Source organism: Petromyzon marinus, chromosome 9 (assembly GCF_048934315.1).
Source record: "Petromyzon marinus isolate PM22_M1 ecotype Great Lakes invasive population chromosome 9, UKy_Petmar_22M1.pri1.0, whole genome shotgun sequence".
NCBI lineage: Eukaryota > Metazoa > Chordata > Hyperoartia > Petromyzontiformes > Petromyzontidae > Petromyzon > Petromyzon marinus.
The window spans coordinates 9067733-9189628 of NC_133675.1; the positions used below are offsets into that span (position 1 = coordinate 9067733).

General features: G+C 43.4%; 1 protein-coding gene, 1 long non-coding RNA gene and 1 other non-coding gene across 7 annotated transcripts; all 3 read left to right on the forward strand.

Moving 5' to 3' along the window:
* Positions 1–17905: 17905 nt before the first annotated feature.
* Positions 17906–25709, forward strand: LOC116940577 (uncharacterized). 2 transcript variants are annotated; one of them, XR_012941315.1, is made up of 4 exons: positions 17906–19745; positions 20217–20311; positions 20626–20711; positions 24268–25709. It is a non-coding gene; the product is annotated as an uncharacterized LOC116940577 (long non-coding RNA). The 2 variants fall into 2 exon arrangements; XR_012941314.1 differs by lacking the exon at positions 24268–25709 and adding an exon at positions 20829–24237.
* Positions 25710–47941: 22232 nt separating this feature from the next.
* Positions 47942–118256, forward strand: LOC116940576 (RING finger protein 122-like). 4 transcript variants are annotated; one of them, XM_032950559.2, is made up of 7 exons: positions 47943–48047; positions 48289–48566; positions 95410–95566; positions 97877–97919; positions 98823–98864; positions 104837–104919; positions 109729–118256. In XM_032950559.2, the coding sequence occupies exons 2-7, from the start codon at positions 48533–48535 to the stop codon at positions 109841–109843; spliced, it is 474 nt and encodes a 157-aa protein (XP_032806450.1). In that variant the 5' UTR covers positions 47943–48047; positions 48289–48532; the 3' UTR covers positions 109844–118256. The 4 variants fall into 4 exon arrangements, with proteins under 4 accessions (XP_032806451.1, XP_032806450.1, XP_032806449.1 ...); XM_032950560.2 differs by having other exon boundaries at positions 47942–48566; positions 104840–104919; XM_032950558.2 differs by having other exon boundaries at positions 47944–48566.
* Positions 118257–120942: 2686 nt separating this feature from the next.
* LOC116940770 (small nucleolar RNA U13) lies at positions 120943–121046 on the forward strand. The gene has a single exon (XR_004402593.1). It is a non-coding gene; the product is annotated as a small nucleolar RNA U13 (small nucleolar RNA).
* Positions 121047–121896: the final 850 nt, after the last annotated feature.

Genomic DNA, 121896 nt, shown 5'->3' on the forward strand with positions numbered 1-121896 from the left:
CTGCAGAAATGCATATGCTTTGCTGCTGTGGGGTTAAGTTCATTTCCACAGTCTCAGGGCGGTGTCTGGTTGCCACCACAGGCTTCCCAGTGAGAGGGGAGTTTAATGAGATCGGCGTGCCGATTGAAAGTGCGTTCCCCTTGGTGGCATTTCATATTGTGCCGTACTGGATGAGAAGCCTCAAAATGTATGAAGAATGTCAAGTTGGAATTGCGGTAAAACGGAAATGCACACAGAGGAGAATGAGCCAGAGGTGACGCAAAGCAAAATCCAATGTGATCATGTAAGAAAATATGTACTGTGTTTTTTTTTCGCCGTCAACACCGCTATGGTTTATATGACATGTCTATAATTTTTTTTATATATATATTTACGTCATAGAAATAATCATAACAACAATAATCCACATTTCCTTTTGCATTTCACGTCTGGAAAAAGGCCTTCCCATGCCGTGTCAGTCACGGAGGCTATTTGACCATACTTCACCATTCTGGTCAGTGTGGATTGGTGAAGAGGAGAGGGACCCAGCAACAGTTCAGCTATGTTAGTTAGGTTCATAGCATAGCGTGCTAACCACTGCGCCACCGCTCCATCCGTAATTTTACCATAATGCTACTTAATTGTTTAAATACATGTGGGGAATGTATCTAGGGTGAGCTGAAGCCAAGAGGAAGTTGGCAGTGCTGGCGATACATTCTTAGCGATAGCGTGACCTCATACATTTTCAAGGAGACTTAAATTGCCTTTGGTATGCCCCACGTAAACGGTAACATGCCGTGCCATAGTGCACCTTCAAACTACATGAAACATTGTACAAATATGAAAAACATAGTTAAAATTAAAATTGTTTACGTGTTCTCTTATGCATACTTGGGGCTTATCGATGACCGCGGTGGTTAGTGCACTGCACAAGGAGCCACCTAAGCTCGATCACAGGCAAAAAAGTTAACATCAGTAATGATACCTAAGTTCAGTCTTGGGCCTCCACTAACCTACCAGCATGGTGAAGTATGGTTAAATTACCCCCATTACAAAACGTCTCTTCTTCCTTGCCCATCCAACTGTGACTGCTGCCCCCGACCGCCCAGCTACGACCAGGCATAATCCAACCCCTACCACTACCCCCACCCCTACCACTACCCCCACCTCTATCACTACCCCCACCTCTATCACTACCCAAACCCCAATCACTATCCCAACCCCTATCACTACCCCACCCCTATCACTACCCAACCCCTATCACTACCCCAACCCCTATCACTACCCCAACCCCTATCACTACCCCCATCTCTATCACTACCCCAACCCCTATCACTACCCCAACCCCTATCACTACCCCCACCTCTATCACTACCCAAACCCCAATCACTATCCCAACCCCTATCACTACCCCAACCTCTATCACTACCCCAACCCCTATCACTATCCCAACCCCTATCACTACCCCCACCTCTATCACTACCCCAACCCCTATCACTACCCCCACCTCTATCACTACCCAAACCCCTATCACTACCACTATCACTACCCCACCCCTATCACTACCCCCACCCCTATCACTACCCCTATCACTATCCCAAACCCTATCACTACCCCAACCCCTATCACTACCCCCACCCCTATCACTACCCCAACCCCTATCACTACCCCCACCTCTATCACTACCCAAACCCCAATCACTATCCCAACCCCTATCACTACCCCAACCTCTATCACTACCCCAACCCCTATCACTATCCCAACCCCTATCACTACCCCCACCTCTATCACTACCCCAACCCCTATCACTACCCCCACCTCTATCACTACCCAAACCCCAATCACTATCCCAACCCCTATCACTACCCCAACCCCTATCACTACCCCCACCCCTATCAGTACCACAACCCCTATCAGTACCCCAACCCCTATCACTACCCCTATCACTACCCCAACCCCTATAACTACCCCAACCCCTATCACTACCACAACCCCTATCACTACCCCAACCCCAATCACTACCCCAACCTCTATCACTACCCCAACCCCATATCACTACCCCAACCCCTATCACTACCCCAACCCCTATCACTACCCCCACCCCTATCACTACCCCCACCTCTATCACTACCCAAACCCCAATCACTATCCCAACCCCTATCACCACCCCAACCTCTATCACTACCCCAACCCCTATCACTACCACAACCCCTATCACTACCCCAAACCCTATCACTATCCCAACCCCTATCACTACCCCCACCTCTATCACTACCCAAACCCCAATCACTATCCCAACCCCTATCACTATCCCCACCCCTATCACTACCACAACCCCTATCACTACCCCCACCCCTATCACTACCCTACCCCTATCACTACCCCCACCCCTATCACTACCCCACCCCTATCACTACCCCAACCCCTATCACTACCCCCACCTCTATCACTACCCCTATCACTACCCCAACCTCTATCACTACCCCAACCCCTATCACTACCACAACCCCTATCACTACCCAAACCCCAATCACTATCCCAACCCCTATCACTATCCCAACCCCTATCACTACCCCCACCCCTATCACTACCACAACCCCTATCACTACCACAACCCCTATCACTACCCAAACCCCAATCACTATCCCAACCCCTACCACTACCCCCACCCCTCTCACTACCCCCACCTCTATCACTACCCCCACCCCTATCACTACCCCAACCCTTATCACTACCCCCAACCCCTATCACTACCCCCACCCCTATCACTACCCCAATCCCTATCACTACCCCGACCCCTATCACTACCCCGACCCCTATCACTACCCCAACCCCTATCACTACCCCCACCTCTATCACTACCCCCACCCCTATCACTACCCCTATCACTACCACAACCCCTATCACTACCCCAACCTATATCACTACCCCCACCTCTATCACTACCCCCACCCCTATCACTACCCCAACCCCTATCACTACCCCCACCCCTATCACTACCCCCACCCCTATCACTACCCCAACCCCTATCACTACCCCAACCCCTATCACTACCCCCACCCCTATCACCACCCCAACCCCTATCACTACCCCCACCCCTACCACTACCCCCACCCCTATCACTACCCCAACCCCTATCACTACCCCCACCCCTATCACTACCCCAACCCCTATCACTACCCCCACCCCTACCACTACCCCCACCCCTATCACTACCCATATCACTACCCCCACCCCTACCACTACCCCACCCCTATCACTACCCCAACCCCTATCACTACCCCCACCCCTATCACTACCCCAACCCCTATCACTACCCCCACCCCTACCACTACCCCCACCCCTATCACTACCCCTATCACTACCCCCACCCCTACCACTACCCCCACCCCTATCACTACCCCAACCCCTATCACTACCCCCACCCCTATCACTACCACAACCCCTATCACTACCCCACCCCTATCACTACCCCCACCCCTATCACTACCCCCACCCCTATCACTACCACAACCTCTATCACTACCCCACCCCTATCACTACTCCCACCCCTATCACTACCACAACCCCGATCACTACCCCCACCCCTATCACTACCCCCACCCCTATCACTACCCCCACCTCTATCACTACCCCCACCCCTACCACTACTCCCACCCCTATCACTACCCCCACCCCTATCACTACCCCCACCCCTATCACTACCACAACCTCTATCACTACCCCACCCCTATCACTACTCCCACCCCTATCACTACCACAACCCCGATCACTACCCCCACCCCTATCACTACCCCCACCCCTATCACTACCCCCACCTCTATCACTACCCCCACCCCTACCACTACTCCCACCCCTATCACTACCCCCACCTCTATCACTACCCCCACCCCTATCACTACTCCCACCCCTATCACTACCCCAACCCCTATCACTACCCCACCCCTATCACTACCCCAACCCCTATCACTACCCCCACCCCTACCACTACCCCCACCTCTATCACTACCCCCACCCCTATCACTACCACTATCACTACCCCAACCCCTATCACTACCCCACCCCTATCACTACCCCCACCCCTATCACTACCCCTATCACTACCCCAACCCCTATCACTACCCCCACCCCTATCACTACCCCTACCTCTATTACTACCCCCACCTCTATCACTACCTCCGCCCCTATCACTACCCCCACCCACTCTTTATTCAACCACTATCCTGTCACCATAACTACACCACTACTTTTAATAATAACCCCACTCTTTATTTCAACCACTATCATCTTACGTATAATTGTATAATTGTTGTTAAGCGCCTTGAAATAAGGCACTATATAATTCTATATAAGATAAGACATCTTTAAGCAGCAGTGGGTGGACAAAGCGCTGTCTTTTATTATTATTTAATGAATTACATAACTGGTACATGCTCATGTTTTAAAATGTGTTTAAGTGTTCCAGTTTTTATGTCAGTCACTTATCTCTTCACCCGTTTAATCTAAGAGGAATTCATGGTGGCATCATTCATGGTCATGTTTGAATTGTAAGAAGGTTATGAAAGGGAGCTGGCACAGTTTGCAAAGCTGGAAAGTACAACAATTGTTTTCAGGTTTCATGCTAATCCCTTTCTAGCCGTTACATTGTGATTTAGCAATAAAATGTTGAGCCCCCGGTAAACATTGGCAAAGTAAATATAATGAATTGTCTTGGAAATATATTGGGTTGCCACAATGTCATTATTGACAATGCCATACGATATCAAGTGTAACTATGCCGATGACAATTACTGCGATATCAGTTTTTTTTAACTTTATGGTTTTTATTTTAGTGAATTGACTTAAAGTAGTTTTTTGTTTATTCATTTGAACCTATCTAGGTGACTTTGCCAAAAGACCCAAAGAATATGAATTCCTGCAGTCACGAAAGCTTTAAGTCAATATTTTAATACATTTTAATTTAGAACTTAGACTTTTATCTGTTATTCGTAAATATTTTCTCGTAACTTAAAATATATCAGAACAATAAAATGAACAACCCTGAATCGCAATATAATGACATATTGCAAAACAAACGATACGATTATAGTCGATCTTATATCGTCTGAGATACCGTAGGATCACAACATCACGGAAAAACGTTCACGCAATAGCAAGTCATCGTGCCAGTGGTTAGCGCGCTGTGTATTGCAGTGAGCAGCCTAAGTTAAAGTCACAGATAAAATCAGTGGCGAGCGATATCTTAACCAGTCTTGCACAATGCCCCCCCCCCCCATCACCAACCCGCACTGAATAGCTTAGTAAAATATGGTCAAACAAGCCCGCTGATCGACACGGCATTAGGAGCCTTTTATTCAGCAGTGGATTGACAAAGGCCTGCACAGTATAGACTGGTGCAAATGTCGCTTTGCATGCATATGTACGTGCAGACTACAAGTAGGTGGATGTGGACAGCATCACATCCAGTTGCTTTTATTTCCCCAGTAATGATGTTTAAACAGCACACTGGATACCCATTTAATGTTATTTATTAAATAATTTCATCTGGATAATATCTTGAATGGAACAACTCATTTGCAAGGGTGTCCAGGGTTAGGCTGAGTTGACAATAGGACCGGTTCAGATATCACTCACCAGTGATGTTCGAAATTGAATTTCGATTGTGGTGGGGTACGTAACATAGTGCTAACCACCGTGCTACCACTCCCCACAGCCGCACGCACGCACACACAATCACATCAAAAAATTATTTACGTGCCACTAAACTGTATTTTAAATTCATAAATTGCTCTACCCTTGCATATACCATTCAATGCTTGCGTGTGAAAGACATGGCTGACAAATGCTCTGTCTGAACACTGTGCTTCATTATTTGTTGCGAAGGGCATCGTGCCAAGGGTTAACTTTAGGTTAATAACCAGTAAGCTCAAACTCATAAACACAACCCTTTCATTCAGCCCAGGCACCTCTTTCAACAACCCTTCAGAGTGTGCAGACAATTAATGAAGCCCAACAATATTGATTGTTCTTTGTAGTGAAAATTGTTCCAAAGAGGGGCCCGAATGTCGTGCATACAGAGGCAACTGAATAGAATACTGTGAGAGTAATACACTTCAAAAGTGTTGTTTGCATGCGACTCTACAACAACGACAACTGAATAACTTCAGCCATCAGCACAATAATATTGCCTAGTTTTCATGCTCTATCCAGACAGCAAACTGAAAACAAGTTGTACCAATATATAAAGTTTAACTTTCAAAATAACTAGTTGCAATGATGCTGGCAAAGGACCACAAAGATTGATCATATCGGTTACTTGTTCTTCTAAAACATTTGCTCTTTGGTAATCCACTGCTGAATGAAGGCCTCCCAACGGTAGAGGTCCCAGAATCAGATCAGAAACCACTTGCCCTTGAAGTTAGCCATGATCAGGCATTAAACTCAGGTTGTTACGTTCATAGCGCAGTACATTAACCCCAGCACCACTGCTCCAATCCACAAAAAATATGTATTAATTTATCCAAATGAATACGTTTCCATGTCCTTATCGGTGTTACCTCTTTTCATCACAGAAGCAATTTCATCAGGATGCGGTATCGCAGACTGTACATGCATGTATGTTGGGATGTTGAGATGTATGAATGTATGTAGGGATTCTGCCGTGGTGAAGTGAACTTGCAATCCAGAGATCGCGAGTTCTATCGCCTGGTGGGGCACTTGAAAACGTTTCTTAAATCCCTCTGCCTCTGTTCACCCAGCGGCATAAATTGCTACACCGCCGTTATTTGATCAGCGGGTCGGATGTGTTGGGTTAAAGTGTGGCCAGCGTGGAAGACAAGGCCAAAATACCCCCTTTCTTGAGCCCTATCTCATGAAGGCCATTCTGTCATCGGTGGCATGAGCAAACAACTGCAGGGTTGCACTTTTCCCTCCTAGAGAAACATTTATCTTGTGGCACAGCTGCTGTTCATACAGCAATGTAAATTATTACACCACATTTTGTCGATTGGCAGGTCACGTGTGGTGGGGTAAAGTGTGCGTACTTGCACCTATTGCAAGACATCTGTGGTGGAAAAGTCGGCGAAAATACCCTCAAAGCCTCGAGAGGGGCTTTCTCGAGCTTCATCTCATGGAGGCCTGCCAACAATGACGTCAAAAGCAAACAATTGCATGGCTGTACCTTAATTGCTGCATAATGCAACATGCGACATATTCACGTATTCTATTAAAGACATTTATTTGAGGAGTGCTAAACACTCAATAATGACTAATGGTCTTAATCAGCAATAAGCTGCTTTCTCTCTAAAATGATGGCCATAAACACAACCAACCCTACGACTGAGCAGGACATTTCAAGACATCCCAGATCACGTGCATGCATTATGCATCCATGCCTCTCATGAGCATGCATGAGAAATTCACACAAGTGGAATGATATGCAAGTTAAGGCTCATTTGCACAAGGCGTTTGGCAGATATACGTGGCAGTGTGTTGATCAGCGATGTCTTCTTGATCATCTGCGAACCTGAGTTGTCGGTGTCAATGTTTAAATGACAGTATGGGCATATTTGTGCATTGTCTTGCCAAATAAACCTCTGTTTTTGGGAAAACAAAAATTAATTGACATGGTCTTGCAATTTAATACCCAAAAATAATCAATGCACCTTGAGGCCAGTGTGGTGCTTTGTTCATGCTGTGCAAATTTCAAGCAGTTAATTTGAGAAGGAACCCATGGTATTTTAGAAATATAATCAAAATATATGTTCTGTATAAAAAGGCACCCTGCAAATTATTTTATAAAACAAATGCCACTCGCCATGATTATTTCAATATGTAGCGAACATACTATCTGCGCTGTGGAAGATTTCGCTTTCTGTCCTCCACCACCACATTTTCTCTTACAATTTTTTTTTATCCTCGTGTAAAATTGAAAACATTTATTTTTCTAAATGCATAATTAAAGGCCAATTTTTCCATTTCCCAAACATGCCTAGGGCCAAATTGAAGTATGCGAATCAATTAACAGCAATGGTAAATGATATATGAGAGGCACTGGTAAAATAATAAAATTGGACACCCTTCAAATTTACTGCAGTGTTTTCAAATTATTGTACACAACCTGCGGCATGTTTCAAAAGAAGTTGGGATTTCACACACGTCACGTTTAAATGTAATCTATCCCGCGATGAAATGTTCCTCTTGCCCCTCGTCCAGGTCTGAACTTGATTGGATTTATATAATTACAATAATAATGCGTGGGATTACATTGAGCGGCAGATTTAGAGTACGCAGACTAATGCTATGGTTCTTCACTCATTTTCAGAGGGGTGGGGTGGGCACTCTCACCGATAAGACATCAGTGTTATGCCGCCACACCGCCTACAAGGGGCGTTGTCACGCGTCGTGTCTTGTCGGGGTGCCTTACGTCAGGGGCCGCACCAGGGGCTGCCAGTGGCACGCGGGCCTTGCGATGAAGACCACTCATATAGTTCAAATTGTTCATTAAGGTAAGTAGGCTTGGGTATGACACGTCACTCGAAGGGGTGATGGCCAACTGTCAATAATAATAATGATGATGATGGAGTGGCAGCTAAGGAAAGGAATGTCCCGAGGAAATGGAGCGTACTTCAAATACTGCGATGTAGACTACAGCATTGCCTCGTTATTCGCGAGGGATACGTTCTGGAGATGCTCCTGAAAAGCAAAATTTGCAGATAATGATATTTAAATTATCTTACGTGAATATATAAATGCGCTGTATAATAGAATACATGTTTTTTTTTTTATTTGGTTAAAATAAACACAAAGTTAATACAAATACATATGAAATGATTCAATAATCGTTTATAAATGAACTTACCTTAAACTATGACGCTGCTGCGTTCTCGTCACTGTATCTCATCACTTTCTTTCTCTCCGTCTCTCGATGCGGTAGTCGTGTCGAGTTCCCGATGCGATTAGCGGATAGCCACAATCGCGGATAGCGAGTTCGTGAATGACGAGGGAAACGACCGTGTTACATCACAGCATCCCGCGAGATGAGAGAGAGCCCTCCAGCCGGCAGTGAATCGACCGCAGCTCCGTGTGACGACAGTGAATGGAAACGATAGCTGCTGCCGGTTTTATATTTGGAAGGCACTCCAGTGCTGTGGTGAAATTATGCATCAGGTAAAAAATGTGGTGCCCTCGACAGAGCCAGGGTAGTTTTTTTTACGCACTCTCCCCCGACAAATTACCCAGATTGCACTGTGATGCATGTCACTTTAATAGGGCTTTACATTTACCCGATAAACCTCACACGCTAATGCTTTCATATTGGTTTCCAAATGTAATCAACATGGTAGATTTCAACTGCAAAAAGCCATTTCGGAAATGTTTACAGATATGTTTTTTCTTTCTTTCAAGAATAGTACGTTCTGGTTGTGCAAGGCTGTAGTTGGTTTATTTATATATATTATGTGCTCCATTGGGTCCACCAGATGCATCATAACCTTAATGTGTTAAATGAGCCAATTTGGGTGGCTGTAGTTCACAAGACAGGACAATGATGTCAATCTATAAACATGAGATAGCAGTTAGCTTTTTAATCATGGGATTCATCCTGACCCTGCTCCTACAAGAGCAAGGTTCGTATATTTCACCCCAAAAAAAAACAGTTCTTGTGGTATCATTGTAACACAAAAACATCATTAAGTCTTTCAGATTAAATATTTCTCTCCACATAAATATGTAAAATAGCTTAAATGTTTTTTTTTGCTACACGGGATTTGCACGGCATCGTGTGTACCTTGATCGCATCGGATATATCAACATTTCGCCTTGACATACAAATGTACATTGCTTACGTGCGGCACGTGTGTGCATTTTAAACTATTTACTGGCAGCTAAAGTGTTGCCGGTGTACGCCTTTGAGTGCTGCAATCCAATTAAAAAGTAAATTATCTCTCAAATACTAATGAGAGATTACAGCATGTAACCAAAGCTCCCACAGTAACGGATTTTTTTATGGGGTCCAAATGCACGACGAACACCTTCCCAATGAATCCCACAGAAACGGAATTCCATCAGGGTGCCATCATCATTATCATTATCACCAACCACGATCTATATCCACTGCTAGATGAAGGCCTCCCCAATCCGCCACCACCATCTCTTGTGATCTCGTGCTGCGGCAAGTATTTGTCTCCTGCACATGACCAGAATTGATGTGGATTAATAGCACTTTCCTCAGCCAACCTTTGATTTGTCTTTGAGGAAAATACATTCTCGGGATCATCACCTGCATAAGTAAATGCAAGTTAAACCTTCTTATTGAATGGCCACGTTCGCATTAAAGATAAGTAGGGCGTTTCAGCTCCACCAGCTGCTCCAGCAAGCTCATGTAAGTCCCAGCCTCCACCCTAATTACACTGCAGTAAACCATAACGATGGGAGGAGTAGTGGCTCAATAGTTAGCGCACTGTGCTAGGAGACTGATATCTGATCCAGCCCTGTTGCCACCCTCACAGCCATCCCCGCGTCCCCCACCCCTACCACTTCATCAATGAAGTATGGTCAAACAACCCCCACAGTCGACATAGCGTGGGAAGGCCTTCATCCAGCTATGAATTGACAAAGGGCAGAGGAACATTTATGTTATTACGTACACCATAACGATTCCATCGCTTCAAGCCGCTCATCTGAGCATCGACGTGATCTCGGATTTCCGGAAGTGGCTGCTTTTATGGAACGGAATCCAATTAAATCGCAGTCACATGATGCTCATCCGTAATACCCATTTCTCTCTGGGACTACAGCATGTGTTCAATGTTCATTTGCTTTTACACAGCACACACCACTCTCCTTGTCCCCTCCAGCTCCGTAGCAAGGGCATCCATAAGCAGATACACTCAGTGTTCAAGTATCAAGCTGACTTTGTTTAACCGTGTGAGGTCTCAGGAGACCAGGCTCATCTCACGTCCAAGAGTGACCTGGGGCATGTATCTACCAGTCAGAGCAACGATTGCCGTAAATAATCCAGACTGAGTAATTGTGCAGTGTCATTTTGGAAATTGCCAAATTTGGACCCCGAGCCGGGATCACAGTGGCCTACCCGTGCCATTGGCGTTAGGTGGGAAATTTAACGTCGACTGTGAGGCAGACGGCGCATAGTGTTACCGTGGTTATTACACCCGCAGTAATAACCAGGGCGGCCACTGGAGTCGAGCTGTGAGCCTCTGCAACAAGCGGCGATCGCGCTTCCGCAGAGCCGCGTCACCGGCCCTGTGGTGCCCATTTACACAACTCCATAACAATAATGATTATTGATATCTCTTATTGTCAATGCACTGCTGGATTGAAGGCTTCACCCACACCGTGTCGGTCAAAAGGAGTGCTTGGCCATACTTCACCACACCGGTTAATGCGGGATGGGGTCAATAACTGTTTCAGATGCCACTCACCGGTCCGATTAGTGACGGGCCGAGAATCAAACTCTGGTTGCCGGGTGCATAACGTCGTGCACTGTCCACTGCGACACCACCACCACCGCTAGCTTTCTCTAGACATAATGCTTATTAAACAGACAACTAGACTGACTCTCCGTGTTGAATAAAGTAATTGTATTTGTTTAACAGACTGCTGGCGTGCCACACGAATGTTTTACAGCAACATTGGTTTAAGCAGGGAAACTCCGGGTCACTTTCATTGTCTATGCTTACAATTTTGTCAGATGTTAAGAGGTGAGAGAAATGTACCTTCATCATTGAATGTTATTTTTTAAATAAATTAATATTCTTTGGTTCTTTCGGTAAATAACGTAGATAGAAAAATAATAAGTGATTAAAAATGATCAAATAAAATAAAACATTAACGTAGACTGTAGCCTGGTTCTTAATCGGAGTGAGTGTACTGGCAGTCTATAATGCAGATTGTAGCCTGTTTATTAAGTTTGGTGAGTGTACTGGCAGTATATAATGTAGACTGTAGCATGGTTCTTAACCTGAGTGAGAATATTGGCAGTCTATAATGTAGACTTATTCTTGGTTCTTTCAGTAATAAAAAATAAAATAAAAAATAAAGATGAAAATAATAAAAAAACCACGACGTTTCGATCACAACACAAGCGATCGTCTTCAGGAGGATAGAGGGATATGGTCACCTAAGGCAACCGTTTATAATGATTTAAAAAATGGGCGTGGCACAAGAGCAAAAGCTCCTGCGGCGCAACGAAGTGGGCGGGGCATATGTGCCCTGGGGTCAGAGAGCACCAATGTGAAGCACAGAACATGCAGTGCCACAAAACGTCTCGGTGTCAGAACGAAGTGGGCGGGTCACATGTGCCCTGGGGCAAGACAACAAGAAAATTACACAAATCAAGTCATGACTTGACCTGTGCTTCCCCGACAAGAAAACACAAATCAAGACACGACCCAAAGTGGTTGATGACATTTTTCCAATGATTGCTGAGTGTATAACCATCCTCTCAGTTGAAATTGTGTCTGTGTCTGTATATATGGATGGCTTCATGAACGAATCTTTATTGATAGCCAGTGGGCTTGCAAAGTACCATCGTCTTAGAGAAATCAATTTCGTGTGAGCCAGCTGCATTAACATAATGATCAGCCATGTATTGGTCCTACCGTGTTTCAAATCTGCCTTATGCTCACGAACACGGTCTGAGACATGTCAATTAGTTTCCCCAATGCAACTGCTGCCGCAGATACAGCTTAGTTTGTAGACGCCGGGATATTGCATGTCAGGAATCTTGTCCTTCACATTAGGGATCAGATCACAAATTTTATGTACCCCTGCTATGTGTGGCAAGGTGATGGTTTTGATTGGATCGTCAGATGGCTCCTTCCTCACAGTTGGGTGATGGCTTTGTGGATGTGTAGTCAGAATATCCATTTGCCTTGAGAGCTTGGTGTACGTATTTGAGTTCACTGGTTAGGTGTTCATGGTCGGAGTTACATTGAACTCTATGGTGTAGCGTTTTGATGAGGGGATTATTCTGGGATGGATGGTGGTGGGAATCAGGTTTTAGGTAGGCGTCAGTATGGGTTACTTTCCTGTAGACAGAATGGCTCATTGAGCCATCTGATCTCTTTCTGATTAGGACATCCTAGAGAGGTAGCATGCCATCCTCTTCTACCTCCATGGTAAAATTGATGGCTGGGTGTATGGAATTTATGTGGTTGAGGAATTGGTTCAGAGCCGGTCGACCATGTGGCCAGATGACAAACGTGTCATCCACGTACCTCTTCCACAAGGACGGGCGTAGAGTGGATGCCTGGATGGCATCCATCTAAAATTTTTCCATGAAAATATTCTCTACAACCGAAGAGAAGGGAGAACCCATTGGGGTGCCTTCAGTTTGTTTGTCGAATGTTCCATTCCAGGTGAAGTATGTATTGGTGAGGTAGTGTCTCACCAGGGCCGGTACATCAGCATTCAATCCTTGTTGGACTAAATCTTCAATTATTGTAATGGTATCGGGCACAGGAACTTTGGTGAACAAAGAAACTCCATCGAAACTTACTAGCAAATCACCTGGGGACAGTGAAATGTCCTTAATTGACGATACCAGGTGAGCTGAATTAAGTACAGAAGAGGTGGTCTTGCCAGTGAATGGCTGTAAGGTCTCAGACAGATATCGGGCGAAGGGGTGTACCTTCTTTATGGATATTTGGTAAGCCATATAATCTGGGTGGTCTAGCAGCAGAAGGTTGAAAGGAAAACCGTTTGGTCTGTTCAATTAATGAAGCTGAATCAGTGATGATACTGTTCGTTTTGTAACGAGGCTGTTGGTGGTATCTATTTCGATTTTTGTGTAGCTACCATCATTAAGTAGGTCCTGAATTTTGGTATTGTACACGGTTTTGTCCATGATGACCGTGGCATTGCCCTTGTCGGCTGAGAGGATGACGATATCATCCCTCTTTTTCTGCTGTGCCTGATCATTATTTTAATGCGGCTGTCTCACACGAAATCTATTTCTCTAAGACGATGGAACTTTGCAAGCCCACTGGCTATCAACAAAGATTTGTACATGAAGCCATCCATATATACAGACACAGACACAATTTCAACCGAGAGGATGGTTATAAACTCAGCAATCATTGGAAAGATGTCATCAACCACTTTGGGTCGTGACTTGATTTGTGTTTTGTTGTCGGGGGAGCACAGGTCAAGTCATGACTTGATTTGTGTTGTTTTCTTGTTGTCTTGCCCCAGGGGATATGTGACCCGCCCACTTCATTCTGACACCGAGACGTTTTGTGGCACTGCATGTTCTGTGCTTCTCATTGATGCTCTCTGATCACAAGGCACATATGCCCCGCCCACTTCGTTGCGCCGCAGCAGCACTTGTTCTTGTGCCACGCCGATTTTTTAAACCATTATAAACGATTGCCCTAGGTGACCATCTCCCTCTTTCATCCTGAAGACGATCGCTTGTGTTGTGATCGAAACGTCGTGGTTTTTATTTTTATCTTTATTTTTAACTATTTTAATTAATTCTAGATTTGAAGCTTTCGTGACTGCCAGGATTCATACTCTTTGGTTTTTTCGGTAAAGTCACGTAGGTAAAATAAAAATAAAATAATATAATAAAACAACTAAATTAAATCACGACGTTTCGGAGTCAACACAAGCTTCCGTCTTCAGGTGTAAGAGTCACAGCAAGATAGCTGCATCAAGTGAGGAGCTCTGAGACACCCGAGCTTATATACAGGTTAAGGGGGGGGGGGGGGAAGAGCCAGGCCGGGGATGATGATGAGGTGCGGGGCTAAATTAATCCGTCTTTTGTTATGCTGAGGGTTCGGGGGATGCGGTGGTTCACTACACGAGGGCAATGGAAAAAAGGCTGTGCACTTATAAGGCAGCTAAAGTTTTGACTTGGTTTATTACATCTTTACAGTGGTTGCTTAATTTAAAACCATCTTCTCAGTTGAAGTTGTGTCTATGTTTGTATATCTGGATGGCTTCATGGACAAATCTTTGGTAATAACTGGGAGGTTTGCATAGTACTTTGGTATCGGAGAAAACAATGTCATGAGAACCCGCTGTGTTGAGACAATGATCAGCTACGACCAAATAATTCGTTCTGCCGTGTTTCAAATCTGATTTGTGTTCGCGAATTCGGTCAGAAATATGTCGTTTCGTCTCCCCAATATAGCAGTTACCGCAGATATAACTCAATTTGTAAACACCGGGGTACTGTAAGTCAGGAATAACATCCTTTACGCATGGGATCAGATCACGGATTTTGTACACTGTATTGAACCGAACCTGGATCTTGTGTTTGTTTAGAATTTTGTAAATCTTTTTGGTAACGCCTGCTATGTATGGTAGTGTGATGATTTTGATCGGAGTATCAAATGGTTGTTTCTGTATGGTGGGAGAAACAGCATGGCGGATGATACGGTCAGAGTAACCGTTCATCTTGAGGGCTAGATGTATATGTTTAATTCACTGGTCAGGTGGTGTTGGTCAGAAATGCAATGAGCTCTATGGTATACTGTTTTGATGAGATAATTCTTTTGAGCCGGGTGGTGGTGGGAATCAGGCTTTAAGTAGGAATCTGTGTGGGTGGACTTCCTGTAAACAGAATGTCCCAAGGATCCATCAGTCCTCCTCTCAAACAGAACATCCAAGAATGGCAGCTTGCCATCTTTATCCACTTCCATGGTGAATTTGATGGATGGGTGTCTGGAATTGATGTGGTCTAAGAAATGGTTCAAAGCTGGGAGGCCATGTGGCCAAATGACAAAAGTGTCATCCACATATCTCTTCCACAGGGAAGGACGAAAGGTGGATGTCTGGATGGCGTCTGATTCAAATTTCTTCATGAAAACATGTCCACGATCAACTCCCCTACCTACAAGCTAGCCCGTTTTCTTTGGATACTCTGCTTACCTTCACTGGCAAGACCACCTCAGCAGTACTTAACTCAACCCAATTGGTTTCTATGGTCAAGGACTTTGTACTATCTCCTGACGATATCCTCGTCAGCTTTGATGTGGTCTCTCTGTTCACTAAGGTCCCAGTACCTGATACCATAACAATAATTGAAGATTTGGTCCAACATGGACTGAACCCTGAGGTACCTGCGCTGGTTAGGCACTGCCTCACCAACACTTACTTCACCTGGAATGGTACCTTCTACAAACAAAATGAGGGTACCCCTATGGGTTCCCCTTTGTCACCAGTGATAGCCAATGTTTTCATGGAGAAATGTGAATCAGACGCCATTCAGACATCCACCTTTCGTCCTTCCCTGTGGAAGAGATATGTGGATGACACTTTCGTCATTTGGCCACATGGCCTCCCAGCTTTGAACCATTTCCTAGAACACATCAATTACAGACACCCATCCATCAAATTCACCATGGAAGTGGAGAAAGATGGCAAGCTGCCATTCTTGGATGTTCTGTTTGAGAGGAGGACTGATGGCTCCTTGGGACATTCTGTTTACAGGAAGTCCACCCACACAGATTCCTACTTGAAGCCTGATTCCCACCACCACCCGGCTCAAAATAATTCTCTCATCAAAACAGTATCCATAGAGCTCATTGCATTTCTGACCAACACCACCTGACCAGTGAATTAAAACATGTACATCTAGCCCTCAAGATGAACGGTTACTCTGACCGTATCATCCGCCAAGCTGTTTCTCCTACCATACAGAAACAACCACTTGATACTCCGATCAAAAAGCCATCACACTGCCATACATAGCAGGCGTTACCAAAAAGATTTGGTAACGCCTGCTATGTGTAGGCCTTTACTTTAACATCTATTTCTGTGACCAGTCACAAGCTAATCCCTTCGCTATTTCAATGCTAAATTACTAATTGCCTCTGTGGATGTGTAGGTTTTGACTTTAACATAGCCATTTCTGTGACCAGTCACAAGCTAATCCCTCAGCTATTTGCACAAGCTAATCCCTTAGCTATTTCAATGCTAAATTACTAGTTGCCTCTGTGGATGTGTAGGTTTTGGCTTTAACATAGCCATTTCTGTGACCAGTCACAAGCTAATCCCTCAGCTATTTGATATGTAAACCCCTTTGTCAAGGTGCCTCACTTCTCCCAACCAGCTTAAAAGTCGCTACGAATCTTAACATGGTTCATTGAAGCTCTGTCGTCCTGACAGGTTTGTTCCTTTCACCTGAAGATGGCCGCTTGCGTTGTGGCCGAAACGTCGTGAGAATTTTATTGTGTTATTTTATTATTTTATTCTCATTCTACGTGACTTTACCGAAAGAACCAAAGAAGACAAGATCCAGGTTCGGTTCAATACAGTACACAAAATCCGTGATCTGATCCCATCCGTAAAGGATGTCATTCCTGACTTACAGTACCCCGGTGTTTACAAATTGAGTTGTATCTGCGGTGACTGCTATATCGGGGAGACGAAACGACATATTTCTGACCGAAATCGCGAACACAAATCAGATTTGAAACACGGCAAAACGAATTATTCGGCCGTGGCTAATCATTGTCTCAACACAGCGGGTTCTCGTGACATTGTTTTCTCCGATACCAAAGTACTATGCAAACCTCCCGGTTATTACCAAAGATTTGTCCATGAAGCCATCCAGATATACAAACATAGACACAACTTCAACCGAGAAGATGCTTTTAAATTAAGCAACCACTGCAAAGATACTCACTGGAAAGATGTCATAAACCAAGTCAAAACTTTAGCTGCCTTATAAGTGCACAGCCTTTTTTCCATTGCCCTCGTGCAGTGAACCACCGCATCCCCCGAACCCTCAGCATAACAAAAGACGGATTAATTTAGCCCCGCATCTCATAATCATCCCCGGCCTGGCTCCTCCCCCCCCCCTTAACCTGTATATAAGCTCGGGTGTCTCAGAGCTGCTCACTTGATGCAGCTATCTTGCTGACTGTTCCACCTGAAGACGGAAGCTTGTGTTGCCTCCGAAACATCGTGATTTAATTTAGTTGTTTTATTATATTATTTTATTTTTGTCTTACCTATGTGACTTTACCGAAAAACCAAAGAGTATTTTAAGTAATTTTTATGACTGAAAGAACCAAGAATAAGTCTACATGATAGACTGCCAGTACGCTCACTCAGGTTAGTAACCAGGCTACAGTCTACATTATAGACTGCCAATACGCTCTCTCAGTTTAATAACCATAGCTACAGTCTACATTATAGAATTTCAATACGCTCACCAAGCTTAAAAAAACAGGCTACAGTCTACATTATAGACTGCCAATACGCTCACCCAGCTTAATAACCATTCCTACAGTCTACACCATAGACTGTCAGTACACTCACCAAACTTAATAACCAGGCTACAATCTATATTATAGACTGACAGTGTACTCGCTCCGATTAAGAACCAGAATACAGTCTACATGAATGGATTTTAGTTTTTTATTATTATTTATATTTGTATCATTTTTATTCACTTTATTTTTTCTTATTTTTCTATCTACGTGACTTTACCGAAAGAACCAAAGAATATGAATTCCTGCAGTCACTAAAGTTTTAAGTCAATTTTTTTTATAAATATTAACGTCATTCTGACTGACTCGTCTGAATTTTTTCAATAATCGATATATGTATCACAGTTTGACCACTCGTTTTATCATTTCAGTTCGTACATTTCTATCAATAATTTGTTTACGACAAAAAACTATCCATGACACGAAGAGAGAGAGAGAGAAGATGCTAGTCTATATGAACCATTGTCTTAAATAACTCCTGGTAAACAAAAAAAAGTGACAAATTGTCGTTTTGCGAATATTTTGACCGTGTCTATTTGTGTTCAACCGCCCCAAATATTCACTTATTGTGGAACTTATCTACTTCGTGTGTCCATGCAATTTGTATACGTAAATGTACCTATGGAATTCATATACAGTACTTACAGTAACGTAACGAAATGCGGTGGAGCAATGTTGCAATTCTTTGCGCTGTAAACCCGCTGACCTGGCTGAGATTGAGAGCTACAGCGCACATCAGTGGCAAGTGACATCTGAGCCGGTTCCTGGCCAGCTCCCTTTCAACAACCTGCACTAACCAGCGTGGTGAAGCATGGTCAAACAACCCAGCTCCATGGCTAACGCATCTTCGGTGAGGCCTTTGCATTGCAACATGGGATGTTAATTATTTACTTAATGCACATATGCAATTATTAACATGTTGCCCGCATGTCGAATCGGTCGATTTGTGCTTTTTTTGTTTCAAGAAGAAGAACAATTTTGTCTTTGTGGTTACAATGACAGGGCAGTGGGATAATTGTTTTACATTCACGCGGACTGTGAGCCCCGGGGCCAGTGAGATCATCCGTGGCGCTCACAGTGCACAGCTTTTGTAAGGAATGTACCGTTACAGCAAATAAAGCAGATATTCGTGATCCCCCCAACGTGGAAAAGTAAACCATTGTCGTTGCACAGTGTTGACGGTGTTACCTGCAGTGGCGGTGTTAAGTGTTTAAACGAAGCAGGCACGGGGTGCATTGTTTCCATTTATTATGTATGTACATTTACTGACCTGCTTATCGTTTTCTCTATTTTTCACTCCTGCCGGGGCTTTTCCCCCCCAGTATTCTTCGGTGTCGTAACTTGCTGACCCGCCCATAGTGGACATTTGTGAAAAGAAAAACTTCATAGCTCATCGGATTCCTCCAGTCCAAATACACATTCTGATTCTGACCATAAGGTGGATACATCATGTGGAGTCGCTTTCTTAGGTGGAAATGGACCTCGTTTTCGTGTCAGAGTGACATGGATCGGCATGGCAACGTGAGAACAAGAATAATATTTTAATTTTGATTTAAAGCTTTCGTGACTGCAGTGGTTCATGTTCTTGGTTCTTTCGGTAAAGTCACGTTGATGATGACTGCTTGTGTTGCAGTCGAAACGTCGTGAGAATTTTATTGTTTTATATATATTTTATTATTTTATTGTTTCCCTTCAACGTGACTTTACCGAAAGAACCAAGAATAAGATTCTCAGAATACTTTATTAATACTTTAAGACTCTCAGTGTTATACACGATTCACCCAACTGGCAATTTGATCGTGATTTTGTTTTATGAATCTTTCTAGCCTAACGTTGCAGCTAGTCGTAGCGACGACAGTGGCTTCAGGGATGGTGTGAACTCATTGTTTTCTATGCATACACGAAGTTCAAAACTTTGACTTGTTGCTACGTCAGTTGCCGCGGTTCTGCCGTGAAGCTCTCTGTTTTCTGGTTGTATCGCGTGTCATTTAGCGCGATGTACAATGTTACACTCCGCAAACTGGGAGCTTCTTAAGGAAATGACTGGTCGGGAGCAAAACGTCAGACATCATGCCGAACAACGTGCAGTACAACCCAACACACACATCGGAGAGTTAAACGTCATTTGTGAGTGTCAGTGCATGTATCCTGAGTTTAAGAATTGATATAAATCAATCAAATGATGCGTCGTTTTCCCCCTAATCCATATCTGTTGCTCCCAGGTAAAAAAAAAGAAATATCTTCGTTGGGAATCAATGTGCCCCTATGAGATGTGCCGATTGCAAACAATACAGGAAATTCATTTTTACATGACAGTTTCATATTGATTTTGGTGAGCGTTGATGGGTTTTGATAGGTATGTCACATATCTGACGTATGTGTATCGCACATCTTCACGCAGTGGCAGTGAAGACGGAGGGTGTACTTCGACCTCCGAGCCACCCATTCCACTTTTACCCGGAGAGCCAAATGGACAAGGATGAGTCGGTGTGTATATGGTCACCTCCCTGTGAAAATGTAATCAGTCAAAATGTATTATGTTGTTAAAAGAGAGTTGACGATATTAAATTCAATATATACATATAATCATATTTGGTTTCACAGAGCGTTGTTCATGCACGTTGCATGAACAAGCGCCGAAGAACCACAAACAAGCTGGAAGGCAGCCAAACGCCAACAATTGGACAAGATCGGCAATATATACACACAAATTATTGCCGGCCAATTAATGGGTGTTTATACATGTGGCAGGAGGCTGTCACACCAGAAGAAAATCCACGCATGCAAGGCGGCAAATAAACGCATTAGCGAGCATTCAGTCTCACATAACAAGTTACATTTGCTCATCTGTGCTGTACGTATGCATGTTTACTTTCTTTCTCACCATACGTAGCCAACCGTGCTAATCGGAGGTACGGGGGAAGGACAACAAACTAAACACAAAAAGCAGTTCTCAAGAAATGAGTATCGCTGTGATGCATAGCATCTGATAGTCTTTCATGCTGACTCTTAATTTTTCCGAGGCAGCCATCATAAGCACCAATGAATCATCATAGGCCCATAAAGGCACTGCCTATTGGTATGATGTAAATGAAAATGATTCATGTACATATATTCGTCCTCCCTTTCTTATTCCTTAACAAAATAGCTTTGGACAAGGTTTTTACCGTTCAAGGGCATACACGAAATGAGTGACATTTATATCCCAAAGCTATACATTTCTGGAGTGCAAAGCTGTTTGACATTTTCAGCTTAACGTGAGACTTTAGTTCAGTCTCAAAAAGGGGATGGTCGCTGTTGTCTTGAAGAGGGGCCCTCTTTTAATAAACGCAGGTGTGAGAGATGGGTGAGGTCATGTGACTCTGCTGGGCTAAAGTGAAGTCACGCGACGTGCACATGCGCAGCAGGGTTAGCTTTATTTTATTTGAATGTGTTTTTGTTTTGTAAGTTATTAGATAATTTATCATCATTGATAATATACAATTAGTTATTGTGACATGCTCTAGAACGCAAAAAACACAAACAATTAACAACTTGCAGCTCTTCTAATGTGCAGATGTGCAATGGTACTACCATCCTTCATCACGTGACGCATCTGCCCTCTGTTGGTAGACTCTGGAGAGAGAGAGAAATACGTTTTTTTGTTTGTATTGTGATACAACGCCAATTCTTTTTTAAGGGATGTTTGCATGTTGGGGAAATGCCGCAATAGTACCCCAATAGAACCCATGCATTTGAAGGGGACAAATATCCCCCGTATAGCCTTAGCAGGCTGATGGGGCAAGTGCTGTTAGCGAGCACCTATGAAGGCCGGCAAGGCACACGAGGGGATGGGCGGCCAAGACCACGCCCGGCCGCCTTTGTCTCCCCAGTGAAGATGTTTACACACCACACCAGGTACGCATATAAGGCTGAGTCGACCTAGGGGAGATCCAGAACTGCTATAGATAATCGTTACTGGTGTTGGCCGTGAGCGGGAATCCAACTCGGGCCCTCAAGGACCTGCAATGATGGGTCCCTGAACCTATTTTCTGTCCTTCTATCTGATTGCCATCTCATAGCCCAGCATATTCAGGAGTTTAGACAAATTAACGTAATCCACAAACACTTGTCACCAAAGTGCTGAACCAGAGAGGTATGCCACAACACCTAACATGGTCCCTCGCATTCGTGGGTTTTCTTTACATACTCCGGTGTCCTCCCACTCACTAATTGGCTGAAAACATCTTAATATATATGGAGCTGCAGAGCAATTGTTGGTGTCGGCTTATCACACGGGCAGGCCTTCCAGCTTTGCCTGCAGTTCCTCAGCGATTGTGATATGCAATTTGCATGAACGTCGCTATATGAAACTAATAATTAGATTTTTATTATTAACAATCTTAAAACATTGCAACTGAATCTCACATGTGTTTTATATGCATAATCATTAATAAATGGTACAGAGGCTCATACATTTTAACATCGCAATCTTAATCATAGCACATTATTCCTTAAGGCATGTTAATGGCTCATTAAAAAACACTTATTTTTCACAATTTTATTGCGCTTTCAAGTTCCTGGAACAATATCCGGGCGGAACTCTGAAGCAGGTATCACATAGCTACTTCTGAGGTACCTTCAAGAACCAATGTTTATCTGAACACTAGCTAAGTTTTGAGTGGCTGCACTTCCCCACTCCAGAGAAATGCTTTGCGCAAAGAAGTCAAACCAATCTGTTTAATTCTCAGCGGTGGGATTTAGCCAATGTGGTCAAAAAAATAAATGTAATATGTTTTGTTTATGCCGTCCTTGGTGACCATGCTGAGGTCAACAACTCGCTACTTTTGTGAACACAATTCAGTCGCGGGTGGCTGAACGCAGACTCAAATCCACAATCTCAACGGTGCTCTCCCCAATCCTTGGCCTCTGCGTCACCAGGTCATCTCATCAATGCCTCATGCAGCAATCGAGGTGGTTGTTATGAACATTCTGTGAAATTCTGTATGCCAATGTTCAAATGATGTGTGGCAATGAATTTGATGTTAATAGAACATGAATCTTGGCCACGCTTTGTGATTAAACGTGTACTAGCTGCCACTTTGGCGCTATTGCAAAACACTGTCGCAAAAGCATTCCAGACACGTATTCCATATTAGGCTTTGTTGAGTGTTTGTTGTATTCTCGGGTAATACTGTAATGTTATTCATCACCATTCCTTTACTATTTTATTTCTAATTACGTTTTCACGGAGTTATTTCTCGGATTAATATTATGTATGATGTCCGTGAGCTTTTACAATTCATCAAAGGGCTCGTATTGAAAATAAATATTCGTATTTTTTTATACGGAAGGAATATTTATATACACTATGTATACGTAAAGTGTGAACAATTACAATATGTCCACAAATATATAATCCGTTATTAAAGACAACGGTCTGAACTGCACGGTGGAATATTGGGCTTGTTGGCTACGTACGGTGCAAAAGAAGTTCAACATACGTCATGTGCAAGTTAAAGTTGATGTCAAAATAACAAAAAGCTTGAGTGATCGTCAACGGCGCGGGGGCAGAAGCATGCAAAAAATCAGAGCCAAGACGTCGGTGAACACCTGGAGGCTCTCTGAAATCTTGATTCGACGTGTGTTGCTAATACCATGGTAGACACGTTGAGCTCTAGATATTGAACAAAGCGAAAACGAATCGCCCCTATTCCCCGCATTACAAGATGCTCCAAGATAGTAAGGGACAGCGTGAACACGTGTGTGCCTGTCGATACGTGTGTACAATTCGTGTGAGACACACACACACACGGCACGCACTGCGCGCGCGCCCACCTGCTGGATTTGGTGACGCACCCCAGCACCTTTCCCTTTAAAAATGCAGGGGAGGAAGGCGCGCCTCGTGCTCCGATGAATACGGTAACACTTTGCCGAACGACGATTTGCCCAGTGGAGTGCACCGGTACACACATCCCCGTCAGATAGCGCGGAGCGGATCGGTGTCGACACTCGTACACCAATGTGCACAGCTTGCAATCAATACTTTGTTTTTAATTGGCAGCCATTGCAGGCCATCACGAGTGACCGGTGCGATGCCGTCTGGGGTGGAAGCAGATGGATGGCGCTGGTGCGGCTGAAGGAGCGATTGGGATACTCCACACGGCTGGCGACGAACGCACGGACTGGTGTCCTCGCTGCGGCAAGAGTCAATGAACGACGGCGTTTTTATTTTATGCGGCGTTTAAAATACTTGCCTGCAGATACATTGCCACGTGATATGCCACTTAGTTGAGCAAGCATTTGTGGCGAAGAGGTCGCTTCTGAAAAATATATTTATAGCTCAGTGGGCCTGAACTGGTCAAGTAAAATAAAAAATAAAAATCGTTCAGTTTATAGTTTTAGAAACAGTTCCACGTGAAAAGCCACTTCTTTGAGCTATCATTTGTGGCCAGTTCGCTTCTGAAAAAGAGCTAAATAACTCAGCGGGCCTTTCCTGGTAAAATAAAAAATAAGTTTAAATAGTTTAGTTCATAGCTGTATTGCTGCTGTAGCTTGTAATAGCACCTGCCCGCCAAACGCCGCATGTGTGTAGAGAATATCAGTTCAGGGTCAATGTCAACGACCAGGAACTAAACATCAGCAGACGGTGGGATGTGTGTGTGCTCCACGGAGTGATGATCCGACACTGAACCTCGGCGAAGTTCAGTGAACTGGGTCTTCTCAGCTTTTAACTTCAGCTGGTTTGATCACGTCCACTGGTCAATGTCATCAAATGCAGGAGCTGAGGCGCGAAATCGATGCGACACGTGAAGCAGCTTTATCATGAGAATAAAGCCGCGTGCGATCAGCGCACGCGTGCCTGTGTGTGTACGCGTGCCTGTGTGTGTACGCGTGCCTGTGTGTGTACGCGTGCCTGTGTGTGTACGCGTGCCTGTGTGTACGCGTGCCTGTGTGTGCACGCGTGCCTGTGTGTGTGTACGCGTGCCTGTGTGTGCCTTAAATATTGGAAGAAGTCACCCCTGTGAGTGGCTGGCTGAGGTGCCATCTGTTGAGGAAGTACTGAAGGCGATCCGGAGTCTTGAGACCAGGAAAGGCAACGGGCAGAGATGATCTCCCAAGCGAAATGCTGAGGGAGGGTGGCGTTTGTGCACAGTCTGCCCTATATGACACCATAACAACAGTCTGGACCACTGGACGGGTTCCGCAGGATTGGAAGGATGCCCTGGTGGTCCCCCTCTTTAAGAAGGGGGACCGCACAGACTGTAACAACTACAGGGGCATCTCACTCCTCAGTGTGCGGGAAAGGTCCTGGCAAGGATTATTCAACATCGCCTTGCCAGGCACGCTGAGGAGAGGCTTGCGGAGCCCAAATGCAGTTTTAGGAAAGGGTGGTCCTGCACAGATGCCATATTTTCTGTCCGTCTGCTACAGCAGAGGTGTAGGGAATTCCAACAAGACCTACATCTCTGTTTTATTGACCTGGTCAGGCCTATGATACCATTAGTAGACCTGGGCTCTGGGTTGTTCTTCGTGCTTTTGGAGTCCCTGACCCTCTGCTCACAATCATTAAGGACCTTCATGATGGTGAGTGGGCCCGGGTAAAACTACGTGGCCGGGAGTCAGAGCCATTCCCTGTACACCTTGGGGTGCGACAGGGATGTCCTCTGGCTCCCACATTATTTAACATCTATTTTGACCACGTAGTTTGTGAAGCCTTCAATAGCTGTACCGGGGAAATCTCCATTTCGTACAGATTTAATGGGAGGCTGATCGATGCCCGGGTGCGGTCAAGGGATGGCTCCCTATTGCTCAACCACGTTATGTATGCCGATGATTTGGTAATAGCTGCTCATTCAGAGGAGGAGTTGGAGACGCTGCTGCTGAGACTGGAGCGTGCCACTAAGAGATGGGGCCTTACCATCAGCCCCACCAAAACTAAGCACCTGCCTGGGTATGTTGTACCATTGGACACTCCACCCCCACAACTCCCAATCGGTGATGGGGCAGTTGTGGAGAGAGTGGAGAGTTTCCCATACCTGGGCAGTGTGCTTATGACCGGCTCCAGTTTAACAGCAGAGGTCTCACGCTGAATCTGTCGAGCGGCAATATCTTTTCATCGGTTGCGTAACGCTGTGTGGGAGCTACCTGGTCTGTCGCTCCGCACTAAGCTTCGGGTCTTCTCGGCCACGGTCATTCCCTCCCTTCTCTACGCTTGCGAAACGTGGACCCCCCTAATGGAACATCTTCGCCGGTTATAAACATTTAGGCTAGCCTGCCTACGATCCATCCTGAGTTTAACCAGGCTGGATTGTGTGAGGAGCTCACAAATCCTTGAACGATCTGGGCAAGGTCCCATGGGTGAGCTCCTCCGGCAGGTAAGGCTGCGTTGGCTAGGTCATGTAGCCCGCATGCCCAGCCACCGCATGCCGAAACAGCTTTGGTGTGAACTCATTGAGGGGGCTAAGCGGGCGCGGCCCGGGCTAGAGAAGAGATGGAGTGATGTGGTACAGGAGGCACGGAGCTAGAGAAGAGATGGAGTGATGTGGTACAGGAGGACGTGGAGTTGAGTGGACTTGCCGATGACTGGTACCAGCAGTGTCAAGATCGGCCTCTGTGGAGGAGGCTCATGAAGGACGCTACTGGGCAGTTGGAGGCAGTCGTCCTCCAACAACAACGGAGGGCGGAGGAGCAACGCTCACAACAACGAGCGGAGCGCCGGGTGGCTAAAGCACAGCAGGTTGGCAAAGTAGGGGGCACAGGTGGTGCATCAGCCACTCATCTCAGTCAGTCGATCCGTGGCACCTGGGTCTGCCCCGTGACCTCCTGCCAGCGGGCGTTCGACACTTCACGTGGCCTCAAGGTGCACATGGCCTGGCACAAACGTCATGGTGACGTCACCGCCACTTAGTGGCGAATGGCGGTTGTTGTTGTGTGTATACGCGTGCCTGTGCGACACGAGTTCGATTCCCGATCGCGGCCAAGACCAGTGACGATTATCTGAACCGGTCTTGGGCCTCCCCTAGGTCGACTCAGCCTCAAATGAGTACCCGGTGCGGTGTGTAAACTTCGCCACTAGGGAGACAAAGGCGGCCGGGCGTGGTGCTGGCCACCCACCTCCTCGCGCGCCGTGTCGGCCTTCGTAGGTGCTGCTCGCCGACAGCACTTGCCCCGACAGTCCGTCAAGACTATACGGGGATCTTTGTCTTTGCACGCCAAGGCCGTGATGGTTGTGATGTCAGCCGTGTAGAAGAGAGCACTGGACCCAGAGAACCCCTCGCTTGTGGCACTCCACAGTGGACTGCTGACTCGGCTTCATTGCCAAACCAGCGACGGCTACCTCCTAGAGTCCGCTGTCGATTGATCGGCGACACGACGGTAAGCGATACCGCCGACTGCGAACGCTTTTGTGAAAGTCGGCCGACGGGGATGTCACTCACGGTCGACCCGTGTCGAAACTCAGCAGCAGACGTCGAGCAGACCAAGGCGGTGTTACGTCTCCACGATAAGACACTTAACGACGCATCGCAACCGAACGAGAGTACGTCATGCAGCCCGCTGTTGAATGATGTTCACGGGAGGCTATCCGTGAAGGTCGGAAGCGGATCGTGTTGTTCAAGGAACGCTACGATCCGAGGATCAGATGAACTCAACAACTCTGGACATGAATGCGAGGTCGGAGATCGGTCTGTAGTTCTTTGTGTCAGCTGGCTCAGCAATTCCCCTTCTTTTTTTGGGGGGTCGCGGTATAACAGTGGCGTGACCGCTGATGCAACGGTAGGGGATTGCGATTGAGCGATGCGTTGCACAGATCCATTGCAAGTGGTGGAATCTCCGGGAGAAACTCCACACGTGCGTTCGTTGGTTGTTAAATTATCAAGTGCACGTGGCTTCAAAGGGGCAATTGGTCAAACGTGGCGTGTTTAAACGTCGGTATGCGTAGAATTGAAGAGCGCTCGTTAAAAAAAAAATATAAATGTATTCATTAACAATGACATGGGTGATAAGTAATGAATCGGCTGAGGAAGGTAAACTAGATGCCTTTCCTTTTCCATTGGAAGTAATCTACGCAGTGCGAGGCGAGGCTTATATGACCTGATATTTATATTAAGTGCTCCTTCAGTGGCTTCTGTTGAGGCTCTAGATGTGTATTAGCTTTGGTGGTTTGTCATTTGTGACGTCAATGTCTCGTAGAAGATCAAAAAGAATGTCAGAGCGATGTTTTTTGCACATATGTTTGGCATATCGAATGATTCATTCTGTATCATTACGATCATATATTTTAGTATACTATTTAAAGATAGTTCGGAAATTCCAAGCACACAAGTTGGCTGGTGAGAACATTAGATAAATTATATTATCCAGTGTTTATTAATGTTTTTTGGAGGTAAAAAATGCGTTTGACCAATCAACAAGCAGACCTGTGTATACATGTTTGCCAAAAGAGACGAAAATGCTCGTATTAGATTGATGGCTTAAGGCAGTGCCACACATACCACTCTTAAAATGTTAGTTTGTATAGATAGACTTGTTTACATCAATCTTTTATTTGTAAAGTTTGTTGAACATTGTCAGCCACTATTTTGGAATACCACCTCAATTGCTCTATCTTGCATCTACGCTTGATAAAAGGGTGCTACATTGTTTTAATATTAGCCTCGTTAATACAAATTTTCATTGTACTTTACTGCAGATAACAACGGCATTATTGATTATACAAAAATCTCCATAGCCATATTTTGTTGTAATTAAACAAATGCATTGCTTTAAACGTTGCATTCATTATAACAAGGGTAGGAGCTAAACGTGGCAACGATGTTTCTTTTTTACCAGTGTTTACAAATATTTTCTCCCCACAATTTATTTGAATTGTGCAAAAAAGCGGAACGTCACGACGGGAGGAGTCCATTCGGAAATCTCTAGAGAGCAGAGTGCACCTCATGTCAAAATAATGACTAAAGGACATCTTCATTTCCCCACACTCTTCTATGAGATCGATATTCAGAAGACAGGCAAATCTTATACATATTTAATTTTCAGACTCTCAGAAACAGTTTTTTTGGGGAAAATCTAATTGAGTTTTAAGGGGTTTTTGTGTTTACTGTCATTGGAAACAGGATTGAGACCGTACAATCATTACATTTAAGAACGCAGTGTAATCACAGGTGACTGAAACCTGGAGTCTGACCCTGGCATCTTTCGAACGCTGGCTCAGTGTTTTGACCTCTGAGCCACCCAGACACCTATGCAACTGAGTTTCTACAACAAAGTCTCCTCAATATTGAGTCACTGGGTATTACACTTTTCCAACTTTATCTTCAGTGTGTTCTCTACATTCAAGAGATCTTCAACCATTGGTACACAAGTGGCTATGTTGCATAAGCATATTAAAATGTTAAATTTAGCACATGCGAAGATGGACTTTCTCTGCATGGAAATAAAGTTTATTGGATGTGTACCTGAATATGCCCAGTTCGCCTTTCTAAAATACATGGCAGGTGTGAGTAAATAATAGCCTTTTATGGTGTTAAAAGTACCCTCATTAGCAGCAATTTTCTATCAACTGCTAGATTAAGGCCTTCCCATGCCATCGCCATCCCTCAGGGCCCCGTCATGACACAATCCATCTCGCTTCCAGACATGGGATCATCTCTCTGCAGTGGTCATCCTCTTGGACATATTCTCTCCTTTGGCTGCCATTCCATCAATACATTCTTATCAGCCATTAGGCCTTCTCGCAGTGGGTCCCGCGTCATACTCCTAATCAATGTAATTCCCATAATTAATTTCCCAATACATTTCTGCACACTTTTCAACGTTTGTTCCATTTTCTTTGTCGGTGTCCGTGTTTCTGTTCCTGCTTATGACGAGCTCCGATTTGGCAGCCGAAGTCTCACTCCGAATCAATCGCGCAGCGCTATCTCTTCGTCAGCTGCATAACGCCGTGTGGAAGCTATCTGGTCTATCACTCCATACGAAGCTCCAAGTCTTCTCGGCCACAATTATAATCTCCCTTCTCTTTGCTTCGTGTTTAGTTTGTTGTCCTTCCCCCCCGCACCTCCGATTAGCACGGTTGGCTATGTATGGTGGCATGGAAGCTTAACCTACTTATATACTGTTACAGCAGACAATATTCACTGATTTAAAGCTTTTTTCAGGAACATTGATATAATTTTCTTTATTCTTATTTTGAAATACTATCACATTTTGTTAAAGCACTCCAATCTGTTGTCACTCACCTATGTATGTTATTTCTTGTTGTGACCCTCCAATAATGATATTTTTTTGCTGAGTGACCTAGTGTACATGACACAATTATGTCTGAGCCCAACTTTGCAGCAGTAATTATTGATGTGTCACTGTGGTTACCTGGAACAGACCGTGGTACATACGACTCAATGCCCGATTCATAAATACAAAGGAGGCGTCACAGCAATGGAACGTAAATACTCTAGTTCAGCCACCTAAACGTAAAAAGAGAGTTGTTGCTTTCACCGACATTAGTCATGAGACGAATAAGTGTATGTGTGAATATTTGTTGTCGTGTTTTAAGCTAGTTTTTATCTTGTCGGACACAGTATTTGAAAACATGTCCACGCAAGAATTGTTCCTCCTCGTGTAGTTGCAACAAAAAAATGTTGAATGGTTCAAAATACGTAAATAGATGCTGGCAGAGGGAGGCTCGCAAAGGAAATGACACCGCGTATATTTCCAATGTCCACTTGCATACACTGGTAAATGTTTCTACATTTTCACGTGTTTTTTTACGTTCAATGATATGCAGACCTATTGAATGGAGTATTCATGGGTTTTTTGTTTCTTTTTAATAATTTAGATCTGCAGATTTAGACGTCTGGAAATAATTTAGAACAGAAACTGTACTATACTTGGATTTTTTTTTTTTACCAAATATGTACCGAACTTTTGCCATGACAGTTCCCAATTACATGGTTGTTATTTTCGTGGGTTTGGCATGGATGAGCACTTTACTCGAACTAAGAACCAAACAAGCAAAAGGAATATACTATTTTGAATTAAATACACACGAGGTATGATAACGACGTACCACGTGCCTGAATATATTTTCTCAATACAAGACAAATTGTTTCTGACGGTGAATTTTCATTAAAAAGTTGTTTTTTTTTTCCATAGTATTCTTTTCCACCTTTTAAGTCCTCATGGTGACGTGCGATCGTGCTGGAAGGCCAGGTTTAATGAATTATTTTGCAATCCCACGGCAACAATTCAGACGAAGGTTATTTGGTTCAACGGTTGTATTGCGCAGTGTTCAGGGCACTGACAAGCTCGCAGGTTATGGGTCAAGAGGGGCAGGGGGGGCGTCCCTGAACAGCCGTCGCGATGATGACCTAAACCCCGCACCTGACGTGCGAACGTGACCGAGAATTCATATCGCTCTACGTCGACTTTATCCCGCGAGGACGCGGCTAAGCCCCCCCCCATCCCCCCCGGTGTCTGGCAAAACAAATTCGGAATCCATCTGTAACCCTATAATTACAAATATCAAATGCTCATATGTTGGTATTGTGAACCATCTGCGCCCATTTATGTGGCTGTAATGGGCAAAATGCTTGCTTGCACAATGCATGTGTTGATATATATCAGGCATGTTAAGACGCGTAGGTTAATGTTGATTTTTAAGCTGGCGATACATGCGTTGAATAGCGTGGAAAGGTTCACGTTTGTACTTACGTTGAGAGACAGGAAGGTAACATACACGAGTTAAATACATCATATTGATTGTCCATAAAGGTTAGTTGGCTGGGGCAGGACACGTCGCTAGAAGGGATCATGGGTGGTGGTCGAGACGAATGAGTGAGTGGCTACCAAGGGAGAGAACACGTCTGAGGGGATGTCCACCATGTAGATGGAGGGATAAAGCCAGCTCACGTGATCATTGCTCACAATGATGATATGGCGTATGTATTACAACACATACACTGATGGCCACCCACATTCACCACTGTAAAAAAAGGATTGATTCGTGAATAATATTGTGACGCTAAATCATGACAATTCATCAAATCACCTACTGTGGTGAATCCTTTCTTATTTATTATTCTTGGCCCCATTGTCATTATTGGCACCATGTCATGTGAAGAAGTATCCATTCTCGGTGCTGGAATTTCACTAAATAAAGCGCGGGACTAAATGTAATGTGACATTTTGTTTTGCAGGCATTGGCAACCCGGCTGAGACCATCAACTCACTACACTAAACAAACTCTCTTTAATTCAAATCCAGAATCTCAGCGGTGCCAGCTCAGTGCTCTGTCACCAGAGCCACCCTGCCATCTAGCACAATTGTGAGTATTAGAAATCGTGAAGTCTTGCTTTTCACAATGGGAAAAAATATCACGACAATTAATTTAATCGCTGGAAAGGGGAAGGTTGATTGGGAGTGTTGTGAACCTTTACACCTAAAATAAAGAACAAAATATATCTCCTCAATACCATGCAATGCTACACACAAATACAATGATTAACGTAAGCGATGGGTCAATTATCTTTGCCTACAGTGCAAATGCGATCGCGCATACGCTGGAATGCACACACGCGCCATTGCAACAGCATGCATTGCATAAGGAAAAAAAGCACAAAGCTACCCTTCATCCAGACACGGTACAGACATTATGGGTAAGTGGAAATACTATATAGTAGATATAGAACTCCAAGAGCACAATTGAACAAGATGGCGAACAACCGTAATTATCTTTCGTGATTATTTTTGGCTAATGTTAAATGATACCAGGCTCCTTCTCTGATATCATTGAGAGGGACATTACGTGGGTAATTAGTGTACATGTCAGGCTGGATTAGCAGACATATTAGCACCCATTAGGACCTAATGGTTTTAGCTGTATGGTCTTGAACCAGGTCAACGGGTGTAATGTTTTTTGCGCATATGCCAGAACACGAACATTCCATATACAATATCTCTGAAATATTCTTGTAAGATTGAAGAAGATCGTGCTGTGGAAATTGGCTGAGCAACGTCGCACTTTGCGGCTGTTGATTTTTCTTTTGATATACCTTCAAATGACAATGCATTTCAATGCGTTACAACGATTCATGCATCTGACACAGGAGTATGGTCACTGTCTGTCCACAGTAAGCAGGAAACTGGTCGGGCATTTGCGCTTATTATTCAAATATTGTGGGGTACACGAGTGTAATTTCATGTAAATGCACGTGCATGAGGATCGGTGGCTCAGTGATTGGCGCACTTGTAGCTACAAATCTGGCGACTTGAGTTCAATTCCCTGCAACATTTATCATTCGTGGCGAGTGATATCAGAACTGGTCCTAGGCCTGGTGCAGTGGGTAAACATCAGCGCTGGGGAGATTGAAGTGGCCAGACCTGGTGCTGGCCACACTATGCCATTTTCTGCTCTATAAGCCTTAAAAGGTCACGAACTACACGAGCCCCAAACTATATGTAGGCGATAGAGGGGATCTTTTGTGCATGGATGCTCTCTCATAAGCATGGCCGTCTGTACATGTATTCGTTCATCATGTTTCCAGTCAAAAATAACAGACTATTTATTATTCATGCAAATACAGTCGACAAATATGACACCGTTGTCGAAGGCAGACACACAGAATGTCTGGTTCACAAATTTTTTTTTTATATATATACTAACTATAAAACGTATTTATTCCGTGGGTGACCAATGCAAAGTAGATGCTATAGCGTAAAGAAAAAAGGATGCATTAGATATTTTATAACGGCTCATGTGAAGATAGCGGGGCTGTTGATCATATGCGCATGTTCCAACGCGCACAGAGCAGAGTTCCATTTGCACGCTGGTTTTTGTTGACACATCGACAGCTTGAGTGGTCATGTAAAGACATTTTATTGCTTCCAAATTTTACACAACATTAATTTTGAAGTCTGCCAACTTTTGCACGTTAATTCCTTTCATCAGTTTGCAGCAGAGTGACGTTCATTACAACGAAGCAGTTATCAAATCTTAATTACTCCACGCAGAAGTTACAAACACATTAATCGTATATCGTTTGGAAAAATCCCAGTTTTTTTGTACGTTGGTATTCAGACGTCTCCTCTTTCTGTACCCACGATAGGACATGCAACATATATAGCCCCTTGCAAGAACATAACGTTGCCATCCTTTGTCAATCATGCGATTTAGTGTGTTCTCCTTCTGTTAACAGCCAAATTACTTGTGAATATACATTTCAAAGCATTCAGCATCCTTTGTCAATGAATAATGAAACAAGTAATCTCGTTTGTTCCGCTTTTGTTAAGAGCCGAGCCACTTGTGAAAATGCATTTCAAACTATTCAGCATTCTTTGTCAATGAAGAATGAAACATGTAATCTCGTTTGTTCTTTTTTTGTTAAAACCCAAGCCCCTCGTGGAAATGCATTTCAAAGTATGCAGCAGTACACAGAATAACATTTGGGTTATTATTATTATGAGAACAGTAACATTGATTAAAAAAATAAATCCAAGATGTTACCATTTGAATTGTATTAATTTAAATATAACATTTACATTTTGTATGTCCTGCAAATACGTAGCTTGCATAAGTGTAACAATATCATCATGGGGCCTCCTTTGCCAGTACCAAAATATACTAATAGTGTTTTTCCCCTTTTTTCTGGAAACAAAACTGACTCCTTTTGCAAGGAATCATGTTAACATTAACCACAATACTTGAACTGTGCGCCTTTTGGCGTCATCTGGTCGATCACCATATGAGACTAGACTCTAAGAAAAGCTGTCTCTGGTGTGGACCAATGAGTTTCAAAGACAATGCATAAATTATCAGAGTATTGTTTTTTGTTTGCATTTTGACTGCAAGTATTGTGGTTAATGGAAACATGATTCCTTGCAAAAGGAGTCAGTTTTGTTGCCAGAAAAAAGGGGGAAAACCCTATTAGTATAAGTGTAACAATGTTTTCGTAAGTGCCCACGCCATCTTTACCAATCATTGCCCACCCAATGCTGAATGAACGTTGCCACCATCCCTCCTGGTTTTACAAAACCACAACGCACCTCCGATTAGCACAGCAATTACATCTCGCACCTCCGATTAGCACAATTGGCTACATACGGTGCGAAAGAAATTCAACATACATACGGTGGTTTCCTCTTTCGGAATATTCCCTCATCTGGCTGCCATTCATTCAGTCACCAGTTTTGATCATTGGCCATCATCAATTGAATCTGCGTGTCCTGCACAAGCCCATTCCCCTCTTTTTTGTGATGTCTTTGATTTGCGTTTGTTCTCTGGTCCACACGTTCTTCTTTCTGTCCCTCGGTGTTATACCAAGCATGCAGCTCTCCACGCTTTTTTTGTGCACTTTTCAGCATTTGCGATACAGTATTTTCTTTGTCAGTGTCCCATCCTCTGATTCGTATGTCACTGTGGGTGATATGTGCTCATGAATAATATTCAGTAACCATTGATATTCCAATGGGGGTAGTGCCTTGACATGGCAAAGAAGCTTGGGGGCCTCGTTGATTTGAGTAACTATGTTGGATAGGGGCAGCGCACGCACACCAGTCTTATAATCACTGAGACACGGGACAAAATGTGCTGCCCTCACCAACCAGCAATGACCATGCCACTGTCATTTGTAAATTATCTATTGACACATATCATCATCAGCCATGGTAAATGCACTTCTGGATAATCATGCTCAAGTCTGTTTACTTTTATGGAAGTAAATTTTGATGGAACGAATTTGTACGTATTCTCTGAGTCACGTGTTCCTCTTCTTATCTCTCGGTGTAATTTTCAGCATGCATCTCTCCATGCTAGTTTCAGCACGTTTCAGATTTTGTCCCATTTTCAAAGTCCATATGTCCAATGCATCTGTCAGGACCCCAAACGACAGGCTGTGTTCATGTAGATAAATTATCGATGGCGAACCGAGAACAAAATGATTAACTTAAGAGGGGACCGACAGCAGCATGAAGTACGAATTGAAGATTACATTTGATCACGAAAAGGAACAATACACAGTTGTTTAAAGAAGTATGTATTCAATAATTACCATTCGGGAGAGTTCATAGATATAAATACATATTTATCACCAGCTTAAGCGGCTCATTTTCGTTCTGTCTTGCCCCATGTACACAGGAGAGTGACCATGTAAACAGCGACTCATTGTTGTCAACGTTTCACGTGGAATGGGTGGCTCCAAGGTCAGATTGCTGAGCTGGTTCCGATGAGGTCCTGGATTCCAATACGGGCAGCTGCTGCCTGTGATAAAATTGGGTTCTCAAGTGTTGGCGACTTCATTGGTCTCAACCCGTTCATCAACGACTGCACACAACAACAACAACCCCCACGGAATAAAATTCGGCTCTGCACTTAAATTGGCTAAATTCCACCTCTGCGAGTTCGAATATCGGGTTGACTTTCGCGACTATAAAGGAGGTACAGCTCTGTGGTAGCCGCCTCCGCGTGACGCTGCGAAACACGGAGGGCCGCGCTCTTCTTGGTGGAATCCCAATGGATTCTTCATCCCATGCCATGACGCCACCAGCACATATAAGATAAAATTCGGAGAAAAAATATAGCGAATATAAAGGTACTCATCCTCCCCGCCCGACTCCTTGCAATTTGGAGCTGAGACTCTGCAATTTGCACCCTTCGTGACCCGTTCTTCTTCTTCGTCTCTCGTACGGCTGATGTAGATGCAGAGCAACGACTGCAATTTCGCATTCACGTGGTCAAGGCAGATCACGGGGTCAGGAGCAGCAGAGTGTATCGCTGTGATGTCTCCGTCGTATTTGTGGATCGGGTATTGCGTCGTAATATATTTTAATGGTCTGTTCTGGATGACCACGATCGCACATTGGGGAGTTGTTAATTTTCCATTTGTGCACCAGGTATCCGCATCTGCCATGGTTCGTATGGATGTGGTTTAGGGTGAACCATGAGGTTCGTGGAAGATCAACACCAGGGATCTTCTGCGCTGGATCTTTCACAAGTTGTTCGTCTGTGACTTATTTTGAACTCCATTCAGCTCTCCAAGCTTCATTGAGGTTGAACTCGCATTGTTGAAGGTTAAGGGCATGGGTCCAAAAGGGCTTGCGTGACTTCAAGTGACAACGAGAGACATTATTAAGGTACTGGTGAATGGGAAGGCTACTGGTTTTTTTTTCGATTTTCCATCGTTGATGTCCGTAGCACTGGTGCTGATGCTCCCCAGCTTGTGCTTGACAGTTGTTGGGCCAGGTTGACCCTTTTTTTGGTTTTGGCGGCTACCTTTGGTAGGTGATCGTGGAAGGTTAGCGTATGATCCAGCTTCACTCCGATGTAGGTTGGAGTGGGGTCATGTAGCACAGAAGGTCACTTTCAGAGTGTGCTAGGCACTCCAATTATCAAGATAAAATGGGGATTTGGCTTGAGCCTCCATTTCCGGAAATATTCCCCCATGGTGTTTAGGTCTTGATTCAGAGTGGATTCGATGTCATTGAAAGTGACTGCTTGCGTTGCCAGGGCAAGGTCATCTGCATATATAAATGTGCGTGACCCCATTGGTGGCATGTTGCTCGTATCGACATTGAAGAGCGTTTGCACGAGTACTGAACCTTGTGGCAATCCATTGTTGAGGAACCGGGGTGAGCTGGATTTGTTGCCTACATAGACACACCGCACCCTATTGCTCAGCATCATCCATATCAGACGTATTGTTTTTAGGCAGAGAATGGTTCTTGCGAGCGTCAACATCAGGCGCTGAATCCAGACTGTGCCGTAGGCCGATGACAAGTGACCCCTAGTGGCGACAAAAAATAAATTTCACTCCAAAGCATTCATTCTGATCAGAAAATAAAGTGTCCACTCTCCGGGTCAGGTTATAGCCTCTCCAAAACAGACTTGAATTTTATAAAATGGAAAAATAAATTGCCAATTTTTGGTGTATTGATAATCCTTTTACCACTTTAAGTTTTCGAGTGACAATTTAAACATTGCATGAAAAATATTCAAAATTATAAAAATGTGCAAAGAAGCATGCAGAAATGCATTGTATCAGTCACACTAAGAGAAAGAGGAACACATGGATCAGAGAAGAAATACACATTAGAGACATCATAATGATTTAAGAAAAGAAAGTGAACTTTTGCAGGACAAACAGCTGAAAGGTATGATGATGGCCAAAGGTTATGGCTGGTGATGGAATAGCAGCTAAGGGAGGGATCATGCCCGAGAATATCAAGCGATGAGATCGGCTCCTGTGCAGAAGCAACGTGGATTGTGGCACCATGGGGCCACGATGGATGTCGATGATGTGGGCAGACCTTCAGCAGTGGATAGGTCATGGTTGATGATGATAATGATTAGTATACCGGTGAGCATGGATATTATGATCATAATTTTCTCAAACTTTTATAACGATTTTCCAATCAGCTGAAAGAGCACAAGAATAGGTAAATATGATAATGACACAAGATGATCGATCGACGTTATTACCTTCTAATTGTTCAATATCTCAATATTATGTTATGTATCCCCTGAAATAGATTATTTTTTATCCATGGTCAATTTGACGTTTGGGGAAATGCGGGCTGGTGGGGATGCTGGCCCCCGTGGCAGGAAGGGAGTAGTTGGGAAGATTTATCAAGGCAGGTAGATCATATCAAAATCCCAACCTGCAGGGTGCAAACAGCCAAAGGCATTAATCATTATCACAGTTGCAGCCATAGCAGGAATCCAAATATTCCTTACAGCGACACAGTGTTTTGAAATGTGGATTTATTCCGAGTTAGAAAAAAAAACAGTGATAGGTAATGATAAAATAAATGTGTTTTTGCGAATTGTAAATCGTAAATTCAGGTAGCCGCCTACGATTCTTAGGTGCTTTATAGTGAGTCCGTGTTCTCACTATGGTCACAAAATACTGCAAAAACACATCATATTAAAGCTGTTTTTTCGCTTAATGTCGCTAAAATTCCACCAGAAATTTTCAAATGTTTGTTTGACTGCCTTAGAACAAACATGGGTGTGTGGGGAAGTGTAGCGTCCCAAGCATGGCTAAGAGGTTAATTTTTGCATTTCCATAGTTCTGTGATATATCCTTCCATGGACCGTTATCTACCATTGAGAGTTCCAAACATACATTTCTCTATCTCAAATCTTGATGCCAATTGCACATTTCAAATAAAATGTTTTTAAAATATAACAAAAAAACGATTTCTTATAAATGAGCATCTGGTCATCACACACGTCTTACCGAAGGTTGCCTGCAATATGACTCCACTTTTGTAAATGTAATATTTGTGCTTCAATCGGTGTCCATTGCAAGCTGTGACCTTATTACGGAACACTTTGCAGTGACATGGTGCAGCCAACAACATCTCGGCACGCAAAAGTCACTACACAGATGTGACCTTTGATATGAGTCCATTCCAGGTTAGCAAATTGCATGTATTGCCTTTGACCAGCAATTTCACATTCATCAAAGAAACCGTCAGTGCAGGCATTCGTTATTGAGCTAGATTTGCTTGTAGAAATTGGCTGCAAGAAGCCTTAGCTTTTTATGATAATGCGTGACATCTGCCCTTTGTAGCGAGTAAGTTATTTTCGTATTGTGTATGAGTGCTGAATATTTGTCGTTTTTACATGAAGTCCCCCAGGAGATGTCACGGGGATGGCATAATAGGGAGCTGTCTTGCAAAATTAATCTACGGTTTGCTTATATTTTAAAGGAATCGTTGCTTAGCTCAGTTTCCAGCAAAATAATATATGTATTATATCATATGGGATGGAACGGTGGAGTAGTTTTGCACGCTGAACGATAAATTCAGTGACCTACATTAAATTCTCAGCCGTCGATAATATCAATGGTAAGTGATATAATATCAGCATGGGTCTTGGTCTCCCTGCCCCCGCCCCCTTCTCCTTTCAACAACCGATTATGATCACTGTGGTGAAGTATGGTCAAACAACCCTCATGACCATAGTATAGAGAGGCCTCCATCCAACAGTGGATTGACAAAGGGGCTGTAAATTAATTGTGTATAATCATTTTAAAATAAATGCATAATCCACTCCTTTGTTTTGAATCAAACTCTTAAATTATAAATGCAAGTAAGGAAGGTCATAGCTTTCTTTGGAGAGTCTCAACAATGTTTCATGCAGTATGGCTTTTATGTGACTTGACAGAATAACATTTGAGAACTTCAAACGCATAGATTGTTTTCGAAAAGTAAAACAAAAATCTGTTTGAAGTTTAGTTTATTTTGCGAAAAATGAAGTTTATAATACAGACTTTATTTTAAGAATTCCGAAACATGCATTGTCTTGTGTATTCCACCGCAGCCACTTGGAATGCATCACACATTCCAAACTCAGTGAGCACACACGTGAATGTATTTGACAATATGGTCATCCCAGTTAACGGTCTGTGGAAATGAGATACACTCCCAAGCATTCGTGGCTGTGCGGCCAGAAAAAAAGGCCTCAAAACTTTAAGCGATAATTAAGATTGTTGATCGCACTGCATCCTACATAAAAATGTTGTGAACTGACCATAACTGCTTCACCAATTTACAAACATTTATAACAGGCCATGGGGATGTAGAGGTATGAAGAAAATTAACCAACTTCTAAATGAAGGCAACTGTGGAGGAGTGCCGAAGAGGTGAGTGCACTTTGCTAAGCACCCAACGTGAAGGACAAGATTGCTGACATGCAATATCCCGGCGTCTACAAACTAAGCTGTATCTGCGGCAGCAGTTACATTGGGGAAACTAAACATGTCTCGGACCGTGTTCGTGAGCATAAGGCAGATTTGAAACACAGCAGGACCAATACTTCTGCCGTGGCTGAGCCTTACTATTTTAATGCGGCTGGCTCACACGAAATTCATTTATCTAAGACGATGGTACTTTGCAAGCCTACTGGCTGGCTATCAACAAAGATTCGTTCATGAAGCCATCCATATATACAGACACAGACACAATTTCAACCGAGAGGATGGTTATAAACTCGGCAATCATTGAAAATATGTCATCAACCACTTTGGGTCATGACTTGATTTGTGTTTTCTTGTCAACCTCCACCGTCAGCAGTGTGGGTGTGTGGAGCGAGGTGCAATGATTGCCTGGCGGCCCTTTGATTGCAGTTGCTTGTTATCTACCGACATTACCTGCCACGCCCATGCTGCTGACACACTTGGGCCACATTAACATTAGCTGCCACGCCCATGCTGCTGACACACTTGGGCTACATTAACATTACCTGCCACGCCCATGCTGCCGACACACTTGGGCTACGCCCATTTCTAAACCTTTATAAACAGTTTGCCTTTAGATGCTAACCCCCTTTTCCTGATGACGACCGCTTGTGTTGCGATCGAAACGTCGTGGTTTTTATTTTTTATTACTGAAAGAACCAATAACAAGTGTACATTATAGATTTCCAGTACGCTCACTCAGGTTAGGAACCAGGCTACAGTCTACATTATAGACTGCCAGTACGCTCACTCAGTTTAATAACCATTGCTACAGTCTACATTACAGACTGACAATATGCTCACCAGCTTAAAAACCAGGCTACAGTCTACATTATAGACTGCCAGTACGTTCACCGAGGTTAATAACCAGGCCACAAATTTTTATTTAAAGCTTTCGTGACTGCAGTAATTTATATTCTTAGCTCTTTCGGTAAAGTCACGTTGAAGGGAAACAATAAAATAATTGTTTTATATATTTTATTATGTTATTGTTTCCCTTCAACGTGACTTTACCGAAAGAGCTAAGAATATGAACCAGGCCACAGTCTACATTAGTGGTTTATTTGATTATTTTTATTCTATTTGTATTTTTATTCACTTCATTTTTTTATTATTTTTCTATCTATGTGACTTTACCGAAAGAAACAAAGAAAATGATTATACATTTACATGTTTGGTTACCAGCAGTATACCACAGTTAGTCAATTGACATTAATTGTGGCAACGTGTAGGAACACCCACCTCTTCCAAAATGTCTGGCAACTGTGGAAGAGTAGGCTAAATACCCTTGTAAAGGCCTTTCAGCCAGTAGTGGCGTGAACAAGAAAATGCAGTGCTGTACTTTTACTTGACAATATACACTGAACATCGAAGCAAGTAATGCCATTTTAAATGATAGAGGACAACATTTTTATATTTTATGGTGCTAGCAAGATAAAATCATTAAATTGGTTTAATGTGTTTACAACCAAATGCTTGCCTTCCCTCTGCATAGTGCTGTACACCAATTAAAAATGCTGCATTATGGTAATGGAATACACTAACCTAGCTACTACATTAAATTACTTTAATGCACCATTATTTATTTGTTAGGCCTGCATAGTGCTTTACCCACTGAGAGAAAGCCCCATTGGCGATAAACACAGTAATTTTGTGATTATATCTCACACATCACTGTGCCAATACAGTAGTGCATTCATATCGCCGCCTGTCATGACGCCAACAGAGCCAATGTTTGTAGCTGTTTTGTTATCTGTAGTTTCAAAATCCTACTAAAAAAAGATAGTTGTTTGTGGCTCAAATGAGCACTGAATTAGTGCTCATTTCCTATTTACAAGCCTGAACCAGTGGTGAAATTGCTTTAGTCCTATGACAGGAGCAAATCTATCTATAGGAAAACCACAGTTGTTTTTCTTCACACAAAGTGGTACCAATTTTAATGACCCCTGAAGGATGATGGGCTGAGTCAACCAGCATTTGAGCTCTCAACCATTTGATTGTGATCCGCTCGCTCTGCCAATGAGCCACCAGGCTGGATGCATTAACATCATATACTGTATATTAAATTAGGACTGCATATATTACTTGCTATGACACATGGATCAGTAACATGGACATTGACCAATACAATGGGACAAAAACCCAAGATGCACGAAGACATGATGATTTGGAATGACACTGAAAGACAGAAAGAATAGCACGTACACGAGAGAAATCATGTTGGCTCTAAAGAACAGTCAATGGGGCTTGGGCAGGACACGTCACTAGAACAGTCGGTGTGGGCTTGTGGCCACGTGCAAGGCAGCAAAGAGAAGCAAATGATAATTTTTATGTCACGATGCAATTTTTCAAAGATAGAACCTTAAATGTAAAGTTCAGTCTTGGGGAGGTGTCTCGACATCTAATGGAAAATAATTGCCAACATTATTAAGGTCATAGGGCATGAGACAAAAAAACCACGTAGATCTGAATAAAATGTTAACGTCTCATGGTGTGAAATGTATACTTTGTCACATATTGCCCTCTGTTGGAAAAATATAAGGTTGCATCCTGCATTCACACGAACATCGCATAACGCTGCAATAATGTTACAGACCTTTATCAATCCACTACTGGTTTAAGGCCTCCCCACATTGTGTTGATTCCCGACCACGGTTAACATCAGTTGCAAGTGATATCTGAACCGGTCCTGAGTGGCGCTTTCTCGGACCCGCAACTGACCAGCGTGTTGAAGTATGGTCAAACAACCCCAAGTTTGGCACGGCACGGGACGACCTTTATCTATTAGTGGATTGGTCAAGGGCTGTAAATGTTTATTGTTTATATGTTATAACATTTCAAATGCCGTACAGTACTTAAATAGAATATGCATGTATACAATGACAGTGATAAGTACATTTCTTATGATAATTAAACGCACAGTGGCGGGATGTTAACTCCCTCGCCTGGTGTGCAGGAGGTCGTGCGATCGACCCTGACGCCAGCTGTATATTTGGATTTTGCATGTTTCCCCCATAGTCGCGTGGAGTTTACTCTGCCTCCCGACACATTTAGAAACATGCGCTTCGCGTATTTGGCTGATATACATTTCCACACGATACGCCACTTTATTGAGCTTTAATTTGTGGCCAGGTCGCTTCTGAAAAAAAAGAGCATTTTTGCTCAGTGGGCATAACCTCGTAAAATACATTTAATACTTTAGTTTCAACCTACCAGCAGGGGGCATAAGAGTTGATACCACACCTTATGAACGTCCACATAATTCTGCACTGCATTTGGGGCATAATAACTAAGCGCATGCTTGAATGCAGTGTGAACAGTTGTCATCACTTGAGAACATGATATATACGTGACCCTCATTATCATCGCAATCAGCTATTATCTACACACTGCTGGCTGAAGGTCTCCTTGAGCCATTTCCAACTCTCACATATGTCAAGATGCAACCATTCATCCATCTAGCTCCTGCACGCCTCAGAGTGCATATGCATCGGGGAGTTGTTGAAGGCGAATTGGATTCTAACGGTGAAACGAAGGGGTGGATGAGAGCAGGCTTGAGTTCGGAACACTGAAGTAGATCGTGAAAAAACAGCATGATCCTGCACATGTCCACAACACCCTGCCCCTCCCTGTGCCTATCCTGAGTAAACATGTGGTTGTGCAGAGCTGCCAGATGTTCACCCAGATGCACACGATGGATATATGTCTTAACCCTCCGCAGGTGGCTAAGGCAATACAGTACTTGTGTACAATGGCGAGGAAGAGAGGAGTGTTTATGCTTTTAAGGCACAACATGGGGTGTGCAACAGTGAGCCTAGCCAAGGACTTCGTTTCTCACCGAAAGTTTTGCAGGTCATTAGTAGACCGGGCATCTAACTGGATGTGGTGTGCCAAGGTGCAGAATTATATTCAGGGGTCGCCAATCCGGAGAGACCTGGCAGAAATTAAGCCCTCGGTGAGAGCTGTATGTTGAACTTCTTTCGCACCGTACATCGCCCACTGTGCTAATCGGATGTGCAGGGGAAGGACAGCACCCTTTCAAGTGTGCAGGCTGTACAACTGCACTGGGCGGGACACAGGCCAGAGGGGCACAGGTGCCGGGCTACGAAGAAAGGGGAGATCAGGCAAGGACCTTCATTTAAGTCCTTGTGCCAGGGCCCATGTCAATCAGGCGTATGCCACTGGTGTGTGACACAGATGGCTAGGTTCAAAGCATGCCCCCCCCCCCCCCTCCATGCAATGCATGTTTAACTACATTATTAAACAGCTGCGGAAAGTTTAACATCACTGTTGAAGGAAAACATCTGGGACAGGTCAAGCAGTTTAAACATTTAGGGAGCATAATAACAGATGGCAAAAGCTCCATTGAAATTGGACCTATGGGTAAAGCAGTGTTCAACCAGAACAAAATGCTGCTACGGGAATCCGAATATAAATGAAGAAAACTCTCAAGCCTCTGGTATAGATTGTAAATTCTATTCTGTGTTAACCTGTACATTGAGGGTTTGACGTGGAATGAAAAAAAGTCAAGTCATATAGACAGCAAAAATAATAAGGAAGTGCTTCAACAGTGCCTTGTGGAACTCCCGAACGTGGTAGCCTGAAAAGTGGCCAGGAGATGGCAGTACACTATTACATTTCTTGTATCCATCTGTGTGGACTAATGAGCATTAGCGACCAGGTTATGTTTATTTATGAAGTTATATGTGCATCATGACGTAAGAAACAAAAATGATGTATATAAATTGGGAGCATAGTACAGGGCTTCTGAATGGCCAAGAATGGCAGTGCAGAAATATCTTCAATATATTTGTGCGTGGCTCTGATTGGTACCTGCTTGCATCTGTGCGCTTTCTCCAGATACGTACTCTGGTGTCTTAATCACCGCAATCCACAGCTCTCCTGAAAAGAGTCTCGAAGACTCTACAGCGAGGCTTTCCTGGAAATATAGATAATATTATCATGATACATGTCTAGATTACAAGTTTGCATGGCTTCCACACCCAGCTTAACAAAAACATCAGCAAATTGGCGTGCAGGTCATAACTACACGGGAATGTATCTCCTGTCTAGGCGTGTCAGTCAACATTAAAAATGTGTTCGAGCCAATATCTTTCACGTTATTAACGTTGAATTGGAAAACGCTTAACGATCAGTGCGTGTCGAACAGTTTTGACACTTCTATGAAATCTTCATGCCCATCAAAAGGGGAATTTGGTGTGGAAACTAAAATTAAGTTGTCAGAAATTTCGTACGAAGAATTGCCCGACATGCTTTAAGTTACGCACGTGAGATGGTTTTGTTCTTGTATATTAAGATATGAAAATATAATTTAAATAATATTTGCAGCCCTTTGTCAGTGCACGGTTGGGCAGGTCATGACTGTTTTTTTTACCGTATTTCACCATGGTGGTCAGTATGGGTTAGATGCAAGGGTACCAAGAACCAGTTCAGAGATCAGTCATCACTGACTTCATCCGTGGCCAGCAATGTCTAGGTAATTAAAAATAACTCAACAGCCCTTAGTCTAATCACCTCTGGATTGGGGCCTGCCCATGCTGTCCAGGTCATGGACAAAACTACTCGGCGCTCATCAGTTCAGGTTGGCGAGGGGTGTGGGAGAGAGCAGAAACTGCCCCATATGTGTGTATATATGCTGAACTTCTTTCGCACCCGTACGTAGTCAACTGTGCTCATCGGAGGACCGGTTCGGATATCACAAGCTTCTGACGTTGAACCCACGTGGAGCTAGAGTATGGTACTGCACCATTGTTTACTTTTTGGCTAACCATCGAGCAAAGACGGTCGCTGAATTGCGCTCTTTCAGATGTGCTTCTGCGTCCGTCTGGAATGCTCTTCCTTCCGATGTTACGACACCACTGGAGCTCTGCACTTTTAAATCTAGATTGAAAACGAACTGCTTTAGAACTGCTTGTGTGTTTAGTTTGTAGTCCTTCCCCTTTAGCACCTCCGATTAGCACGGTTGGCCACGTACGGTGCGAAAGACGTTCAGCATACCATACATTAAATTCACATAGCAGTCACAGTTTTGCCCACCCACGACTGGCCTGTGACACCCACTCACGGTGCAGCTGTCACCAGCCTGGGTCTGGCAGCAACTGGCTGATGCATGGGTCGGAGTTGAGAGTCTGGACACCTTCGGTCACTGCCAAGTATCTGTCGTCATAACTCTGTATTTTGTGCTACAGTTGATAGCTCGGCGTGTAATTTGACTGCCTGTTTTTTACACCCTGTGCTGTGTATTTCTCTCCCAGACCGAATGTCCGAGGTTGTCTCGGTGGACTTGTTTTGTTCTTAGTTGCCTACCCTGGCTATCCGTGTCTCTGCCCCTATTTGGCAGGCTTTGCTGTCCGTTTGTCCGCGCCTCCAAAAGGTTTTATTAATTTCCTGTTTTAGTTAGTTTTCCTGTTTGGCAACTTTTATTTTTGGCTTTTCGCCTGTTGGCCAAGCCCCTGGTTGGGCATTGGTCAAAGATGTTGAAAAAACAAACAGATCGTTTCTCTTGGGTTAAGCTTTTATGCTTGGAAATGTTAACCCTGGAGTAAAAATGCCTTAAACAACAAAACAAGACACGACACACAATGCAGTACTTTACGTACCATTCTTGCAAATGTCATGTCACACATGCCGCAAGCCTTCACTCATTTCGTTTTGTGTTCATGGTTGTCGAATTGGCCTTCGTCGAGCAGTCGATTGGCCATGGCAGATGGTGCCTGATTTTAAGTTTTAAGATTGGATTTGCCCCACGGTTTTCGCTTTCAATTTCTCATGGAATATTTTTCGTGGGACTCAAACCATCCCTGGAGCCCCGAGTAGGGATGACGCTGGGGTGGGGGTGGAGGCAGGAAAATCGAGAAATACTTTCCGGATCTCAGCCCCCCAAAGGCAGCCGCGGCTGAATTTCAGCCCTTGCTTGGAGGGGGTTTCTCCGTTCACCACTTTACCACATTGGCACACACAAAAAAAAAGAAAAGACGTTGACGCATTCAAATCGCCAGGTGTCGCGCCCTCTGAGAATCGGCCATGGGGCGCACGGAGAGCATGATCCGTCTCGCGATTTTGCGGCAACACAGCCATCATCATCATCCATGTAAGCAGCGAGATTAAACCCTCCTTGACACACACACACAGCCAGATATTGCAGACACACAAATCAATTCAGCCCTTTTTCTTCCGCGAGAGATGACACAACATTGTCCGAAGAGCGGCGTTTCTAGCCAGTCGCACGTAACAAAAAAGAACGTGACACCACCCGCACAGCAGCAGCAGCAGCAATACACCACCCCGGAGTGTGCTCTTGTCCCCTCTGTGTCTCTGGCGCGTGTTTATAGACCGTATTGTGTCAACATACACAATCTAACAAAGGGGTGGCGGGCGGGGGGAAGCCTAGCGCGGCTCGAACACGTCGGTGACAAGAGCCATCACAGACGTGGCAACCTCCCCACAGCGCTGCCTTGAGAGAGGAAGAGAGGCAAAGGAGGAGGAGGAATTCCCCCCCCCCCACTCCACCGTCCCCAGCAACCATCCCGAGACATCAAGAAGACGGCGGGAGACATTGGCTGGGCATCGTCATTCATGAACGCCTCGCTGCTGACGTGCGTCGTGAACCGTGAGTAGCGACGATGTTCGATGCAAACGGCTCAATGTTTGTTGTGATTCGTCGTCGTCGTCGTTGTTGTTGTTTTGCACCCCCCCCCCCGTCCCTGACATTGACGTGACTGGAAATATCATTGAGCGAGTGTCTTGGCAAACTAAATACGATTTTTGCTAAATGCGAATTCTGCTGCTGGCTGATGATGTTGGCTTTGGTGGTGGTGGTGCTGTGGTGGTGGTGGTGCTGTTGTGGTTCATAGCTGATGCCGACAATGCCACTGTTGTTTTGTTATCGTCGTTTGGCGTGTCATGTGTTGTGTGTGTGTGTTTCGTTCTCGCTAATAGCACTTGGCCCAAGAGCTCCGTGTGTAGGCGATAAGCGGGTGGGGGGGGTTGTCTTTGTCGTAGCGTTGTTGTGCTGTTGTGTGTGTGTGTCACTGCAAAGTCCTGCAGGGCTTTGCGCTTCCACACACATCAGCAGGGAAGGCCACTGGTGCATGATGCAATTCCAGTTTGTTTACATGTCACTGTACGGTTACTACAGCACTGTGCCTCACAGCATTGCCATTGTTTTTTGTACAGCGATTAATTTCGTCCCTCTTATTGTATCGTGCGCTGCGTTTTGAGAGTTCAGTGCCGTGGTGTTGTTAGTCTGCTCACTGGTAATGCCGACTACATTACAGCGCAGCACTGTACACCTTCATGTCAAATTCAGTACGTGTCGTTGCTGGGTTCGCTGCCAATGCCAGTCGTGTGTGCCGTCTGTTAAGCTATGGCAATACAGGTCTGAATAGCCACTAAATCGATGAGCCCATTGATAATGGGATTATTCGTTTTTTTTTAGCAATTTCACTCCACTGATTGCAGTCGATGCAGATAGTGCCGTTATTTAATTCAACAAAAAGTATCAGCGTGTCTAAAGCTATGGTCTAAGTGTGTGGCTTCAACAGTGGATTCAGGAGTGTCTCAAAATAACACTATGACACGCAATCACATTACCCTCCTAAGTTATATGCACTGAATATCAGACGTGTCCATATTTTTTTAAATATATAAAATACTTTATTCGTCACAATCACCATCAGCCATGCTAAATCCACCGCTGGATGACAGGCCCGATCTTTAAAGAACGAAATATGAGAGCACATTATTTGAGGATTATTGTATTGATGATGATGAATAATACACCATCATCAGCATTAATCAATCCACTGCTGGACGAAGGGCTCACATAATCACATAACAGCAGCACTGCTGTTATGTTAAATGACATTGTTTGGTTGGTATCGCATTCACATGCGTCTCGTCTGACAACAGAATATGCCACGCATTCTCAACTCGTGATTGGCTGCCACATTCTCCAACCATTGGCTGTCTAGTCGGGATCACAGGCTCAATCTACAATTATTGGTGGGCTGTGTTTACAGCACCTAATAGCTGCTAAATGGTCGACTGAGCTCTCAGTTTCTGTCTGCCAGTTTTTTGTTTCCTTTCCTCCCTTAGACCACCGTATATGCCAAACGAACATCGTCAAAATAATTCTAAGTTGAATCCTTTCAACTGATAACGAATGCTTGTTGTGATTGCCTTTATTGCTCAGCTGTTTTTATTGGCTTATTTTTCTGAATGCCTGAGGCTGACAGCAGTGACAGCTTCTTTTGGTAAATAAAACGCAGTGTGAGTATACCTATTGCTGGATACGAGAGTACTTTATGTAATACAAGTAACACAAATACAGATCGTTGTTAATCCACTGCTGGATATTTTTTTTTCCCCCACCGTACTTGACCATTAAGAGTTTAGTGACATCGGTGGGGGTGAGGTGGGCATGGTGATGGGGGAGGCAGGACATAGTTCGGATATCAGTGGCAGCTGATGTTATCCATGGGCAGGAATTAAACTCGGGCCATATAATACAGTGTGCTAACCACTGCACCACTGACCCCCCCCCCCTTTCCCATCAGCCCTGAAGTGGAGCTGTGAAGCCCGGAGGGTGCCCAGGACTAGTTCATATTTCACTGTGACCGAGAACTGAACTCAGTTCACTGGGTTCAAAGGCACTGCAACACCATCGCACCACCCAATTTTAACTTACGATAGCACTACAGTATTTGAATTTGGGTGTGGATGTAATGGAAGAAAGCACTCAAATCCACCATCTAGTTCATATCAGGGTCATCAATAAAGCAACAGGGTGACATATGGGCAAAGATATATTTTTAACCAATCATTTTTTATATTTTTCTGTTTTTCCCTGCTTGTCGGCTTGAGTGTTGGCAGCCCCATTACCATTGTTATGAAGCATGGGCCACAGAAGTAGGTAACAGGCAGCACAAGTGTTTGAATACCAGTCCACCTCCAAACTGCCAGGAAGATACCACAGGTCAGTGCAACCTGTGTGCTCTTTTTTTTTGCACAAGTAATGAAAAAGAAAAACGCAGACCCCCGGTTGGTGCTGGCTTTACACCAATTGCCATGCCCATTGCCAGAGAACAAATGATTGCTGGCAAATGGAAAGATGAGGTCTTTTATCCCTTCCTGTTTGTAATACAGTGTCCAGCAGTCAGTCTCAAATGTGCTTGCTCATTAATTATGTTTATGGGTCGTGGGTGGCCTTTTTCCAGACGCTTGAATTTTAAGTGACACAAGACGATGTTTAATATTCTAGTCTGTCAAGTTATTGCGGCGCGGTGTCACCGGTGTTTTGTTTAAATTAATATTTTACTACCACGATTGTCATATTTGCTACTAGACCAGACACATTAAAGTAAAATTACATTTTTTTAAACGAGCAATACATTTTAAATGTGCCTAGCATACACACACTTAACTGGAGCCATTTACAGTAATTACTTATATGGTACTCTGCAGGTAAATAGAATTGTGTGACCAGATGGTGCAGTGGTTAGAGCAGGTTGTGAGTTCAAATCCAGGTCCCTCTCTGGTCAATGAAATTAGTACAGTACCACTTTGTGGAAAGGCAACAGTGGCTGTCCTTTGGAATAACTGGTGCCTACCATAGGAGTATCGAATTTTCATGACTGAAAATAAGTAATAAGTCGATGTTCACTTTCACATTGAGGAAATACAATGATGTAAACCATGAAATATTTTAAATGTTGGATGGTGTTGTTTGTGTACATGATCAGAAGCGCAGTGGTTAGTGCGTTGCACTATGGCAACCTGGTGACCTGGGTTTGATACTGACCACGGCTAGCTTCGGTGGCGAGTGACATCTGAACGAAGCCTGGGCAACCCCATCACCAACCCTCATGATCAGCATGGTGACGTTAGGTCAAACAACTTCCATTACTGTCAGGTGTAGGGAGGCTTACATCCAGCAGTGGACTGATAAAAGGGTGCTGACAGCTGTCCTTATTTTTTTAGCTGCCAATTACATTATGCCAGTTTCTATTTGCATGTGAAATAAAAATGCAACACATGTAGCTCGGGCTAGAGTTTGGTTAACAAAAATATGTACAACTGTGTGTGGATTTTGTCTGTGTGTGAAGTCGCCCCAAGCTTCAAAATAACTACACTTGAGTGAGAATTCTATGTAAATTGGTGCTAAAAGCTACAAATGACCACAACCCGCGGAAATATATCACAGAAAACCTGTTGAATAGGCATTTAATTGGCAGTGGGTGGATCCTGAAGACAATTTCGACATAATTGAAAGATAATTGAGAGATAATTTAGGGCAAATAATTGCTGCTTTACAGCACCATAATAACAGCGAGATAAGAGACAATAAGTCGTGCATTTCAACAAATTGCACGTACCATAGTTGAGACAGTGGGAGTTAATCTGTTTGAAAAAATATACAGTTCACTATAAGCATTTGCGCGTTCGAGTTTAAAGAAATAGCCATGTGGTTGCAATACACATATTACAGTCCAGTATAAACAAAAGATGTCCAAAAACAACACATGTGGTCCTTTCAAACAATATTATGAAGGTACAGGCACGATGGAAGCAGCTGTGCTGTTAGTGTGGTAATGTACTGTCTGCTGCCGATTATGTGATTAGATAGGGCCGTGTAGTGGTACCGCATCGAGAGAGACGCATGCACCTTCCATTTTGGAGACTTGCGCCTGCATTTTATGTCAAGCAAACCAGTGAAGTATCTAACGACGCATAGATCCAAATCTTACACTTGCGATGCACGCGTCGAATAATATGTATTATTTACTGTATGCATCTACTATCATTGCACATATTATTAGTCGTATCTGTACAGCACTGTACCTGGGCGCAGTCCCCAACTCTTATCTGCTCTTTCTAGTCTCTATGTGCTATGAAGAAGGTCCATTACCCAAAACGTCGTCTGTTAGATATTTTTCATTTGAAGGCAGTGTTAATTGATGCGTTCATTTTTGTTAACTGTGCTTGTTACCCACTGTCGTTAGCACAATGTACTGTGTTTGATTCCTGGCCACAGTGGATATTCGTGGCAAGTGCTATCTGAACAGGTCCTAGGCCACCCCCTTTCACCACCCGGCACGGTTCAGCGTCGTGGAGTATCAGCTGTACAACTGCCAAAGTCAAAGCTACGTGTGGAGTCGGGTTGCCATCTGTATTTCTCAGCCTAGTGCTATCAAAACTGTGCATTATACATTACCGTAAAAAAAGTTCAACACAATGCCACCAGATCTCGGTACAAATCAATTGTTGCCACCGGAACACGATGCCAATTTCCCAGACTGTCCGGTCGTCGCCTGCCTGGATCAAACCTTGACAGTTGGCGACCATAGTGTGGAGGCCTTCATCCATCAAAGATTGACGAAATAATGAAAGCTATTATTTAATTCTGCTAATTATGTGCTAATAACGTGCCATTTTTGTCAAATGGAGCAACCAAAACTATAAGACATCGAAAAGGAGAATCAATGTAAATAATGTAGTAAAAACAAGATAAAAAATTATTGGTTCTTTAACCTAACCAACACCACAAATTGTAGCAATTCATGGAATCACTGGGAAGGCGGTGAATATTTCCATGTTTACACATCAGTAGCAAACCAATAAAGTCGGCGACATCTCAATCTGTCTGTCCTCATCCTCCACTTCCAACGCATCGGCATTGCTATGCCACTCAGAGCTGAATGGAAATGTTAGATTACGCCCACGTGATTGGCAAGTGTGCTTCTGTGGGCGATGATGTGATGAAATTTTTCGTGCTCACTCAACTTTTTTTTCCTTGTTAAAGTGTACCAATGAAGAAAATAATGGGATTTTCCCAGACGGGCCTCATTCGGATCTATTAAAAAGAGTTTATAGAAGTGGTGGGGGAACAGACGGATTTAATTACACACTTTACATACATCCCATGCCAAATGAGGGCTACCACTTAAAAATGGCCAGCAAACGATGTTTATCCATCACTACCACCATCTTAGCTACACTAGTCGGGTACTAGAGGGAAATACTTTTCACCAGGCAACACTGTTTCTAATTTTAGCGTAGCTCAGTAAATTCTGTCACTGCAATGGCTTTTTTTAATACTTGGTCGACATGAGTATCTTTTTGGTGTTATTATTGGATAAGTGAGTTGTGTAATTGTGTGGCCGGCCAAAGGTATTTGGCAAGTCTTACTTGGCCCTCTGTAAGTAAAGTTTCCCCACTCCTGGTTTAAAGTGAACAATACTAAGTCACTCCTCAAAACGGAATGTTATTTTAGTAGGATGCAACAGGCGTGATGCTTCAGTGGCTGATGCTACATGGCACAGGAGTCGGACAGCCACTTCAAGAATTATACAGTACTTTTTTTATATATAGTAGGGGGAGGGAGGTGGGTTGAACGTTTACAATGTTCCATGGGGCAGTGCCTGCATTTGTTCATTGATTGTTATTGTGCGCCTCTCGTAGAAGCGATTGATATGTGTTGTCCACATTCGACATTTGTTGTGGAAGATTGGAAGACTTGAACTGTTACGCGTTTATTTTCATTTTAGTCGCAATCATGGAGCCCGTCCGTGCCTTTGTGAGCATGAACGATGGCGGTGCGATGCGCTGAGAAGCATTGTCCTGCGTTAATGGTCCCCCGGCCTGCCATGAGAAAAACACAAACGTTTCAGAATGGCCATGGGCACAGCGCCAAAGATGTTGGCGGTGGTGGTGACCCGAGGCACCTTTTAACATCGCGTGCTGTAGCGAAGAGGGGGAAAGCCTGTAGAGTCGAGCAGAGTCACGTAAGCGTGTTCTTTTACTCATTCTATACGTCGATCTTGAATTGGAGTGGCTATTCGTTGAAAATAAGGCCAGCACAACGTGCGGTGATGTAGCATCTTATCTGCTGCGTGTCTGTGAGAAATCGGATGCCTTCTTTTGCTGCATGGCGCGCATTAAAATAGACCTGTTTGGTTGCTTTGTCGACTGTCGTGTTTTATTTATTTTTATTTCCATCTGCCAGTCTGGCGGGAGCCTTTGCGTGTAAAAGAAAACCGATGGCATTTTTTTTACCCTTTAACAATACGTACCCATGAACAATACATATTGAGTCCACATGCCGTGTGTTTCCAGCCTTCCCGCGGGACCCTCCTGTTTAGAATGATTCACCGAAGACGTGTAGGAGGCGCTAATAAACTAAAAAAAAACAATTTCCCACCCAATATTATTGCGCCACGTGCCGGTTTTTTTTCCTCTCTCAGGTTAGCCTACGTAAACCTTAGCTCGGCCACAAAATTGTAGGTGAGGTGATGTGGACGGGAGGGGAGAGAGAGAGAATCTAGGGAGAACGAACGGATGGGCAGACTGTCAATCTGCTTCTTGGTGGGTCCGTCCCACGCTGCTTAATCGCCTCCCACCCCCCCCTACCACCACCACCACCACAACGCACGGCTTCTCCGGCGTCACAGCCCATCCCATTTCAAAGCGACGCTCCACTCCGTGGCGTTTTTCCCCAGCTCAGGCGTTGTCGGCTCCGTCGGACGATGTCCCCTACTCGCCTTGCCCTCGTCGTCGGCCCACGGCACGCGGTTTCTGTGGAGCGTTAATGTGCGACGCAGCTGCCTTTTGATTTTGAAGAGTTGGTCGGAGAAGAGAGTGGTAGAAGCCCCCGTCCCCCGAGCTGTGTAGCAGCGTGTGTCAACTTGCCTGGCTCCTCTCTTCGCCTCGAGCATCACAGTGCTGCTGCTGCCGCCGCTGCTGGAGCGTATCTTTACATCACCGTATTCAGTGAAGCAGGTACAGTGCCCCCCCCCCTTCCCCCCATGTGTTTAGCGCACAAGCTTGCCACCGTTTTACTTTGAGACGGCGCTCAAGTTAATATCTGAATTATTATTTTTTGTTACATCCATACACAGTGGTGGCTCCTTTGTGTGCGCTTGTGTGACCGGAGCAAGCAAGGTAAGGGAGGTAACTGTGGATTGTGTTTGAATTTCTTTACATTTAGCTTTCGGGTGTGATCATTTACTTCTTCACAAGCACTGAAATTCCCTTGCAAACGTTCCTTTAATATTGTTGTCCATTCTGTAACTTTACTGTGCAATTTGTAAGGTAGCAGCAGAGCATGTCAATGATTTATGAGCACGGTAAACTTATTCGGCATTCCTTTCGCGAGAGCTCACAGTGTAAATACTTTGGGTTGAGGGGGGTAGCGTTGTGTTTCATGTTCTGTGTTCTGATCCCAGCTACCTGAATTTGATTCCTCTGGCCATGGCTGACATCAGCGGTGCGAGTGATACCTGAACCGGTTCTGTGATCTGTCCCCCTCCCCCACCCACAAGTTCACACAATCCATACTGACAAGAGTAGTAAATTATTCTAAATTACCTCTACGACAGATATGTGATGTGATGTGAAGAGGCCTTCATCCAGCAAAGGATTGGACAAAGTACCGCAAATTATTATAAATACTTGCCTTCTGTATGTATGTTTTTCAAGTGGGTCATTGTAACCTGGTTCAACATTAATTGATCCGGTGATCGTATTACTCTTTAAGTCACGATGGCTCAATTTTTTTGAGTGGAGTTTACGTTTCAGCAAAAAACCTGACCCAGTTGAACAAATCCGATAAAGTGTGCGAAAACGCGCCGTGAAGTCGTGCAGTTCTATTTTTAGAAGAGAGGTGACTTCGACACTGGTCTCCACCCAAGGGAAAAGCAATTATTTCCTTGCCAAACCGAGGAGAGAAATGAAGTCACGAGAACCCGCAGGTGTAACCTGGAATTACCACCCAACGCCGTCATCTGTGGTCACTTTTGTTTGGGCTGTTTCCTTTGGTGAAGTCAAACTCGGATCTGCTAAGAACCTATGATTTGCCAGCACATGTGTGTGACAGATTATGACGTATCAAATGTTGTGGTAATAGGTCCCTGCAGGGTGGGCTGGTAGGAACATTGGAATTTTGCGCAATTTTATTTTTACACCCCAACAGCACGAGATTTCACTTCGTTAAAGTATTGAAAGGGGACGGACGGACACATTATCTATTGCAGGCAGGTACACTCAGTTTACAACTTCGTTCCTACCAGTATAAATCCTTGGCTTCGAGTAAGTAGCTTACAGTTATATTCTTGGTTCTTTCGGTAAAGTCACGTTGAAGGGAAACAATAAATAATATGAATTGCTGCAGTCACGAAAGCTTTAAATCATAGCTTACAGTTGTTGATGCAGTGGCTGTGTTTGTTTTTCTATGCCACCTCAGTCCCCATGTGCAGTGATCTTAGGTGCTTCTCAAACCTCAGTCTTCACAAACTCCCCTCCGCCCCCACAATACAGTTTTCCATGAGAAACATTTTTCAATTATGTGAAAACGTATTCAATGCACGCTGCACTCACCTGATGGTTGGTAATATTGGAAACGCTGCACAATAGGGGGGTCATGAGAGCTGGAGTTTTGAGAAGCCGCTGCTTTTTAGACTGTCCAACACAAAACATGCAAACTGAGCCTCTGTATCTTAAACTTAACAAAAAATTACGTTCAGGTAATACATTCCCTGGGGCTACGTTGTCAGTAGAGGGCAGCGCAGCTGAATCTGTTGTACCGTATTTCAGTGCCCCCCATGTCTCTGCTCTCCACCTTCAATTTGCACTGATCAGTGTGGTGAAGTGTGGCCAAGCATCCCCCATGGCCGACTCGGCGTGGGGAGGCCCTTATCCAGCAGTGGATTGCAAAGGTATAAAAGTGCAGTAATGCAAGTGCGCTTTATTGGCATGACATGAGTTGTGAAGCACTAACCAGCTGGATGCAGGGAGCATAGATTACATGAACATGTGTGATTTATCTCCATGCGCTCAATGTTGTCATAAAACACACCCATTAGATTGTGTGTCATCAACATAAGCAGTAAAGTTATCTTCCACGTGACATCTCCATATACATTATATTTTACGATGGTATTTCAATATGTAATGAGACAAAAGTAGTTTTTTTTCAGAAAACATTTGCTAACTTCAGCATGACAAACGAGATATTTATCTGCATATACTGTAGTCCTTATCAGCCATGATCTGCCCACTTCTGGATTAAGGCCTTCCCAAGCCATCGCTTTTTTTTACGGTTTCGCGATGCAAAAATCCATCTCGCGCCTACACATGAGCTGATTTCTTCGTTCCATCACCACGCTGGAAGTCCACGTGGTCAACCGTTGCTAGAATACACTTGTTTCAGCTGCCCACAAACTTCCGAATGTCATGGGGGTATATATTTATTTCTATGATGCTGGCTTCTTTCAGGGGTCTGAATAGATGGAATTTTGACAGCGCTGGACTTTGACTTTGTGCCGCATGTTCCGGAAGATCCGATCCATGCTTTCCCAACAATATCTGCATTACTCATGCAGAGTGTGGTCATACATTGTCTTGCTGAAACACCCACTTTTTTCTCTCAACGTCTAGTTTTTCATCACGTTACAGCTTCATTGGTTGATGAATTTCACTTCTCTTTACACATTGAGAGGACAATAACCAAATAATATCTCTCTGCTTTTCAAATGTGCAGTTGTGCAAGGGCACCGGGATCTTTGATCACACGGTACATCTGCCATCAAGTATCAAAATCTGGAAACAGTGTTTTGAGTGTGTCCCATCACTGCACCATTTGAACTTGATTTATTCCGCTAGTTCAAGACGGTAAACATAAACGTGCTCCACAACACGTGAATTTGAGTGGGAAATCACATTGACTTTTTTGAGCTTCATAAATATAGACCTTGAGAGATGGCAATGGATTAGGGAGACCTTCATCCACCAGTGGATAGCTCATGGCTGCAGCTGCTGCTGATGAAATGTAGTCTGGTCCTGTATCTCATCCATATACGTACTCCATATTTTTATTCTACCGCATAACCACTTTCTTTGCATGACTGTGTGGAATAATAACGAATCCAGGTAATAATTTTGTAGGTGGCAGTCAAAATAAATACAATGAAAAGATATACATAATGTCGGCTTATTTTTCACAATTGCATATAATTAAAAAAATACATTATCTGCACGTTAACCACTGATGCTAATGTTGCTGTGCTGAGACAAATCATTGACCCCACACGTCCTTGTTTATGCAGTCCAGCATCTGTCCTGGAATGTTCTGGCTCATCACTGGATTTCCAGTTCACTTTCTTTACGTTCTAATGAGAACCATTTATTCAAATAAAAGTTGTTTATAAAATATATGAATCCATCTGCAGCCCTTTGTTAATCTGCTACATGAATGAGGCTTCCCCAATGCCACATCGGTCAATGGGGGAGGTTTTACCATAATTCACACTGATGGCCTGATCATTGTGGGTTGGTGAAGGTTGGGGGGGGGGGGAGTTTCCAGGACAGATTAATATATCGCTGATATTAGCTATGGCCGTGAATTGAATTTGGGTTGCCAAGTTCACCATGCCGTTCGTGAACCACTGCACTCTGCTCCCCCCGTAATAGAAATAGAATGGATAATATTGTACGTGTCCATGTGGCAGACAGGTATGTGGAAAGGATGAATGCAGGTGGTTATTTACAGGCTAGTGCTCGCTGCGGGTAGCAGCAGGAACTGCTTGACCAATGTAAAATTATTTAGAAATGCCATCGAATTCCAATGCAAGTAAAGTGTAGCGATGCTTTTAGCATGATTTAGCGTTTTTTTTGTTGTGGCTATTTACAGGTAATGCTGTAGTAACGGCTGTGATCTTGGTTGGTGGTTATCTGTTTTATTTCCTGGGCTGCCACTACGAAACCTAAGATAGTCCTGTACATCTTTTCCACTGTGCAAGCGAGTCACATTGGGGCCGAGCCTGCACAGGAGGCGTCGGGTTTTTTTTTTCCCCGACTGCAGAAGCCGAGTCGTGTCACTGACATCGTTATGCAATGCAGGAAGCGAGACAAATGTAGATTACACCAACGCTGTGCACTCATAGTATATGGAACTGACGTCGCACGCAATTAATGCGTCGATAGCCCCGCCCTTGGGCCTATTTGGCCCTGAGCCTGATTCAATTGTCTGGTGAGGCTGGTGTAGCATGGTTTGGTTCTGGGTCAACATGGAAAATAGGCAGTGAAAAACCACGGGCACTGTGAGGGTCCTGCAGTGGACTCGGCTGTGCCAGTGGGAAAGGGTTTGTGACTTAACCATTGCAAGTCTGACACTTCTCGGTATTGTATTTCTTAGGTTATGAACGAAGGGGCTCGAAGTGCGCAAGATATTTAATCATTTCCAACTCTCATTCCCCAATTTAGATAACATGCTATGCTGTTTAATGTCCTCATTACTTGTTAAGTATGAAATACGCAAAAATATTGAAAGCAGCTTTTTTTTTGGGTTCGATGCCTGGCCATGGCTAGCATTAGTCACGAGTTAAATCTGAACTGGTCCTGTGACCCCCCCCCCACCCCACTTCACTAACCCCCAATGAGCAACATGGTTAAGTATGGTCGTCAAGCAAACCTTCATGATCAACATTGCATGAGGAGGCCTTCATCGAGCAGTAAAATAATGTAAATTAAATAAAATAATGTAAATTAAGCACGAACTTTGACACGTACAAAATAATGTAAATTATTTGATAATTTACAAATTTTTATAATTTACAGTGTTTTGAATATATAAATATAGTTAACAAATTAAAGCACAACATGTGTGCAAACTTATGCTCTTGTGAGTGATGCCTCAACTTCTGGGAGGTTTACCCTGCAGTAAACATGAACTTGGACGCGTACATTTCTACAATAATCAATTTTTTCCCCAATACAGTCTAACCAGTCGGCATTGCTGGCTTTAATATAGGCTACCTCTGCATGTATGGCATAAAAACCCAGATTTTAAAGTCACATGCCAGCTGTGGAACCAGATCACACTTTACAGCTATGCTTTGTATTGTCCAATACTGCAAAAAAAGCCTGAATCATTAATTCAAAGTAGTTATACCAATATTTGAATAGGCCCCTTATTTTGGTTTAATTTAACTTGACACTGGCCTGAATTGATGATATCAGTTGAGACATTTCCCCGAGCCTCTGTCAGGAGGCTGTGATCAAAAGAGATTCCCATGAAAACTGGCACCGCATTTGTCACGCACGTGTGTGCGCCAACACAGCCATGCCCTGAGCCCCTGACTGCTTCGGATATCCAGCAGTTCTGGCCTAAGAGCAAGTACAGCACTGACGCAGTATGTAAAGTATATTCTTCCACGAAAAGGTTACGTTTCTTTCATGAGATAGCAAGCAGTCATTTGTCATGTAAATAACATTGGTTATCATTTCAATGCAATAGGGTCTGATGATAGTTTTTTCTTCTTTGGTTCTTTCGGTAAAGTCACGTAGAATGAGAATAAAATAATAAATTGATAAAATAAAATAACACAATAATATTCTCACGACGTTTCGGCCACAACACAAGCGGCCTTCATCAGGTGAAGGGAGCGAGACTGTCTGGTAGGACAGCGCTGGAGTGAGAGAGCCACGTTCAGATCACGGCTTTTAAGCTTAGAGTCGCGGCATCTCTTCAGAAAGGTGAGAGACTCGATTAGTTGTGTTGTGGCCGAAACGTCGTGAGAATATTATTGTGTTATTTTATTTTATCAATTTATTATTTTATTCTCATTCTACGTGACTTTACCGAAAGAACCAAAGAAGATGAATCATTGCAGTCACGAAAGCTTTAAATCGAAATCTGATGATAGTTTCTTAAAGGAATTCAAGAATATCATTCCTGGAAATATAGGATGAAATTACTTCCATATGTTCTGCTCTTACCCACTAGCATATTATATGTACCCTGAAATGAATCGATTATCCACACTTATTCGCAGGTAAGATAAATTATTTACAAGTGATGGAAAATGCATCCTATTATACAGGGCTTATCACGGATAAGAGGAAGTGATTCAGAAGTGGTGGCAAATTTAATCTATTACCGATTAATATTTATAGACAGGAGTCTCGTGGATGTGGTCTCTGGAAATACTAAATTCTTCCTGGTGTGCGCGAGCCTTCACGCTTGTAAGAAGAGTGACTGAAGTGTTGACAAATTGTTCTGTACAGGTCTGTCAAAGGAAGTAATTTGTGCTTTAAATAGGATCCACCACTATCACCCCACCACATCAGAGCAGATAAATGGATTTTAAATGTTGTTCAATGTGAAACTATAAATTAAAAATATTCCTGTACTCAGTCTCTAATTTTATATTTGTACCAGTTGTCCATTGAGTACTGTAAGTTCACTTTCTTAGTGAAAGGACAGCGAAGGGCTTCAAATTCTTCCACATGCAGTTGTCTTCGTCATCGTCATCATCCATAATGAAAGACTCCCCAAGCCGTCGCCATCTCTCACAGTCTTGCTATGCAACAACCAGTGCACTATACATCCTGGAAAAAGCAATAGAAAAAATGAAAGAGCTATCCCTTTGGATGTTAATCGAGAAACGTGTTGATAGACGCGCCATCACGAAGGGCTGAATTTTGGCGTGCGTCAAATTAAAGGGCAAACATAAAGCAGCGATCAGTGTGCTGACAGATGTGCTGATATTCAGCCACGGGATTAGTAATTTTCAAAAGCCCAACAGAAGACTACATATATATGCCCACACTGCAGTGCTGTACAACAAACGATTTGATTGTGTGAATTGAACCCTGAACGCTGAGGCATGTTGAAATTTGAAAAAAAGAATGCACAGGTTATTGTAATGTTTGCTTTTGGTTGGGAAACATGTTTAGTGGGTTGCTACTGTGGTGTAATGGTTAGTACACTGGACTTGCTTGCATTTCAGAGGTCACCGGTTCTATCTTCTGGCGTGACCGTGGACACATTATGTGACGTCTGTGAAAAAGAGCTTCATAGCTCATCGGATTCTTCCAGTCTAAAGATTATGCTTCTGAACAACGGTGCGAGTTTCCTAAATCTCCGCCGCTGTCCACCCGCAAAATAAATGGCTACACCCACCGTGGCACATTTGGTCGATCAGCAGGTCGTCTATGGTCGGGTAAAGTGACACCGTAGAACTCCATCTGGTGAAGGCCCTTCTGCCCTTGGCTTGAGCAAAAAAATTTGCAGGGCCCGCACCTTTACTTGTTCGGGGGAAACACTTATGTCGTGGCATAGCTGATTTTCAGGCATGTCCCTTTTTTACACACTTTTAATTAACTTGCCCTGTTGTCTGTTTATATTCTTTCAAATATTCGACGCTTAATGTCCTTGGATCTACGAAGCGTGACGAGCTGAAATGTTGAACAAAGACTCGTCTCGCGTGACAATTCAAGATTGCATTACAACAACCGGTCCAGGTCCCGGGGATCCTGGGCCTCTTCGTGTTTTTTATCAAAAAATTATTGCACTATTTCAAATATATTCGAATTGTCCAGACACAATTTAGGTATAAAAAAACAATTTTTTCAATGTACACTCTTTTATTTGCACTCAAAAGTAGGAAATAAATTATTTTGACCCCAGAATTAATCACATTTAATGTGCTGAATAAAAGTGGGTGGTTTCCTTTCAATATGTTTAATTTGCATTATGCAAGCCACCCGCTTTTATTCAGCACGTAAAATTTTATGAATTCTGGGCTCGTATGTAATTTTCTGCTTTTGAGTGCAAATCAAAGTGTGTACATTGAACATAGTAGTTTTTTTACCAATTATTTTTGTCTTGAGTTTTGAGCGGAATTGATTTGTTGTACAGATGGTCCGGTTTAGCCAGTTTCCCCCACTTTTACGAGGGAGTTTCGTGCTGCGCGTGCACAGCAGCAACAAATGCAAAAGATTAAAAAAAAACACGTCAATATTGCTGAGAATGAGTACAGCGTCCTGAGGAATATCGCCAATTTCTGTTAAATTACTTCTCTGTAGTATCAGCTTGCTGAATTTTTTTTCAAATCCGCCTAATTTTAGGTGTACATTTGCTACTGTGCTATTTTTTTCCCCCTCCTGTTTAAAAAAAAAAAACCCCGAAAGATTAATTGTGCAGCCACAGTCAGACAATCCCCACAAACACTACACACACAAAAGGCATTGTGTCAAGCCACCTCTGTGAGATTAGCACATTTGAAAATGTCACGTGGATCACGTGCCTCGTGGCTGTCATCTCTCCAAAGACATTTTGTTCGAGATGTGCTCTGATTTTTACCGCGTGGCAAACGCAGCACAAGTGCGGCAGCAAGGCTGCAGAGGAGGTTTGTTCACCTCCCCTTTTTAGAATCCGGCTCGCGTCCTCCCCCGCGACTGTCTTCCTGTGAGTGTTGCTTTAGCCCCCCCCCCTCCCCCCGCCTAAAAAAAATACTTTCAACTGAAGATCTCTGCATGGCAGCGCTTGTGAGTATGCTCTCTATTGGATTGAAGGAGCACACGGTTATCCGGTTTTGTTTCGAGCATTTAGTTCACTGGTGGATAAAGCTAACGTTCCCAAAAAAGAGCCCTTTCTTTGTGTTGGACTGTGTAAGATTTTTTTTTTTATGTTACAGGGATTCAAGAGCATATATGAAATGAAGCTTTTTTAAGGAGGTGGTGGGGGGGGGGGAAGTAACTTATTCTATTCTTAAGACATACAATTCAGTAAAAGTTATTTTGTGTTTGATAAAAATGTAGTCTTTTGTGAACCACATCCAATTAATTTAAATTACTTCTGCACAGTCGTTAGCGAACTGCACAATGAACCTGCTGACCTGACTTGAATATCTCGGCCGTGGTTACGGCTAACATAATTGCCATCTGATACTGAACCAGTCCCTGGGTCCCCAACTTCATAAGCGCACACTGATCAGTATGGTGCAGTATTGGTACCATAACCCCCATGACCCGAGAAGCCTATGTACGTACATGTGCTTTCCTTTTCAGTCTGTATGAAGTCCTCATTGGAAAATATTAAACTGAATTGCAAAGTGTGGGGAAATGTTACTTCTATGAGTCAGCTTGGCCCAGGAACATCAAAGTCGTCCATTGTTTTGTTTCCCTTGTATCATGAAGACCAGATGACACTGTCCTGTATACTCCGAAAACAGGAAGCATAGGTTGGGTTAAAAGCACGAGAATGCCTCCATTAAGGAAACAATACGCGGACGTGAGCCCGACCAAGACAATCATTGCTGGCCAGTCGAATACATCGTTCTGTGTGTTATGGTCTGCCCTTATTATGATTGCAGTGAAGGTTTGGGTTTGCAAAAAATCCCAGGAGTGTAGGGGAATTTATTTATGAATTAGTGACATCACGCATGCCTTTGAAAAGGACTCGATTGTGTCTGGAGTGAGATGGTTGAGATAAACCAATATACCAGCATGCTACCAAAGTATTTTAAATTCATGTGCATTCAAGTTTATGTATCGCACTTTTCCTGTCAGATTTATTGTTGGGTTGTACCGCGTGTTGATCAGCATATCCGACGTTCCACTCAACATGCTGAGAGCTTCGTCAGGAACTGTAGGTATCAATCAACATGTCGAAAAGCTATACAGCACAATCTGAAAAACTCGCAGGAGACATACATTACTCATCGAAAACTGCTTAGAAAGGTTGGGGGAGGTGAGGCGATTCTAATTCAAGCTGGAAATTAATATTTAGCTGGTGGTCCTTGTGCCAACAGATAGGCTTTTGAAGACCCAGTGAAAACCTTTCAGTCATTATATTGAGCATATCTCCCACAAATGATGTAATTCTTTGAGTCCACAATCTCCTTGTTGGAAGGCACCATTATAATGGATAGTAAATGTGAATGAATTCAGTTAAAAGTCTTAAACTGTCAAACCAAAGGCCAAAATGTAACACCTTGAATTATGAAGTTGAGCTTATTAAGGCAATGAATGCTGTCTGAATTTTTTTTTTAATCTCTGCTGTGTGTCTCGTGAATTGTTACGTGTGTGAACTAAAATCTTGCCATTTCACTGGCATTTCCCATGTAATAAATACTTAAATGTATCATTTCAATCGTTGCATGCCAAATATTTATATCATACAAAAACAGAATAACCTCTAAAGTTTCACTGGATGCCTTTTTCGTATCGGTGGTAAAAAACACCACCATATTTGCGCACTATTCAAAATATGTCAAAGCAACATTGACGGAACATCGTAAAGGAATCTGAGGCCACGACTTAAATTTGGAATCTCCGAGCCTTCATTCAAACAATCTACATGGGATGGGGAAAATGAACAACTAAATAAATATATACATTTCACCATGATTTTTGACAAATTTTTGCCTACATTTCGTAAATTCAGATGAGGGTACTATTATTGAACATCCCAAACTTTACGTGCAAAAACAAATAAAATTGTTTAAGTATGCCATGGATGGCATTCTATGCTGTTTTTACATTAATATTGTCTGGCAGACTTTTGTTATTAAAGTGCAATGTTTTTTTCATCCTCCGGTTTTTTTCCAGGTGTCCACTGCAATGCAGGCCTTTGTCTCAATGAGTTAGTGGTTAGAAAAATATATTTTATAGAAATTTTATACATATAAAATATCTATATAGCTTTGTCCTTTGCACTCAAGGGTTGCTGATGCCTATGGATAAGAGCTTTTCACCAAAGTTGATTCAGTCTAAATGAGAGCTTATTGCTGCGTTTGCAAAGAAAAAGGCGATCAGGCATGGTGCCCGCTAACCGCATGTGTCCCCGTGGCCCTTGGAGAAAATATATTAGCTTCGCGTCCTTGATACAAGACCCTTTTTGGCTTTGTAGATAATTGGCTCAAATAATTTCTCAAGACTTGTATGTTTTAGATGGGGCAAGGGTGGGAATTTCAGTGTTTCGCTGTTGTAATAACGAGATCTTGTCGATAATGTTTTATTTCTTTGTCATTTCAAGGCTGTGTAAAATGCTGCGCATGCACATACATCGAACAATGACTTGACTTGAATTCTGTGAACTGCATCATATTCATATTTATCATTATGAAAAAAAGCATCTGTAAAATCATAGATGTCTGAAAAAACGAATATGAGTCATGTGTACTGCCCAATAATACAGACCCCCAAAGAGCCTTAACAGACTGCTGGGGGCAAGTGCTATTAGCGAGCGCCTCTAAAGGCCGGCACTGTGGCACACGAGGGGGTGGGAGGCCAGCAACACGCCCGGCTGCCGTTGTCTTCCTAGTGGCGATGTTTACACACTGCACTAGGTACTGATTTGAGGTTGAGTCGACCAACGGGAGACCCAAGACCGGTGCAGATAATTGTAATTGGTATTGCCCGTGAGCGGGAATCGAACTCGGGTCACTGGGTTCATAGCGCGGCGTGCTTTCCACTACACTACTGCTTCCCACTGCCAGTAATGGATTGTAATACAACCATGCCAAAATCTCTTTGGTTCATCAGACGGACGCTTGTGTTGCACCCGAAACGTCGTGATTTATTTTATTTTTCTACCTACGTGACTTTACCGAAAGAACCAGAGTGTGGATTCCTGCAGTCACAAAAGTCAAGATATAAAATGTATTTAGTTTTATTTATTGAAAGCATTTTATTCTAATATGGTTCAAGAACATGGAATAGAACTGTAGAATGTACAAAAGGCTCGCCGTTACACTGAGAGACGGAAAGAGTAACGTGGATTAGAGAATGCAGTGCAATATATGGAGGTTAAATACATAATTCAAACGGTTAAGATAAGTTGGTGGGCTTGGGCAGGATACGATACGAGAAGATGATGGCTGACTGTCCAGAAAAATAACGGAGTGAAAGCCAAGGAATGGAGCCCGTCCAAGAGCACGTCCACCTAGTGTACTAGAGCCATAAGATCGACTGGTATGTAGGTGTTTGGTGGATTATTACATCATAGGATAATAAGAGTCGGCAGTGGCTTGAGGATGCCTTCTTTCAGCAGTGGATTTATTGTGGCTGATGTTGATGAGTTAATTATACAATTTATACAGACATACATTTCAGCATTCGCATCTCTGCCAAACTTAAAAGGCTGTAAAGTTTTAAACTTGAGCTATGTCTTCCGCTGTGCAACATTTACAGTGAGGGAAAAAAGTATTTGATCCCCTGCTGATTTTGTACGTTTGCCCACTGACAAAGAAATGATCAGTCTATAATTTTAATGGTAGGTTTATTTGAACAGTGAGAGACAGAATAACAACGAAAATCCAGAAAAACGCATGTCAAAAATGTTATGAATTGATTTGCATTTTAATGAGGGAAATAAGTATTTGACCCCTCTGCAAAACATGACTTAGTACTTGGTGGCAAAACCCTTGTTGGCAATCACAGAGGTCAGACGTTTCTTGTAGTTGGCCACCAGGTTTGCACACATCTCAGGAGGGATTTTGTCCCACTCCTCTTTGCAGATCTTCTCCAAATCATTAAGATTTCGAGGCTGACGTTTGGCAACTCGAACCTTCAGCTCCCTCCACAGATTTTCTATGGGATTAAGGTTTGGAGACTGGCTAGGCCACTCCAGGACCTGAATGTGCTTCTTCCTGAGCCACTCCTTTGTTGCCTTGGCCGCGTGTGTTGGGTCATTGTCATGCTGGAATATCCATCCACGACCCATTTTCAATGCCCTGGCTAAGGGAAGGAGGTTCTCACCCAAGATTTGACGGTACATGGCCCCGTCCATCGTCCCTTTGATGCGGTGAAGTTGTCCTGTCCCCTTAGCAGAAAAAACACCCCCAAAGCGTAATGTTTCCACCTCCATGTTTGATGGTGGGGATGGTGTTCTTGGGGTCATAGGCAGCATTCCTCCTCCAAACACGGCGAGTTGAGTTGATGCCAAAGAGCTCCATTTTGGTCTCATCTGACCACAATACTTTCACCCAGTTGTCCTCTGAATCATTCAGATGTTCATTGGCAAACTGCAGACGGGCATGTATATGTGCTTTCTTGAGCAGGGGGACCTTGCGGGCGCTGCAGGATTTCAGTCCTTCACGGCGTAGTGTGTTACCAATTGTTTTCTTGGTGACTATGGTCCCAGCTGCCTTGAAATCATTGACACGATCCTCCCGTGTAGTTCTGGGCTGATTCCTCACCATTCTAATGCTCATTGCAACTCCACGAGGTGAGATCTTGCATGGAGCCCCAGGCCGAGGGAGATTGACAGTTCTTTTGTGTTTCTTCCATTTGCGAATGATCGCACCAACTGTTGTCACCTTCTCACCAAGCTGCTTGGCAATGGTCTTGTAGCCCATTCCAGCCTTGTGTAGGTCTACAATCTTGTCCCTGACATCCTTGGAGAGCTCTTTGGTCTTGGCCATGGTGGAGAGTTTGGAATCTGATTGATTGATTGCTTCTGTGGACAGGTGTCTTTTATACAGGTAACAAGCTGAGATTAGGAGCACTCCCTTTAAGAGTGTGCTCCTAATCTCAGCTCGTTACCTGTATAAAAGACACCTGGGAGCCAGAAATCTTTCTGATTGAGAGGGGGTCAAATACTTATTTCCCTCATTAAAATGCAAATCAATTTATAACATTTTTGACATGCGTTTTTCTGGATTTTTTTGTTGTTATTCTGTCTTTCACTGTTCAATAAGCCTACCATTAAAATTATAGACTGATCATTTCTTTGTCAGTGGGCAAACGTACAAAATCAGCAGGGGATCAAATACTTTTTTCCCTCACTGTACTTATGGCACACTACGTCTGTTTTTATTAACGCTGACATTGAGAGACTGCGGTGACGTCGTTTGAGTATAGATAGTCACTGTGTGTTTGTGTCAGAACACAAATCATACCTTTAAAATAACTTCAATCACGGTATATTTTTTTTGTTTTGCTATCATGTCCTTTGCTAGATATATTGTGCTGAATTATTTCTGGACGGTCTCCCACCAAGTTGTAAATAAAGGCCTGGTTTAATTCACTGACGCTTTTCATGAATTATTTCTCAATAATCACTTCTCACTTTATGGAATCCCCGTTGTTTGATGGTCGTATTTTTACTCGCTAAACTACTTAGACGAGTCAAGAAAGGAATTTTTATATTCTTTGAGTCTTTTGGTAAAGTCACGTAGGTAGCTTCAAATGAATAAAAATAAAATAAACATAAAACTACGACGTTTCGATCGCAACACAAGCGGTCGTCATCAGGCAGAGAGAAAAGAGGGGTAAGCCTCGAAATGCAACTGTTTATAAGGGTTTAAAAGTGGGCGTAGCCCAAGTGTCAGAAGGGAGTGGGCGGGGCACAAGAGTCCAGGTCAGCAGTGGATAGAGCATCCTATAGAGATGGAGTTTAGGCCATGATAGAGCAAAGGCTACAGAGATGGAGCCTAGGCCAGCAGTGGATAGCGCATGCAATAGGCATGGTGTACTAGAGGTAGTCTAGGCCAGCAGTGGATAAAGTATACTATTACTAGAGGTAGTCTCGGCCAGCAGTGGGATTTTGTTTAGCACTGTGAATGCTCAAATCATGCCATGAGATTCAGGGCCAACTTTTATACAAGGACATTGTAACTCATTTGACTTTTGGTGAAAGTGCAGAGGCTGCTAAAATATGACACATTGAGTTAGCTGTGGCATTGAATGGCTCCCATCCCATGTGATGACGTACGTATTATTCACATGCGTAGGTCATTACATTTGGGCGCATATACTTTGCTGTTACGGTAAGTTTTAATATTGGCGACCTCATTCAAATGTTTGTGTTCCTTGTGGCACTTTCCTAAATTGTGTCGTATTGTGCTGGCTGCAGTTGGGGGAGGATTGGCGCAGGGCTCAGGTGATGCTGGAGATGTTAAGTGGGGGAAACAAAATATACGTATCTCTGTTTGCTGGTTCTACGGCGCGGAGGAGCTGCAGCACAGCAGCTAGAACATCCAGAACCGTCATTCAATACGTGAAGGCCATTTTAAAATCTGCAGCTTATAATGTCCGCCTCGGATTACACAGAATGTTTTTTTTAACAGACGCCCTCCGCTGAGCGACGCCTGTTTTAACCTAAATGTGATCTGAGCGGTAACACGCTTGTGTGAAAGGTAACAACGTGCTTTTTCACAACGATCGCGTAGGTTAGGCTTTTTTCAGGGTTGTGCTGGAGAGCTCTCCGATGGAACTGAATTGAGGAACCGAACTTAGAGATTAGAAAAAAAAGCTCCCAGCACGTGGAGCGAAACGTCGGACATCGCGCCAATTGACACGCGGTACGACCCGACAACGCATCAATAAATCTGCTTCTACCCTCCTTTACACGGGAATTTTAAGTTGTAATACGTCTATTGTTTACCACTTCGTAACGGCGCTCACGACAAATTGTTAGATGGGGTCACTGCATTACTTCCCCCATAGCCTGCCCTATTATTGCCTCCCCCACACTCCCCCTCTTACAAAAAAAACTAGTTTGCATCCCGCCCTGAAGACAGGGGTGGTCATCCGCGTACAACTGTGCCCCCAAAGCTTAACGACAGCACTCACAACGAGGGTAATGGGCTGCCCGCGTACTCTCTGTCCAAATTTACGATAGATTTGTTTGTTATTTCAGCATGGCTTCGCAAAGCATTCCCGCCTGTCTGCCCCTTTAGGAAATGTTATCACTCTTCTACTAAACAAGCACACGGCCCGTGCATCCATGCTCCCCCCCCCCCACCTATTCCACCGTTAAACAATCCCGCGTGATTGCGCTCAACCTGACCCCCCCCCCCCATTAACTTGCACGTCACGTGATGAATGTCATCGTTGACGTAACAACGCTCCGACAGACGAAGAGATGGAATTTGCGGTGCTCCGCTCCCTCCACTCCACCCTCATCGGATGGGGCGAGTGCTGTAAGACCGTCAGTCTCGTAGCATGTCGCAGGGAGGAAGGGGGCTGGGGGGTGGATACAAGTGCGCTGAGACCCCCTTTCTAAGATCTTGTACAGTGGTTTTAAAGTATGCATAATATTGAGTTATTGCGTGCCTCCCCAATTTCACAAGGTCAACCTTACAGGGTCGTCACTTTTGTTGGCTGCAATTCACGTTCTTTTTGCGAATATTTTTTCGCAGAGGCTGCGTTTTTATTTTAACGTGAAATAACAATGTTACATCCAGGGGGGGGGGGGGGGAAACGGCGTGGTGAAAGCATGCAAGTAAATTGTACAATTCCATAGTGGCAAATGGACTTGTAATTCATGGCTATCGCTTTGCCTTCAAATAAACTAATTTAAGATTTGCATGTACAACATACCGGCATGGTGCCTCTGGAAGGTTATAGTTTGTCTTCTACTGCATGTACATCTGCTACATTAATACACACTCGTTATCAAATCATTCACGATGAAACGACACGACAGTTTGTGGATTATAGTCGACTCTTCAGCTCTGTATATAGGCTTCGAATCACTTGTGTAAGATTCGATGTTTTTTGGTAATTGATATATGAAACATGTTGATGGTCATACAGTTGAGATCAGTACATTCACAGCAATGTTAACCGACAAAAATAGATTCTTCAATTGAATCGTAACCATATATTGTAACAATTAATCAAATCGACTTGGGTGGTGGGTTTTCCCACCCCTAATGATACAAGTAATTTGTGAGCAATGAAGTATCATTCGTCACGTGAATAACTACAGAACGTGACATTTGGGGAGTGGTGACGCATGGGTAAGCACGCCGCGTTGTGAAACCAGTGACACAAGTTTGATTCCTGGCCACGGCCAACATCAGATAGAGTGTGATATCTGAGCCTGCCCTTCACTAACCCCCAAACTGACCAGCGTGGTTAAGTATGGTCAAACAACCCCACATCAATCAGCAGAGTATGGGGAGGCCTTCATCCAGCAATAGATTGAACAATGTGATGAGAGAATATTAACATCTTATTTGTGTTCGTTAAGTCGTTTGGAATGACCTTACGCAAACATCAGCAATTCAGAGTACGCAGTTAGCAAGCGGACGACTCGTAGAGCTTCATTGAGTTACAGATAAAGAGTGAAGTGGGGCCCAGTGTGCCAAGCCACACGGACAGAGCCAATCAATGTGTATGATCGAACACTTAGTCCATTATTTTGTTAACCTTATAAACCCGGACATGCTTATTGACGTTGTGCACGTCTGGCTCCAGCCGGCGGCATGCTCGCAGAGGCTGAACAGCAACGCTACTGCCTGGCCCACGAACAGTATATTTAATGCCAATTATTTCGCTGTCTGCACATTTTTGATAAACTCATAATATAAAACAAAATGCATGCAGGCTGCAAACAAATTTGAGTCGGCATCATCAGCCACAATTGATCCAGCAATTGAATAATCCACCCAGCATCTGCAAACGAATTCCCTCTTGGCTGCACACGCTATCGCTATACGTGCAAAAGGTGATTTCACGACACATTCTCAACCAACGTTCGCACACTTGCGGCCATTGGATCGGTCCTCCCATCATGCCTTGCGTGTCATGTGGGATCACCATACTGTGTGAGTATGATGCAAACAGCACAGTTTCAGAAGAACAACTTTAAAGGAATAAAACGTAATTTATTATTCAACATTGATATACCTTTGTGCAATATTGTCAACGACATGCTTATTTTTTATCTAATTTTTCTTTGCTTCATTGATGTACTGGGTTTGTTCTTGTAATTTTTGGTGATCCAGGTCACTCACAAGTCAGACCATCCTGATCTCTTGAGTTTTCACCTGCTTAAACAAAATAAACATAACTTTAATAATTGGCCATGAACATCTTAATATAGAGAAAACTCAAGAGCTTGGCCAATTGTTGACACCGGATTACCGCCTGGCTGCCTTCCAGCTTGTATGTGATTCATCGGCAATTGTAAGGGGCAATTTGTGTGAATGACGACGCGATGTAAAACTATACACGTTTAGCTTAAAAATTCTGGCCATAGTATCCGAGGTGGTAGCAGCAATGGCCGGACAATGGTGCAATTGTATTCCATTTTCGTAATTTTTAGGACTTATCAGTAGAGTATAGCCGTCATTGCCTACTGCTCTCTCGTGCCTCTGTGCACAAGCCATCCTGCATAAGGCTTGATAACCTCATCAGTATAGGGTAAGCCACCTCCCAGCCACGTGCGTGAAATTTTAATCGTTTGCCAGTTAAACATTTACGACAATCAGCTGCATCACTGTGCCCCCAAAAGCCCCGTGTGTGTGTGTTAGTTGATGTTTTGAGTTAATTATTTAGGCACAGCTGCAAGTGTTTTAGAATGTGCCTGGACGTGTAATTTATTTACAGAAATTGAATTCTTAATCACGTTTATGAAGGAACCAAAAATATAGAGGCTCATTTAAATGTGAGCAACACTATTTTTCATTAGCATTAGTTTGATACTCTTTGATTATAATTTACTTTAATAATTATTGATCATGTGGTTGGGGGGGGGGGGTTATCAAACTACTATGTGATCCCAGCGACCTGAGTTCGATTCCCACCCACAGCCGAGTGGCATCTGAACCGGTTCTGGCCCCCCAAACTCCTCCGACCACCAACCGGCGCTCGCCAGCACAGTGAAGAAGCATCGTCACACAACCGCTCATGACCAACATGGCATGGGCATGTCTTTATCCAGCAATGGATTGACAAGCGGCCGATATCATTATTTTGATATTATTATTGTTATTTTTACTCCTACACGAAGGATAACATGAGCATGGGGGTGTACATTTTTTTTTAATTAACTGCAGCATGTCGCTAACGTGTCACATTCAGAGCGTCTGCTTACGCGGCACATTGTCCACTGGGATTGTTAGCCTCCGTTTCACATTAGCAGTCTTGAGTGGACACTGGAATGTTGTTCGCCCCGCTCATCCCAAGTACACAGAGGGTAGATAATTCTCATGCTTTAAGTCTCGAGTAGCATTGGAATGATTTGCAATATACCTCGTGTGTTGAAAAGGTGCGAAGGTGTAATGGTGGTTCTGCAGAAGCTGCGCCTTGCAATTGGATTCTGGTAAATATCAGGGGTTTTCAGTATTCAGCTTGTATCGTCATGAAGCTGGTAAGGGATGCATCGTACTGTATAGCGGTTTTACTTGCCACGGAATTTTATTAAGCGGAGATTTCTATACAATATCGCCTGTCCAATAAGAACAGAGAGTTTATTTTTCCGTTCTGATGGAAGGTGCGGTTTTGTGATTAATACAGGGATTTTTTTTTATACTTGCTGTCATAATAAAGAAAATACGTTTTCAGAAATGTTAGACGTAGAAAAGTATTGAATAAATATATTGTTTTATGCGCAGGGTTACAATTGGCTCTTGAAACTTCCTGAAGTGAATAAGGTCAAACCAAATATTTATTAAATTCTGCAAAGTGCAAAATTGGGCTGTGAGGTTACTGTTATTCCCCTGTAATATTTCTTGGCGACTGTGCCTCCTGATACCAATTACTGTAATGAAACCATGTGCCTGCTATTATCATGCGGCGGATTAATGGTAACTACGGTACACAAACTGCATTTTTTAAAAATATATATTTATTCAATCTACCCATGTATTCCTTCAGTGTATGGTGGTCTAATTTCAACGATGTCTTGTGTCTGATGGAGTACTGTGTATATTTATTGGCAGTTTCAGATCACATCTAAATGAGCTGCTTCCTCTCCTTGTGGAGGTCTTAGACCGGTTTCTTGTAAATTAACTTACAAAGCACAGACTCAATTTCTGGTCGTAGAGAAATAATCGGCGTAGAAATTATTGGACAATGGAGGCTTTTCGTCTCTCGCAGCAGTATGGTGGAACCAAGCATGCAGTGGACAATTACCATTGACAAACTTGGGCTTTCCATTTTTGTGAGCATGGCATTGCAGGGAACATCCATCGCAGTAAAAAGTGTGTATGTATAGTGTAGAGGGTCCCGTGTTAATTTAACTTGCATCATCACCGTGTTCTGCCCACTGCTGGATGAAGGCCTCCCCCCCCAAGCCGCCGCCATCTCCCACATTCTCACGATGCAAAAAATCCATCTACCTCCTTCACACAAACGGATTTCAGTGCTTCAGCACCGTGGTGGATGGGCGTGCTCTTTCCTTTGGCTGCCACTGTCGTTAGTCTCAGCACACTGGCCATTATTCCTTCCTGCGGCATGTCCTGTCCGAGGCCCCCCTTGCTGTTCTTGATGTTCACAACCTTTCACTACCATGTACCTAACCCAACACTACTATACTTACAATGCATACAACAAAATGCACACATGTGTTAAATGTACACTTTTAATATTACACAATGTTCTGTAACAAATGCTGCAAAAAAGCAAGCTTCATATTATTGCACAAAGTATAAACTTAGAGGTATTATTTATTTATTTATTGGCATTGGTCATACTGTATTTGATATTTAAAGCATATACAGTACTGTGTATATGTACAATGCAATGTAGTACGCTAAAGTTCTTGTTAATAATAATTTCACCCATGCATGTAACCACCCATAGGGTCACCCAAGTGCATGCAGATGGAATCTGGCCATTGAAAGGGGCAGCTGTTGGCTATTTTCTCAAATCATAGGTTTGTAATTAATGATATTAGCAGTGTGGTGTGTGCACAATGCTTTCATTCTCATATAATTGTTTCCTTATACTTTCGCACCGCCAAAACGGCGTCTCATGCCATGCTAATAGAATTGTACTGGACTGTAGCAATGCACAGCCCCTTGTCAGTTAACTGCTTGGATGAGGGCCTCCCCATGTTTTGTCGGAGGGAGTGCCGAGTACCGATTCAGACAGATATCACTTGCAATTGACGTTAGCCATGGCCGGGAATTGGAACTGAGGTCAGAAGGTTGGCAGCACAATGTGTTAACCGCCGCTCCACCCGTTAGAATATTAGGCCCATTCAATTGCAGTTTTTAACTCATTTATTCAGGAGAGCCGCATTGAGTCTTAGGAGTATCTGAAAGTCTGATTGTCTTTTTACAGGCGTATATAGCGACCACCGCTTTGAGGCTCTGAAAGTCTGATTACTTTTTTACATGCATTTATTTTATTTTAAGCAGAAATTGTTTGGCTTTCAATTTTAGTTGCAGTGAAAATAGAAAACTGGTTCTGCAAGATGGATGCGGTACTTTGAATGTTACACAAAGTGACTATAAAACAAAGCGACGGGAATGTGATATATGAACATTTAGAAATACAAGTAGTGTGGGAATGCTGAATATTACGGTAGCATATTAAGGTTGTGCTAATTTCATAACTGACATTTGTGAATGATGTGGGGCGGTGATGCAGTGGATCGCACACTGCTATCAGCCAACTTAAATGCCATGCCAGGCCATGGCTAACATCAGCGGTGAGTAAAATCTCAACCGGTTCTGGCCATCTTCACCAATCTGCACCGACAAGCGTGGTGAAGTATGGTGAAACAACCCCCATGACCAACGCAGCATGGGGGAGGCTTTCGTCCAGTAGTAGATTGACAAAGGGCTATACACAAATTATTATGACGACAGTATTTTGAATACAGGGTGGAGCTGTGGCACTGTGGTTGATGCACTGAACTCCGAACTCCGCCACCTGAATTTGATTCACCACCCATGTCTGTCATCAGTGGGGAGTGATACCTGAACCAGTCCTGCCCCCCCTAGCCCGCTCGACCAATCCGCACCGACCAACATGGAGAAGTATGAACAAAGAAACAACCCCCATGGCATCGGGGAGGCCTTCATGCAGCAGATAGCTTGGCAAAGGGCTGTAAGTATGTGTAATCATCAGCGTAACCATAATTAATTATTGGTTTAATTTTTCTTGTTACGAGAGTACTACAATGGAATTATTCTAATAGATACAGTGGAGAATTAATATGTACAGAGCACATTATTTAGGCTTCATTACGTACCCCAGCCTTGTAGCGTGACCTTATTTAAATGGAGGGCGCATGCAAAGATTATGGTGGCACAAAACAGTCAAACAGATTTTAAACAAATGTCAAATGCTAAACAGAATGAGTAACCATACAATCTTCTTCTGTCTGCCATGAGTTCTCCAGCTTTCTCTCGCTCCCTATGTATATATTTTACCAACATTTGGACCCATGTGCTTAACCTTAAAAAATGCAAATTCAACCCCGATGAAGCTTGGAGAGCTGAATGGAGTTGACAAGAAATCACAAACAAAACCCTTGTGAAAGACCCAATGCAGAAGATCCCTGGGTTTGATCTTCCACAAAGTTCATGGTCCACCCAAAACCGCATTGGCAAAAATTATGGCAGATGCGGATACCTGATAGACAAATGGAAAATGTTAAACTCCAATGTGCGACTGTGGTCATCCAGAATAGATCATACACCATAGGACGCAATGCCCGATCCAGAAATACGAAGGATACATCACAGCGATGCACTCCGGTGCTCCTAACGCGGTTGTCTGGCTTGACCAGCTGAATGTGTAAGTGTAGTTGTTGCTTTGCATCTACATCAGCCATATGAAAAAAAGAAGACATAAACATGACTTTAAGAATTTATCACAGCGGGAGCCTTCAGCAGTGGGGGGGGGGGTCGGCCCCCGCAAGGCCCACCCCCACGGAAGGGGGGCTGACGTACCCATCATCAGCAAACATCCCCCATATAGCCTTAACATACTTTGGGGGTAAGTGCTGTTCGCGAGCACCTATGAAAGCCCGAATGGTACACAAGGGGGTGCGTGGCGAGCACCACGCCCACCAACTGCCTTTGTCCCCAGTATCGATGTATATACACAGCACCAGGTACTCATTTGAGGCTGAGTCCACCTAGGGGAGGCCCAGGAGCAGTTCAGATAATCATCGCTGGTGTTGGCCATGAGCGGGAATCGAACGTGGGTTGCCAGGTTCGTAGCGCAGTGCGCTAACCACTACGCCACCGCTCCCCCATCATCAGCATGCAGTATGTCACACCCAGTCGAGGGCATCTTGAAATGTGTGCTCATTTCGCGAGCTTCAAGTGGGAATTCCTCGTGCACGGCTCAGAGTGAAATACGTTCATTGTTCCAAACCGCGGCCGCCCATTCGTGGCAGCGTGTGCAGTAACGTCAGCTTAATGTTCCAATGTATATTCCCCACGGTGTTTACTCGTGTTTTTTTTTACATAGTCGCATTCAGGCATGCAAGATAATCAATGGTCTCAGTTTGCTTATGAACAAAACATTGCGTGCCAGGCACCGATTCGAATCACTGAGAAGCCATCTTCTAATTTGGAGATAACGTACGGCCGTGTCGCATGGTTCCTGCAGTTCGAGAGGTATAGCCATTGGACATCAATTACTTCGTGGACACAAATTGCTGGACCCGACTATAATGCGCATGTTGAATGGATTGGTGGGGTAACAATAGCTGGTGCATTGCACGATGTGAACCCAGAGACATAAGTTGGATTCGCGGTTGCATATAAAACGCCTTTGAAAACACACCGCTCTTCCTCTCTCTGACCTGGTTCTGTGCTATGAAAAATAAATGGCATTACCCAAGACGTCACCGATTATATACTTTAGAAGGCAGTGCTTTTGAATGTGTTGGGAGATTTTTTTTAAAGGTAGAAACACATTTGAAGGTAGACCCTTTTTAAAAGATTCTGTACATTTTTTGTTTGTTATTTGGAACATGAGTCGGCTTGGAATTGGGTTTCGCAGCTAAGCCGGTTTGAGCCTGGATAGCGTTTGGATGGGTGACCACTGTACACAAACAGGTTCTCCTACGGCTTGCGGGGCTATGTCATGTGCAGTGAAGGTAGTGGGGGAATGGTGCATCGATTCATTCATTCATTTTGATTCTTAAGCTCCGGACATGTGCATTGAGTCACGTGTGTAAGTGTGTTATGAACCCAGCGACCTACGCTCGTTTTCAGTTGATGGCTAACATCAGGGACGAGTGAAATTTCAACCGGTCCTAAACCTCTGCACCTTTGCCAGCCTTCACTGACCAGGGTAGTTATGTATGCTAAAGTTGCCCTCTGGGCTGACATAGCGTGGAGAGGCCTTCATCCAGCAGTGAATTCATAAAGGAATGTGAAAAAAAATGCATGAACCGTACTGTGCATATACTACGTTTTTCTAGATAGATCTGGGTCAGTGGTTGTTATTTCATTCAAACTTGTTTGGAAATGGATAGGACGTTATTGCACAAAATGTAATGTCCTTTACATGTGGTTGTATAATTGTGTTTTTGATACCGTAAATACGTTTTGAGTCAATGTAAGTTACATTTCAGTTTCATTTATTTGGTATAGCCTTGTGAGCCATTGAATCGGGTGCAACCGCAACAAACAAAAAACAAAAACATGAACAAGAAAAACATCTTAAAGTGACTGTGTGACTGTGCAAACAGAAAATCCAGGAAAAAACCCATCAAAATATTCCAGAAAAAGCACCGTACACCAACGCTGTGTGCACGTGACGGATTGTACCCAAGTACAGACAGGACGCTACTGTAAAAACAATGCTCTAGTCACAGTCCACAACAGCAGCAGCAGCGACTGCTGAAGAGAAACATTTTTTTTTAAATGATCTAAGTTCCTCGGCTTACAGGGCATAGGCTTGTGATTCAATAAAATAATTACTAGAAATTAAATTAAAGTTATAGGATGGTACTCGGCAAAATGGAGTTCGATTCCCGGACATGGAGGACATTAGTGGCAAGTCCTATCAAAGCTGGTCCAGTGCGCCTCCCTTAGGTCGACTCAGCCTCAAATCAGTGCAGTCCCTGGTGCACTGAGTAAACATCGGCCGTGCTGCCGGTCACACTGCCGCCCATCGAGCACCCCTTTGTCAGTCTTAATCGGTGCTCACTGACAGAAACCGGCCCACGCAGTGTGTGTAGGCCATGGGCGAGAGGTGTCTTTCTCTTTGCCTTCTCTGCCCCTTCGTGTTGCAGTGTCAAGCAGCGTGTGTCATGCTCATTTACAAGAAGCGGAGCTGTCCGGAGCAACGAACGGGGAAGTCGTGTGGTCATGTCAGGTCACACACAAAGGCTCACAGACAAACTTCGCCGCTTTGCGTATTGTCTATTTCTATGTAATTTCCTTATTGTAATCCACTGCATTATTGCAAATGACAAAGGGAACCATCTGGCAGGAAAAGGTGGTTTATTGCCTGATGGCTAATGTGCTCTCTTGTAACATTCATATACTCGTGTTTATGGTTTTACTGGGTCGGAGCAGTGGGGCTGTGGTGTTTGTCCATTGCACAATGAACCAGCTACAGCCTGTGTCACCATTGAGTGACATCTCAACTCAACGTGTTGCTCACGATTCGCTGTTCAGCACACACGTAGTGCATTGTGTGGTACTCTAGAATCAGAATATTTATACGGGAGAAAATGGTTGAGCTACGAAGCCCTCCCTTCACAGACGTCTTTTCACTCGCAAACGTAGTAAGATTTATTCCTGCGTGGAATTACACTTGACAAGATGGCAAGAGGAACACGCAGATTAGAGAGCATAGGAAAATTAGAGATATCACACCGACTGTCAAGAAGAGTGAGCGCGCTTGCTCGAGACTCACGGATGAGTGGCAGCTAAAGGAGGCGATGTGCCTGGGAAGGGCATCTTCCATGGAGATGATGCGAGGCAATCAGCTGGGTGTGGAGGAGCAAGTTAAATTGTTAAATCGTGGGACCTTGCAGCATGGCTTGGAGAGACCTTCCTCCAGCAGTGAGTAGTATATCATGGATGATGATGATGATAATGATTTACCACAAGTATTATCGGTGTCAGAAATTGGAGTTATGGATGTGCCTATTTTGCACAGCTGTGCTTGTAAACACGAGTTGCTTTAAGCACTTCAACAGACAGCCAGGCTCTGAAAGAAGAAGCTCCACTCGCTTTTGGTGTCTGGTTACCAAATAGGATCTGCTTTGACTGAATGTTCTATTTACGACTGCAACGGAAAGCTGCCACCCCGTCGCCTGAACGTTCTACATTGCGTTTTCGGGGTTAAGGCCTTTGTCGTGAGAATTATGTAATGAGCCGAATTATTGATGTGTATATGCTGAGATGGGAGTATTATTACATTAATTCTGTAAGTTCTGTTTACATTCACATTCAATATTCATTTACAGCCATTTATCAATCATTTGCTGGATGAAGACCTATTCGGAAGTCCACGGTAGTTGTTTGACCATATTTCACTCTGCTGGTCAATACGGATTGCTGAAATGGGGCCAGTTTCTGGTTCAGATAGCAATTACAACTGAGTATAGTGATGGCCGGAATCGAGCTCTCAGGTCACCTGATTTACAGTGCAATGTGTTCACATTCGGTGTAGAGAATAGTAACAACAATAATCATTCTGATGGGCCTTTACCCACGAAATCCTCACCGCTTCCCATTAGACTCGTTCACTGAGTCGACACATCGTTGTGCCGCTAATGTGCCGAGTGTCCCTATGAGAGAGCACACTGACCCGAGTTCTGGATAGAACCCCGCACACTTCCACACATCGTCGAGGGTGATACTCCCTGCAGGCCTGTCCAGCGTAAAAATGTGACTGCCAAGTTCAGGCAGCATCAATGCCATTCACTCATAACTCACTCTGTGTGTATGTATGTATGCAAGCATCTCCGATTAACACGGTTGGCTACGTACGGAGCAAAACAAGTTCAACATACATACATAGGTGCTCGCTAACAGCGCTTGCCATAACAGTCTGTTAAAGGCTATATGGGGGATCTTTGTCACGTGTGAAATGGAAAGCAGTGGCACAGTCGTTAATGCACCGCACTGCAAACCTGGTGACTTGAGTTCAATTCCAAGCCACGGGTAACACAATTCGCGAGTGATATCTGAACCGGTCCTAGTCCTCCACTAGGTTTATGCAGCATTCAATGAAACGGTGCAGTGTCCAAACATCAGCAACATTGGGGAGACAAAGGCAGCGAGTTTTGGGACAGGCCACACCCCACCCCATTGTGCGCTATAAGGCGGGGGTTTGTCTCTGTGTGTGTGTGAAAATGCCAGTCGTATCACCGGAACCAAATCAGCAGATACAGAAAATGTGTAATTGAGCATAGTTTCATTAAAAAAATACCTTTTTTTCCCTTTCGTGTGAAAAGGAAAACATTGTTTGAGTCTGGTTTTACTTTCCTTGTGTGCCTGTTTAATTAGTCTCGGCTGTGTCAAGGCAGCGACTTGAATTCAAGAGCATTAATTTAATGTCACATTGTTCGTTTATTTTGTCCGCAATATAGAACACCGTTCATAAGAGTGTGAGAGAAGTCCCGTGTGCTTTTTCGATGTTAAAATTATTCCACGTTCTATTTTTTTTTTCTTACCAAAGAGCGTTTAATTTTCAATTTCTCCTTTTTTTTACCCTTTGTATTTGTGTGTGAGAGTCTTTCATCAAAGCGTTTAAGTGGGAACGGGTTGCCTTTGGACCATGCCGACGTTTGTACGTTTGGGGAATAATCAGCATAATTAATCCACTTGTAACTTTATCTCAGACCGTGGTGTTCATTTGTGTATATCTGTATATTTTCTTCTGAATAAAAAATGAAACGCACAAGACACAATTAGCCATCTGCTGCCATCCACATAATCCCACCTGTTATACATATTGGTCACCCATCTATTTACTATTCAGGCTCAAACATGCTTAGCTTCTGAGATTTGACTAGATCGAGCGCAGAGTTCGGTCACAAACATAAAATACACTGGTCGAGTATTTTAGGACCTGTATGCCGTACAGCTACAATGCAAACTTTGCCTGGGTGGCTCTGTTTGCTGTGTGTGGTTTCGTCACCTGGCAGATAGATGCAAATATTTCCGAAGTGTTAAACACGATCAGTTTCCTATCTTGTGACAACACTGTACTGTTCCTGCGTTGTCTACTCCCAATGCCTACAGTCAGTGTGAGTTGCTTTGCATTTACTCTTGCCGCTTAATTGCTTGGGGAGGCTGTCATCCAGCAGTGGATTGACCGTGGCTTAATGACGACGATGTGGATGCACACCAATTGTGGATGCACACCAATTTCCTTAAACTTAACTGCGACAAACAGATCTGATCATCATCGGTCCCAAATCTATTACTAAATCCATTCGCAGTTTCTCCGTCACTGTCGACACCTTCACCGTGTCTCCATCCCTTCAAAGTCGCAACCTTGGAGTCATTATAGACAATAACCTCTCCTTTGAACACCACATAAAACAAATCACCAGAACTGCCTTAGTTCACCTCAAAAACATCTCCAGACTTCGCCCATCACTCTCTTTCTCCGCTGCAGAAACCCTCATCCACGCCTTCATCACCTCCAGAATCGATTACTGCAACAGCATCCTATATGGCACCTCAACCAAAACATTAAATAAACTCCAGTACATCCAGAACTCTGCTGCTCGTCTGCTCACTCACACCTGCACCGGTGACCACATTACCCCGGTCCTCCAGAACCTCCATTGGCTCCTGGTCCCACAACGAATTCAATTCAAAATCCTCCTCCTCACACATAAAGCTCTTCATAACCAGGCCCCTTCCTACCTCACTGACCTGCTCCACCGCCACAACCCATCCCGTAGCCTTCGCTCATCTGACGCCAACCTCCTGACTCCACCTCTCAGGACCAAGCGTCGAACCTGGGGCGACAGAGCCTTCTCTATAGCTGCCCCCTCACGTTGGAACTCTCTCCCAAAACAAATCCGTGACTGCACCGACCTTCCAGCATTCAAATCATTGACTAAAGATCACCTTTTTTAAATTGCGTTTAATGTTTAGCTAAGTTTGATGTGTTTTTAGTGTTTTTACCATTTGATGTTGTTTTTGCTGCTTTTATGATTTTATGTAAAGCGTCTTTGCGTATTCAGAAAAGCGCTCACAAATAAAATGTATTATAATCACGTGATGATCCATTTACACATACTCCACTGATTTTATTTTTAATAACCCCCTTTACTCTCTTAAGAGATGATTTAATTTTGTAAAAGTGATTGCGCCATATCTTACAGAGAACAGTGAAATATGTAATACGTCGATTGATATTGGTGAAACACAAGTAGAGACTTTGAAATAAAATAAAGGTATTTTCTCGATTATTTCTCCCGGTTATTTGAGGTGAAGGGACCAATAGTATATCATAACCATCACGCACTGACCAGCGTGGTGAAGTATGGTCGAAACATGACCGACGTGGCATGGAGGAGGGGGCCTTAGTGCTCCATCCAGCAGTGGATTCACGGTGTTGTAAATCATTATCATACACACACCACGTGGGCTGCAGCAGTAGTGCGTTGAGATTGACGCACTGCGCTATCTATAAACCCGGCGACCTGTGTTCAACTGCTGGCCGCGGTTAACATCAGTGGTGAGTGATATCTGAACCGGTTGTAATTTGCTCCCCCCACCACCACCTTTACCAAACTGCACCGACCAGTGTGGGGAAGTATTCAGTAAATAAGCCAATGTGACCGACATGGTGCAGTGGAGGCCTTTGTCAGCAGATTGGAAAGGGGCTTTATATTATAATTATAATATTCTGTGGCAAAAGTATTATCTAGGTTTTTTCCATGAGCCATGTCATGAAATGTTTTGCCTTGACTGCAGAGATATTGATCTTCAGCAAATCCTGTATAGTGACAGCAAGAGGGCTTTGTGAGCTTACCATTGGAGCTGTCAGTCTGGATTGTGGCCAAATGAGATGTTGAAATCATGGTTGTAAAATGTATGTTCTGTTTTGCAAAAACTGAATTAGTGTTTTAGTCAAATAATTAAGAAAAACACATTTGAAAGGATTATATGACAGTATTTGAGTAAGGGATAGGGGGAAGACTGATGCATCGAATCACCCTCTGATATAAATCTTTAAGCGCAGGACACATGTATCGCATGAGAAAGTGGACTATTCAATTCCAAATCCCCCCCACATTCCCCTTCCCTGCCCTCCTATTCTCCAACCCACACTGCCCATTGTGGCTGAAGTATGGTCAAACATCTCCTTTAACCTACACGGCATGGAGAAGCATTCATCCAGCAGTTTACTGATCATGGCTGATGATAATGAAATAAAATAAACTTTTTCTGGTGTAATTTATCGCCATATGCATTCCAATAATTAGCTATATATAATCATGAAAATGCAAATCATTGGTCTGCTTCCATTGGTCATGGTTATGATGCAGTTCTCAATGCAGTAATTTGTTGCTAGGGATATTAAAGCCGAGTTCACACGGCCTTCTGATCAAACCATGAATTCCTCGCATTTCCCCCTGGGGTAGACAAGGGGATGTGACATCCGGAGAGAACAATAGCCATCCACTAGGAATTTAAACAACAATGGATACCATGTTCGTATTCATCAAAAGTAGCTTAATATTTCGGAAGGTTAACATCGGTTGCATCGGTCTGATGCGTTGACCAAGATTGCATTTCCTGAAATGTTCATGTATCGCCCTCTTGTCAATCCACTGCTGGATGAGGGCCTCCCCACAGCATGCACGTCGTGGGGGGTAGATTGACGCACCTTACAACGCGAGTATATTCGGGTTGGTGAAGGCTGGGAGCATATACATTCCATCTTAATACAACAATGGATTCTGCTGCACTGCCCCCTGCTTTAAGCCTGGAAACGAGAGTACAAATTTAAGTTTTTCATTCGTCGCGAGGAGGTCTCATTGGTCAGGTTCTGTCTCACAGATCAGTTGAGAGGTCAGCGTCCTTACCTGTTGATTGTGGTATGTGTTCCTCGAGGCCAATTGACTGTGGGCTCATGTTAATAATCCCTCACCCTGGTCTCCAGCCTCGGCAAGCTTTCACCGAATCACAGCTGCGGTTGCAGCTACTGCGCGTAATATCCAGTGTTTGCAGTCGTACATTTTCAGCCTCTTCTGCACGGGGCTTGCTTCTTAAGCACTCAAAGCACGGTTGATAAAAAGCCAGAGTAGAATGCTTTAAATATATCGTGCGGTACTGTCGGGTGAAAAGGCAGAAGCTTCTCAGACCAGGCACCACACTGTATATCAGTTTGTGTACAGCCATTGCCGGTTCCATTCGATCTCATTCTGTGTAGGTTACTGCACAGGTTGCTAATGGAGAATGTGGTTGTCTCTGAGCTGCAGTGGCTTCCGGTTGAGGATGCAGTAAAATCCATTTCAGGTTTTCCAGTGATAGGTAATAATGTTTGTGGCTAGATTCATGAAGAAACTGGATTGTGCAGGATTATCCTATACAGTAGAAACCCATACGCTCGCCTAGAGACCCAGATACTCACCCAAGAGACGCAGAGGCCCATAAACTTGCATAGACCGATAGATTTCCATAGAGACCCAGAAACTCTCAAAGAAACCCGACCTCGTTTAGAAACACATAGAGTCACATAGACCCATAGACTCTGGAGTAGAGGCTCTTAAATCGCAATGTGCTGGCGGTGGCTTCAGCCATCAGCACTTTCTGCACCAGAGGTTCACATGCAGCCCCATGCTGCTTGCCAGGAGCTGCACTGGTCTGGTGAGAGTCCAGCACTGGTGCAGCAGCAGCATCATCATCACCACCACCACCACCACCACGCGTTGCCTTTGTGACCCATTCATCAAATAGTCCACCTGCACGAGCCATCATCAGAGAATGTAAAGCCGAGGCAAGACTCTGTAGCCTGGTCAACGTTGAGCGACGAACCACCACTGCTAGGTTCTTCCTTGGACTGGTGCATCTTGTTATGCGTGTGGCGCCATGTGTCTTGTTCTCGACGGTGATGAGAGCACATTATTAATTCGTGGCTTGACGTGGAATGTGCACCGGCTGTGCTCATCGTGTGTCCCGTTTACATTGTGGTGAAATGTATTGATTACATTTTCTTGGCGCCTTTGTGCACGTGCGCGCGTCACGTGTGTGTGTCACGTGACAAACGCACGCACATGTGTAGGTCGACTCTGGCTTAAAACGAGAGAGCTGGTGTCGTGTAAAAACTTCAGCATGAGGGAGACAAAGGCGGCCGGGCGTGGTGCTGGCCACCCACCCCCCCCCCCCCCCCAGTGTGCCGTGCCGGCCTTCATAGGTGCTCGCTCAGAGCACTTACCCCAACAGTCTATTAAAGGCTATACGGGGAATATTTGTCTTTGTGGAGGAGCGGTGACAATGCGATGAGCATACTTGGCACCGCGACCAGAGTTGTATTACAAGACACGGCTAACGTCAGTGGCAGGTGAAATCCGGACCAGTCTTGTGGGCCTCCCCCAGGATGACTCGGCCTTAAATATAAGTACCTGGTGCGGTGCGTAAACCTGAGCACTGGCAAGATAAAGACGGCTGGAAGTGGTGTAAGCCACACCCTCCCGTTCCTGTGGTGTGCTGACATGAATAGGTGCTCGCAAACAGCACGTGCCCCAACAGACTCTTTAAGGTCACATGGTGGTAATCTTTGTATTTGCCTGAGTGTGTATTTGTGGCCATGGGTGTGTGTACTTTATGTACGCAATATTTCACTTTGCCTTTAGTCAGTCGTGTTTATGCAATGTTCAGATCTCAAGGGTGTTGGGTAATTTTTACACGTTTGATTTCTTGTGTTCTCCCGATTAAAATGACAGTGCCAAGGGTTATTTTCATCGTTGAGAAACAGCCTCTGGGCCTTCATTTCCAAATTCAATTTAATATACATTTTATTATTAACTTAACTATCTGAAAATTGTTTTGAAGCATCTGATAAACACAAACTTATTGGGTCGTGGGCGAATCCAAATTGTATTTTATGGTAAATATGTCATGCATCAGTGCATAATGCTCAGCTGTTTTGTGTTCACTGAACTGTACAGCATACAGTAGTTACAGTGCAAATTGGATATCGCTTTTGGAGATTTTTTTTGGTTGTTGTCAATTCTGCACCTTTTGACTCTTAAATAGCTTTGCAATAAATTTCACCAAACACATATCTACCAGCATAAAAGCAACTTTGAACCATTCGAATCTTGCGCGTGGCAATATTCTCAGAAGCTCTTTGCCAATGCGAGGTCTTCTCGCCATGACAAGGCCTCGTGTAACAATTCAAGTCGCTTTGCTATTCCTCCATTGAAGGAGTGCAGACTACAATAGTTCATTAGTGTGGTCCATAGCTTGAGTTGCTTGGACATCATCGCACCGTGACTTATTTTTCATTTTCCATTCATGAAGGAGATGTTTGCATTTGCCGTGTTGATATTCTGATACAATACAATGCTTTCATGCGTCATCTTTTTTTTAATGGTGTTTTTCATCAAAAGATTGCGACCGTAGCTTTCATCCAGCGGTGGACTGACAAAAGGCTGAACCTTATAATTATCTCGTATTAATTAAGCCAGGACTGTAAGAATTAAAATGACAGCGGTGAAATGGTATTGCTTATAAGGTACCAAACAAAAAAAGTTGATGTAAGGATAGAAACGGTTGAGAATTCAAACATCGTTATCTTTAACGTAAAAACAAGCTCGTAGATTAGTCAGCTATTCCCTAAGAAAAGTAAGTGGGCTTGGATAGGACACATAAGCCAGAAGGGATGATGGTCAGCGTTCAAGGATAATAATGACAAGAGTGGTAACTAAGGGAATGGTAAGCTTCCAACAGGTTTTCCACCGAAGGAGCATAAAGCAATGAAATTAGCTGTTGTTAGAATCATAAGAGCATTTATTTATACTGGAGGAATCCGATGAGCTGTAAAGCTCTTTTTCACAGATGTCCGGTAGGGGCATGTAAGAACGTTACAACAACAGACAGTACAAACACACGTGATAGTAGTGCAAAGTACAAGAAAGGTCAACAAATCACCCAAACACAAACAAAACTAAACCATTCCCATCATAGCAGGCAAAGCCCACAAATGATAGCTCAGCAAAGTTGCCCATCAGTTGGACATTTACAGCGCCAACATAATAAAATAATCTCAATGCATGTTTCTAAATGTGGAGGGAAAGACCGGAGGACCTGGAGAAAAGAAATCGACGCGACCACGGGGAGTGGTGGGGGGACCTGCAAACTCCAAATATACAGCAGGCGTCAGGGTTATTCGAGGACCTGGGTGGGTCATTACATCGCACAATCGTGTGAGGGGGTGGCAGCTTGGATAAGAGCTGTCATCCAGCAGTGGAATGGCCATGACTAAGTACGATGATGAAGGCTCCAGTGTGTATGTCCGTTCACCGTTATCTATGACTCCCCTTTAAATTACCGGGGCTTATCAGTAAACCTTTATTGTGCATTTAAAATAACATACAAACTTTTACGAAGTGATTGTGGGTGTACGTACGTATTTATATTTCACTGCAGCCTCATATCAATGAAAGGATAATTTCCGAGAGTAAGATACACTATCAGTATGATACTATGTACCGGTTGTTCACCTATCAGGGTCGAAACCTGTTCAAGACGGTTATGGGGGTTAGGTGAACCCTGTAGCAGTTAACATTTAGGAGCCCTGCAATGGAAATCTGAGGCTGGGTCAAGCTGGCACGAGCGTTGTCGTTTATCTGGTGATGGTTTGTTACCTCGTGTTCTAGTGCCAAACGGGTTCGGAGTTATCAGCAGTCCAGGAATACTCGAGATCAAGGACGACGCTTGGGTGTTCTTTGAGATATCTTGCAAAGCAACTGGCTTATGTGCGATTATTTCGACCTGCCTTTTGTGTTCGTTCGTCATCATCAGTCACGGTCGATCGGACAAAGGCCCCTCCCCATGCTGGGATCAACTCTCAACATGGTCCTGAGATGCAACAATCCAAAGAGCACCTGCACACAAAGCCGATTTCATTGCTGCATCTCCCACGGCCCCTTTTACCAGCCTTTTGGTCATTGCCATATATATGGAGTAGTACATTAAAAAGTTGGCATATTGTGTCCGTTTGCTAAATTTAATTAACGCCTGCTTTGTTAATCGATTGTTGTATTGATCCGTTTTTCCCCCTTAATTGAGTGCGAGCCAAATGGGCTTTGTTATCTTTACTTTTTCTGCAGTGTAACCCTGTGTGGTCATAAATAGTAAAAAAAAACAGCAATTACTTTGAACAGTCTCTGTGTATTAAATGATTTTTTTATATTTTAAGATTGTGTGGAGAGTGATCTATTCTTGGAAATGATGGTCACAGACTCATTTCTCAGGTGCATAAGGGGATCTAACCATTACCTTCGTGCAAAGCTGGCTGATTTGATAATTAGTCCATCTCATCATCGGGTATTTAAAGCCCCACTTGCATCTATTTGCGCAACATAAATTGAAAACTCGGTACATAAAATGACATAAAACATATACTGAATTGACGTTTGAGACAAACATACTTTTAAAGGGGTAAGAATGACTAGGCTTTGTTAAATTGAAGTTAAATCGCATTGTTGATTAAAATACGTTGAAATCTTATCGTTGCTACCACACTGGTAATTGTTCCCATGAACTTCACTCTTTGATTAACTCCACCCGTTGGTATCGAGGACTCAGTCTTCAAGCCTGACTGACCGGTTTCGTCTCCAACCACACCGACCACCATGCTCCGGGTCACAACCGCTTCTCCTGCTGCTTCGCTCCTCGCACTTGCTCCGCTTTGGAATCTCCATCCCATTTTATTTTCGCCCAAGTTCCTACAACCTCGCTCGATTCGAGAAACGCATCAACTCTTTATCCTCAGTGGCTTCAATCGTGCCGTTTGTTGCTGGCCGTTTAGAATTTTTTTTGGGGGGGGCATTTGGGCCTGTGCTCAGCAGCTGAGATTGTTTTCTTATCTTTCTTAAAAAGAACACAACAGCGGTAGCGAAATGAAACAAGAGGGCACTGTACGCGAGGAGGAAGAGCGCTCGGTCGGGCCGTGCTCCCTTGTGATCATTTATTGACGGAGTCTCTCAGCTTTCACGGGCTCTAAATGACACGGGGGGGCCCTCTTTGTGCCAACAGCCGCAAAATTTGATATTCTGTTTGCAAGCTTCTCCAGACAAGACACGTCTGCAACCTGATGGACTTACATTTGCCAGAGTACTGCATTCTGATTGCTCGCGTTATTACTATTCTGTCATGTTGTCGCGGTGTAATGTGTCCAACGCATGTGCAGTGATCAGTTCAATTATGCCTCTTAAATGTGTCGACGCTTCGAGGTTTGTTTTATACAGTTCTTATAATAAATCATGATGATGCTTAGCACGCTGTATTCTGGAATCCAGACGTCGCCAGTTCGATCTCCCGGTGCAGCAGTTGATTTACGTTTCTCATATCCCTCCCCCCCCCCCGCCGCCTCTGTCTGCTCAGCGGTGTGAAGGGGGTACACCGCAGTTAGTCGATGGGCAGACCGAGGCACGTGTGGTGGGGTAAAGTGTGGGGCACTCCCACCTCTTGTGAGAAGCGTGGCCGACAGAAGCGTAGGCTAACGCGCCCTCTCGATATGCCTCTAGAACTTCTTCCTCTAGCGCAGGCCCTTCTGCCAGCAGGGGCATGAGCGAGCCATTTCAGCGCTGCACCTTTCCTTCTTTAATAATTGTCGCCAAGCAAGAAACACGTTAGAATGCTGCAGCAGCAGCAGCATCATCGTCGTGATCGGCCATGTTCTATCCACTGCAAGGCAAGGAGAAATGCTTTTGTCAAACGTTGCAGCGATAGAAGATCCTTTTTGAAATAAAATGCTTGTAAAGAACTGGGTGAATATAAATGGGAAATAATCACCACCTCACATTTTCTGACGACATTGTTTTGACTGCAAGCCAATGCAAATTAAATACTGGACAAACTTAATGAATACAGCTGCAAAGTGGCACTCAAGATAAATATGAGGAAAACAAAAGTAATGTTCAGTACACAAAATGTTCTAAGCAATTGAAGACATGTCGAATTGGAAAACACATTCGGGGCATTAAGTGAAGGTAGATTGGGATTAAAAACTATGAATAAAGTGAGGCTAAAGAGAGCAGGTTGGAGGAGTTCCTTTCGAAAACTGGATTTAATGAATGCTCCATACAGTTATGCATTTTATTCTATTTCATTCACATACATATTTTGTTGTGTGTGTATATATGTTGTGTGTTTATATATACACACACAAACATACACCGTGAAATAGTATTAGTCTCCTGACATTTTCACGTCAAGAAGATGAGATAAATATCGTTGTTTTCCTCAAACTCACAACTTAAGTTTCACATCCAGTCCCTGTGCAGCTACTGTGCGTATCACCGCCGAGACTCTGCCATGCCCTAATGGTGCATACTATATGGTATCTTCCTAAAACCCTTTGAATAAATGAGCATGCTTTGTAAAGTAAATACCCAGTCATCGATTGCCATGCACTCTGAAGATGCTGTTTAAATAAGGCAACTATTATCTATTAATGTTGTAAAAGTGTGCTGTAGGGACGTTGTTTTGCATTTTACGGATGCAATTAACACTTGGTCAAACCGAGTGTGATGTCCAAGCGGATTGGGAGTGGATTTTGTTTGGGGAGGTTGTGGGAACATCTCCTCCTTTGGTGTAAAATTACCGACCTGAGCGTAAAATGTCCAGAGTGTGTTTAAAATGCAAAGGAGTGTGATATTGAATCATTCCTCCTTACGAAACTCATTTTTACGCGAGCATGTATGAATATTATTTTTTATTAAACAAGTTTGAACGCTGCCAAGGATATTGCTTAGTGGTAACGTGGATGGTTCCAGTTACGTGATTAAATATAGTGCAAGTCTCTTTACAGAAATATTAGTATCTTTTCTTTACCGCGATTTTGACGAAACCCTAAATACCAAACGGGCAGCAATGAGCAACACTGTTGAAGGTGTAATGGATACACGTTAATACGTTCCTTGAATGATCATTTGGAAAAAATTGACAATTGGAAGGAATTCCAAAGTGTAGCAGTGCGGTGAGTGAGTGGGTGAGCGGGTGGGTGAGTGAGTGGATCAGTGGGTGAGTGAGTGGATGAGTGAGTGGGTGAGCGGGTGAGTGAGTGAGTGGATCAGTGGGTGAGTGAGTGGGTGAGCGGGTGGGTGAGTGAGTGGATCAGTGGGTGAGTGAGTAGGTGAGTGAGTGGGTGAGCGGGTGGGTGAGTGAGTGGATCATTGGGTGAGTGAGTGGGGTGAGTGTTTGTTGTGACCTGCAGTCCCCAAATGGGTGGAGGAATTAATGAGTGAAGATGGTGGGAACAATGTATGTTGAACTTCATCCGCACCATACATAGCCAGCCGTGCTAATCTGAGGTGGGAGTGTGCAGGCAGTGCAACGGCACTCTGGGGTCCATGGTCCGGACGGGACCAGTCCCTGGGCTATGAGTCCATGGGCCTGAGCATAAATTGGTAACATCTAAAGTTTTGTTCGACTATAGTAGTTGCACCGATGAATTTATATGGCAAATATGAGTAAATTACTCATTTCAAGTGTCACACAATGGAATTGGAACTGTTGAAGCTATGCCACCTCGGGTGCTTTAGACAAGTTAAATATGTGGTCTGGGCTCATGAACTTTATAAAGAGGGGGTGGAATTTGAATAAGTGGCCTAATTTAATTCCTTGTGTAGTGACTGACTCAGAGACACAAAGAGTAGGAGGCACTCTATTTATTAACAGCCTTCACAGTCCACACAGAGTAACTACAGCGCCCAGCCAGGACAGCTGGCAGACTGCCTGACTGACGACGCCGAGCAGGTGAAGACGTGGACGGCGGCGATGGGATCCCACTTCAAGCAACAGCCCCGAGCTCCCGCTCGGGGTCCCCTTTTATCGCCCCAGTCCCACCCCCTTTCTAGAACCTACTAGCAGGTTCCCAGGCTTTCCTCACATGCCCCCTCTGTAACCTTTTCCCTACATCCCTCTCTCTGGTTTATCACGTGACCTGCTGTCAGTCAGGGCTGCTGCAACTGCAGATACCCTTCTCTGCCAGCAACTAGCGCTATGCTACGTAGTGACCAATGATATGCACTACACGTGTACCATGGTCCATGCCAACCTTGCTATGTTGTGTCTGGGTTCAGCTATACGCTGCTTTGTTTGATGAAAGAAGCTGAACAACCTTCTGTTTCTGCTTGTGAGGGTTCTGGCTTTGAACCCCAGACGAAGATGTAAGTGAAATTTATCACAGAGCTTTGAGGATAAAAAATATTTCTGAGCGGTAGATGGTTGTTTTCCATTGAAAGTAATGTGTCCGTTACATGTGTAGTACCCAGTATTACATCAAGGCAATGGATCTGCTCGTACTCAGCTTTGACAGCAACATCATCTTATGGCAACATAAAATGAACACTATCGTCATCTGCTCCAACTTTTTTTGGAATGAGATTAGCCGTGTTCATCAAGTAACACATAATATGCATACCGTGAAACTATAAATTAGTTCAATAACTTCTAAACTTTGCTAACAAATACATGCATCATCCTCCTCCCCCTGTGCTGCTCTTCTTTCTTCCACATTCGACACGCCGATGTGCATTTCCGTGTACGCAACGGAACATGTGCATATGTTCCTGTGCACCTGAGGCTGCACAAACACAACATGCACGCTCATACACGCCCATGTGTACTTAATCACACACAAATTCATCAACACGCATACATACATACATGTATGCACACACACACACAATTCAACGACATGCACATATCGCACACGCAAACATTCATCCATGTGCACACACGCACATGCTCATAAATCCGCACACGTGTACACACTCTCATGCACACGCTCGCACGCACACGCAGGTCTTGTGTACGTGTGCTTCCCCGAGAGCCAGCAGAGGTGGTGCGTCATGCCTGCTGTTGGGTTCCAAGACCTGCCCTTCAACATCTACGTCGTGGTGTTTGGCACGGGCATCTTTGCCTTCATCCTCAGCCTCATTTTCTGCTGTTACCTCATCAGGTTTGCCCCCTTTTTAGCATCGCACATCAGCACTCAGCTCTTTTTATCATTCCGCTGCTGGTTGAGGGCCTCCCCCCACACCTTTGCAGGGTCATCGGGGTTATATGACCACACTTAACAACTGCTGGTCAGCGTGGGTGATGACCAGAGGGCATGACTATATGCGGGAGCCATAGATGTCGAGTGCAACAAGGGATTGTGTTGCACTGACTTCTGCTGCCCGCAGCATAGCAGGTATTCACCTATACCACCTGTTGTATATCTAGGCTCAACCCTGCTAAGCGACTGAGATCTGCCGAGATTGGGCGGATTTCAGGTGATTTGGTCACAGGCGTTTTCTGGAACATCCAAGGACATAATTTCAATGTTTATCCAGGAAAAGTAATTTCCAGTCGGGTTGATATGATCACCCCCCCCCCCTCCACCCCTAGTGATCGATGGATTGTTAAAAACCCACATATGTGTAGCGATAACATTCAAACATCACACAGACGAAGGATGTGTTCCCAATTTTTGATTAACCTGAAAATTGGGCCTAAATGTTGAGAACCTTATTCAAGCTCCATCTCTACGTGAGCGCACAACCCTGCCTCTCTTAAGTGCATTGGCGGAAGGCATGAGTCAACAGGCCCAACATGAATAGATTCTATTCATTAATTTATGTTCCACTGAAAACATTTTCACCGGGGTTACTCCCAGAGCCATGTTGACCCCTCTACTCTTCGGCAGGTGTCCATGGATTTTATTTACACGGTTTCCCACATTTTCCCTCTATATGCACATGTATTTACACGAGATAATGATTTGCTGGGAATTGATACTACTGTCGCTATTATCCTTGAGTATTGAAGGCCAGAGCTGTTTGCAGCATTAAGGTGCAATTCAGTGGCTGACTTTATACAAAAATTGAAGATGCAATCTATATTCTGCTTACACCCAGTTGCACATGATTGCATACTCAATGACAATAATAATAATTTTGCCAGCAATTGATGATTTAGGATGCAGTATCCCATGAACACTGTTTACATGAACTAGTTATTGGGATGAAATGCGAGCCTTGGGTTCACGTGAAAGTGGAAAATTTATTTGCTTCCCAATTTTGATAGTCGGGCCATATCTATTTGTGTCAACATGTTAACAATGGAGGATCGTGCAAGGCCACTCGGATCCCCCGCTGCATGCGTGTGGAATTTGAATGCAACTGGACAGCACTGTAGACCCAGTGCTGTTTCTGCGCCGAATGTAATCGAGTTCACTGAAATTGATGTTTTTGAACTTCTGCACTTGAAGCCAATTGAAACTTTCTCTCTGTCCCGGCTCTGAACGTATTGCTGAGTTTGGAATCGATTGCTCGCAATTTTATCTATTTTTGATTGATTGTGTTCTTTTCAGTGGCCAATGCACCCCGATTATGTTCCGCACAACATACGATGTTTCTTGACAGTGAAGGAGCAGTCTCAGAATAAAGGCGGCAATACAATTGGGGATGGAATATAATATGCAGACTCACCTATGTGATAATTGTGGTTTTCCATGTAATTCAAATGTTATAATTTTTACATTTATTTGAACTTGCACGCGGTATCGGGTTTGCCTGCAATTGCTATTTGCATCACACAGCATGGGAGGTAGTAGTTGATTCACTGATCATAGGGATCGTACATTTGTAAGTGTAGCCCTTTAGAGCATCATTGGAATTTCCATCCATCACTCACTGGCACATATTTAACTATATTTACCTGATGTATTTTCATGGCACGAAAGATGGAGTAATACATTACTGTTATTTGATATATGACGTGTGACACATACGATGAGGAGCGGCGATGCAGTCGTTAATGTGCTGCTTTATTATGAACCCTTAAGTTTGATTCCCAACCATGGCTAACATCAGTAGCAAAGAGATATCTGAACCAGTCCTTCCCCACCCACCCCCCTTCACTCACCAATCTAAACTAAAACTACATTATTTTTTTGGTATTTTACCATATAAGGCTCACTAAGGCTACATAGCTGTTTTTCAGAAGTGACCTGCCCACAAATGATAGCTCAACAAAGTGGCTTATCACTTGGGAATTTATAGCAGCCAAATACTCCAAACTGCATCGACCAGCGTGGTAGAGCGTGGTTAAACAACACGCATGACCGACACGGCGCTGGATTGAAAAAGGTCCTTTGTACGACATCTATTTTACAGATTGTGGTTAATATTTTAAAAGTTCTGATGCATGTGTGATAAGCTGATCAATCACGTTTGCATCTGTTGACCTAAAGTAATGACGCTGTCATCATGTGTCACCAATTCAGATTACGCCGTCAAGCACAGAGCGAGCTGTATGGCTACAAAGAGGTAAGACTCTGCAGCGGTCGCAACACTGCGCTAGATATTCGATAACAACTCAGGTCGCGTTTGTTTTGTAATGGCAAATGAAACATGTGAGGCTTGAGCAATGATGTGCGTGATAAGGGGTGGATTGCAGTCTCCTTCGATTACATTTTAATTGCTTTCTGCACCAAGTTATTATTATTATCAATACGCTTGTATATGCAGAAAAGCCTCCCCTGGTCTCAAGTCCCTTTAAGTAAACTTGTACATCAAATGTTACGCTGTGGGTGACATGTGCTCACTGTGACTGTCTCTCTTAGTATTCGAAAAAGAACAAAAACACTTTAAGCATTGAATGCGTACCCTATTGATTTGAACGCTTTATTAAATATACGTATGCCAGTATCATCACACAGAATTAATAATTGTAATGATAACAGTGCAGCAATGTGATTTATTTATCCAGGAGGGCCTCGCTGATTCTCCAGATTCTCTTTCGAGAGAGTCCTGCATTAGGATGCCTGGCCCTTTCCATCAATTGGTATTTAAAGTGTGGGAGGTACTCCTCTTCTGAGACACCTGGCCATCGGATTAGGCTGACGCACCTTCCAGAGCGGCCCTCTAGAGCTCCCTCTAGTGGCAGGATGCGAGCAATTGCAGGGCTGCACTTTTACCATGTTTTACCTTCATGAAAACATCCGGCTTTAGAGCTGCTATCGACAGGCAACTGTAAATTTGGTGGCATAACAAGGGCACAATATTAATCATATTTAATCATAGCCACCTCCATATCGCGTCCTTCGCCAGCGTCCGTATTGATATTTTTTTGTATCACCCTGACCCGGGATTTAATGTCCACCGTATAACACGCGACGCGCTGAAAAAACACATCTAACGCGAAGCCGTCCTTTCGCCCTTGTGCTCCAGGTTGTACTGAAGGGAAAAGCCAAGAAGCTTAGCCTGCAAGAGGTGAGCCACACAGCTAGTGTAGCACGTCCCGTATTAGCATATCTCTGACAAGCCCTCTACATTCGAAGCATTGGCTTATTCCCCAGAGGCCTTTATTATAAAAGCAGCCACACTCATATTTCAGTTAGCGTGTGCTAATGAAATGGTAAGTGCATGGCAGACGTTTAAATTAAAGGCTTTCGCAACGCCTGGCTGTTTCCACGGTGAGATTAACAAAGTTCCTCCCGAGTTGGACGTGGTGCCGATTAAGTCAGACCAACCCTGATCGAGGCCAGCGTGACCTCAAAGATATCTGAGACGATAATAATAATACCGGCAGTAGTGACCAATGATAATGACGATGGTGACGACGATGATGATGATCAACTCCCTATTTTTTTCTTTTTGAAGATTAATATTTACCTCAGTGCTTATTCGCCATGCATACATGCATTTACATATGAATGTATGATTTTTCGTCATCTGCCCCTATTGCCGATATAATTTTCTGCTTGGATTAAGTGGTAGTAGCCTAGTGGTTTGCATAATGACCAAAGTTCAAGTCCCGGTCAATGCTAACGTCAGTGGCGAGTGACATCTCAGTTAGTCTTAGCTTCCCTCTGCACCTCATCTTTACCAACCTGCACTCACCAGTGTGGTGAAGTATGGTCAAACAAATCCCATGACCGACACAGTGTGGCCTTCATCCAGTAGTCAATTGATAAATTGCTCTTAATTTATTATCAGAAAATAGTAACAGCAGCAATACTCCCTCCACTGTTGTATTAATGCCCCCCACTTTGTTATCATTTATATTTGTAAGCTGTGCAACGGAACATGATGGTTCATCTCCCCATTGTGATTTGATGAATTTTACCCATTCGGGGGTCACGATTCAAACTGAAGAATCAATGTCTTTATTATTATTATTTGTTTTACATTGTGATGTATGGAATGCCTCGAGTGACTACGTGGATCATTAAAGCCATTCACACATTACATATAAGAATCAAGTATAATTGCTTAACATATTTGTTCTATAGCATGAGCGTAAGAATCTTATTTCAGTGGACAGACCCGGTGCGTAGTTTGCATGTACGCTCTGCTGTAGTTTGTTTTCCTAATTTACGCTCGATGTGCACACATGCTCACCGATAGCCTTGCTAATTGGCAAAGGCAGCCAGCCGCCACCTCCATTTATTCAGATGAAAGCGAAGTGTTTGCTTTTTTATGGTGCGTTATCAACGATATGCCAACTCACGTGAATCTGGCACCGTGATGTTTTGCCCATCCAATTTGATTAGAATCTGCTGTAAATGTTGAAAAAAGCTCATCATTCAAGGTTTTCTGTTTCACAAACTTTTTTTTGTAAATATATTTCAACCACACGCAGTTTAAACTCTTGTCTAATTGCCTGCAGCACGAGGCATCATTCAGGGTGTTCATGAAGAGTGAGCAAACTCCACTTCAGTCCTGGCAGCTGGTAACAAAATCACAGAGAGGAGGCAGTAACCTTTCATATTCTTCTTGGAAATACAGCTTGAACAAATCAAATGTATTTAACAAATCGTGAAGGTATGCATTGCGCCCATATCCACACCGCCAACTGCAAAAGAACTGCACGTGTATCCAGTTTTCTGATCCGATGGATTTCGTCTTCATTTACAGATTTCAATCATTGCCTTTAGGCAAGTGATATTGAGTGTCCCCTTAGAGTAAAGTTACGAGTTCTCTCCGTATGCGAGGCTGTCAGAGGGAGGCATATCACAACAGTGCACATTGATGACCCTACTGCATTAATGAGTCCTAATAAGAACGAAACCAATCTACAATTGTATTTTTGTTTGACTTCCTGTTGGCAACATTTTCTCGACATCTTGAGTTGGTGGTCTAAATGGCAAAACGGCCAAGCATGCAGTTCTGTTGAAGCTGATAGCGAGTCTGCACAAGGCTGAGAGTGCTTTTGTACGTAAAAAAACATCTTTGTGTGTTTCATCATAGGACCTCCTTTGCCAGTACCAAAATATGAGAATAGGTTTTCCCATTTTTTTACTGGCAACAAAGCAGGTGTTACGATGTTAAAACACCAAACTGAAACCTTTTACAAGGAATCATGTCTGCATTAAGCACAATACTTGTGGTGAGAGGACGCCTTTCTCATCCAACACCATTTGAGACGAGGCTCAATAGAAAGCTGTCTCTGGTGTGGACCAATCAGTCTCAAAGACAGTGCATCATATTATCAGTGTTTTTTTTGTTTGCATTCTGACCACAAGTATTGCGGTAAATGCAGACATTATTCCTTGTAAAAGGTTTCAGTTTGGTGTTTTAACATCTTAACGCCTGTTTTGTTGCCAAGAAAAAATGGGAAAACCTATTCTCATCTTTGTGTGTTGTTAAATCCATATAATTTTGAGCTATATTACCAATTTGACTATGAACCATTAAATTTCGATTTAAAGCTTTCGTGACTGCAAGGATTCATCTTCTTTGGTTCTTTCGGTAAAGTCACGTAGAATGAGAATAAAATAATAAATTGATAAAATAAAATAACACAATAATATTCTCACGACGTTTCGGCCACAACACAAGCGGCCTTCATCAGGTGAAGGGACGAGACTGTCTGGAGGACAGCGCAGAGGACAGCGCTGTCCTCCAGACAGTCTCGTCCCTTCACCTGATGAAGGCTGCTTGTGTTGTGGCCGAAACGTCGTGAGAATTTTATTGTTTTATTTTATTATTGTATTCTCATTCTACGTGACTTTACCGAAAGAACCAAATAATATGAACCATTCGTTACCGTTACCTCCCTGCAATGGTGGCACCGACAGCTGGGATTGAAGTGGGAATTTTTCACTCTTTATGAACACCCTGTAGAATGTCGAGTGCTGTGGATGATAAAACCACATTTTTAACTGTTTGAATTCTAGTAATTACATTTCTTTGCAAACCGAAAATGTAAAAAAAAAATCACAGTGGAGATGATGGCGCGAACACCTAGGACTCTGAAATCTCCACCTGACGTGCACCACCAACACTGCACCTGGTGTTACAGATGGATAGAATTCATAAGATAGTACCCAGTTTGTGTGTTCAGTTTTATGGACCTAGCTGAAGCTGTTGCCAAAATAGTATTTTTGTTTCATGATAATTAACACCTTTTGAATGCCCACTGCTGTGCATAGACTGGGATGTGGAATTTCCACCACTGTCTCTGGGTTGCCAGTGGAAACGAGCTTTTCTTATTTGAGAAGCAACACTCAAATGATGATTTAATAATTTAACACCCTAACCTTTGATCCTCACCTACTATCTCCCTTGGATAAAAGTAGTCTGATTTATCAATGTTCTGATGAGAAGATTATTCACTCTGACAATGTTTTACAGCGTTCCTGCTCGCCTAAGCTTTTAAATAGCTTAGTACATGTGTAAATGATAGTGTTCAGGTCAGTGCACTCTGCTGCAAGCAATCGATACAGACCTTAGTTTGATTCCTGATTATGTGTTTCAGTGAAGATTTCGTGTTGAGCTTATGTCAGACTTTCAATGGTTAAACCCCCAGCCTAAATAAAACGAGCAAATTCCTGGTACCCACAACTGGCACACACAATGTGACCCTGGTGGCCCCTCCGTCAGCCCTGCCCACTTCATAAATTGCCACGCTCACTCAATCACTAGCCCCCCTCCACACGCCTTATGCTCATTGGGCCGCCCACTCCTCTGCCAACTCCACCCACTGAGTAGGTAGTGGACGATGTTGGCAAGCACCCAGGCCAGGACATTTTAAACTGGGATAAAATATATATTTGCCGCCAATGGATCAGGACCCCCCGGATAGTTTGGTAGCCTTAATCGTGAAGTTAGTCTAGTACCTGGTGCGCAGTGTTTCACCACCAGTGCTTAGAACACAAGATGTCCACAGATGGAGCTATCCCCGCAGCCACTTTTGAGTTTCCCAATTGACAGCAGTAGCCACTGGTGGTGCTGGCCCATTGGGGGGACCCTCACCATAAATTATTCTGAGAAGCTCTGAGATGATAAAAGAGAAGTAGACAAGAGATACATTTTGATTTAAAGCTTTCGTGACTGCAGGGATTCATATTCTTGGTTCCTTCGGTAAAGTCACGTAGAAGGGAAACAATAAAATGATAAAAATAGAAAACAATAAAATTCTCACGACGTTTCGACTGCAACACAAGCAATCATCATCAGGTGTGAAAACCACAGCAAGAAAATTTAAAAAAAGTGGCGTTTATTTTTTCCGTTAGCACCACGGAGAGCGATTTGGCATTTATTATTTTATTGTTTCCCTTCTATGTGACTTTACCGAAGGAACCAAGAATATAGACAAGAGATAGTTACGTCGTGAGGTAAGAGGAGTTAAACATAGAGATAGGGTGAGATGAGAGAGGTTATTTCGCTTTTGAGGTAATTTTGTTTCTTACGTGCATTTGGATTTTGATTTGAGCTGATTTTTGGTGCCCCCCGTGGTTTTTCATGAATCTGGGGCCCCTTGAGCTGCTTGGGCCCCTGAGCATTTACTTGGTTTGTTTTTGCCTCGTGCTACCACCGGTAGTAACAATAAGGCCTGTAACGGTTAAAATCGATTCGTAGGCTAGCGATGCACACATCACATTTTGTACGGATGGTTTTGATTTAACTTTGATCTGAATGTTATATACAGTAAATTTAGTTTATTTGACTATGGGCAGCCATTAGAGGTGCTACAATTGCCACAATAAGAGGAATATATAAATTATTGAATCAAGTCGTGACCACGATATCATGACAATTCTTGGATTCGCAGAGTGTGGTGGATTGTTACGTGCCGAGTAGCAATAGAAGCTCAGTAATGGCATTTGTTGTAGCAATGACTAGTGTATACCTTGTACAAAATACACAGGATATATAATGTAATCATACGAGTAGTTTCATTCTCTGGTGAAGGATAGAAACTCTCAGGGGACAGATGTGGCCCTTTCCTGCTAATGACACACTGCAATTCAGATTTGCAGACCATTTCATCATTCATACTGCCAAAACAGGCCTTTGTTCCAAGCAATGTAATCGTCTGGAAATGCAATAATGTATACAGAAATACGTGGAACTGTTTCCATGTGATTTGTGTTCGAGGCATGGTAGATAATTGCTAAGATTATGCTTATCCACTGCTAGGAAGGGTTTGGTTGTGAAGGGAAATAATTGTGGCAAAATTGATGTGAAATGCCGTAACATTTACGAATAATGAAAATGATACACTGTCAGGCGGCGATGATTTTGTTATTGTATTGCTCTGAAATCCCACGATAGGACGAGCCTTTCTATTTCTGTCTTTTACAGTGAGGCCTTTTGTCTTTTTTTGAATTGTGTTTCCCAATTAAATCATCACAGTCGATTTATTTTAAAGCCTTTTGCTGTGGCTGCAGGAGCAAATGCATACGCTGCGCATGTGATAGCCAATTATCACCATCGCACGTGTTGTCCTCTATTCGCGAGCTACAGCCGACCTAATTAAGCCGGGTAGCAAAAACAACATTGCACGGGGGAAGCATTTACCAACAGCTAGCTCTCTCACTCCCACAGTGGTTAAACTCGTGTGACTAGTTCACTGCAGTGACACTGAAATATTGCAGCCATATTTCCGTTGAGAAGAAAACGTTCTCGTGTTTACAAATATGAACTTTGAACGGAGGAACAAAAACAACGGGGAAATTTGAGACCCGACTTCCTCTGTTAGTGTTACATCCGATGTTGCAAAGTTAATTTTTAAATTGGTGGGTTGCGTGCAAGTCTCAAGCTGGAATTCCTGTTTTGCTCCATTCACTCTCAGAATTAGATTAGGCGCCCGTTTTCGCCAGGGCGTGACCCCGACGACGGTGTATGACGCGCGGCTTGTTGACGGCGAGGATATCGCGTGCCCAATTTTGCAGTACCACAGTGGTTTCTGTTTCGAGTGCTTCTCAATGGCTTCGCTATTTCACTGTCCACTGCAGCAGACGTGCGCCGTGTGCTTGGAAGACTTCCGAGAAAAGGATGAGCTTGCTGTGTGCCCTTGCAAGCATGCCTTCCACAGAAAGTAAGTCGTTCTCGGTGGCCTATCGCAACTTTTCGGTCTGTCTTCTTTGATAAGTGCAATGTTCAAAAACAACTCCTTCCATATCCGCCTCCATATGTCTACTCTGACCCTCTACCACACGTGCCAGAGGGTCAGAGTGACTCGGCTAATCTACACGTGCTATGAGCTGGTTCAGCACGGTCCTGGGATTCATGTCTCTCACTGAATATCTCCCGGTACACTGGAGTAGATGTCACATGACTAGTGGCCAGAGCAAGAGGTATGCTGGATTTGGTGTGGTAGGTGAGTATATCTTCTGGGTTGGTGCATTTGGACAGACCAGCTTGAAATTAAGCCTTGGCACAGTGTTGGGATGCTGCCATGGTGCAATAGCACGCTGAATTTTAGTTTTATTCTTATACTAGCTTTACGACCCGGCTTCGCCCGGGACTTGGATTCACCACGCCCGGCCGTCTTTGTCTCCCCAGTGGCGATGTTCACACACCACACCAGTTACTCGTTTGAGGCTGAGTCGACCTAGGGGAGGCCCAGGACAGGTTCAAATAATCGTCACCGGTGGTGGCCGTGAGCGGGAATCGAACTCGGGTCACCGGGTTCGTAGCGCAGCGCGCTAACCACTACACTACCGCTCCCCCCACACACACACGCGCACGTGTCCATAGGTACACATACACGCGCTTGTAGCAGACACACAACTTTCAGGGTGCGTACGGCAGTAAATGACTGAAATAATAAAGCAATGCTGCGCGAAGAATGCCTTAGACCTGCAACACATTTGTAGTTCACTTTACCCGCGATCAGGAGGCTCATTCCGTTACGCTTCCTCACACGGGTCACATGACAGATGTGACGTCACAGCTCACTTGCCATGCAAAATATATGAGCTCCTCCCCCCCCCCAAAAAAAGGTGTATTTTTTTTATTTTTGCATGGTGTACAGTCTGGAAAGTACCCACATGGCAAATTTCAAGTTTGTTGCATGTCGGGAAGTACGCTAAACATTTTGAACAGACACACGTAATCACAAATTTCCCTTTTATATATATAGATCAATCTTGGGCTATGGTTACATCTCATGGTAGCTTCTATTCACTTTCATTGTTAAGAGGACTTGCCATCAGAAGATTTAACACCTTATAAGTGATATACACAAGTGCCCTAAATGCATTTTTAATGGATTCCCTTTGGCAAAAAATGCATGTAAATAATGGAGTGGATTTTTATTTTTTTTGCCAACAACAAGCAATCGTCCATATTCTTGGGTCTCTCGGTAAACTCACGTAGATAGGTACAAAGAAAATAACAAACTACGACGTTTCGATCGCAACGCGAGCGTTGGTCATCCCCTCTGTTTTTTATTCCCCCTCTTTTTTCATCCTGATTACAAACGCTTTGTTGCGATCGAAACGTCAGGGATTCATATTCTTGGTTCTTTCGGTAAAGTCACGTAGAAGGGAAACAATAAAATATGAAAAATATAAAACAATAAAATTATCACGACGTTTCGACTGCAACACAAGCAATCATCATCACTTGTGAAAACCACAACAAGAAAATTTGAAAAAAGTGGCGTTTTTTTAACGTTAGCACCACGGATAGCGATTTGACAGTTTGTTCAGATGGACGAGTCCATCTATGTTCGGAAAAGAGGAGGGGGGAGACGAAAAATAATGGATGCGGTCTGAAAGCCACCGTAAGCGTGATCAATCAATTAAGACCCGAAAAGGTTTATCAAATCCTTCCAATGATTGCTAAGCCGGAATCCATCTTCTCGGTTGAAATTGTCTCTGTATTTGTATATGTGGATAGCCTCATGAACGAATCTCTCATGGTAGCCAGATGGCTTGCAAAGAACCTCTGTCTTGGAGAAGTCAATGTCATGTTAACCTGCTGAATTATAACAGTGATCTGCCACGGCCGAGGTGTTAGTCCTACCGTGTTTCAGGTCTGCTTTGGGTTCACGAATGCGGTCCGAGACATGTCGTTTGGTTTCTCCAATGTAACTACTACCACAGAGGCAACTTAGTTTGTAGACGCCAGGGTACTGTATGTCCGGAATCACATCTTTTACAGACGGAACCAGATCACGAATTTTATGTAATGTGTTGTACACCAAGCTCTTAAGGCTAATGGTTATTCCGACTACACAATCCGCAAAGCTATCACTCCAACCATGAAGAAGGACCCTGTTTAGGAGCCTTTCAAAACCATCACTTTACCCTACATTGCGGGGATCACAAAAAAGATCTCCAAAATCTTAAACAAATACAAGATCCAGGTCCGATTCAACACATTACATAAAATCCGTGATCTGGTTCCGTCTGGAAAAGATGTGATTCCAGACATACAAACTAACCTCTGTGGTAGTAGTTACATTGGAGAAACCAAATGACATGTCTCGGACTGCATTTGTGAACACAAAGCAGACCCGAAACACGGTAGGACCAACACCTCGGCCGTGGCAGATCACTGTTATAATTCAGTAGGTTCACATGACATTGACTTCTCCAAGACAAAGGTTCTTTGCAAGCCATCTGGCTACCATGAGAGATTCGTTCATGAGGCTATCCACATATACAAACACAGAGACAATTTCAACCGAGAAGATGGATTCTGGCTTAGCAATCATTGGAAGGATTTGATAAACCATTTCGGGTCTTAATTGATTGATCACGCTTAAGGTGGCTTTCAGACCGCATCCATTATTTTTCGTCTCCCCCCTCCTCTTTTCCAAACATAGATGGACTCGTCCATCTGAACAAACTGTCAAATCGCTATCCGTGGTGCTCACGTTAAAAATAACCGCCACTTTTTTCAAAATTTCTTGTTGTGGTTTTCACAGCTGATGATGATTGCTTGTGTTGCAGTCGAAACGTCGTGAGAATTGTATTGTTTTATATTTGTATTATTTTATTGTTTCCCTTCTACATGACTTTACTGAAAGAACCAAGAATATGTCATAGTTGTTGGTTATTTTTTGTTATTTTCTTTGAAGCTATCTACGTGACTTTACCGAAAGACCCGAGAATATGAATTCCTGCAGTCACAAAAGCTTTAAGTCAAGAAGCAACCGTCCCTTGGTCCTATTTGCAATTAACACCCCTCACCATCTTTATCATTTCTTGAGTGATAATTATTGTCAAGGTAATTGCTTTGAGAACTTAAGAGATTAATTTTCCTTTCCTGCACAGTTCCAGCTTGGAAAACATTGCTTCTGTCTGCTTCCGTGTAATGCAGTATTTGTCCGCACTGGTGAACCAGTCAAGCATGACCGAGATGTGTAATCGTAAACATATTTTGTTGGAGAGTACCAGGGCAATGTGAAATATCAAACCACTGCTGTGCAGTAGTTTTAATTGACGTGCCGTGCAAGCTTCCCATCAGTTGGGAGATAATTATCATGGTGTCATTAACAAGTTTGTTAGTAAACATAGTTTTGATGTTTATAATTAAATATATTTATTTAAAAAAAACTTAATGTGCTAAGGTAATAAAAAAAGACATTGAAATTTATGGATTTAACAATTTATATATATTGGCTTATTCTCTTTTTTGATGCAAATCTTGACTAGAAAAAACAACCTTTTTGAAAAAAAAGCTAAATATATTTTCCCACTTATTTGAAACCCGTAAAACTTTGTTACTGCTGCCCTCGTTCACAACAGTTGACACGTGAACAATAACAGCCCAAATGATGATGGCACAGCTTACCTCGTAGAAGAACTTCAAAATCCATTGCTGTCAGGGTCGTCACCTGTCTCGTTTTTCCCAGGATCAGCTTTTTGAGGTAGTTGCTGCCCTCTGAAATCTCTTTCCAAGTTTTTGTAATTGACATAATACTATTCTTAGCTCTTTCGGTAAAGTCACGTTGAAAGGAAACAATAAAATAATAAAATATATATAAAACAATAAAAATTCTCACGACGTTTTGACCATAACACAAACGGTCGTCATCAGGTGTGTCGGTTTGCATTTATTTATTTTTAAACGTGTATTTATTTATTTAAAAACGTCAGCACCACGCACAGCGATTTGGCAGTTTATTTAGAAGGACTAGTCCATCTATGTTCTGAAAAGAGGAGGGGGGAGACGAAAAATTAATGTATGCTGTCTGAAAGCCACTGTAAGCGTGAACAATCAATTAAGACCTGAAATAGTTAATCAAATCTTTCCAATGATTGCTAAGCCAGAATCCATCTTCTCGGTTGAAATTGTCTCTGTGCTTGTATCTGTGGATAGCCTCATGAACGAATCTCTCATGGTAGCCAGATGGCTTACAAAGAACCTCTGTCTTGGAAAAGTCAATGTCATGCGAGCCTACTGAATTATAACAATGATCTGCCACGGCCGAGGTGTTGGTCCTACCGTGTTTAAGGTCTGCTTTGTGTTCACGAATGCGGTCCGTGTGGCGCTGACGTTTTTTTTATAAATAAAGAAATACACCGTTTAAAAATAAATCAATTAATGCAAACCGACACACCTGATGACGACCGTTTGTGTTATGGTCGAAACGTCGTGAGAATTTTTATTTTATATATATTTTATTATTTTATTGCTTCCCTTCAACGTGACTTTACCGAAAGAGCTAAGAATATGAATTACTGCAGTCACGAAAGCTTTAAATCCAAATTTGACATAATACTAGTCCGCTAAAGACAACGCAGTTATATTTATGTCTGCCCCCATCCGGTGTTGTGAGCTATTCTTCTTCTCGTGCTTTGTCCATGCATTTTGTACCTCTGGAGGTGGCAACCCTATTGCCGACGCTGGTCTGAAATAATGCCGCCGGCTGTTTGACGCGTTCCCCCAGGTGTCTGGTGAAGTGGCTGGAGATCAGGAACGCCTGCCCCATGTGCAACAAGCCGGTGGCCCAGCACGTGGCGCAGACGCCCGTGAGCCTGGCGCAGGCCGAGGAGCTCATCTAGTGTCGCCGCCCTGCATCCCGTGCCGCGTCAAGGTCGTCTGGGGCAACGGGCACATCGCTCGTGAGGCCAGGGACCTGGCCGAAATCAGGGGTGGGGACGTGGGCCTGAAGGGACCCATTTACTTTCAGTGGGGGGGGGGCCCCCCTTTAAACCAGGGGAAACTGAGCTCGAGCCTTTACGGCCTGCGCCTTAACCCAGTCCTGCCTGCGCCCCTGAGGGACTGGAGATGAGGGGGACAGTGACGAAGCGAGAGAGCAGGGCGCATGTGTTAGTCACTGAATAATTGGCTCATGGTTTCCTATGGTGATGTATTCAGCGCTGGATTAAGGTGCAGGCCACGTGGTCCGAGACCAAGGTCCCTATTATGATTTTCCCAACGGGTCCACTATGGCTCTGTGTAAACTGCAGGGATTTAGTTGATGCACATTTTATTGTGAATTTGATGGAATGGTAAGAACAATGCCACCTACTTTTGGCCTTTTTTGCGAGCTTACTAATCTCCTTAATTTAAATTCTACCGCAATATGTAAGCCAGCGATATTGTCATGCAAGCAGTGATGCAAATGCGTACACTGCTTAACTGCCAAGCAGTGTTATAGTTCATGCGCATGCAACAGAACACCCCCGCTTCCTTTCATGAACGACTATTACAGCCAAAATATTTGGTCTGCCACTGGAATACAGACCCTTCAGGAAGCATAACGCCAATTACATCACCACCTTTGCCCAGCGCGGCTGGAGCCCTCATCATCTTGAGTCTAGGACCCCAGGAAACCTTAATCCAGCTCTGTTATGGTGTGTATCTATAATAATAATGATGATACATTTTCTGTGGGTTTTCTCCAAGCGCTCTGGCTTCCTCACACTTGAAAACACTCATTAATTGGCTGAAAACATTTTAATATATGGAGGACCACAGAGCTTGGACATTTGTTGGCTCCGGCTTACCGACTCGTTGCCTACCCACTTGTCTGTGGTTCCTCGTGCACCTCTGATTCTTTCTCTTCCAGAGTGAATGGATTTTGTGCGACACATTAAAAGTTTAAATAATTATCATCATCATTATTATCCAAGGAAGCCTCACCGAGTCTCAAAACTCTGTACCAGGCGGATGCTGCATTTGGATGTTTGGCCAATTGCACATCATGAGTATTTGGAGGGAAACGTATGGGTGGTGTGGAAATTATTGTACTTGTTGAAGTGCAACACGAAGAGCAGGGAATACATAATTCTGCCACAAATATACCTTATTACAATGCTAACCCAGTAAAATGCCAATGTTATCTTTATTGAAGCTCACTGTGAGAAGGGAGACTTGTTCATTATATTCATACTAGTTAATTTCCAAAAATGTATCCCATGTTGAAGTGTATTCTCTCTTATAACTTTGAAGAGCGGTTAAACTAGTTGGCGAGGTAGTGCCTATGTTGTTGAAGTTACTTACCACTTATGTGTGATTGATGGCTCGTTTGCTGTAATGGGCCGACTTAAATTCATTCAACCATTGTTACCCCATAGCTGACGTATTGGCTGGTAAGTTTCCAGCTTGTATTTTGTCCCAGATAATAACCGAACTGTAAACAATCTTTTTAAAATGTACATAGTTTTTTTTGTATTTTGTATAAAATATTAACACTAAAATGCATGTTAATAATTAGTATTAAGATATTTTTAAAAGCACTTTTCTTATAATTTTTGTTTATTTAACATCCATGCCTAACCCACATATACATTTATATAGAGCAAATCGCTCATTCAAAATATTGGGCTGATGTTTACCACTAGGCAAGCCGATTAAATACATCACAATGGACAGCCGTCTGTTGGTTAAAATGCTGAAAGGTCATTGTTGAAGTTTGTTGTGTTTGGCACTTGTGTAACAATAATATATAAACAAGGCAGTGTTTTTTCACAGCATCCAGAAATGTAGGTTATGTTCACCATTGCACGAAGAACGCAAGCGAAATCATACGAAAGCATCCTCGTTTCTTTAGGTTCGTTTTATTGCATTTAGCCGAATTCTTGAGTCACGCCATTTAAACATGGCTGCCTGCATAATGACATGAGGCTTTTTCTTTTTTGTGTGTGTATTTTTGACGATGCCACTGATGGCAGTGGTGCAATCTTCATATGGATTGTGGCCTGTGGCCAACTAGTGGCTCGTGAAAGGATTGCAAGTGGTTAGCAGTTTAAGCGATATTTTACTTGTATTAATTTGCCATACTTCACCTCTGGTCAACTGTTTGGATTTGGGACTTCATGGTGGTGTGACCAGAATTGTTGTGGTGGGCCTATGTACTTTGTTTCCATGACCAATGAAAACCGGGCCCAACCCTGCTGAACAATGGCCTGGATTCCCATGGTATATGTGAAAGGAGTAAAAGCATGTATAATCAAATCTCCTTTCTATATCTCCTAACATTATTGATACAAAATATGTATGTGTTTTAATCTATTGCCCGATTGACTCATTGGTATCCAGCAGCTGTATTGTTCAAGCAAGCAAATGGAAATGAGGCCCCATGAGCTCAGCTGCAGAGAGGGAAAGCGAATTTCCTCGAATTTCCTCGCTTTCCCCCTCTGCAAGCTGGAGTGCGATGGTTAGGAAGACTTATTTTGTTTAAAATTGTGTACCAAGCCATCATGTTCTGTTTTGGAGGATTACAAAATAAATTTGCAGGCTGTTGTCAATTCACTGCTGGACAAAGACATCCCCTACACTGCGTCAGTCAAGGCGCTTGTTTGACCATCCTTTGCCACGCTGGTCAGTGTGGATTGGTGAAGAGCTGGCCCGAGAACCAGTTCAGATTTCACTTGCCACTGATATTAGCAAACATGGAGTCAGGGCCCAGCTTTGTAAAGCAGAATTCGTTTGGCCATGATGGGTTGCCATGGAAAGAAATTGCTGTCTGACTCAGCCCATAAACTGCACACTTGCTACTGGTCATGGAAGCAATGTACTCGGGACCCAAATTGATCTAGAGTAGACAGATTACCCTGTCTCAGTTCTTTGCTTTAAAGGGAGCTGCCAGAGCCAGTCCTGCAGTTGCATGTCGAGTTCAGCTGTTTGAAATTGGTTAATCTCGCATACAAAACACATAATTGCTTGATAATAATAAAAATGTATTTGATAATCAGATTTTCAGGTGATTCAAATAACACATACATTTACATTATGATGACAAATGCGTGTAGTAGTAGTGGTAATCTACAAAAAGCACTTCTTTTTTGTAATTAAATATAAGTACTTTTTTTGTACGTTGTATATGTATTGTTTCCCCATTACATTTAATGCAATGCACTTACAAAGGGTAATATTTTTTATTTTATCGGTGTTGGCTGTAAGGAAAGGACAATCTCCAGTGTTTCAACCACTTAAATTGAGTTATTAAATAGTAACCATGCACTTATGTAACACCATTTAGGACCTACCAGAACAAAAGCGCAAAGTTTTGTAAATAAAGGCAGGTTCACATTGAGAGGTTAAACAAACATATGATTGCCTGCTAATACTGACTCTTTTGACCGTTAATGAGCATTCATTCCTTCTGATGAATTGCCCTACCTTTGGATGTCCTCTATTATGTCTGAGCACATTGATTGTGTGAGGTGGCCTACACAAAGAGCGTGGCCTACATTGTAATTCATTACAACTCAATCTGGCTTTATATAGCGTCTACATGCAACCACATCTCATGATACTGTACAGAACAGTGGGCATATTTATGCTATAGAGTGTAAGAGACGGTCAGTCATAGGTGGAGTTATAAAATGAAGGTATGGAGTATTCATGTGAACAGAGGCAGAGAGTGGACAGCATGGATGGCTTGGAGCAAAGAGAGTTCCAGACAATGAGGGCAGCAAAAGAGAAGGAGCGACCTCGCACTGAATGACGGTTGACTGGGGACTCAGTTGCTGCTGGCTGCGGTCTGCCAAATGAGACCGGGTGGAACATGGGGATGGAGATTAAAATGGTACAGAAATGGCTGTTTGCTTCAATTGAATAAATCAATTCAGTGACGTTTGCAGATATGAATGATCTCGCAGCCACGGGTAGCTTCAACGAGAACAAATGCTCGTCTCATTTTATTCAAAGTGTCAAAGGTGAATTGCAATTAAAGGAAATAAAAATAGCCGTGCTGTACAACATATGCACACGGTTGGAACCATTCGTTTTTAGTGTTTTCTGCAAGGGTTTTTATTTGTGCTTTGAATATTATTTAATAAAATGCCAATGATTTATTTAAGTGATATGATTTTCCCCGTTAACAATAACACTTATACAGAATATATGCCATTGGTGAAATTATTTTTCTTTTTTGTAGTTTTAATTTTATTTAGTGAATTTGTGTTGGTGTTAGAAAGTTGAGTTTATTTAATCATAATAATTACACGGAATACACAGCTTTTGTCGAAATGCACTATTTTTTGGTTCAAGAACACCGTGTTAATGTCAACTAATAAGGTGCTGTTCTTACAACTGCTATTGTTTGATGCAGCATTAATTTAACTCGCAAAATGTGTAGTTAATTAAAATCTATCTGCTGCTTTGTACGTTTGAACATTAATACATTTTTGGGTCAGGCCATGTAATGATCCGACCAAATATATGCACCAATTGTTTCAAATCACCGGCAAGTTGCAGGGCAATTTTCCTAACAAAATGTGGTGATAGGCATGACATTTTGTTTGGAAATTGCACCAAACATCAGGAAAACATACCCAGGTGTCAACAATGAGAAACCCGGAAGTGAGATGGTGGAGAGTTTCATGACACATTTTGTCAGATGATAATGTGGCTTAACCGAGAAAATAATTACGAATATTAATATTGGCTGCGAAAACCTACATCTTAAGTTGTATTTTAAGTTATTGCATTCATACCAGAATGATGGCCAATTGTTTTTTTGGGTTTGTGCTTTAGATTGTATTAATTTTGTTTTTGAAACGTGCAAAATAAAGATTAAAAGGAAAAAAAATATCGTCAAAAATACGAGTGACCGGTGATTCACAGACATTAATGAAACTATTGCACCCCCATATTATTTGGGTCTTTTGGTAAAGTCACGTAGATAGGTTCAAAGAAAATAAAAAAAAACTACGTTTCGATCGCAACACAAGCGGTCGTAATCAGGAAAAGGGGGTTAGCTCCTTAAGGAAAACTGTTTATAAATGTCAGCAGCATGGATGGGCAGCTAATGTTAATGTAAGTGATGGGCAGCAAACGCGATTGGCGGTGGGTTTCCCCCAATCAAAGGGCTGCCAGGTAACAATTAGCATGTCAATGTAAGATTGGTGAGCGGCCTCCACGGCGAGCGCGCTGAGGTGGCTATGTTAATGGAAGAGATTAGCATGTTAATGGTAGATCGCAGAGCCACGTCACGTCGAGGTACGGCGCGCGAAGGTGCCAATACTAAGTGTGATCAATGTAACCTGTTAACGTAGTTATTTTCGGCTCTCCGATTTTACATTAACAGGTTAAATTTCTCACACCAACACAGCCCTTTAATTGGTGGAAACCCACCGCCAATCGCGGTCGCCGCCCACCACTTACATTAACATTAGCTGTCCCGCCAATGCTGTTGACATTTGGGCTACGCCCATTTTAAACCTGTATAAACATTTTGCCTTTAGGAGCTAACCCCCTTTTCCTGATGACGACCGCTTGTGTTACGATCGAAACGTCGCTGGTTTTTTGTTCTTTTCTCTGAACCTATCTACGTGAATTTAACCGAAAGACCCAAAGAATATGAATTCCTGCAGTCACGAAAGCTTTAAGTCAAGATTGCACCCCCCCATTTTACACAAATATCCTTTATAAAATTAGGGTGGTCTGAAAACACAATTGTAAACAACAACGACTGTATTTACAACTACATTTGCCACACACCTAGCTTGACAATCAAGAGGAGCTGCACAGGCGTTATGTATTTTCGTCAGTGATAGTAATTTTCATCATTTTGTTAATCCCATTGCTGCATGGAGGACGCACCACGCCATTTGTTTGGCCTTACTTTACTAGTTCGCTCGGTGCAGGTTCATGAAGGGGGAATCCCAGTACCGATTCAGATATCGCTCGACACTGATAATGTTAGCCAGAGTGGGAATCAACTCGGGACTACCATTGGTTGATTGTGTTGGTGGTCTAAAGATGTTAGTCAAAAGTAAAAACCACAGTCTCAGAAACGAACCCACTTGAACAAGATAAGGCGTATTTGTTGAGAGAATACATGTTTAAACATCAGATTTTCAAAACGGCAAATTCAATGTAAAATTTACTTTTTTGTGTGAAAATACTATTAAGTCACTCATCATCTTAATTGAAGCAAATACAAACTACCCTCAACAAAATTCATTTGGCATTGTTATGAATGAAAAAACCATTCAAATGTGTGTTGACTTCAGCGTGAATTCAAGAATGTGGCCAAAATTCACGTCGAGGACATGTAATGCAGCACCTACTATATTGTAACTTTCCAACAGAGGGCGTTTAACCTCAAATTTGGAAGAACTGGTCTAGTACCTTGTACATTATTTTGTTCATGTTCCAAACCTATCTGTATTGCCGTTGCCTTTACAGCTGCGTGCACATATTTTAGGCCGATATATAGTTAAACGTAGCAATATACCGATATATGAACAACGTGTTATCTGATGTGAGAATCCCAGCCTCCAGCCGGTCACATTTTACTTCGAGAAAATCTTTCATGGGGTATGTTAACCTTGTAGTGTGATACTGTCGTCTGTTTTCACCACTTGTATAATGCTCTACTGCAGACAATGGTTGTGGACGTGTTCCACTGCAGTATTGCTCAGGCTAGTTGGCACACGAATGGGGCAGAGTTGGTTAGTGGCAGCTTCCTCTGCCATCTAGTACAACTGGAAAGTCTTGCTCAATCCTGCTTTTGCTTGAGATGTTGGGTTATAGGTGCATTGGTTACCTTTTTAGAGACAGGCTGCGTTCTATAAGGTGGTCACTTCTACCACCTACTCCGACAACTCAAATGTTAATGTAATACCACTGCTAGTCCACATTGTTTCCGTTGGTAGTATGTTGTCGACTATGCTATGTGTATTATGGCGTTTTCTTGACATGAATGCGCATAGTTGAATGAAACCACCAGATCTCGTTTTATTTCCAGCTTTTCTGTAACGTACTTCCAATGTAATCCGATGCTGCATTTATTTTGCGTGTTGCTATTGCGAAAATCAATGTTGAAATTAACCACATTGTGAACCCAGGTTACACTTGCGAAATAGGCAATTATTCATGCATATGGTACATTAGCAATGCTCCTGCGTGTTAACTGTTCAAATATTACTTTCAGGAATCGATGACGATAGGGCTATGCTTGTTTTTTTTGCACTTACCATTTAAATAGCAATTTTTTTTGAACACAGATTGTACATTTTTAAAAGGGAACGCTTAACATTTTCTCAAAGGGGCTGTGATATTTATCAGTTGAAAATTAAATCGGCAATGCAATGTACTCGATTTAAATTCGTCCCGTTTTGAGTTTGAAGGATAGCAGGAGAATTGCATTTTTTAGAATAGGATGCATTTGAAAAGGAGTTTTGGGAAATATAAGAATTCTGTAAAAATCTCTCTTCATTGAAATCGTTATCGTTATGGCATTTCATTTTTCAGACTTGCAACGTAAAATACAAGACAAGGTTTGCTTTTTACGTGTTACCTTTTAACATTATTGCTGCCACGTGCGTGGTCATAAATACAATTCTAGCACTTCCTGTAGCTTGAATGATTATTACACGTGCATTCCCATCTGCTTGTATCTAGGATAAACAATTGTACTGTTGTAGAGTTAGTGTCGACTATTCGAAGTGCACCGAGTTCATACATTTGTACATAACCCACCACAATACCCTCCGCCTCGAATCACTGCACCTGATATGAGTTAAATGATGACGTCACCCTGCTGCTCTATATAAAACCGGGAGCAAGCGAGGGCTTTACCATTCTGGCGAATTGCCCGATGATGCTGGATGTATTTACCAGCGAAACGTCGTACTCAAACTGTAAATTTTGTGGATTCACTCGTTAACACACCGGTGGGCTAAAGTAGTGAACTATTTGTCTTTTGTCAACGTGACACTTTTTTTTTGCTGATTGGCCGTGTCGGGTGGTGGAGGGTTACGACACATTTATAAATAACGCGATCTAACCCAAAAACCTTTATTATGAATAATATTGGTCGCGAAAGCATACGTGTTAAACTGAATAACCCACCAAATCGTTCTGTAGATTGCTTTGTAGTGCGTAGGACGTTTCCCCAGGCACTACAAACCCTATTATGGTATTTGATACAAATGCAATCGATTATTGTTACAGACTAAAATGTACATGACATAAATACAAATAAATATGAAAATATTAATAAACTGCTTGTTTTTCCTTCGTGTCTCGGCTTTTATTGGTGATGTACCTTGACATATTTGCACACCCTACGGATTCGCATAGCTGTGATTAGAACGGTTGGCTACATTTCATGCGAAAGAAGTTCAACATACCGATATTCGAAGCTATGCTTTTGGAGGAATTTGAACGCAGATTTTCCTTTGAAGATTGGTCTCTGGCAAAAAAGGTAAAAATACTACAGCCAGGCTATGGTTTAAAATGGTAAGGTTGACAATGTCGAGAAAAGCACTCACTGGACACTTTTGTAAATCGTTGCAGTATGTTTAAAAACAAAAATAAGTAGACTTGGGCAGGACAAATTGACGAAACGAAGTGGCAGAATGCCAGACAAAGGAGGTATAGGTGGAGCTACAAGCAGGGGCCGAGCCAGGATTTTGACTTTGGGGGGGCTGACTTCAATATTCTGAGATATCCAGTGTTTATGTTTTCCAATGGGCGCCACAAATGTATAAAACACATTTTATTGGATTTGAACGCTGATGTGGCTAATAAGTTCGGTAAGTTCGAAAGGCTGCCGCTCAAGCAGCCTGCAGGGCAGCACGAGGTGGCAGCCTGCAGGGCAGCACAAGGTGACAGCCTGCAGGGCAGCACGAGGTGGCAGCCTGCAGGGCAGCACACAAGGTGGCAGCACGAGGTGGCAGCCTGCAGGGCAGCACAAGGTGGCAGCACGAGGTGGCAGCCTGCAGGGCAGCACACGGTGGCAGCCAGCAGGGCAGCACGAGGTGGCAGCACAAGGTGGCAGCCTGCAGGGCAGCACAAGGTGGCAGCACAAGGTGGCAGCCAGCAGGGCAGCACGAGGTGGCAGCCTGCAGGGCCGCACGAGGTGGCAGCCTGCAGGGCAGCACAAGGTGGCAGCCTGCAGGGCAGCACACGGTGGCAGCCTGCAGGGCAGCACGAGGTGGCAGCCTGCAGGGCAGCACAAGGTGGCAGCCAGCAGCATTTTGCAGCAGCCGGATATCCGGTTATCCCGATTACCGACTTTCCCAAAATTTCAGGGGGGGGGGCTTAAGCCCCCCCCCCAGCCCTCCCTATGGCCCCGCCCCTGGCTACAAGATGACCTCATGTGTAGGAACAAGATGGATTGTAGTATGGCATCAAGAGGGATGGTGGCATTGTGGTAAAGCCTTCATCCAGCAGTGAAGATGTCATGACTTATACATTCAGAGTCGCTCATTACACTGGGAAACTTAGCAATGAGAGGCGTGCTTCATAATTCCTCTGTCCTGTTAAGAAAGTCAATGCAAAATGTCATTAAACTTAAAAAATGTATTGCCTCATGCTGCACTTATTGGCAATCACCATTGTCATTTGTGTTGGTAATACAACAATGGAGGCGTGTGAGATCAGCCACCTTTCGCTTCACAATAATTGACTTATTGTTTTGCAGTTGGCACAGGTCCGCAGGTGTTGTATCGGAGCAATGAACCGTTTGCAATGCGTGTGAAACCTGTAGCAGCCAGGGTTTACCAAACCCGAGTCGTCGCAACCCACCACGCTCCGTCTTTCCGCGCTTACCAATTTACCCCCCCATTCAAATATAAATTTACTCGTTTCACGCTGCACGCGCCCGATGATTGTTAAACATCCCACGTGACACGCTACGTAATTTCCGCTGTCGGTGTCACGTGTTCCACGTGGAACACTCTTCGTGCAAAATCACGTTACATGGTGGTCCAGATGTCTTGTGACCCCCCAATTTATTGACCCCCGAACGTTTTTTTTCTCTTTGGAATATTCATTTGTCTTGTTAATTAATCTTACTGTAATTTTTTTTTAGGTTTTACATAATTAAATGGGGATCGCAAGACATCTGGACCACCCTGTACACGTGCATTCTCGGAGCTGTGGTACATGATGCAATCACTGCGCTGTGGACCCGGCCACCTTAGTTGGATCCCCAGCCACAGCTAACATCAGTGGCGAGTGATAGCTGAACAATTTTGACCCCCTCAATCCTCCCTAGTAAGATCGAACAATCCCCTGACCGATACTGCATGGAGAGGCTTGCAGCTTGCAGTGGATTGACAAAGGACTGTACATTTATCTTAAGTTAGGGGTGGTACGATGCACACAGTCCCCTACAATGTAATGAATTGTCATGATTCGAGGTCAAAATGTAATTCACGAATAGAGATGGTCTATTATAGCATTGCAGTGATTGGTAGCGCCTCTAATGCCTACGTAATCCAATTTTGAATTTGGTAATTTTTATGCAGGGAATAAAAGTCTATTTCGTGTAGACCCTGGCTTGCATGTGCAAAATCAGGATTACTTGAATTTACGTAGATTAAGTCAACTACACAAAATTATGTTAATGTATTTTTCCACACTTAAATCGTTGATGCCAAGTGTTACAACTCCAGAATGTGGCGCTGGCGCCCTCCAGTGGCGTTACTGAGATTGTCACAATAAACATCCGGCTCCCATAGACCTTTGCGAGACAATGTTAAAATGTTACGATATTTTCTCTATGATAAATAAGAAGATACAGTTGTCTCTACGAATGAGTGGATTATTAGCTTATGTAAAGGTGTATATACAAATATGTATATTTATAACAACAATTTCTTTCCTCTTTAAAAAAACATATATAGAAGAGGCCAATAGCGTAAATGGAATGAGGTTTCATACAAGTAAATGACGTGTCCGCCAGTAAAATTAGATCCTTCCTGGTCATTGAACATGATGAATGGGTCAATCTCGCGAGCTGCGTGAGATGTGTCTCCCCTTACTCTTGTTACGCAATGGCACATTACCCGTCTGACTCAATCCGGAAGGATCTCGGTTTCCATTTGCAGCTTTGTGGAATGATATTAAAAAGGTCGACCTAAATGTTGACTTAATGCTTTCGTGACTGCAGGAATTCACGTTCTATGGTTCTTTCGGTAAAGTCACGTAGATTAAAAAAAAATAAGCGACCGCTTGAGTTAAAGTTTTCCTGACTGCAGGAATTCATATTCTACGGGTCTTTCGGTAAAGCCACGTAGATAGAAAAATAATTTTTAAAAATATAGCGGGTAGTTTAGGCAGGTCTCCCGCTAGATTTGTTTTCACCTGATGACGATTGCTTGTGTTGAGATCGAAACGTGATATATTTTATTGTTACTATTTTTCTATCTACGTGACTTTACTGAAAGAACCATAAAATAGGATCTACCTAACCTGGTTAGTTTCATTATTCTTATCCCCCTCTTTAAGATTTTAGATTCCTATATGTTGAATGTATGCACCATCCAAAGTAAATTCCGTGTTGGTGTGAACTTACATGGCGAATAAAACCCTTTCTGATTCTGATTCTGATTTGAGAGGGAGGTTAACGAACATGTTATCAATTTTTGTGGATTTGTTGTACAGTTTTTATATTTTTGTAAATCCATTGGCTGACGAAGGCGGCCCCAAATAGTTATTTGACCATAGTTCAGCTAGTGCCTGTGGGTTAGTGCAGTAGGGTCCAGGAACTTTTCAGATATCACTCGCTTTGGCCGGGAATCGAACTCAGCCGGGTTCATAGCGCCTTGGATTAACCACTCTATGACAATTGCAGCGCAATTGTTCAGGGTTAAGATGTGTTACATTAACTAAATTGTGGAATAGAGTACTGTATGAATAAAATGTA

Excerpts from the sequence above, each read along its gene's own strand:
- LOC116940576 (XM_032950559.2), top strand. The coding sequence starts at position 48,533 with ATGAACGCCTCGCTGCTGACGTGCGTCGTGAACC. Across the intron at positions 48,567-95,409 it reads GCTGACGTGCGTCGTGAACC|GTCTTGTGTACGTGTGCTTC; the intron begins GTGAGTAGCGAC and ends ACGCACACGCAG. Across the intron at positions 104,920-109,728 it reads AAGCATGCCTTCCACAGAAA|GTGTCTGGTGAAGTGGCTGG; the intron begins GTAAGTCGTTCT and ends GCGTTCCCCCAG.